This window comes from Crinia signifera, chromosome 3, assembly GCF_055691185.1.
Source record: "Crinia signifera chromosome 3, ASM5569118v1, whole genome shotgun sequence".
Lineage (NCBI taxonomy): Eukaryota > Metazoa > Chordata > Amphibia > Anura > Myobatrachidae > Crinia > Crinia signifera.
This window is the reverse complement of record NC_139219.1, coordinates 230,924,667-231,046,562: the sequence shown is the minus strand read 5'-3', so window position 1 is coordinate 231,046,562 and position 121,896 is coordinate 230,924,667. Positions and strand designations below refer to the sequence as shown.

The 121,896-nt window shown below is 43.4% G+C and overlaps 1 protein-coding gene across 1 annotated transcript; it reads right to left on the bottom strand.

Annotated features, from left to right (window-relative positions):
- Window positions 1–1,395: 1,395 nt before the first annotated feature.
- LOC146062975 (putative cation-transporting ATPase 13A4) lies at window positions 1,396–72,478 on the bottom strand. The gene is made up of 30 exons (XM_083174985.1): window positions 72,401–72,478; window positions 69,704–69,877; window positions 69,353–69,499; window positions 61,944–62,014; window positions 61,247–61,327; window positions 59,886–59,955; window positions 59,640–59,774; window positions 58,395–58,467; window positions 51,954–52,085; window positions 49,008–49,178; window positions 48,121–48,278; window positions 42,611–42,799; window positions 39,286–39,347; window positions 38,962–39,112; window positions 38,775–38,858; window positions 38,144–38,300; window positions 36,808–36,925; window positions 35,084–35,208; window positions 34,163–34,323; window positions 33,906–34,028; window positions 30,461–30,540; window positions 28,584–28,626; window positions 19,795–19,904; window positions 17,575–17,671; window positions 15,603–15,675; window positions 13,027–13,201; window positions 3,361–3,548; window positions 2,600–2,688; window positions 2,394–2,474; window positions 1,396–1,635 (listed from the first exon to the last, which is right to left on the bottom strand). The coding sequence occupies exons 1-30, from the start codon at window positions 72,476–72,478 to the stop codon at window positions 1,396–1,398; spliced, it is 3,636 nt and encodes a 1,211-aa protein (XP_083031111.1).
- Window positions 72,479–121,896: the final 49,418 nt, after the last annotated feature.

Below are 121,896 nucleotides of genomic sequence, written 5' to 3'. Positions count from 1 at the left end.
TAGCCACATATTTTGAGTATATTAATTTCAATGCATGCACTCACTCTTGACGGTAGAGGTGGGACTTTGGAGGGAGATCAACTTGTTATCGATGTGCCCTATTAACTTCTGACACCGGAGAAGATGTACCTCCTGTGGTTCTACCATTGGGTTCCATTGTATGATGTAAGTTTATTTGGCAACATTTATTTTGTAAGATGTATAAAACATATGGTATTTTGTCAGGCGACAAGGAGCCATTATAATTGGCTAATGAAGCGATTAGCTTTACTGAGGTCATATTACTGACTGTATTTGAACATTGGGATGCTGATGGGTACTTTGCAAGCTAAAGTATTTTATTTTGTTACAGTATGTCTGAACATTTTTTAACACAAGTTAGAAACCAATATCACACAATTTTGATAATTGTATTTATTTGTAAATGCACACACGATTACAAATGTATATACTATAAATAATTCTTAAATTAATGGGAACATGCCATGAACAAGCAAGTCTTTTATTTTTGTGTTCAAGTCCACAAAAATGACTGGTGAATATCTCCTTCCTTTGTAAATAGAACATTGTGAACAAATGTATAAAAGGAAGCTACACAAAAGACAGTGGCAATAATCACACATACATACAGGTGTGACTGATAACATTTCCCTTTTCCCTTGTGCGTATGGTGTTGGGTACACTACAGGGCCGGCCCCACCACTAGGCAGGTCTAGGCATTTGCCTAGGGCGCCGGCCACTGGAGGGCGGAAGTTCGCCCCTCGCCCCCCCCCCCCCCGTGCAAAGGGGGTACCTGCTGCGCCGTCTGGGGAGCGGGCAGGAGGGTCCATGCTGGCTTCTGACAGGAGCCTGCAGTGGTGTCCTTGTCGCGTATGTACCTGCGGCGCTGTGTATAAATCTGGCAGCGGTGGGGGGGACCCTCCAGTGAATAAGAAATAATTAGCGTTATCCGCCGGGCTATGCGGCAGTGCGGGAAGCGCTGCCGGGTTTGAAAACACTGGCTACACGCTAATTGGCTGAGATTCAGCCAATCAGCGTGCAGCCAGTGTTGTCAAAACAGAAGCGCTTCCCGCGCTGCCGCATAGCGCTAGTTATTTGTTATTCACTGCAGGGACCCCCCGCCGCCGCCAGCTTTATACACAGCGCCGCAGGTACCCGCGCGGCAAGGACACCACTGCAGGCTCCTGTCAGATGCCAGCATGGACCCCCCTGCCCACTCCCCAGATGGTGCAACAGGTACCCCACCCCCCGGCACCGAGGCACCCCCACCCCGACTCGCCTGGGGCGCTCCGGTGCCTTGCACCGGCTCTGGGTACACAAGCTATAAAACACATGTACATTAGGTAAAAAGGTAAACTGCTTGTGAACTGTAGCAGTAGAAGTCTTCTTCCTGTCCTAAGTTGCATAAGTAACATTTTTTCCATTTGGTACATCTTCATGTTCAAACGCTGGATTAGTGTAAACTTTAGAGTCACCATTGGCCACCTTGCTATCCTCATAGACTGTAGTTCCAATAGGTGGCCACTGGGTGTCTTCTTCCAAAACTACCCTTAATTTTTTGTAATTACTTCCAGGTTTTAATTTTAGACATCTTTTCAAAGCCAGCCAGAGAGCTCTGTTATCCAGGATAAATTCCTGAAAAAAAGACAATGTGATGAGACATGTAACTGAGGTAGCAAAGTTATGTACAAGGGAAGTCTCAGAGACTTACATTATAATTTTGTAAGATTGTAACTTCATGTTTTTGTTTCTATATTTCTAATCTCGAGAAACTGAATGGGACAATTCATACATATTATGCTTTTTTAGGATTTTACTATAAGTACATTATAATATATTAAACAGTAACTTTAAATTGTGAATGTTTCATATTTCTTTTTGGTTTGTTTTTAATTTGTAAATTCAAATATTTGATTTTAGGTATTGGAAATAAAAAAATATAATTAAGAAACAATCTTAATACTTTATAATCTAATTCCCAAATACTGTAAATTATATACTTAAAATATTGGGGTAAATTTGCAACCAATTAGGTTCTACTTCTTATTTATTTAGAACCTTCCTGATGATGGTAGATAGAACCTGATTAGTTGCTTTGAGCAACATCCCATCTTCACAAGAACACACATCTTAGTACATATACCCCTTTGAGTTTATTAAAAAATATATATTTCTAATCATTGAACCTACCCAGGAAAATAACAAAACTGTATAATTGTTTTCTAGAAACTGATATTTAAAGCCTTCAAATTTTCACATTATTTTCTATTATTTATGTTGTGTACATGCATGCCACAAAAATTTTGGGGTTAAGCATTTTGTGTAATAGCATCACTTCCTCAACACCATTTTTATACTTTTTAAACAACTAATTGGATAAAAATTATACTAACCTCCACAATGTATGACACAACAAGACATATAATCAACATCACTAGCATGTGGATCCTCCAGCTGGTTGGTGTGCAAACAAGCTATGAAGGAAAAACAGTGCCTTATTAACATGGTGTAAACAGGTTTCTACACACAAATACATATGCACGCACATGTGCAAACATAAACACTGTTACTATAATTTTCTTTTCTTCAATATGCTTACCTCTAAAACAACATACATGTTCTTGAAATTCGCAAATATGAAGAACAAGGTGAGGGCAAATTCTACTATTATTGTAGCCACAAATATGTCTATAAAAAAGAAAAAAGGAAGTTGTCATTAAGCACAGATTGACTTGAAAAAAAGTGTACGGTAGGTTGAGCGTGTAATGTTTAAAGTCCCATAAAGGGTAAAAGGTAAAGAATATTAAACAATACATAAAAAGCACTAAGGTAAATAAAAAATCTGTCTTCTCATAGAACCTCAATAAAGTTACTTTAAGCCAAATACTCTCTCTGCACATGTTATATCTGCCCTACCTGCAGTGCAGATGGTTTTGCCTATTTTGAGAACAAATTTGTACTACTATCAGATCTTAATAATGGCCTATAACTTTCTTTAAGAATGTGTCCTACTCAGTTACATGGGAACATGTTTAAATATTTTTATGAATTTAAAAATATACCCTTTATTTACCCTATATAGTATCAACATTATTTTCTCTCATGGTCAATTCATTTATCTTGACTTGCATTTGTGTACAGTTCATAAGTTGTACTATTATAGTAAGAAAAAGTATATAGCATGCATGTTACTCTCACATAACTATTACCTGTCCTTGACAAATCTAAGTAAATACCCAGTATACAGACAGAAACACCCCTTTTTGTGAAGATCTTATTTTATTATAAACACTGTTGGTGTTGGTTTCTAAATAACCTAATGATTAACTTAAAAAATCGGTGATAGATTGTGCAACTTACAGTTTGTATACAACGCTTTACGAAATGGCTTTCCCTTGGAGAAGACAAAGGCCAAGATCACCAGGTGACAAGCAGTAAGTAACCAAAGTGTTGAGTTTTCAAAGCTTTCATAGTTTTTCTTCTTTCTTAGTTCGATTAGGTTATATGTGAGATTTACATTTAGGCTTGTGTTCCCTGGATTACATGCACTGACAATGATAGAAAAACAGCCATTATGTTAGGATAGAGATGTTAATTAGGAAGTACAGTAGAAGCCTCTGATGAAAGTTAATTAAAACTGAAACACTGATTGTAGAGCTCGTGTATGTGCTTTATAGCTGGATTTCATACATTTTAAGACCTGTGAGTGCCACTCTGCACTTTAATAATAGCTCTATTGTAACACTTTGCTAATAGCTATTATAATAAAGATATGTTTTTTTTTTCCATTGGGGCCCTAATACATGAACCAAGGTAAGTATCCTCCAAACCTCATCTCTCCTTTCGTAGGGATTTTTTCTTGCAGATACAGAGTGCACTTCGGAGTCTTTGGCAATTTAATTCTTGTATCAGCAATAATTAGCAATTCACATCAATACATTAGAAAGGGTTATTAATAAACCACCCACTTGATAGTAAACAATTTATTAGACAGGATCCAGCTTGCTTCTGTCTTCTTTACACACAAAATCCCTATAAGTACTATAGTTTTTCAGTTACTGTAAAATCAGTATTAACACTTTACAATTTAAACACTATACAATATTGCAACAATACATTACATTACATCGTTTCCCTGTTTTATGTTCAGGAATTATTATTGCGCAATAATATGGGTAACCGAATGTCAGTAGTGACTGAGTTTTATATTTATGAGCTCAGATAGAATGTTAGCGCTTTTATAAATCTTGTTTCTATTCCCTTTTTGTATATTACAACTCTAAACAGTCCCTCCTGAAGCTGGACAATGTTGCTCCCATGCAGGTGAGTTAAGAGTTTAAAGTAAAGTTCCAAAAAGACGAGATTAAATACTGTCACTGCGGCAGTAGCTCTTTTAACTAAACTTCCTGCAAAGTTAAACTGTACTCCAATCTATTAGCATTGTAGGTTTAATATTTTCCAATTTGTAATAAAGAATAATTAAAAAAAATAATAATAACTGTTTGTATCCAAAGAATTAGCAACTACCTTGCTGCACATCTGCAGCCTTCTTTTATTAGATCAAGAAACAAATTTAACAGCTTTTAACTCACAGATTCAGTCTCTGTAATTTTCTCTGAGCTACTGTAGGTCTGAGGAGATTATAGCTTGTTAACACATCTGTCTATAAAACAGTCACTGCACAGTGGAGTTGGTCCCAGCTAGTTTGTTGTTACAGTTTATCTACAGCTGTCTTCAGTAGTGCAGTAACATTTGCTGATTCTGCAGCAATAAGAGGAGACGCTAGCATGTCAAACAGTCTTTACACTGAAGCTGAAGCATAGTTTCAAACTAAGTTGCTATTAAACAGTTTATTCTTGGTTAGGACACTTCTCTAGAGGTGGAGAGTATAGATATTGCTCTAGGTTCTGTAATGCCCTACTATCGCTGTGATTACTCAGGGCAGGACTGTGTAAGGTGGAGCTTGACAGTAGGGCTGGACACACCCTCCGTGACCATGTAGGGTGATAGGGGCTGGACTCACCAGAGTGTATCCCTCTGTTTACTTTGCAGGTGTCCAAGTCAGCTCTGCCCGATGCCCGCCTCCGGATCTGCATCACCACCCAACCACAGCTCTCCATCCATCCAGCCAGGGTTACACAGGGAAAAGAGTCAGCCGCTGCCCAAACTCCACCACTACTTCGCCGTGGATGTCTCTGATCACTGTTCCCAATTTCAGCACTGACAGAACAGTTAAGTTTGGTGACACAGCGCTCTGACAGTCCGGTGCTTTGCATAGTGTCTCCGCTCTCTCCTTTTCCTCAAACAAAACGACCAATGCCGTTTTTCACGGACCCCCTTTTATAAGTTCTGCTCCGGGGTTTCTCTGGGTGCGAGACTACTGCCTTTATCACGTGGCACCCCGGTTCAGCCGCTATTTAGTCCAGAACTTTCCTAAGAGTTCCCCCCATAAGCAAGGGAGGTAGTGTAGTCCACCATTGGAACAAATGGTTTGCCACAGTCCATTTCCCCTCTATGAGGGGTAGTTCTTTCCCATATTGCTAGCTTCCGTCTATGAGGGATTATTACCACAAGAAACATAAATATACATATTAAATCACAAAGTAAACATGAAAAATACACTTTATACAGTGTTTATAACCATTACAATACTTTGGATATTACACGCTTCCCCAGAGGTTTGCTGGTCCTCCAGCAAGCTGATCAACAAGACAATAGGCGCAGTATCACCTATAAGTAATACATATAGTATCATATAATCAATAAAAGTACTGATGGAGTAAAAATCCCTTGTTGGCCCTTGCGAACCTTCTTAATTCAATAGTTTAATTGCTGCACTACCATCCGATCCTTTCACCTGGTCACATATCAGCTCGGATGGTTCAGCTGCACATACATCAAGAGGAATAACAGCATTACAACCAGTACTCACATTACAATTTTCAAATACAGATCTTATGCTAATATCAGAGGGGCTACTAACATATTTCCATAAATAAACATGTTCATTATTTCAGTAACTACTTGTTGACTGTCAGTTTCATTAGAGGATTTCAATCTCTCTGTCTCTTCTTGTCGAATGTCATTTGTACCAGAATTGGACTCGTGGCATTTCTTAAGTTAATTTCGGTGAACATTTGTGGCCGTGGTTTCACCTATTTTTGACACTCGATAGACATCTATGTTGACTTTTGAAATGTTTAGAATGAGATAAGTTGTTCTCTCCCAGTAGGAGTCGAGTTTACTGCAGCATTCATTTCTTCTTTTCCAGACTAAGTCGCCTACTTTCAATGGTTTAGTTTTGGCACTCTCGTTATAATACTCCGCTTGTCTTTGTTGTGACTGTTTTGACTTCTGATCAAAAATTGTATAAGCTGTCTGTAATCTTTTTTGATGCTCTTACCCAGTCACTATGTGGAGGATCTTGTTGACAAGAACTTGAGGTGACACCTAACTCAAGATCAGCAGGCAGTCTTCCCTCTCTCCCAAAAAGCAAATACTATGGAGTAAAGCCTGTGGTACTGTATTTAGTATAATTGTAAATAAAGGTGATCTCAGGCAATAAAGCGGGACAGTTTTTCCTTTTCACATCATGTACCATCCTCAGGATACTAATTCATCCTCTCACACCTGCCATTCCCTTGGGGATGATAGGCCATGGTATGTATTTTTTTTACATCTGTACAGGTGACATATTTCATGAAACAGTCTAAACTTGAAAGTCGGTCCTTGATCTGTTAATATCCATTGAGGATAGCCAAAAGGTCATACAAACAAATACCCGAAGAATTACATTCTTTTGTTGACTTGGAAAAATAACTTGAGTGATAGGACTATGAGTCTTTGAGTTAATAGTTGATTGAAATAAAAGGCCCTTCTTAAAATGTAGCTGCTTACGTTGTCTCCACAATTTTACCAATTCTGGGTCAGTCTTTTGCCATTCTTCTTTTCCCCACACATACTTGGAAGAGAGTAGGGTCTTTAATTCAGTTACTACTGGGCTAGAATCTTGGATCTGTTCCCACTTATGTTCAGAACCGTTAGCATCAATTGTGATTTCATTCTTGACACACATTAGTCTTTGCTGAGCACTGGCGTTTTGATGATGGGTAAGTAATGTATAAAAAGCTGGCATTTCAAGATTCTCCCAGACAACTTCTTCATTCTCTTTTCCAGCATCAATTCAAGATAAGGCATCAGCATTACTATTGTTTTTTCCGCTACAGTACTTAATAGTAAATTTGTAATTGGCCAACCTTGAATACCATCTCTGCTCTAAGGCACCCAACTGAGCAGTAGATAAATGAGCTACTGGTTATTATTTGAGTAAGCCATAAATGGAGTAGCAAAAAGATAGTTCTTACATTTTTCAGTTACATCCCACACTAATGCCAATAATTCAAGCTTATAGGCGCTATAATTAGCATAATTTCTTTCGGTTTTCTTGAGACTCCTACTTGCAAAAGCAATGATGCATTCATGTCCGTGTTGTTTTTGTGGCAATACAGCATCTAACCTTAAAAAGATGCTGTATTTATTGACTTAAATTTTCCCGGGATCTGGGATAACTCCGGCAGCACCAATAACATGCCCTAAGTACTTCTTCTTCTTCCTCTTTTAAAATATGTCATTTCGAGGGTTTGTCTTTTAAGACATAATCGGCATTGGCATTCAAAGACTTCATCTAAATGTTTCAAGTGGTCATGGTAAGTCTCTGAAAATATAATGATATCATCTAGGTAGAGTAATCCCATATCAAAGTTTTGATAACCCAGACAATGTCCCATAGCTCGCTGAAAAGTTCTGGGGGCATTATACAACCTAAACGGCATAGGATTGAATTCAAATAATCCCATAGACATTGTGATAGCTGCTTTCTCTCGTTTATCTTTGGCCATCTGGATTTGCCAATAACCAGAGGTAAGATCTAGGGTCAAAAAGTAAGTTGCTAACTTTAAAGCAGTGAGGGACTCTTCAATGCGTGGCAGCAGATATGCATCTTTGTGCGTAAATTAGTTTAAGTTTAATAATCCATGTAAAATTGTAAATTCCCATCTTTTTTCCTCACTATTACAATTGGGGCAGCCCAAGGGCTATGGCTTTCATGTACTACTCCAGAGGCCTTCATCTCCTCTAACAACTTTCTGATGGGCTGATAGACAGCCAGAGCTATGGTTAGTTATGTCTCTTTGATTGAGGGAGCGCCCCTTGTTAGTATACAATGACGGACAGTTTCTACCTTTCTAAAATCAGCCACATGTTTTCTGAAAGTAGACACATTTTCCTTATCTATTCTCAATACTCCCTCCTTGAGCTCTATGGGAGTTCCTTCTTCACCTATGTGGATCTCTTCCTACTATTTCTGACCTTCTGAATCTGAAGATTGTTATTCTTCAACTTGTATAATATTCAGCATCAAATAATTATAAATATCCTGAAAGGTAACCCAAGATAGCTTGGCTAGGGTATAATTTCTGTGTAGTTGAACAACATAGTCATGGGGATTCAATATTCGTACTGGTACTCGGCCATTATTTACAGTCACTAAAGCTCGAGGGATAATTATGTTGGTTCTACTAGGAACAGAGCAAGGTTCCACGATGGCATAATATGCCCTTCCCAATTGGCCACATCTTGACTTTACCCCATACTATAGTCTCTGAATCTGGCTGAAAGAAAATAATTTTCAATCTGTCGTCCTTTTTTTTCCGAATCCCCCTTCTGTGTTCAAAAAGCATTGTTGAGTATGAAGAATTCGAATCACCTTGTGTATGGTTTTCCATATGTCTTGAGGAGCATGACATATTCCAGACTTTAAGGCCTTGATTAATGTTTCAGGGCAAAGAAATAAGATATTCATGCCAATAATGATTGTCGGGATTGTTGGATCAGTGACTTCTGTAATAATGAACCCTTGGCTTGACAAAGTGGTCGGCCCTACTTGTAGCTTAGGTTCACAATAACCGGAGCAGATAATATCCAGGCCCTTACCTGCCAATAACCTCAACCATGTCGGAGGAGGGGACAAAGGATCATTCATACCCCAGAACTGTTGATATGTATTACTCTGAATAGTGGACACCTGAGAACCTGTGTCTATGGTGGCAAAGAGTTCCACTCCACCAATTTTGACTGGTATGACAGAAAACTGTCCTACATATTTTTCACACCAGTCTTCCGGTTTAGAACCTACTCATGGTTCTGTTCCCGAGGGTCAGTCTCTGTTTTATGTTTAAAGACTCCTCTTCTCGGCAGAATTGTTCAATGTGTCTGCCATGTCTGCATCTCCGACATATAGGTCGTCCCTGGGAATCAAACTGGTCTGACAACCTTCTCCGTTGTCCTTGATTAGTACCCCACCATTCATTTCTAGACCTACAGGGTCCTGAGTGCTAGCCACCTTCAGCTCTTCCAGACACCCCTTGATTCGCTAGTTTCTGGATGTCTCTTCTCATGTTGGCCATTTCAGATACCATCTCTTTGATTTTACCATATTCCTAGAACCCTCTCCTGCCTCAATGTACTCGTCTTCATCTTTAGCGGCCCGTTTTTGGTAGCCAGGCAGCTCTGGGAAAGACACTTCAGTAGCCTGCATAGACCCAATTATTTAATAGCTGCCTCTTTAAAGTCTAGGAAGGAGTTTTCTTGTTTCTGTAACTGTAATAGTTTTAACTGAGACTTAATACTACTGCAATGAACTCCTTCAATGAGTCGGCTTATAAGGGTTTTATCCACATCAACAGTTTCTTTACTATTGATTTTTTGATATCTCGAAACGCTTCCTGTATACTTAAGGTGAAATCCCTTAATGTCTCTGTAGGTTTCTGTTTCCTCGCATAGAACCTTGATTTTAACTCGGACAAGGTTGTGATGTCAAATGTAGTGGCCAGTTGCTTGAACACATGCTCAGCTGTCACCCTTTCTTCTTCTGGCCTAGATAACACTTCTCTTAATGCTGGCCCTTTTAATTGCCCTATCAAAATCCCTACTTGTTGTGGTATTATTAAGGGATATAATTTGAACATCGACTGCATTTTTTTTTAAACTCTGTAAACTTGTTGGTATCTTTCCTTGGACTTTCTCCAGAATAGGTAGGCAGCCAAGGTGTACCAAAATAGTATGGTAATGTAATCACATTTCCACTGGTTGTGATTGAACCTGAGTGGGTGAGGGCCTAGCCAGAATTGGTTGCTCTTGACTCCCCGATGGGTTTCCCATGTTTGATTCTTCTGAAGACATTTTTCTTTTCGAATCATGTTCTAGTGATGTAAAAAGAAGTATGTAACTCTTTGCTAATAACTATTCTAATAAGATACATTTTTTCTGTTGGGGCCCTAATACATGAACCCAGGTAAGTATCAACAAAACCTCATCTCTCCTTCCTTAAGGATTCTTTCTTGCAGACACAAAGTGCACTTTGGAGTCAATGAACTTTGACAATTTAATTCTTGTATCAGCAAAGATAAACAATTCACATCAATACATTACAATGGGTTATTAATAAACCACCCACTTGACAGTAAACAATTTATTAGACAGGAACAAAAGGAAATTAGTCCCAAGGCGCAATCTCTTTTCTTCAGCCGGATCCAAAAGAAGGGGTCATCGCTCACCCCGTGTAGGTACAGTTTTGATTTGGAGAAATAGATCAAGGGCGATGAGAAGTTGTCAACACATCCACTTATTATATAAAACAATAATAAAACATAAATCAATAAATATCCTGATAGTGGAATTATTGAAATATAAGCTGCGGGAAGGGTGAGTTTTAAGTGTACCCGCACTCACAGAAAGATTAAGAGAATGGTGTACATAAAGGTTTCTTTAGACCTGACAGGGATTCACCATCGGTGCGATTTCCAAAAGCAAGTGTGGGATGCATACCGTACTCATTAAAAATTCAAAAATTCCACTATCAGGATATTTATTGATATATGTTTTATTATTGTTTTATATACTACGTGGATGTGTTGACAACTTCTTATTGCCTTTGATCCATTTCTCCACATCAAATTTATTAGACAGGAACCGGCTTGCAACTTCTGTTGTCTTTACACACAAAATCCCTATCAGTAATCAGTTAAAATACTATACTTTTTCAGTTACTGTGAAATCAGTATTAACACTTTACAATTTAAACACTATACAATATTGCAACAATATATTACATCGTTTCCCTGTTTTATTTTCAGGAATTATTATTGCGCAATAATATGAGTAACCGAATGTCACTAGCAGTGTTCCCTCTAAGCTGTGCGCACGTGCGCGCGCACACAACTCGACGAACGTGTGCACAGACATTACAACAGAGCGCACAAAGCAGCAGTGGTCCCTTTTTGCAGTTGTGGACTCAATTAATGTGTGTTTCACCCATTAACTACATTGTGTGCTGTGTTTTGAATGTTTAATATCATTTTGAAGTAAAGTTATCACAAATGCTGAACGTCATTTTCCAGTTATATAGAAGTGACGCACAAAAATTTTAATTTCCTTCCAAAGTGGCACAGCCAAAATCTTTTGCTGCACACAGCCTTCGTAAAATTAGAGGGAACATTGGTCACTAGTGACTGAGTTTTATAAGTCATGTCTCTATTCCCTTTTTGTATATTACAACTCTAAACAGTCCCTCCTGAAGCTGGACAATGTTGCTCCCATGTGAAGGGGTTAAAGTAAAGTTCCAAAAAGACGAGATTCAATCCTGTCAATGTGGCAGTCGTTATTTTAACTAAACTTCCTGCGAAGTTAAATTGCACTCCAATCTATTACCCTTGTAGATTTAGTATTTTCTAATTGAACAGCTTTTAACTGAAATATTCAGTCTCTGTAATTTTCTCTGAGCTAGGTCTGAGAAGATTATAGCTTGTTAACACATCTGTCTATAAAACAGTCACTGCACAATGTTTGTCCCAGCTAGTTTGTTGTGACAGTTTATCTACAGCTGTCTTCAGTAGTGCAGTAACATTTGCTGATGCTGCAGCAATAAGAGGAGACGTGTCAAACAGTCTTTACACCAGGCATGTCCAAACTGTGGCCCTCCAGCTGTTGTGAAACTAACATATCAGCATGCCTTGCCATAGGTTTACCATTCCCTAATAGCAAATCTGTGGCAAGGCATGATGGGACTTGTAGTTTCACAACAGCTGGAGGGCCATAGTTTGAACATGCCTGTTTTACACTGAAGCTGAAGCACAGTATCAAACTCAATTGTTCTATAATGCACTCCTTCTATTGCTGTGATTTCTCAGGGCAGGACTATGTAGTGTGGATCTTGACATTAGGGCTGGCTGCACCCTCCATGACCATGTAGGGTGATAGGGGCTGGACCCACCAGAGTGTATCCCTCTGTTTATTTTGCAGGTCTCTGAGCCAGCTCTGTCCGATGCACGCCTCTGGATCTGCGTCACCGCCCAACCACAGCTTTTCATCCATCCCGCCAGAGTTACACAGGGAAAAGAGTCAGCCGCTGCCCAAACTCCGCCACTACTTCGCCGTGGATGTCTCTGATCACTGCTCCCAATTTCAGTGCTGACAGAACAGGTAAGTTTGGTGACACAGCGCTCTGACAGTCCGGTGCTTTGCATAGTGTCTCCGCTCTCTCCTTTTCCTCAGACAAAACGACCAATGCCGTTTTTCAGGGACCCCTTTTTATAAGTTCTGCTCCGGAGTTTCCCTGGGTACAAGACTACCTGCCTATATCGCGCGGCCAGTGCAGCCGCTATTTAGTCCAGAATTTTCCTAAGAGTTCCCTCCAATAACCAAGGGAGGTAGAGTAGTCCACCATTGGAACTAATTGTTAGGCACAGTCCATTTCCCCTCTATGAAGGGTAGTTTTTTCTTGTATCCTAGCTTACCTCTATGAGGGATTTTTACCACCAGAAACATAAATATACATATTAAAGCACAAAGTAAACATGAAAAATACACTTTATACCGTGTTTATAACCATTACAATACTGTGGGTATTACACCATGTTTTTGCCTTTTAATCTCTAATTACTTGTGTTAATAATCTGGTCAAAGACTTACCTATAAACGTCATCCCGGCTGTACCATGGCTGCTGCTGGACAATGAGAAAAGCGTATGTCTGCATTGCTATCGTAAACAAAACATTGTAGACCACAGAAAAAAGCATAGATGGAGAAATCAGTTGGCCTGGTGGTCTGTATGGTGCAAGCTTATGGTACGCTGGTGTGGAGCTCACTGTTTGAGAAGAGGGAATAAGGAGTGATTTATTTATTTACAGTTTCTTATATAGTGCAGCATATTCTGTTGCACTTTACAATTGGAAACAACAGTGATTAAACAAATTGGGTAGAAACAAACTGACTTAGAGGTAGGAGGGCCCTGCTTGCAAGCGTACAAACTATAGGGATGATAGGAGGGATACATAAAGATAGAACTCCATAGCATGGCAGTCCCACCAGATTACAAGACAGATGGGATGCAATTAGCTATGAATGCTACTGGAGGCTATGTGAGAAATCCAGAATATGATAAGCTTGCCTGGAGAGGTGAGTTGTCAGGGAATGCAAAACTTTGGAGGCTAGAGGAGAGTCTTAATGTGCATGGAGAGGCATTCCATAGGGTGGGTGCTGCCCGATAAAAATCCTGCAAGTGGAAGCAAGTCGCTGTAGTCAGAGTAATGGCTTTGTATTTAAGTAGAATAAATTAGATAGATAGGATGAGAACCAAGAAAGGGCTGTGTTCTGAAGACCTAGGGATTGTAGTGTTTGTATGAGAAGAGAGTGGTCAACAGTGTCAAAGGCAGCCTAGAGATCTAGAAGAATAAGAAGTGAGAAATGACCTTTAGATTTAGCAGTGGCCAGATCATTTACTACTTTAGTCAGTGCGGTCTCTGTGGAGTGTTGAGCACGAAAGCCTGACTGAAGTGGGTCCAATAAGTTGTAGGAGTTAAAAAAGTGTGTGAGGTGAGTGTAGGCACGTCCCTCAAGTAGCTTGAAGAGGCATGGGAGCTGAGAGATCCTGTCGGATGGTAGTTAGAGATACAGTTTGGTAACATTGTATACTGTACACAGAGGTGATTGAGAAGCTGAATAGAATTTGCATCTCTTGCACCCTGAAGATAAACAATATAGACAAGTTTCACAATGTTACCTAAGCTGGTCATATCATATACACAAGATCTGCCCAGCTCTACATGGGCTCCATATGCACCTCTGTCACTGCTAGAGATAACACTAGCAAGTGTACACCTGTTTTTTTTTTTTGAGATGTGGTTTCACAGTACACACTTCATCCCCAATAAAGTACATGAAAAAAACTGGAAAGCACTTCGTAAGAATGAGGTGCTTGACCCAGCAGCTGCAAAGTCCAGTAAATGTCCAGATAGTGCCATTAGTAACTAATAAAGCTGTTATCACTATTGTCAAAGGGAATTATAATATGATGCAAACATCATTTTTATTAAGTTAAAATAAATGCACACATCTCTTGCATTTTCCATTTAAAGATTAGTTTTATTGTTCCTCAGTGAGAAAAACAAAATAGCAATCTAGCAAATATGATACCTTTTAATGGCTAACAAAAATAAATGTTGTTAAAATGCAAGCTTTCGAGACTTCTTAGGTCTCTTCCTCAGGCATGGTATAACAAGGTGTGTGAAGAACCACATATATATACACAGCAGAGTAGGAACAAGATGTGATAGATGGACATTCTTAAGATCAAAACAAAACAAAATAACAGAATGAGCTTGTAAATTGAGTCCTTAATTGGTTTGTAGATAAGTAGTGTGAAAGTTTTATTGTCTCTAAGTTGATGACAGACCAGAGTTAGAGCTCCGATGCCCTCACTCTCTCTGGGCCAGTCTCCTCAGATGTTGTAGTGGGCCATAAATCCCTCGGATAGATTCAGTCCTGTGTTAAGGGTGTCAAACGTTGTCATTAATTTGTATTCCCAGACCCTCCTGTCTCTTTGTGATTTGAAAAATCCGAGGGATTTATGGCCCACTACAACATCTGAGGAGACTGGCCCAGAGAGAGTGAGGGCATCGGAGCTCTAACTCTGGTCTGTCATCAACTTAGAGACAATAAAACTTTCACACTACTTATCTACAAACCAATTAAGGACTCAATTTACAAGCTCATTCTGTTATTTTGTTTTGTTTTGATCTTAAGAATGTCCATCTATCACATCTTGTTCCTACTCTGCTGTGTATATATATGTGGTTCTTCACACACCTTGTTATACCATGCCTGAGGAAGAGACCTAAGAAGTCTCGAAAGCTTGCATTTTAACAACATTTATTTTTGTTAGCCATTAAAAGGTATCATATTTGCTAGATTGCTATTTTGTTTTTCTCACTGAGGAACAATAAAACTTTTCTTATCAACTGGCTAACACGGTACCAAACTTTTTTCTTTTTTCCATTTAAAGATTGAATGGGAATATGTTTAATTGTCATGGACCAGTTGTTAAAACTTTGATAATGTGAACAGATCATAGCACTAGTGTTAGGAATTTAGGCACAACCAATAGGAATCAGACATTATAGGAATGGGACAATAGGATTATTTTTGGGAAATTCTGAATCATTAAAAAGAACTATGCATCTATTTGCTGTAGTAACATATTTACTCACTTGTTAAGAAAATGACAAACATAATTGCGAAATCATGGACCAGAAATTGATTATTCCCAAAGATGTTGCGTTGCTGGAAAGCAGAGAGCATACATTTTTACTTATTGCAGAATGTGCGCTATTATTAATATTTAATTAATGAAAGATAATTTCCTATTATGCTGGGTTTTTTTTTTGTATCCGGTCTATGGGTCGAAAGGGATTAGGTCGAAAGTGAATAGATTGACCATTTTTGGTCAACAGGCAATAGGTCAACACATGAAAAAGGTCGACACAAGCAAACAGTTGACATGTTTATGGTCGACATCAGAAAATGCTGACATGAGTTTTTAATGATTTTTTCCTTCAAAACTGACTTGTTTTTACTTCAGGATCCAAGTGGGCATAGATGGGGGAATATATTAGAGTGCCGGAAGCACAAGGGGACGCAATACACGTATGCGGTGTCCATGTTGACATAGACACAAAAAACCTGGAAAACTTGTGTTGACCTTTTCCTGTGTCGTCCATTCCCTTGTCAACCTTTTGCTCATGTTGACCTTTTTCATGTGTTGACCAATAGTGGTCACCTTATTGACTGTCGACATAATTACTGTAATTCAACTCTAATAATCCACACCCATTTTTTGTGCTGATGTAGAGACTTCCACTAAGCATCTGAACGCAGTCACCGGAAGTGCTGGAAACACTGAGGGTGAAATTTAAGAAGAGGTAATAAGCATCAAATAAGCTGATTATCACTATTTGATACTTTTTGTATGTTTTCAAAAAAATCGCACATTTTATAGGATGGGAATTGCGGCAAAAAATCCGATTTTTAAAATGTGCAATATGGTGCGATTTCGGAAAGTGCGATAAAATCGCATTACATTAAATTTCGCCCTTAGTATGTATAAAAATATCACTTTTCTGTATGGTATCTGCAAATATCTAACAATTTTGCCATTACCATACAAATGTATAGCATCATAAAAGCATTAAGATATGTAAAAAATCTCTACATGTTGCATATAGAATTTTTCGGCAGAGATTTCCTGTTGGTACAGAACCAGGGGTGTGCGTGCACGAGACACTCGCGTGCCCCGTGGCAATGAAGCCACCTCCCCCGCCGTCGGTCCCCCTTGCCGCCCCAACCCCCCCCCCCCCCCGAACTGGGCTGCGTCTCCCTGAAGCGGAGACGGGCAGTGAGGCGTTGCCCAGCCGCTGTGATACTGGGACACGTGTGCGCATGAGACGCACGTGTGTTCCAGTCCCTATCGCCGGCACTCGCCACAGAAGGGGATCTGGCAAACGCCGGCAATGAATGAGCCAGGCACCATCTGTATGTGTTTTAACCTTTGTATCAGCTACTGAGTTCTGGGCTGCTCATGTGAGGTCTTGCAATGGTTGTGAGATGTCACTCATGTCACTCATGTCCAGTGGAGCCAGCTGGGAGGTAAGACACAGCACTAGGTTGATGCATTGTGACACTGGTAGTGATCACCGTAAAGGGAAACTTTAACTCCCTCAATCCGACAGCCAAAATGTTAACACATCTTGTCAGTATTGCTTCCTACTTTGCTTTGAGAAGAGCTATAGCATCACTATCAGTGCCAATATAATATACAGTAGCAATTTTGAATGACAGGATCACTTATTTATCAGACTTAATTAATAGTATATGCGGGCCATTGATGTGGCATTGCAGCAGGCAGCAGCTTTCTAAATGTGAAGTTAATTGATACTGATCCTCCATGTCATTGAAAAGCTGAGAGTGTACCGCTATGATGTCTCAAAATCTGGGTATATAGTGGGACTGGGGCTAGGGGAAGAGTGCATGAGGGGCACCTGAATGAAGAGGGGCACACTGGTCACTTCAACTGGTCCTGGGGGGCAAAGGCATACAAATATTGTTCCTACTGTACCAGTACTACTTGAATGTAGTGAAATAAAACATCAAGATAATTGCAGAAAAGTAACAACAAAACCTTACCCAGTAGAGCAACAATGTATTGATATATTCAATCAACCCAAACATAGCCATATATTTAAACATGCAGAAAGATGTGACAAGGGCAGCTCGTCCTTCCCTGTTAAAAAATAAATACATAACGTCAGTCACAGCAGCAACGGTCACAGAAGGCAAAAGAGGGAGAGTGAAAATCGACAGGCAAGTGAGTAAGCACTCTCCCTCTCTGGCAACTGACCTGTTCACACATCCTGGTAGCAGAGGCAGATTTTCCACAAGGCAATCAAGGTGCCTGGCTAGGGCCCAGCAGGTCCAAAGGGGCCCCATAATGATACCCTGGCCATCCAACACGTTCCCAGAGGAGCATTGCGCCAATATGGTGTGATGTCATGACATCACACAGACCTGACAACGCTACCAAAATCCCTTTGATGTTCTTTGATACGATAAAAAATATTTGGACACACAAAATGGTTTCACCACTGTATGTGGGCAGTCAGGTTACTTTACATGTGACGCAGGTAGTACGCCTAATTCCAAAAGACCTAGAGCCTGATTCAGATTGCAATCAGCAGCAAAAATATAGTGCTATGGATTGTTTGAGAAGGGTCCCCAAACCAGTGTCTTGCCTAGGGACCCATGAGATCTACATCCGCCTCTGCCGTGTAGTGTCTGAAACTGTTTAACCATGATAATCACTGAAGCAGAACCAGACAATTAACTAATGATATCATAGTAACATAGTAATTAAGGCTGAAAAAAGACCTTAGTCCATGTTTATCCACATGATAATATATCTTTCCCTTTATTTCTCTCCACTTTATCTCTCTTGGAGGCTTGAATTAATTAGCAGTAATACACCTCATCCTTACCTCTAGCAGCACATTCCTCCCTGACCCCTGTAGGAACACATCTGTAGTAATATATTCCCCCCTCACCTCTGTAGTAGCTCATTCCTCCCTGACTGCTGCTGGAACAACCCTGTAGTAATACATCCCACACTCACCTCTGTAGTAACACATTACTTGCAGACCCTTGATGGAACAAACCTTTAGTAATACATACATGTAGTAACAATTTTTCCACCACCCAAAACTGTATCAGCATTTTCCTCTTCATAGACTGTAAACCTTTGCACCCAGGCTCCCCAGACAGCTAGGCTAGTCACTGGGATCACCAGTCTTAAGGTGCCCATACATTAGTACAATATGGCCCTTTTTCACATGATTTCGACCTATCGGGCCAATAAGTCATGTCAAAAGTGCCATATCGTATGTGATTTTCCTCCAATTCCAATCTGATGCGCGGTCCTGTGTGCATCGGATTGGATTTGGAGATCAAGGCATCCATGATTGGGATCAGATACTATACATCATCGGCAAAAGGACTGCATATGGGCCCTTATTCAGATCTGATCGCAGTACAACTTTGTTCTCAAAATGGTCAAAACCATGTGCACTGCAGGTGGGGTAGATTTAACATGTGCAGAGAGAGTTCAATTTGGGTGGGGTGTGTTCAAACTGAAATAAAATTGCAGTGTAAAAATAATGCAGCCAGTATTTACCCTGCACAGAAACAAAATAACTCACACAATTCTAACTCTCTCTATGCACGTTACATCTGCCCCACCTGCAGTGCACATGGTGTTGCCCATTTTGAGAACAAATTTATACTGCGGTCAGATCTGAATAAGGGCCATAGTGTATAATATGCGATCCTAGCCGCTGGGCAGTTCAGTTGTCTGAGTATCTGCATGAGTCTGCATTCCATACCTCTGTGTAGTGTAAAGAGACCTTTACATGAATAGACTGGTTAAAAATCAGAGCACAAATAGTTCATTTTAATTCTAATAATAATGGGTATTACTTTGGAAACAGCATCTTGAGGGGCCCTGTATATTTCCTGCTTTCCATCAGCCATAGTTACATCACTGGTTTAAAGGTGCTTTTAGCAATAGGAACCAGAGGGCCATCAATGGTTGATTCCAATTAGCGAAACAAACTAAAGTATTTCTCTTTAAAATGCTGTTATTCTCTCTCTTCGTTTTTCCCAAATATCATGGACAATAGATGTCTATTTTATGATGGTCATATTGTCTAAGTTTATAAGATCCATGTTCCTGACATAAACACTGTTATCCACTGTTATAAAAATTGTAATAGAAATATGTGTTGCTTCAGTGTTTTTGAGGAATGCCCGCCATTACTGAGTATGCTATGTTTGTTTAGGTAATAAATTACTTACTTGAGTAATTCTGGCACACACTGAATATTTGTGAGGTGAGAATTAAATGGTGCAGCCACAGAGGCTTCTTGTACGGACAATGAAATCCCAGCATTGGCCATTTTCAGAGCCTGAAAGAAAAGCTTTATGATTATACATACTTATGTATCAAGTGATATAAACAACTACAAAAAGGATAAAAGCACTATAACTTCAAAAGTAATAATTATCTCAATATACGATCTATAATATATAATACACACTAAAAAAAAAAAAAAAATACAGGGTGGCACTTAAGAACTCTTAATCATGTAGCAACCACTAAAGTCAAAGGGGGAAATATACTAAGATGGTAGTTCTATTGAAGATGTGATGTTGCCCATAGCAACCAATCAGATTTTACTTCTTATTTATTGAGCACATTCTAGAACAGGGCTGGGCAACACCGGCCCTCCAGATGTTGATGAACTACACATCCCAGCATGCCTTGCATCAGTTTCAGCATGGCCACATAGCAAAACTAATGCAAAGCATCCTGGGATGTGTAGTTCATCAACATCTGGAGGGGCGGTGTTGCCCAGCCCTGTTCTAGAAGATAATTGACAGGATTTAATTGGTTGCTATGGGCAACATCAAGGGCGAGATGTAATAGGGTGCAATTTATTAGGCATGTTAAAAAAAACGGCCAAATTTGCATGTTTTCCGAAAACCGCACATTTAACAGGGTGCGAATTGTGGTGAAAATCTTTACAAAAAATAGCAGCCAGGGCCGGTGCAAGGGTTCTTTGCACCCTAGGCAAAACCTCTGCCAACTCCCCCCCCCCCCCCATTAACCCTTAGGAAAGAGGTATTTATTTATTTACCGTTTCCTATATAGCGCTTTGCAAATGTTGACAACACTGAAAGAACAAACTAGGTCTTATATAGCGCAGCAGATTCCATTGCGCTTTACAATAAACAAACTGGGTAAAGCAGACATACATGGAGGAAGGAGGGCCCTGCTGCAAGCCTCAGTTGCGCTCCACTTAGATGGAAGCTACTCGGCTAATGATTATGCAGTTTCCGGCTATGAACACTTCCGGCGCCTCCGGACCCGGCATTGTGCTGCTCGTTGAGACTGATTGTTTCACCCCTATTCTTTTCACACACACACACACACATATATATATATATATATATATATATATATATATATATATATATATATATACAAGGTTTGTGAGGAGGCACTCCCAAGTGAAGTGTAGGTATCAGGTGAAAACAAGTTGAAGTACTGATCCGGTGCCCTCCTAGCAATAATCCAGCCACTGCTGGCAATGTATATCGGGGGTTGGCGGCACTCAGAAAAAACTCAGAAAAAACGACACCACACAGGGTTTAAACCGACGTTTCTGTGCTCAGCGGCACTTTTATCAAGGTATATATATATATATATGAAAAAAATAATTTCATCTGAAAGTGGGGAGTGCCCCCTTCTTTGCCAAGTGTGTGTGTTTGTGTGTGTGTGTATATATATATATATATATATATATATATATATACACATACATACACAGCCATACATGGGCTCTGTTATACACAAATACATTATCACCCCCTCCCCAGGCAGCCACTACTTCAGGTGCCATACCTCCACAACAGCGGACGGCTGCTCTCTGATTGATGCCCGCAGTTCTGTCACAGTGCCGCGGGTCCCCCCTCCTGCCTTCCAGAAATTGCGGAAACATTTATTTTTAAATGATGCAGTCTGCAGACGATATACCAGCGCTGGCGCCGATGACACTGATAAGCTCCGGTGGGATGCGGGCGCTACCTCCCGCCGATTACATTCACCAGCTCGAAGGGGAAGGGAGGTGCTGGCGCTACCCCCGCCGATGACACTGACTAGCTCTGGGGGGCTGGGATGCGGGCGCTACCCCCGCCGATGACACTGACTAGCTCCGGGGGGCTGGGATGCGGGCGCTACCCCCACCGATGACACTGACCAACTACAGGAGGGAGGGGGAGGGAGGGGGGGATTACGGCCTCACCTGCACTTTACATGAAGGCTGGGATGAATGGCCGGTGCGTTCCTCCTGCTCCTCGCGCGGCAGCTGCTTTCCTGCAGCTCGGTACCGCCCTCCAGTGGCCGGCGCCCTAGGCAAATGCCTGAAGCTGCCTAGTGGTGGCGCCGGCCCTGATAGCAGCACTAATCGCATGTGAATTCCGACTTTGTCTAAAAAATGGCACCCTATTACATTAGAGAGTTTTTTTTAAAAAGGTGCTCTTTTTCACCTGCAATTTAGTGCGATTTTAAAAAATGACTAAAAATTGCACCCGATTACATCTCGCCTCAAATCTTCAGTTAAACTTCCATCTTAGTAAATTTACCCAAAAGGATTATCCAACATTTCAGGGCTCTAAACCCATTTTTTTAAAGACTAATATATAATACATAAATAATGTAATAATTTTTCTGCAGCTCTCAAGAATTAAGTGCTGAAACACAAAACAAAAACAAACTAGGAGTCCTGGTGCTATTATTGTAGCATGCAAGTGCATTTTATACAAAAAATAATAATAATGTTAAAATCATGGAGGACAGCAACCTCCTGTGGAGCAGATGAGCACTGACATGTAGAGGCTTATTAAGGTCCAGGTTGGAGATTCTATGTAATATTGATAGTGCCGCATGGTAATGCACAAGGAAGCATCTATTACAAGCAGACACCTCCTGCTGCAGTAGTAATCAAACCTGCATCCTAGGATGCAGCATATTATCTGTCTCCTACTATCGGGCAGCTTACGGCACCTAAGGGGTATTCGCGTTTTCCTATCTTACATAAGTAATTAATTAATTTGTTAAATGGTCTTCAGTTAGTCCTTAACTGGTGGGTTCACTGGCGGATTCCAGGGGGGGGGGGGGGGGGGGGTGAGGCGGGCAGCACCTATAATGATTCTAGCACCAGTATCGGTGGTGGTTTTAGGGGCAGGTAGGTAGGGCAAACTAATTTAAATTTGACAGAGCTGCCTTTCACTTGATGCCACACTTATTGTATACCAAACAGTGCCCGCTGCTGAGTTTCTCACTCCCACCTTCCCGATGCGGGCGCAACGTCATTGCACATGGCATTCTCAGAGCATTCTCAGAGCAGCCGCGGGTGGATGAGCAGCAGAGCGGTGGGCGATAGTGTATGGTACTACATGTGGCTGCCTCCCCTGCCAGCCAGCCAGTACCTGGTGTGAATACTGGCTGCAGCCTGCCTGCCTTAGGCCCTGGCCCTGGTGAGACCCATCATCCTGGCCAGTCCCGAATCCTAGCAGCAGCATGGGCCCGTAAGTTATACTATACTGGTCAATGCTCTACTGTACATTGTACCTCTGGGCTGCAGCCCCCCCAGGTAAAATCCGCCAGTGTAGTGAAGCCAGATGAAAGGATCTGATGACCAAACCCCCTCCTCTATCATGGTGCTCTCTATTAATTTCTTCTGGATCCTTTCTTCTGGTGGGTTGAAGCTAGTATTCTTCTATCTGCAAATAATGCAAAACATCTACAGTAGATCACAGAATTTTCAAATCATAAAATAGTGTATGTTGTACTAAGCTACTGTTGCTACAGAGTTTCCTTTGCTTCGTCTGTCTTTCAACGCAGGATTTCTGATGCTATGCAGTTCAGTGTTCCATGACAAATTTAGCTTGGCTGTTGCTTTGGACAGTATTAATATAACAAATCCTGCAGTGGCTACCTAAAAGGTTATGCTAATATATACATTACAGAGACATAGAATTAGCACAGTGACCCAGTGTGACCACGCCAATGTGCTTTTGCTATGTCAGCTTCACCAGGGCAAGTCACAACACTCTCCAATAATTACTGGTAGCATTATAAGCCCAGGCTGGAGAGTGTCCAAATGCATATTGGTGTGTTCACACTGGGTTACTGTGCTAATACTATGTCTATCTAAGGTTATATATTAATATAGCCTTCTGGATAGCCATTGAAAGGTTGTTATATCAATACTATCCAAGCTAACAGAGACACTGGGTCATGGAACACTGACCTGCACAGAGAAATCCTTACCTGACAGACAGCCTAATTCAGGGGGTTGAACATTTACTCATTTTAATAAATAATTTAGGGGGAATATCAAATAATTATCTGCCTTATAATCATTTTATGCTGCTTTTATTGGAAGAATAAAACAACTCGGTGCAATTTGTTGGTACTTATATAATATCTGGGCTCCCATTTTTCTTATGAGACCGCGTCCCCTCGCCACACTATATAAAATCAACTCCATGCGTAGTTGGATAGTAGGGGTATGAAAAAATGGGGTGCATTTAACATGGGAGCCCAGATAATACATAAGTACCAATTTGTGTTTATTATGATTAGGCAGTCTATTGGATAAGGAAACTGGGTACTTGTTTCCTAGAACGGCCACAATCGCGGGCATCGTGTACCTTAAAGTTAAGGTACACGATGCCCGCGATGGACCCGATTTCCTTTGAAATCAGGGTACTTGTTTCCTAGAACGGCCACAATCGTGAGTGATCGTGGCTCTTAATTAAGGGACACGATCCTCACGATGTGGCCGATTTTTTACAATTTTTTCCCTTTGATTGACAGAAATCGGGTCAATCGGTCGGTCGCGACCAATTAAAATCGGCCGCGATGCGACCGACCGATTGACCCGATTTTTCCATAGACTTCAATGTTAAAAAATCTTTTAACATTGAAATCGGGAGGATCTTGTCGGTCTTGTGCCATTATAATGGCACAAGATGAGATGGACTTGAATAAGTCCATCTCACATAGGGAAAAATGATAAAAAAGGTGAAATGGGCCAATATGACCCATTTCACATTTTTTATGTGCCCGCCATGACCCCACGATAGACGTCAACCCGAAGCGTGGCGAGCGCAGCGAGCCCGCGAGGGGCGGCGGTGCGCGTCCTCCGACCTTTTCATTCCCCTACTATCCACTAGGGCGTGGAGTGAGAATAGAATAGTGTGGCGAGCGCAGCGAGCCACCGAGCCCGAAGCGTGGCGAGCGCAGCGAGCCCCGCGAGGGGACGCGTATACCTGTGAAGTTATACGCGTCCCCTCGCGGGGCTCGCTGCGCTCGCCACGCTTCGGGCTCGGTGGCTCGCTGCGCTCGCCACACTATTCTATTCTCACTCCACGCCCTAGTGGATAGTAGGGGAATGAAAAGGTCGGAGGACGCGCACCGCCGCCCCTCGCGGGCTCGCTGCGCTCGCCACGCTTCGGGTTGACGTCTATCGTGGGGTCTAGCCCACTTAGTAACATTTGGGGGGGCAATTGAAAATAATTAGGTGAAAAAAAAAAAAAAATCGGGTGAAAAATCGGTCGGTCGGATCGGTCGCATCGCATGCGACCAAATCGCATGCGATGCGATCGATCCGATTTTTTATCTTACGACCACAACGATCTAAATCGTTGTGGCCGTGCTAGGAAACAAGTACCGAAATCAGGTCCATTTTGCCGGCAAAGGCAAAATTGGGGGCATCGCGTCGGTCGCGTGCATTAACATGGCCCCCGACGCGACCGACGCGATGCCCGCGATTTTGTCATAGGCTTCAATGTTAAAATATTTTTAACATTGAAATCGGGAGCATCGCGTCGGTCTTGTGCCATTATAATGGCACAAGATGAGATGGACTTGATTAAGTCCATCTCACATAGGAAACAATGTGAAATGGGCCAATATGACCCATTTCACATTGTATATGGCCCCGTCGTCACCCCACAATTGACGCCAACCCGAAGCGTGGCGAGCGAAGCCGCGAGGGGCGGCGGTGCGCGTCCTCCGACCTTTTCATACCCCTACTATCCACGTCGGCGTGGAGTTCAGAATATAAAGTGTGGCGAGCCCGAAGCGTGGCGAGCGGCCGCGTATACCTGTGAAGTTATACGCGTCCCCTTGCCACGCTTCGGGCTCGCCACACTTTATATTCTGAACTCCACGCCGACGTGGATAGTAGGGGTATGAAAAGGTCGGAGGAGGCGCACCGCCGCCCCTCGCGGGCTCGCTGCGCTCGCCACGCTTCGGGATGGCGTCAATCGTGGGGTGGCGTTGAGGGGGTAAAATTGGGGGTCTGGGGAATATTTTACATTGAATCCAATCTAAAATAGGGTCCCAGGGACCCTATTCACATTTGATTCAATGTAAAAATTGGGTCGATCGCGTCGGTCGCATCGCATGCGATTTGGTCGCATGCGATGCGACCGACGCAATTTTTCCGACACGACCACCCCAATGCAAATCGGAGTGGCCGTGCTAGGAAACAAGTACCGAAAACTGAAATACTGTAAGAAATAGAACATGATCCACCATATTATACAAGGGAACACTTTGGGGAGATAAATAAGAATATATTTATGTAGAGGCTGTTTTTCTCTCTATATATTTCTCTGTAAGAATCCAAAGTACATATTAGATTTTGCTGATTTCGAAATGTTGGAATGACAAAATGTAATGTTCATATGGTACAGTGTGTAAACATTATGTTGCTGCTGATGTGTGCTCCCTTGTGTCGCCAGCGACATCCTCTGTTACAACTGCATGCAGCTCAATAAGAGAATACCACTAGCGAAGGCCATGCTCTTGTCAATGCTTGCTCCCACACTGGGTCCCATCACTGGCGATATTGCGCTGGGTATACATCCGCTAAATTGTATCCAGCTTAAGTCCTGAATTTGCTACTTACAATAATAACAGACACAATACAGACCCTGGGCGAGATGTAATAGGGTGCAATATTTAGACAGCTAACTTTCAAGTCCAACGTCTAGTCAGGCTCAACAGCCCTAGCGCTAGTAGCAGATCCACTGGTGAGCCACTTTAAAATAAGAACATTAACATCGTTCAACATTCAATGTAGACTATTTTTGAATAATAACAAAAAGAATTGCAATTAATTTAAGCCAGACTGGCTAACATACTTTTTTTTGACAGAAAACTCCCCAGGCTGGACCTGGTCTATTTATTTATCGATTTGGTACTTATGTAGTATCTGGACGCCCGATTAAAAAATCGGGTCCATCGCATCCCATCGCATGCGACCAAATCGCATGCGATGCGATGGACCCGATTTTTCCATAGGATTCAATGTTAAAATGGACTGAGTCCGAAGTGTGGCGAGCGCAGCGAGCCCCGCGAGGGGATGCGGAATACTTTTTAACAAATCCGCGTCCCCTCGCCACGCTTCGGGCTCAGTGGCTCGCTACGCTCGCCACAGGTTTATATCCAACTCCATGCGTAGTTGGATAGTGGGGAAATGAAAAGGACCCTTTTTCCCATAGAATCCTATGGAAAATCGGGTCCATCGCATCGCATGCGATTTGGTCGGATGCGGTGCGATAATCGGGCGTCCAGATACTACATAAGTACCATCGATTTTGGTCATGTTTAGGATGTGATTTGAAAAATCACACCCTATTACATTTGTGATTTTAATGTTTTATATGAGAAAACATCTGGTTGCGATTTTTGCGATGAGATCAATTACATATATTTTTGTGAAAAGGCCTGCGTTTCCATGGGTGCGCCCATCGGTTTTGTGGCCACACCCATGAGACGCTGGGCGGACTCCAGCAAATGCCCCCTGCCTGTCACTAAGACTGAGAGCGCCTCGGAAAGAGACATTTTGCCACAGGCGTTGGCAGCTGGGGCCTACACATGCGCATTGGCGACAATATGCATGCACAGACCAAAACATCAGATGTACAGGTCTGAATTGACCCCTGGTGGGGGATGGTGATGGGAGGCGTTGACAAGGTGGTGGAGACCTGGGGGAGCTGCGGTTGAAGGGGACACGCGTGCATCTCGTGCGTGCGCATCTGCTTCGGCTGGCAAATCCATCTGTACACACAGTGAAAGTATAGTTTTATTTCAAACACCTGTATACTTACCGGCATCCCTTGTAGCCCTTCAGGCGTCTCCTCCAGTAGAATCCATATGGTAATGATAAAAATACAAATGCAAGTCCCGTACCATACAAACTGGAGAGAATCCATATGTATACATGAATGAATGGAGGGCCTCCATGTTACTTGTGTCAATTGGAGACTGATTAGCATACCACAAGCATGACCAAATTAACCTTTGTGGTTTGAGGCAAACAACAGGATCCCACACATACACTTCTATGGCGCTGCTACATCTGTATACCTACATTATAATAAATAATAGACACCACACTTGGCCACCACAATGGGCAGGCTATAGTACTGGACCATGGTCAACACCACTGCAAATCATAGAGGAAGGCATTGTCATGGCATCATGGAGGCATAATTTATCCTTTACTGCAGGAGGGATATATCTGTATCACTTTGCTTTATATGCATCTGTAGATTGCACATTCCTATGATACAGTTGCAGAGGTGGGACTGCACCACTGTCCAATATTAAAATAGGGGAGCGACAAATGGCAGTGAGTCCCAGACTATGGTGTTTGGTGTGGCAGTTGGTGGGGTTCCCCTATCAGAATTTTGGACTGTGATGCAGCCCAGCATCTCCATCTGCCACTGCCAGGGAAGTCCAGAAACAGAGCATCTTGTCCCTCCTGGAATGGGTCATGTTGGCAGGTATGGAATTAGGCCAGTTAATTGTATCCTTTAACCATGAGTTCTGCATTATACCACCAAGTCTTGTGACTAATAAATTATTATTCTTCGACATTCAAATTGGGTGACTCTGCACGGTTTAAATTGTGTCATTCGTCTATTGGTCACACTGAGTTTATTTGGAAACCAGCGGAAGTGACAGAAAGGCAGAAATATACTGTAATGTTACATGTACTTACAGCACAGTCGTTGGCTCCATCTCCACACATCCCCACATAATAGCTGGAAAACATGATTGTTCATTTGCTTAATCACCATTTTTAAAATGTGTACAGTAATACAGTAAGTACACTATGTAACAGTAAACTAGACAATTTCTGAGCATGCAGAGAATAAATGAATATAACAATCCTTTCTTTATTAGCTCATCTTATAGAAATAACTAGCAAACTTTTGTTACAGTATGTTATTGTCCCACATGAGCCAGGGTCTGAAAGTAATGAAAGGCCTTTTGTAAGAAGCAAAGGAGGTGTGACCTGTGCTGTTTAGGTGTGGCCATTGCCATGTGGGTGTGTACATACTATGACAAGAACACTGGAATAGTGTGTGAGGGCAGGTATGTTTGTCCCAGGTTCTTGTCTTACATGTTTTAGAAACAGGAAAATTTCCAGGATTTTTTTTTGTTTGGTTAGAATTTTTCAGTTGTTGGAAAAGCTGGATAAGGGTCCAGTTTGGGCCTCACAGAGGGCTAATCAGGGCTTTCAGCTGGGCAAGAGCCTTATAGGGCTGTTAGCCTGATCAGTGTGTGCAGACTGCCTGGGGAGATTGCAGAGCCTCTGTGAGAGAAACAAGCTTCCTTATACAAGAGAGCCATCCAGTATTGACTGGGAAAACTCTGTGTTTTTGTTTAGAGACAGTTAGGAACGTATTGTGTTTAGTTAGTGCCGGACAGGCAAGGTATTTTCTTTTGATGCTTATTTTATTTTCTGCTTAATAAAACTGGTTGCTGCCAGTTGCACCATAAAGACTGGACTTTGATTTCTCAGCTGTAAAGTGTTACAATACATAATAGTAGAAACAATCCATTATTTTGTAAGGAGAATATTAATACCTATGATTATGGCCAAATGCTTGGCCAATTGGGCAGTTGGTCATCATGGTGTCAAGATGATGGGGAAATTTTTATGTGGACATCTGGCTCTATGGTCCCATATGTTTGCCTGTTAATCTGGCAATGGCTCTGACACATTACTTACAGTAGCATGGTATTGGGGAGATGAATCACACAACATACATACAATGACTTGAAACAAAAGATAAAGGGGTTTATTCTAGTTCATTCTTTCTGACAAAATCCTTCTTAGATGGACAAAACCATGTGCACTGCAGGGGGGCAGATGTAACATGTGCAGAGAGAATTAGATTTGGGTGAGTTATTTTGTTTCTGTGCAGGGAAAATACTGACTGCATGATTTTACACTTCAATATAGATCTCACTTTGAAGAAAAACCCCACCCAAATCTAATTCTCTCTGCACAAGTTACATCTGCCCCACCCGCAGTGCACATGGTTTTGTCCATCTAAGAAGGATTTTGTCAGAAAGAATAGACTAGAATAACCCCCTAAGTTGGCTTTATTGTGAGAGATGTGAGGAGCAGTTGTTAAATACAGTAAGTTAGTAGAATCAAAATTGTGGCTGGTTCTGCGGGAAAGTGTTTGTGGCTACAGTATAGCAATATTATTATTATTATTATTATTATTATTATTTATAGTCACTAATATATTTACAGCCATTAGTTTTTACCAATGATAATGTATGATTGAAATTAAGGGCAGCTACTACAATGCAAACTCTCTCTCTCTCTTTTTTGAAGAGATGTCTTTGAGAGACAGACAATCGCCACCTTATTGTCATGTTAAATGCTTAGCTTAAAAAATACAGTTAGGAGCTGGTTGGTATCACTCTCCAATGCTTAGTAAATAGACACTTATGTCTTTATTAAGTGATATGGATCTACTGTAGGCTGGATCGTGATTACCTTACTGTACATGCCTTGAGATGTTTTATATAACTAGTTAGGTAAGTTACAGCAGCACTAACCACAGGAATACTTACTCCAATTTTCTAAATTCATCAATGATAGTCGCCTTCTGCCCAGGAGACATTCTTGCAAAAACTGTACCATTCATCAGTAACTGCAAAACAATGCAACATTTTATTAAATGCTAAAAAACAATATTTATATATTTACAGTTTCTTACATCGCAGCATAATCCGTTGTGCTTTAAGGTCCCCATACACACTGCGATAAGCAGCGTGCAATGCGATGCGTTATCGGGTGGATCGCATTGCAACGCATGCATTTTGCGTGTGATGCGATGCGATCCGCGGCCAGTATCGTGCGATGCGATGCCTGCGGGAGCGTGCATCGCATTGCGTCACGTTGCACACTGCTTATCGCAGCATGTATGAGGACCTTTATAATTGGATACAAACTAAAGAGCAAAGGAGACCAGAGTCTGCAAACAATATTTTCACATTAGGAATTAGGAGCTGTTATCATGTTAGTGTTTGTTATTGATGTCTGATATGTACTGCAAGTGGTAATGATATACAATGAATATATATCTGAGTGGCCAAATTATTATGACCACTTGACACTTATACGCAGATAGGCCATAACTTCACGTGGTTGCCGCTAGAGGGCGAGATAGCTATAAAAAGGGAATGCAGGACAAGTGAAGCATCAATTGCACTGTGTTGCTTGCGAAGAAATGGGCAAGAAACCTTGAGTTTGAACGTAGGATGATTGTAGGCGCTTGAACCGTTGGAACCAGTATCTGCAAAATGGCTGCACTTGTGAAGTGTTCGAGAGCAGCGGTTATTGATGTTTACAGAGAGTGGACTACCAAGCAGAAAACCGGGTCTCAAAGTCGGGCTTGTGCTCATCACAGGCTACTGAATGCTCGATCTGATAGGAGACTTGCCAGAGATGTCCAGTCCAACAGAATAGCAACAGTACGTCAAATTGCAGGGAATCTTAAACAAGGAGCAACTGCGAAGGTCTCTGACCTGTTCGAAAGCCTCTACTGTCTGCCTTGAACAAGAGCAGATGTCTCCAGTTAGCAAAGGAGCTCAAGGATTGGACAGTAGATGACTGGAAAAGGGTCATGTGGTCCGATGAATCGCATTTTCAATTACATCATGCAGATGGCAGGGTGCGAATATGGAGAAAACAGCACGAAAGCAAGGACCCCAACTGCATTGCCACAACACTTCAAGCTGGTGGAGGCAATGTTATGGTTTGGGGGATGTTTTCTTGGTATTGTATGGGTCCTTTGATTCCTGTGAAACAATATCTGAATGGCCAAGGGTATTTGAGTGTTATCGCAGATCAAGTACATCCTGTTATATAATAATTGTGTACCCTGCCAGGGATGGATACTTCCAGCAGGACAATGCTCCCTGTCATAAAGCTGGCATTGTCCGCACATGGTTTGATGAGCATGACAGAGACTTTACCTTGCTTAGTTGGCCTGCACAATCACCAGATCTCAGTCCAATTGAGAATCTGTGGGATGAGATCGAACGGGCCATCAGGCAGCTGTATCCGGCACCAAAATCTCATAGCGTCCATGCCAAGAAGAGTCCATACAGTATTAAGGACAAAAGGTGGTCCAACATTGTATTGAGGGGGTGATCATAATAATCTAGCCACTCTGTGTGTGTGTGTGTGTGTGAGTGTGTGTGTGTGTATATATATATATATATATATATATATATATATATATATATATATATACATACACTAAACATCGGCACTCACCTTTCCTAGTTTTGGGGTGCCCTATGGCTTGTGACCACATTGTTTAAACAGACATTGGATGGGCTCTGCACACACTAAATTAACTGATAATAAATAGTGGAGATTTGGTTCATGAATTGATCAATGCATTTAAGCCTGCAGCCCCCTTCACGGGACCCCACCTTTCTGCAGGTCCTACCACTATCGCTGAAAATGGCTGCAATACACATAGCTATCACATCAATGTTTGATACCAGGCATGCTATCTGGTCTAAAGCTCACAGCACACTATGCTTTTATAGGTGAGCAGTTACCAACACACCTGTCACTAATCATCTAGGGAACTGGTTAACTGGTTGATCAATTCATGAACCAAATCTCCACTATTTATTATCAGTTAATTTAGTGTGTGCAGAGCCCCTACAATGTCTGTTTAAACAATGTGGTCACAAGCCATAGGGCACCCCAAAACTAGGAAAGGTGAGTGCCGATGTTTAGTGTATATATTGTTTATTAGATTAATTTTTTTAATTAGTCTTATTGTGGTCACATTCTCTCATGCACCCTGTATTAACCCATAATGCATAGCTTATGTTAACCAGTTCCCTAGATGATTAGTGACAGGTGTGTTGGTAACTGCTCACCTATAAAAGCACAGTCTGCTGTGAGCTTTAGACCAGATAGCATGCCTGGATTCAAACATTGATGTGATAGCTATGTGTATTGTAGCCATGTTGAGCGATAGTGCTAGGACCTGCAGAAAGGTGGGGTCCCGTGAAGGGGGCTGCAGGCTTAAATGCATTGAACAATTCATGAACCAAATCTCCACTATTTATTATCAGTTAATTGAGAGAGAGAGAGAGAGAGAGAGAGAGAGAGAGAGAGAGAGAGAGAGAGAGAGAGAGAGAGAGAGAGAGAGAGAGAGAGAGAGAATTTTATGATATGTTTCATAATGGAATAATCAATAAAACAATAGTATGCAGGCATATTTGGGCACTTGTTTCTCTCAGTCCAGCCCACATACGCTTCAATGTCCCATACTGTAATTAATGTATTTCCTGTTATAGCAAAATTAATGTTGATGTATGGGGTGTGACCAGCGGGTAAGCGGAGTGACTGGGGGTGTGGCCACACTAGCAGGTCATTGGGGCTCTGTCCCTGCTATACAGTGCTATAAAGACAAGCATTGTATAGCAGGGCTACCATGACACAATTCAGCACAAATGTTTTCATCAGGTCCCCCTCAGTTTGTCCATTTGCATTTTGTAAGAGGGTGGCTGAAGGCGGTGCGGGAAACATTTTTGGGCGCGACACTTTTTGGGAGCCTCCTGGGCATTCCGAGATTTTAGGCAAGTATTCATTGTAACCAATAGCTCTATGGCACAGTACAGGGTCCTGTTATTATGCAAGAAACATTATACATTTCTTCATATAACGAAGTAAATCAATTTCATATGAAGCAGTTTACTGTGTCAGAAATTCTATTACGTTACAGTACCTAATCCGTATGCAGTAGTATAGTTATCATTGATTTGGCACAGTGTTCAAGAACGCTGGGCAGTAGGGAAAGCACAACATACACAAAACTAGGACACACAAGGCACAAATGAATGCAAAAATTAAAATAAATAGTACTAAGAAGAGGGTCATCTATAGTGTTTAAATAATGAAAGCTTTAGCACTGGTGGAGTGATCGGAGAGCAGGAAAGCCAAGATGGAGGCACTAATGTATAAATATACAATAACTTCACTTACTTTTGGTAATAATCCCTCAAAATGTTTGCCTAGATGTTCATAAGTTTTCCCACTCATTGAAAAATGATAATCTCTGGTCTGTTTTTTGGCATCCAACATTTCTTCAACATTGATGAAAGTATCCTGTTAACAGTAAAGTATTAATATTGTTTTGGTTATCTGTATTTAGTCTGCTTACTGCCCACCCTTGGATTAGGCCCTGAATTGCTCAAACAAGGTAAAATATCATAATAAAAAGTAGTCAAGACCTGCAGAACTTTATTATTTTGTCCATCCTGTGGATACTCTAGAAGTTTATAGGTAACAGATGCTGGAGAACAGCCGTCAGGTCCAAGAGCTTCTACCAGAATCACTTTGCTGCACTCTGGAATCATACCACAATTTTTGGCAACTGTCGTCGCTGTTTGTATATTGTCACCTAAAACCAGAGAATGTAGCTGTTATTATTATTGCTTATTATGGTCCAGTTAATTTCAGTATCAGCTGCTTGCTGTCTGGCTGCAGTGGAAGTGGAAAAATATAGTCTGATGATAAGCAGGTACTAGAGAAATTCATATCTGTACTAACACCATTGCAAGCAATGAAACATTTCTTTACCTTGATTAAATTTACTTGACAGCTAAATGTTTAAACAGTTAATTGTTTGTTATGGGTTCAGATCAGCACTTTTGCGCAATGTCAGTCACTATTCAATCCTCATTATATTGATAGGTTGTCCTGCATAGAGAACTACACATCTCTGCCCAGTTAGATTTATGAACACATATACTGAGTGTGAAATCACAGTACGTTAAGTCATATTAGAAAATGTATAACATTCCTTCCATTCACATGATTTGGGGTCAGATGTATGAAGCTTGAAAAAGTGATAAAGTGGAGATAAACAGCCAATCAGCTCCTAACTGACATGAGACAGACTGGGCTTGAAAAATGACAGATAGGAGCTGATTGGCTGGTTGGTTATCACTATCTACTTTATCACTTTTTGAAACTTGATAAATCTGGCCCTAAGTTTTTTGAGCAACCTTAAGTGTGACAATGTTGCAAGCGAGAGTTGCCAGCTAAGCTTACTATTACTTGTAGATATGAAGATGCTTTTCATTTGATGAATTAGAACTGAAAAAGGCAAGTACATGTTTATTGTCAGCTAAAAGTATGTCCCTCTCCTCCATTCACACCTGTAATCATAACAGTCCTGATGTTGGCTGTATTCAATTCCTCCAAGACTGGCTTGGTTTCTGGTTTCAGACGGTTTTCTAATATCAGTAGACCAAGAAACTCCATGTCACATTCAATGTCTTCCCTTTACAGTAAAAAATAAATAAAACATGAAAAAAGTGAGTTATTTCCAATTTACTTCTATAAACTTAGTTGATTAACTTTCCATACAAAGCCCAATCTTGTCATACCACCCTAGCATCAAGAGGCGGGATTCATTTCTGCTTTGGCTGCATACATGAGAAAGCTGGTTGCACAGATCAAGCTAAACTACTGTACTTGGTGTTTTTACTTAGCAGGGGCCTGATTTTGTGATCAGCACGTGACCTGACATCCAGGATATTGACTGTGGGATTTCAATACCTACCCCAAAAGAACAACACTAAAGCCCCGTACACACGGGGGAGATATATTGCTCAGCAATATGTTGCTAGCAATATATTACTGAGCGATATATTGCTCAGTGTCCCCTTTTCATCAGCGACCAGAGATGGTCGCTGATGAAAAGGAACCTCAGCCGGCGGTGCCGCAGAGGTAATCAGCTGGTCGCAGGAGCAAGCTCCTGCGACCAGCGAGTAGAATGGGGCAGAAAACGGGAGCGCGCACCCGGCAATTTATCGCCGGGGCACACTCCCATCACTGGCAATATGGTCCACAGCGACCATATTTCCAGCGATTTCAGCCCCATTCACCCCCGTGTGTACACGGCTTTAGGGATTTATTATTCATGACCAGTTATTTATATAACTTACACATATTCAGCAGCATTTAGAAAATATTTGGACATTCACATCAGTCCCTGCCTCGGTGGAGTTTATAATGTATATTCTCTATCACATGTACACGCACACACATTCATTCTAGAGTTCATTTTTGTAGGGAGACAGTTAACCCACCAGTATATTTTTGGAATGTGGGTGGAAACCCACGCAGGCATGGGGAGAATATACAAACTCTGCACGTTAGGGTCATTGTGGAATATCCAAATCCTAACTAAGCAACTACAGTATGGGTACATTGTTTTATTTCTCCAGAAATCAGTACTACTCCTTCTCTAAGTTTATACTAATCTTTTATAAATACAGGTAGAGTATCCCTGATCCACGGATCTCTTCAGTTTTCAGAATATATTGGGATTCTTTTTTACCCCCACTTTTTAATATTCACCTTGTCCCCCGGTGCCCAGGTCAGCCACCCGAATAATCTTCAGTGCCTTCACTGGTCCTAAGGATGCATTGCGCGGATGTGCCGGCAACGTCACATCCGGCGCACTCGCACGATGCATCCTTGGGAATGGGGATGCCTCTTAAGATGGATCTGGTGGACGCCAGGGGATACTGTGGATGCCAGGGGACCAGGAAAGTATTTAAAAATATATATTTTGAATAATCCCTTATTCAAAATGTTCATGGTCCCGAGCATTTCAGGTAAGGGATACTCAAATTGTACTAACATTTTACATAGAATAGAAACATAAAAAGGAAATGGATGTTTATAAACTTTCTATGAAATTAGCAAATACTGACATCTGTTTCTGTTAGATCAGAAATTTAGTAGAAATAAGGTGTTCAACTATTTCAGTGTAATTCTGATACCACTCCTAAATACCGATAAGTAATACAATATTTTCACATCTCACAGGAACACCTTCTGTACTTGTATTTGTCAGTTATGATTATTTTACCTGTCAATACTCTCTAAATCATCCCGATTCGCATTCTGGAGAACTTTGGATGCTACTCCAATGACTCTTAAGCCCTGAAAAGTGTAGATCTCCAGCTCATCCGAAAACTCTTTAGGAACTGTACATGAGAAGCAAAACAAAAAAGAAGAAAAAGGTTTAATATGTAATTAATTTAAAGACTATGGACAGATTTATTTCAAGGCAAATAGGGCCTTATTCTAGTTCACTCTTACTGACAAAATCCTTCTTAGATGGACAAAACCATGTGCACTGCAGGGGGGCAGATGTAAAATGTGCAGAGAGAATTAGATTTGGGTGAGTTATTGTGTTTCTGTGCAGGGTAAATACTGGCTGCTTTATTTTTACACTGCAATATAGATCTCACTTTGAAGTAAAACCCCACCCAAATCGAATTCTCTCTGCACATGTTACATCTGCCCCACCTGCAGTGCACATGGTTTTGTCCATCTAAGAAGGATTTTGTCAGAGTGAACTAGAATAAGGCCCATAGTCCTCAGAAATGGTTATTTTTGCTGCCAAAGGTCTAAAAGACATTATTTACAATGAGATTTACTAACGCTTGTAGATATATAAATAGGAGGGGGAGAAATTAGCAACCAATAAGCTTCTGTAATTTTACAGGCTGTGTTTGAAAATGATGGAAGCTGATTGGATGATACTTTTGGCCTAATTCATGATTGTATAGAATTGCACAGCTGCACGGAAGCCACTCTGCAATTACACATATTTATCAATCAAATTCAGCAGCAAGTTTTTGTAGGTTATAGATGCCTCCTGTTTGCATTTGCAAGATACAAGCACTGTGGCGTACCCTCACTCACACAATGTGGCGGGTGCACAAGCACATCAAGGTATCTTCAACAGGTCAGGACCACCAGGAGTGTAGGTGACACACAGCAATCAACAAACAAACTGGTGTTTTAACTGGTTTGTTTTCACCGTTATTACGAGACTCTGAGTGCCGCTTGCTTATTACTGCTACATACAGGGAATTCTGCCCAAATGGAAGGCACCAGAGCAAGGCATCCCAGGGAGACACCAGAGTGCTGGAGCACATCCAAGCTATATAATGTGTGTGTGTGTATATATATATATATATATATATATATATATATATAGATATAGATATAGATATAGATATCTATATATATATATATATATATATATATATAGAGAGAGAGAGAGAGAGAGAGAGAGATCTATATATCTATATATAGATAGATAATATGTTTGCAAATGTCATAAGTTATTCCACTGAAAAGAACTGTATTTAAGCTTTATTATGTATTAACAAGAAATTAACATGTTTTCACACCTGTTTCTGGTCTACAAAAACTGGCCACCATCTCCGGAGCTCCCTTCATGTAAACTCGCAACTCATCCTCTCCAATAACCTCAGTGATCACACACATACGTTGCATGGCGGAGGAGAATGGGTACTGGAACAAAACTTTTACCCCCTCTACTGAATTCTATAAAACAGGATACAACAACAAACAAATATATTGTAACATACATTCATTTATTTGCTGAATACCAGGCAAAGATTGGGCTTAAAACATATGTACTACCATTCCTATCAAGACTCATTGTTATGACTACAAATAAGTATTTATTGCTTATTCTCTGAAGGCAGATATATGAAACAGGCATAGATGAACAGCACACTTTTAAGTGATACTTATAAACATGCAACAATTCTTTCAGTGTGCTGGACCAGACTTGGATGAAGGTAAATTAGGGGGCAGCAGGATAAGAGCAATTGTACCCAGCTGCATCCTCATTATTCTTACTACACATGAATTTGTGCATGGTAAATATAATTACAGTATTATGTAGCATATCAGAACTCTGATTTTGAGTTACAGTTTGGATTTAATTGGACTGCCAAACAAAAGCATTCTTATATAGTATTCTTAGCATCTGTCGAAGTTTAGAGTACTTACAATCCATGCATCTGGCCCAGGTCGGAGAGAAACATTCTGGGCTGAATCTTCGTCATTACTTCCTGTACAGGCATCATCTAATACCTGGACATGTCCAAGAGAAATAACATTATATTAGCTCAACAGCATTAAAGATAAGTGTGGCTAATGTATAATGAAGTATGATACATAGGTGGTATAGTATTACCCAGCAAGTGGCCTCAAACATTTTCAGATCCAAAGGATCCCCTTGTAATTTCCCATCAACCATGATTATAGAGTGACAGCAAGTCATAGCATAAAACATGGGCCCCCAGGTCAGCTCCTCCAACTGGCTGTGATTAAGCATATCCTGGAAACTATTACGATAATACCATTAAAATTAATATATATACCTAAAACAATGTGAATTCCAAGAAATTATATACTGAGAAATTATTATGGAAGCAGGTTGAGTTTCTATTAACTTTCAGTTCATCATGTAATAAGTGGATGAGATGATGGTAGAACATAAAAAAATAGCAAAAATTACCATGTTCCATTTGTAAGAATAACGCCCATTAAATCAAGTCCATCCTCTGTTAAAGTTCCAGTCTGGAAAAAAATAAATTGAGGAAGACATTCACAAATGACACAGTTTATCGCATCAGATAAAAGTTATATTAAACAAACAAAATTTACTGTAATGTTTTTAAATACAAGTTTTTTTATTAGGTCTTCCTATTATTAGCTAAAGGCTATTTTTCCAATTAAAGATTGATTAAATAATGTGATCTAATTGTAAGATAAGTAACTAATTTGTCATTATTCAGTACTTAAGTTATTTTTAATTTGCTTAGAAATTCCCTGCCCAAGTTTGCAGTAATTTATTAAACACTAAGGCCTGTTAAACACCTGCACAATATTGGCATAATTTTTCAAATCAGAATGGCAAATTGTGCGTATACTGCAGTGTGTATGCACAATTCCACGCTCCTGCAGATCATACACAATAGAGGTTATTCTGGTTGATTCTCAAGGCTGCAAATTCGAGTCTCCCAGATGCCGCCTACCGAAGGCCAGCCCCGCCCCCTTGCACGCTGCGTCTGTTGACAATGGCTGCGAATGGATGTTTAACATAAACATCCATTCGCAAGCTATGTGGAAACACCCACATCATTGGATGGTCTTTGACCATCCAATAATGAGGTGAGTAAAGTGACTCTTAGGTCACCTCATCTGCCCGCCCCGGCACCCACGTCACTGGGTGATAACCATGGGAATGTCCAGCTTTTTCATGGGAATGCCCATGAAACGCTGGGCATTCCCATGGGTGTGACTATCCGCTGCCCGTTGTCTTGGATGCGTGCGTCCAGCGAACACTCTGTTCACCATGGCTGCACGCTCCCAGCGTATGCACTTGTGCAGAAATGCACCTACACATGCGCATTCGCACACCATCGGTCCCCCAGCAAATGCACGGGGGATGCGAATGAATTTAATCCCCAATATCTTCTGTTTGGCTGTGCTGTGCAGCCAATCAGAAGAGATCATGTTTGATGTGATGCATAAAAAGAATATAATCGGGCGCGATCTCTTTTAATAAATCCACTACTCGGTGTATATATATGTACATATACATGCACACATATATACACACAAAAAAAGGGGGGGGGGGACAAATCTGGTAAGTTTAGATAATGGCCGCTCCCAGAGACAATTCTGGAAATTGTCAATAAAAATAGTAGAATAAATGATCTAAATTAGTAAATATAACAATGATTTAAATTAATAGAAGATGTTTAGAGAGCGCCACACAATTTTTGACAAATTGATTACAGTTTATTATAAAAAATACATATAAAAATAAATATAAAAATACACAATTAGAAATAACTCATACTGTATAAAAAAGTCACAATAAATGACCAAGATATAATTAATAGTATCCGGCTCCAAATCACTCAATTTAGGAATATATAATAAGATTTCAAATTTTCTTAGACACACAACCCTGTGCGCACCAGGGTGTGTGTATTAATTGAAAAAAAAAATAAAAAAAAAATATAGTCCTCCAAATTTCTTTTTAGAAGATACGTATATGGCAATTTTTGTCAGTGCCAAAAGAACTTTAAAACTTTGATTGGTGAAAATAACAGGACACCCTGAGAGTTGGATAGGTGTCTAATCACCATGAGGTACAGACTGTACAATATATTGGCTGCAATGTTCCTCTGTATATGAATGTGAAATATACTTATTTGCCGCAGAAGAAAGGTTTTCAATAGGTGAGCTCGCTACGACCCGCTTAGGCTCTAGCTGTATGTGGCGAGCCTCTGTTGTGGGTAGAGCGGGGAGCAAGCCTCACTGACCTGTTGATGTTTGTGACAGGACCTTCTTCTCCAGTGTTAAACGGCTTGCAGACACTTTGAATAGGTGGCAGCTGTGCGTTATAGAGGATGCAGCTTAATGATTAAAGGAAATTGGTCCCCATCATTACCAAGATTGCCTGTCAACCTAATGTGTACCTGGGTACTTGTGAGTTATCCGGGCTGCCGATTTTGTCCTTAAGTTTGGTTAAGGACACCCGACCGACGCGATGCCCGCGATTTAGCCCCAAATCGGGGGCATCGCGTCGGTCGTGGCCGTTATAAGGGGCCGCGACGCGATGCCCACGATTTCCCATAGACAGTAATGTTAAAAGACACGATGGACCCGATTTCCCATAGACAGTAATGTTAAAAGACGCGATGGACCCGATTTCCCACAGACAGCAATGTTAAAATAAAATGACAATGTGAAATTGGCCAATATGTTTTTAAAAAAAATGTTTCATGGCCCCCCACCACCGTTAACGCCACCCCGCTATTGACGCCAACCCGAAGCGTGGCGAGCGCAGCGAGCCCGCGAGGGGCGGCGGTATGCGTCCTCCGACCTTTTCATGCCCTACTATCCACTAGGGCGTGTAGTGAGAATAGAATAGTGTGGCGAGCGCAGCGAGCCACCGAGCCCGAAGCGTGGCGAGCGCAGCGAGCCCCGCGAGGGGACGCGGACACCTGTGAAGCCCGCAAGGGCACGCGGATACCTGTGAAGGTGTCCGCGTCCCCTCGCGGGGCGCGCTGCGCTCGCCACGCTTCGGGCTCGGTGGCTCGCTGCGCTCGCCACACTATTCTATTCTCACTCCACGCCCTAGTGGATAGTAGGGCATGAAAAGGTCGGAGGACGCGTACCGCCGCCCCTCGCGGGCTCGCTGCGCTCGCCACGCTTCGGTCTGGCGTCAATAGCGGGGTGGCGTTAACGGTGGTGGGGGGCCATGAAACATTTTTTTTTAAAACATATCCAATGTGAAATGGCCATATTGGCCAATTTCACATTGTCATTTTATTTTAACATTGCTGTCTATGGGAAATCGGGTCCATCGCGTCTTTTAACATTACTGTCTATGGGAAATCGGGTCGGAAATCGGGTCCATCGTGTCTTTTAACATTACTGTCTATGGGAAATCATGGGCATCGCGTCGCGGCTCCTTATAACGGCCACGACCGACGCGATGCCCACGATTTCGGGCGCGATGAAAAAATCGGCAGCCTGGATAACTCACAAGTACCTGTACCTGGCCTAACCCACCACTCTAAAGACAACCCCCCAGTATATATTTCTTGCTTAAATCAGCACCATAGATATAGAAACTTCAGTCTCGCATGACATTAACTGAAATGAAGATTCCTTTGAATTCTTAAATACATTTTTTTTTAGGTGGATCTAAATGTTTTTTTTATTAATATCCTTAGTGGAGGTGGTGAAGTTGCACAATACATAGAGATAATCTTGTAGGAATGGTACTAAATGTGTAGAAAAAAACATAAGAATATATTTACTTTATCAAAGCAGAAGAGGTTGAGCTGTCCGCACATGTTGATTCTGTCTGGACTGATGCAGAATATGCTCTTTTTCTTTAATCTGCTTTGAGCATAGAGAATCCCAACAGTCAGAGCAGCTGGTATGATTGGACAAATTGCAGATGTCAAGAGGACAAGAGCCTCCACGATAATTCTCCAAGCAGAAATCTGTAAGTAAAACAAAGAGTGGAAACCATGGAATACAGTATAGAGTGTATCATTTTATTTATATTCAACTACAGTGTACAGCACTGGTTCTCCAACCTCAAGAGAAGCCTCACTGGTAATTCTTGCCTTCAGTTTATGTGAGGCCCACTTGCCTCAATTTGGCTAAAAGTGAGAAAAGGCATAAGAGGCACACAGGTTATGTTTTAACATATAGAAGTGTAGTGATGAATTTAACTGGATACTGAGGAAGCGGGACCTCCGCGAAACAGCTGTCTATCCCATATCCAGCTTAAACCACTGGTCTTTGAGGAGGTACCAGACTCCTCACCACCGTTCTTGGGCCTTTTGAGAAGGGATCTGGGAATCTTTTTCATCTCAGCCGATAGATATCTCCCTGGCTGAAACACAGCAGCAACTTGGGTAGTGGTAAGACCCCTAACAGGGGCTGATTCACAAAACCATTATTTATGAACATCATTTTTTTCTGCTGAGTCATATTATGTATAAAATTGCCTTTGAAATTTATACTATAGACTTAACAATAATTTGATATATTTGTTTAAGAGAGAGACAACCAGCAATTACTATAAAAATATTTGCTGACGGTAATTATACGAATTCTTGTAGTAGGAATGTTTGATGCATATCTCTTGTAATTATATAAGATTATTTTGATTACTGTAGAACTCCTACTGTTATTGTTTTGGGTACATTAATCACTTCAAAAAAAATTCTGCTCATTGCTCCCTCTGTTTCCCACTTTTTTATTTAATATTCCTGATATCTTTCAGTTGCACTTAAAGGTATAGTACACCGCTCATCGCCCACCAATACTGAAAAGCATGTGGGAGAAAGCAGCATGTACAGACATCCAATAGTGCAACATATCTGCTCTTAACCTATATATACACATTCAGGTTGAATCCTCTCTGATTGTGGATAGACTCCCCTGCAAGGGCACCAGCCAACCAGGGGGTCACCCACTCTAACATTGAGTGACTGAATACCTTAACTGTTTCACACCCAAATCTGCAACTGTCACACGGATAGACCCGCTCAATTGCAAGGATTGGTTGAGCCAGTCCGGATAGAGCAATCAGTAGCAGTCACCGTGTTAACAAACAAACTGCAGGGATGTACTAACACCAACTATTTTAGAGTTACTATTTTTCTTTCTTTCCTTTTCTTTCTCTTCCTCTTTTTCTTTTCCTTTTCTTTTCCTTCTCTTTTTCTGTCTCTTGGTGTATCAACCTCTGGCTACATACATTACTCTCTCAGATAAATCCCATTGCTAAATCCCACCCTATTAGAAGAAATTCCTTCCTTTATTTCTTCAGAAAACATTAGTAAGAGCAAAAGGCCTCAACTAACACTTATATTTGGTGTAAAATATATTATATAAATATTCGCGGTCCACTCCATATATTGTGGTACCTCTTTTTTCCACTTTTTTTTGTGTGATTGGCAGCTCCCAATCAGAATATTTCTAGATTGGTAAGCCTACCAATATTGACCAATCCACAATTAGCACAGAATTCGCGCTAATAGAGCTCCTATCATTTTGTATGTTTAATGTGTGTTCGTCCTGTTATGTCATCTAAAAATCTTTTTATAACAAATTTGTTAATAAACGTTAAGTTTTAATTAAGTGTGCCCCCCCCAAAAAGAGAGTACTTTCTCTTCTTTTTCTTGCATGAATTAAACTAAGTAAGACGTAAAAAAATCAGTTTGCTGACTAGTGTTTTCCATTCTATTGCCAGTGTAGTGTCCCTAATGTTTGTATACAAATCGTGCACACAGTACTTGAGCTAGACAATCTCCAGATTCAGATAGCCAATGTGCCAACACAATTTACCGTTAGCACATACATTTTCTTACGTTTTATTTAGCTCAGTGGATGCACCTCAGCCATGACACCTAGAGTTGATTAGATAAGTTTGAAATGGCAAGTACATGTTTTCTAGTTTTCCTTCTTAGATTATATTTGGTGGGTGTGGTATAGCAGGCTGGCAGTCGGGATTTCAATGGACAGTATACCAACATTGGAATCCCAACTGCCGTTACTCAGATGGTACTGACCCAACTGTCGGCCTGTCGGCCTGTCATCCAGCTCCCATATTTGGATTGTAAAACCAAATATACTGTATGGGAGGGGCGTGACTTAGGCGGCCATCTAGAAGCAGCTACTTGCACCGGCTCTCTGCTTAAAATATCCTGCTTTTATATCCTGAGGGCGCTCAACTGCCTTAAAATCCCTGCAGGAGTGGGGGAAGCTGCCTGGCACATTTCTGCCTGCCCGCGGGAGCTCTGACTTTGGGGGACTCGGAGAAGAGGCTCTGCTGCCGCGCTGGGCACGGACGGAGGCCCCGGACTGCACACGCGCCATCTTGTGGCCTAGGGAGTCCAAGTGAAGATACGCGCCGGGTGGCTGCGTTCTGCGCGGCGCCCAGTTACTGTGTGCCGGGTGAGCCGGGGTGGTGCGCGCTGGTAACCTCTCTGGAGTGAGTAGCGGGGAAGGCGGGAAGCGATCTCTGCGGAGACACGCTGCCGCTGTCCGCACGGAGGGGGCCTGCACCGTATTGCCCCACTTGCCCATTCCCTCTGTCAGTGGAGGGACTCCCGGCCTGCTTCATCTCCGGCGGGCTTATGCCGGGGAGCTATTTTGGAAGGTGCAGTGCCGTGGTGCACTCCTGAAAGCCCATCTGACTGGATCCGCCTTTTTGCAATTGCTCTCTTATGATGACTATCTCCGTATCTAAAATCATCCTGGCACTGCAGGCCTCGACACAGAGGTTACTACAGATGTTCTCTTCGATAACTGGCAATGATCAGACACCCTCTTCTGACTCTGCTCAAAATGCTGAAGTGAGGGAGACAGTTACATCTCTCTCTCCTGTTCCAGACTTCCCTATATATCCTGATGTTGACTGCACTAGAATCCTCTCTCCCACAGTGATGCCTGTGATAAGGGAGAAGTGCTCTCCTTTAGGGACTGGATGCATTTATGTTACTGCAGATCCTATAAAGTTATACTCTACTATCAAGATTAAGGATAAGAGGTCCATTCACCATCTACATGGGGCAAAAAAACAAAGCTTCCTATATCCTTTTAGACTTTGGAACGGGACTATCAATGTGTTATTACAACTGAAGGGCTTTGACACCTGGCCGGATTGAAAGACAATGCTGTTGCTTCTATATGCGGACTGACCTCTATTTTAAGTTTCTTTCACTTGTGTTTTTTTTTTATTTTATTTTTTTCTTCCATTTATGGATACTCTGCCGATGTGTATAATGGATCTAGTTGACACTAGTTCCATATGATGTTTATTCCTATATTTCATCTCTGTGTTTTCGAACTAGGCTCTAGGAACATATTTGATCAAAGCGGGAGGTCTGGGCCACTATAGCTAAAGGTCATATATACTTTATACTAGCAGGCATCTATTATAGCTACTGACGCAATTCTCATTTTTTTTCATATTGTTTTTATTCTGTACTAGTATTTTTAGACTTTACCTCTATTCTAATTTCTACTGTTGGGTTTTGTCTACATGCTCTATGTGCTTTTCTATAATATTAATAATATACTGTGGTGAGAGGGCAGAGTGGTTTCTATTCTGGCTTTAGTCCTTTGGATCTATCAGGACCGCACACACTTTTCTACTGGAGCTTGTATGTTTTGCCTAATATTTTTTTATTATCCTTATATAATGGGGTGGGTGGGACTACCCCAGCTAGCTGTGGTCTCTGAGGGATGTGGCACCTTTATATTCCTGTAATGTGGGCGTGCTAGTTCTACCCTTGCTAATGTCACTCATACTTTAGCCCCTGTCAGTTATCCGTCTGTGTATCCTTCAGTATTTGGGTGGGTGGGTGGGTGGGCGGGTTAGTGTAGTTTAGCATTAGATAGTACAATAGCTAGAGGGGTAGGGGACAGGGGATCCAGGTATGCCTAGAGTTGGGTTAGGTTATACAGGGTGGGGGGTTATGGGGAGGTTTGTTTTGGGAAGTTTGATTTATTTTAATTTATATTCCTCGTTTCCCATTAGAGCAGACACTAGATTTGGCAATGTATTTTTTTTTTTGCTGGGAGCTGGAACGACGATACACTATTTTTTTATATGTATGGCCACTTCTTTATTTTTGGTGGTGGGTTGGGTGATCCCGAATGGCGCCTTCGGGTGCCCATCCTGCGACTTTACGCTGCAGCTTCAATATCCTCAATAATCTGTCTATCCTTCAATATATTCATACTTTGCCATTTGTGTTTCAGCATCTGTGATATTTGCCAAATGTGTCTATATTATCCCATGTCTGTTTTGGGTGTTTATATTTTCAAAAATTCAATAAAAAATACCTAATTTAAAAAAATATATATATACTGTATGGGATAAGAATACCTTTTCCTACTATTTTTTGAACAGATGCAGAAAAGTTGGGCTCTGGTTATTGAGGAAAAAGCACAATTATTGTGTACCCTGCAATTCCATTGCTACTGTACAGTATATTGAAAACACTGATTCAGATGATCAAAGGAAAACATTTATGCATTTAAGTATAGGTGCAGAAAATATTGTATGATAAAAAAATCATGCATTTATCTTCTAAAACATCTTAAAGAAATGACAAATACAGTTTTATTAGTTGTTTTGGGCAATATCACTATATTACAAAGATAACTAGGGAACAGCTTTTACATATTTGTATATATATATATATATATATATATATATATATATATATATATATATATATATATATATATATATAGGCTATATGTTTAGCTACAGTATGTTGTTGATGTTTTATTACATCTCGATATATAAAAAGTCTAACAACGCTTCACCTTTAAGGGGTGACATACTGCCACTGACTCCTAGGGCCACTCAACAGCTCAAAGTGAAAGTAAAAACTATCACAGCTCAAAGTGAAAGTACATTTCAGAAGCCGTCATTTAGAAGGGCTTTTAACTAGTTATGGAATAAAATAACATATCAGTGCAAAAATAAACGAAGTCATCACTGACAAAACTAGTTGGGGTGTTTCTCCTGAGTGGCACAGACTCTTCCTTTGACACTGCTGACGTCCATCTGTCCGGTCCCGGCTTCCAGGCTCTGGCTGCTTGCAAGCTGTGCACCTGACTGTGAGAAGTTCCACTCCTGCCGCCCGGGTTTTTATAATTCTAAGCATACCTGCTGTTTTAAACTTCCATGTATGTGAGCATTTATAACAGTAAAAGTGTTTTTTACATTTACGCTCATTGTGCGCCTTTCTGGTTTTTCTCCAAAAATAAAATATTCTAACAAAAATTGCATTACCTTCCTCTGTGCAAATATGATCACGGAATACAAAATGCCAATAACGGCAAGAACTCCCAAAAATATGAAAAACCATTTCACATCTCTGTGTAATTTGAAGTTCAAGGGTTTGGGGTACAATATGGATCGCACCATGTCCCCCTTAGTGGTATTAAAGCCTAAAATAAAAACATAAGAGAAAACATTAAGTGACAAATTTCCAATACAGTTTATCCCATATAATCACAATTATCCATATTGACAGGCTTATTGTACACAAGCACATACAGAAAGTCTAAATAAATACAATATATGAATAAATACTTGTCATATACAGTACAGCTGATAGGGTCCTGTAACTAATTACCTGGCCTAGGCTTGTTAGAGGCGCAGGGGAGGGGGGGGGTGTTATTAAAAATAAAACCATGGACATGCCCCTTAACCCCGTCAGTGTTTTTTTTTGGGGGGGGGAGCTCTCTCCACTGGGCGAGTTTTTTATGGGGAGCGCTCCCTTAAAAAAAAAAACACCATTACCTCCCTGGGTCCGGGCAGCGCCGCTGCACTGTCAATCAGCGGCTGCCCGGACCTGCGCCCTGCGTGCCGCGTCACTGTCCCCGGCAGCTGGCTTGTCATAAGTCGGCGCCAGAGACTTCAATAAGAAACCCAGAGGGAAGGGGGTGGGAGGAGGAGGCGGCGCCGCAGAGGGGAGGGAGCCAAACAGTGGCAATCCCGAGAATTTTCCGGGCTTGCCAGACTGGGCACTGAGGCACAGCCCGGAAAATTCTCGGGATTGCCACTGAAGGGGTTAATCCTAAACCACATATTCCCCTGACTTTGCCTAAGTACTAATTATAAAGATACCACAAACTGTTCATGAAACTTTGCAATGTCAGGGTAATTAGACTCACCTGTTCTTAACACAACAGCTCTGGCTGGACCCAGTGCAGTGGATTCAGTCCGTATTACGTCAGTACCACAGAACAGGACATGGCGCTTATAATCTTCTCCACTGTACTGTTTCCAAGGCATTGTGTCATCTCCATGTGGTAACTGTGTTTTAGTCACAGGAATGCATTCACCTAGAGGAATTCACAGAGTTAAGGATACGCAATAACTTTCTCATACAAATCAAAGTATTAAACATCATTTACAGATGTTTCCTCATACACTGATTGCACAAGGTCCTGTTTGACATGGCTACACCAAGGGCTGGGTTAAGGGCAGGGCCAGATTTGTGCCTAGGCCCGTGAGGCACGGGCCTAAGGGTGGCACCAATCAAGGGCGGCATGGCAGGCTGACATTCTTTTAAATAGCAGCATGGCAGAGCGGGTAGGCAGCGGCAAGTGAGCCGAGCAGCGCTAACCTGCCAGTCAGAGTGAGAGAGAGACTGACTGAGATTGCAAATAAAGTTAATTCACCCTCCCTCCAGGTCCTCCATACAGTTAGCAGTCCAGACTTTTATTTTTTTGAGGTGGGCTGCAGTAAAGTTTGCATGTAATCTATATATATATATATATATATATATATATATATATATATATATATATATATATATATATAATTATAGGACTTATACCTTAATAATGATTATATTAAAATAGGGGGGGGGGGGCAAAAATGTTGTGCCTAGGGGCGGCCTGACCCCTAAATTCGCCCCTGGTTAAGGGCCCAGCGGGCCCGGAGCTGAAAATGTTCAAGAGCCTACAGTATTATGAAAATGGAAGAGGTGAGGCCAATGCAATGTAGGCATGTAGATCATATACACTATAACCCCAGTGTCTAACTAAATACTTTATACAAAACTAAAGTACAGTACAAAAATTTCATAGATTTGTAAATTTTTTATATTTTTTTGATTTATGGACAACCATGTGGCCAGCTGGTGTCTGTCTGGTGATAACTATGCTGTTATGAGGATGGGCCTATTTTTGTATGGCGGCCTTAGCTACAGTACACCAAGCGTCTTTTTCTCTTAAAGGACCTTCTTCTAGTCCTTTCACTCCCATGCGCATATACCTTTATGTGCATATGCAGCCATTTGGTGCAAGCGGGTGCAGTGAACTGCTTGTTCGGCTTGGGGTTTCGGCGACTTGCTTCCAATGCTGGGCATTCTCATGCTAGTTTCCCGATGACGCGGATGCAGGGTGCGGGCAGCTGACATCAGCGGTTGTCAGCTGCCTGCCCGATTCCCGCACTGGGCGCTCACAGTTGTAAGACACCAGAGAGGTGTCTAACATCTAAGAGCGCTAGAGAAATCATTCAATGGTCGGCGACCATCAAATGATTTCTTCAAGGCACGCAAGCTGTGAATTTGCACAAATGCAGGGTAACTCGGCCTGCGAGGGGGGTGGGCAGCCCTGGGGGTGGTGATTCAATGACTCGCAAAACTACAAAATTCACAGCTTTGTGAGTCAACCAGAATATGTCTCAAAACGTGCATCTTATTTGCACAGATAAAACAACTGGACGTGACAAAACCTACTATGATGTGCTGTAAAGCAGCAGCAGGTTCTTATCATGCCAAGTTCCACAATGCTTCATCTGTGCTTTTGTATGTTTAAATCTAATTCCTATGCAGATAAAGTTTGCAGCCAAGCTTTCCTAGCATACTTTGGGGGGTTCCGCTGAACCTGTGATACAGTTAAGATGCAAAATGTAAAAAAAAAAAGCATGACAAACCGCTCAGAGCAGCTCAGTCAGTGGTGGATCCACCAAGAGGCGATTAGGGACAGTTGCCCAGGGGCCCCCACACATCAGGGGCCCCCACAATCTAGGTGGTTGGTGGGTGGGTGGCAGATAGGGGGGTCCGGGCAGCGCAGGGTGGCCAGGGGATCCCTGCAGTGCCTGGACAGTCAGCGACCTGCCCTCTTGTCCCACTGTCCACGGGGGGACCTACCTCGCTCTCGCCACCTGATCACCCCGTGTCCCAGGCGCCATGAAGTGGCTGTTCCTGTGCAGCAGCTCTAACGGGCAGCAAGAATAACTACTCCGGTGAGTGCTGCGAGGGGAAGGGGAGGGTGAGAAGAGGGGGCCCCCACAATTTTTGTTGTCCAGGGCCCCCACAGACCTTAATCCGGCCCTGAGCTCAGTCACCAATGGCATCTTGTGCTGTATGGCGTATAGACGCTAGGTATATGAGGACACATCGATAATACAATATGGGCCAGATGTATCAAGCTTCAAAAGTGATAAAATGGAGAGTGATAAACAGCCAACCAATCAGCTCCTACCTGCCATGTCATAGGCTGGGTTTGAAAAATAACAGTCAGGAGCTGATTGGCTGGCTGCTTATCACTCTCCATTTTATCACTTTTTGAAGCTTGATACATCTGGCCCTAAAGCTCCAATATCAAAGCAGAAAGTGGATATGATCATAATTAGGTACGTGGTAGACACATTTTATGGTAAATGCATTAACTCAAATTAGAACAGTATGTGCTTGCAAGTTATGGATATGTAAGTATTTGTACTTATTGAGGCATTTTGTTTTTGTATTGCATAAACTACATATATGGTATGTGAGTTTCCTGGAGCAACTTGTCATAATACTAGTCAGTTGCATCATAAATTAGACTCCAAGGGCCAAATGTAATAGGGTTTGAGAAATCAGGTTGGAAATTAGAAATTGAGAGATTTTAGGAGAGCTTTCCCATTCTTTTAAAGCGGCAATCAGTTACACTGAAAAAAACTGGTTGATTTTGCTTTGTAATTGATTGCTGTTTTAAAAAAAATGGGAAAACTCCCCTAAAATCTCTCACTTTCTGATTTCCCACCCTATTACATTTGGCCCCTATATTACTGCTTTATGGTCAGATGACATACAGTAGATTCCAAGAATGACAATGGTCACCTACCTGTTAGCATGCCCTCATTCACAATACATGTTCCATTCAGCAAAATTGCGTCACATGACATGAAAAAATTTTTGCCCGTTAAAACAATAATATCCCCGGGTACTAAAAGTCGAGACTCAACCTGGCAGCAATCTGCAAGGAGATGAAGAAACAGACTACTAAGTGATAGACTATAAAGCAGTATGTATGGAAGCTTTATCAAGTATGCCTTTTGTACTACACTTAATCATGTATTTATTTTATTACATTATGTAGAAATAATGTTTGTAGTAATGTGTGCAAGTAGATAAGCAGTGAATTATACTACATATATATATATATATACATATATATATATATATCATTTTTAACTCTGTTTATTTACAAAGTTTAGCATTTTACAGCCAACAAAATAAGGTGAAAGCAGTAATTACAAACAGGGCTGGCTCCAGGCACGTTCGATCAGAGTGCCCGTGCCAAGTGCCACCCTTAAAGGGCGCGCTGGAGCTGGCTGTTCTGCAGCAGAACTGAAGATTTCTGACTACCAGGCAGAGAGGGATGGGCTGCCCTGTGTCTTCAGAGCGATCTGTAGTGGCAGAATTGAAAGTGTGACAGCCGAGTAGAAGCAGTGGGCTGCCCGGCTGTTTTCAGAGTGGATCCGTGGCTGTTTCAAATCTCACGCTGGGTCACCAGTCAATAGGAGCTTGCAGCCTGGCAGCCAATAAAGAGCTACCACTGCCACTCCTGGTTGGCTGCCGGGCTACGAGATCCTATTGGTTGGTGACCCTGCACGAGATTTCAAACAGCCCACCACTCTCTGCCTGGCTGTCACACACTGTTTCAATGCTGCCACTTTGGACCACTCTAAAAACAGCTGGGCAGCTCACCGCTCACTGCCCAGCTGTCAGACTGCTTCCCCTGTGGCAAGGTGCATGCAAACCCTCTTGGCAACGAGCATAAAACCTGGCATTGAAAAAGAACCCATCAGCAATGAGCATGTAGGTAAGAAGCACATATGTGCCATAATATGTGATGGGCATATCAGTGTGTGGCATTTCTGTAATGGCCCTGATTACAAAAGTGATCAATGTTCGGGAATACAAAAATACTTACAATAGCTGGCAAATATCTACTATTTGAAAGTCACATATAAGTTCAATTATGTCATAAAGCTGCAAAAAATCATAAAACAAGCTGACAATACAAATACAGTATACCAAACCTTAAGTCTTCTTGAATAAAGATGGTAGGGAAAACAAAATAATAAAACAATGAAGTTGGTGGACCAACAATTAGGAAGAAATACAATGTTAAGGATGAACAGTCTCATATATCATCAAATACTCTAAGGGGTTTATTTACTAAGCTAGGAGTTCTATGGAAGATGAGATGTTGTTATGGGCAACCAATCAGTTTCTATCTATTATCTTCTAGAAGGTGGTAAATACATAAACAGTAGATTCTGGTTGGTTGCCCATGGCAACATCCTATCTTCAACAGAACTCCCATGTATCATCTTAGTAAATAAACCACTCAGTTTGAAATTCAGGATAATTGAAGATATACAAAAACCGTGAGGTAAATTCAAAGATTTTCAGAAAGTTTATTTGTTCCTCCTGAGCCAAATACTTTATACAAACCCCCATCTCTTATAAGATGCGATTACACCAGGTCAAGAGGTTATGATATAAAGTGACCTTTTAAATTTTGGTCAAAAACTTAACTTCTCTGCCACCCAGTGGTGTATTTCCCATGAGGCATGTAATGCCTATGCCTAGGAATGACACACTGGGGGCAACCATTGCATGCCCACTTCCATGAGAGCCCTGCTAGGCCTACGGCAAGATGGTTATTTTGTTTTTGTCATTATAGCTTATTTTTTATTTTGTAAATGGTTTGGGAGGCTGGGGCAATGGTCAGTAAATTGTAGGGGTGGAGGGGGAAATCCTCATTACATAATGATGGTGGACGGGGAGGGAAGTTGGTGCTGCTTTGGCAGTTGAGAGGCCCAACATGAAGGGGAGAGTGACATGATGGGGGCGACTGATAATGTTCTGATGCCATGTTATTTTTAAATTGGGAAATAATACTTTGGAAGTAGATATCGGAGGGGCAATATTTTGTGGGTGGCTGATGTCACAGGATGTCATTTGCCCACCCAGTTCTCGGACCCGGACTCCGCAAGTCTAAGGGCCAGATGTACGAAGCTTCAAAAGTGATAAAATGGAGAGTGATAAACAACCAGCCAATAAGCTCCGGCCTGACATTTTTCAAACACAGTCTGTGACATGCCAGGTAGTAGCTGATTGGCTTGCTGTTTATCACTCTCCATTTTATCACTTTTGAAGCTTGACACATTTGGCCCAAAGTCAGCCCAGACTGACTTAGATATACGAGCATGGGAAAAATCATTTGATGGTCGGCAACCATCAAATGATTTTGACCCCATAAGCTACCCTGCAGAACATCCATTTGCAAAGCAGCAGGGATGTGCGGACCGTAGCGGGTGGCATTAGAAGTCTTGCTAAGAAGCAACTGTTCGCTGCTTAGCGAGCCAATCAAAATGAATCCCATATTATGCAGGACCTCAATAAGGCTATTGTCTCCCTGTACTGTTCCATTGTATGCCCTTTGTACAGCGCTGCGTAACACTTGTGGCACCTTATAAATAAAATGTTATAAAAATCTAGAAAATCCATATCTGGCTAATGTATCATATAGCTGATCCCATGTATTAATAGCAAAAGCCTTTGCAGCATCCATCTAGATCAGTGGTCAGGGAACTCGGTCCTCATTACCCCACGCAGTGCATGTTTTGCAGGTCTCCTCACAGAATCACAAGTGAAATAATTAACTCCACCTGTGGACCTTATAAAATGTGTCTGTGAGTAATTAGTACACCTGTGCACCTGCTGGGTCACCAGCAAAACCTGCACTGTGTGGGGTAATGAGGACCGAGTTCCCTGACCACTGATCTAGATTATCACAAGGTTCTTTCCTCTTGGCCCCAACTGTAGCATCACAGTGGGCTCAATTCAGATTGAGTTGTAGTTTAGCAATCTCCTGACATTAGCATGTGGGGGGCAGCCAAGCACAGGGCAAGGCAACCACACATGCAAGGGCCTCCCCATATGCAATCACATCACTATTATATTTAAGCCTAGTTCCTTTTACTGTTGGCGCTGAGGTCTGCTCGTGCTACACACCACTTGTGGCAGGAAATTGAGTCTAATCTCGCTTTTTCTGCACAATGATTCTATCATGTTAAGGTTGTTCCTCTGTGTTACTTCCCCTGTGCTCTGTATCCAGAATATACTGAATGCCAGAGTTAAATGGTTATGGGTGGGTATGGGTTCTACTATATTAGATTCACTAAGATGACTTTCCTCAGCCAATCTGGACACTGCTCCAAATACAACTGACTACAGCAACAAACCAGCATTCACTTAGCACTATGAAAGGGACTTCTTGCCAAGATCTAAACAAGAACAGCATTGCTTCTGTTGAAGTCACTACCCAGAACTGCGCTCCTAGAAAGTGCATATCTACTCAGCTCCACTCTGATCATACCAGTATTGCTCGCTGCTATTTCCAGTCTGATAACCTGTCCCTGTGCGTTCCAGCTTCCAGATCCTCTCTGATATCTAAGGTATATAAAGTTCTGTTCCAGATGTACTCTGGGTCCAGCATGGTTCCAGTAGTATTCTGGGTGCTGCCTAGTTTCAGTCATATTCCTGGGTCAGAACGGTTCCAGTAGTAGCCTTAGTCCAGTCTGGTTCTAGCTGAATTCAAGATCCAATCTGGTTTTAGTTCTATTCCATATCCAATCTGGTTCCAGTTAAATTTTTGATTGCAGTCCAATTCCTGTTATATTCTGGGTCTAGTCCAGTTCTAGTTACATACCTCCTAACTGTCCCGTTAAACGCAGGAACTTGCCGGTTTTTGGGGACGTTCCCACGGCCGGCAGTGTCCCACGGTACTTATGTAGTATCTGGGCGTCCGATTTAGAAATCGGGTCGGATCGGTAGCAACGCATCGCATGCGACCAAATCGTATGCGATGCCATGGTCCCGATATTTCCATAGGATTCAATGTTAAAATGGTCTGAGTCCATTTTAACATAGAATTCAATGGGAAAAAACGGCTGGGTCAGCCGGCGTACGCTTCGTAGGTCTTCCTCAGGGCAACCAGTATAGGTGCCCAGGGTAGGCTTATAAGGCTTGTTCTGATTTGAATGGTCCAATAATCAGGTTCTTGGTCACAGAGGTCCCGCCCCTGCTACAGTTCACCTGTCATTTGAGGGTATATATCCCTTCAATTGAAGCCTTATAAGCCTACCCTGGGCACCTATACTGGTTGCCCTGAGGAAGACCTACGAAGCGTACGCCGGCCGACCCAGCCGTGCGCACGTTCCTCCAGCAATTCCCTACCCCCCTTTTTTTGTGTTCTATGAAATGTATTTATTAGTCCTTTTCAGGACTCTAATGTATTAGCAGCCTCTTGTCACTAGTCACCCTAAGACCACGCCAGCAGCAATACGAGCTGACAGTGGCACAGGGTTGGACTCAAAGACATACGGCAACTGAAATCCTGTTTGCGGCACTTGTCCCTAGGACAGGGAGTGCGCGCCGATAGCTACCTGTTATACGGAGAACGGACGGCTCCCCGCTAGCTGTACGCGACCATAGTATCAGGTCGACAGCACGGGGTTCTACCTAGTACCTGTGATACTATTGTTACTGTTACCACCAGCCTCTCCTTTTTGGGGGAATCATTGCATACCGTCCATATAGGGCAGGTTTAAGCTGTACTGGTTAAAGAGTCTCCCTGCGACCGCAACTATAAGCTATATTCTCAATAAACGGTGTAAGGAAATAACTCCACACCATCAGCTTAATTAATAACCCTAGCCCAGGTAGCAATGTTTATCCGGGCATTGAATTGATTCACTAGCAGTAACCCATACATATAATAGAGGTGCTGCATCACCCTAAAAACCCGCTCTGTAAGCACTGATTTAATAGTGACCTCAGACGGAAAGGGGTAACAGATTAGTGATATTACTGCATTTCTGTGATAACACACAGCTCAATTGTATTATCAATATACAAATAATACAAACAGCACCACGCCAGATAAACTGGTAATTAATTGAGCTAATTAATTCAATCTCAACCAATTGAGTACCAAACACCGCATCCAAGTAGCTAACAGACAGGCTGTTACATTTGTATATAGAACACAAACCTATTTAAGATTGACACACAAACAATTGTTTAAAGGTCAAGAAGGAGAAAGCTAGCAGTGTAATTGATAATATTGAATAGAGGGAATTTGCTCCGGGAACTCGCACGTGCCTTTTAATAGCACACTGTTTTCACTTGTGTTAATGTTATTTGTTGTTTGTCATATTTTGTGTTCTTCACTTTTAAAATAAAAATAATAAAAGGTAAATTTTATGACTCTTTTCTATAAATGGTGCACCACCATATGATAATCCATTCTCTTTTCTGTAAAAAAAAAAAAAAAAAAAACCCAGTCCACCAGTCCTGCCTCATCAAGTTCTTTCCTAGTTATTATTCCTGAGATTATACCATCTACCTGTCAAGTAAATCCTGTTTTGCTCTCTGTGCCATTCCATCTGATTTACTGTCACCTCTGCTGTCACTCCATATCATTCCTGGGTGAAGTACATATCATTCCTGGTGGAAGTACTCCACCTTATTTAACTCCTGCAATCTTCCTTGTTTGAGATAAGCTGCAATAGCTTGAGAGCATAAGTCCTAGCAGCATCTCAAGTACCGTGAACACAAAATGTTCTATATGAGCAGGAGCAGCTGTTCTAGGCTAGAAGACCTCTCCTCTGTTGCTATAGTGGTCCCCTACCAACATAAGGGAGTATCATAACAACTTGTTGATGTTTTCTCCAAATTAATATTTTTTCTGTATTTTAATTCCTAGGTAAAATATTGTAACGTAAGCATTCTGATACAGATCAATAACAGTCAACAGCACTTACTCAACATAGGGCCTCATTCAGAAAAAAAATGAAATGTACAGTACATGTGCTATTTTGAGACAGATTGGTATATTTGGGATTTTTAAGGTTAGAAATCATTTTTCAAAAAGTTTATTTATGGCAAATGTGCTGTAATTGTGTACTTGTAAGTGATCTAGAACATTGCCGAATGCACCCCAAAAAGGTGTTATTATGTCTGACTTTACAAAGCAACTTCATTACATCGGTTGAGTTGTATGTTTGACATGGGCAAAACATCTGGTACCGGCTTTTTAGCGGCAGATGAAAACCCCAGACTTAATGAACTCGGTCACTATTACATTAGGAGACTTTTGAGGAAAAAAACATTTCATTAAATTAAAAACCAGCTCCTATTGCAACCAGGCCAATATTTTAAGTTGAGTTTATTATAAGAATACTTAGAAATAGTGTAAAAAATATACCTTTGCTTCTTGGACACACTGTCACCATCATGTTATTATGAGCTTTGACCAGATTGTCAAGCTTTGTAGATTGCTGTTTTAGTAAAATAAAAAACATGCATGTAAAATCATATCTTCTGCATTGCTTCAAGATAGCAAGCAAACAAATAACACTCCCACCCATAACTTAAGATGCAAAGTATTAAAGAAGTTATTTCCGGCTACTGACCCCTTGTCCTCCAAATGTGCCATAATTCAAGTTGCAAAATGTTGTGAATTAGTACTGTACAAAGGGACAGATGCAGTAAGCTTCAAAAAGTGATAAAGTGAAGAGTAATAACCAGCCAATCAGCTCCTACGTGTCATCTTTCAAACACAGCCTGTAACATAGCAGCTAGGAGCTGATTGGCTGGTAGTTTATCACTTTCCACATTATCTCATTTTAAAGCTTAGTGCATCTGGCCCATACTCAGTCAGAGGGCGTAAAAGAACAAAATACTCAAATAATCAAATAAATAAGACTAGAACTTGTGTATAAATCTTCTCCACCTAAAGAGTCTCTAACACCAAGTTACTGTATCTGAAATCTGGATGGTTGAAGACCACATTGCATGTATGTGTGGTCTGCTTATATTTATTCTCCTTGTATCTAATTGTTTTGAGGTTAGGCTTTACATTAAGTTGTTTATCTCTATGGGCGGGATGTATTAATATACATCGCCGCCCTTCGCCTGCCAGCCGCCGCGATGCTGCCGCATATGTACTAACATATGTGGCTAGCATCGGGTTGCAGTGACGGAGACCCCCGTGATACCTGTGATTTGGTGTTCGGGGGTCTCCGTCACATCCCAGAGGCTGCCAGTGTCCCCCTGCGTCTCCTCCTCCCCCTGCAGCCGGATGTCCTCCCGGCTGTGACACCTGTTGGGGGAGGAGGAGACAATGGAGGACGTGAGGGGGGCACACGGACGGCGGGCGGCGATAGAAGCCCATAGGCTTCTATAGGGTATCGCCACCGAGAGGGTGTCGATACCACGCCCAGTGGAAACGGGGCGGACGGCTAATGGTAAATAGGAAAATGCGGTAAAACCCCCGTTTTACCATGTTTTCCCTTTAGTACATCCCGCCCTATGTGTGGTCAGAATTACAAACCAAATTATAAGAATCAAATTTGTTCACAAATGGAAACTTCTGATTGTAAAATGTATGCCATGAAATACAATTATTTTAAGACATAACTAAAAGTGCAGAATTGTGTAATCAGTATACCTGTCGGAGTTCCATGAGAGATATGGTGATCGTACATATACATAATAGTAGAATTGCAATGGCATAACCCAGGTACCCTTCAGCCAGCCATAAGACCACAGTGAAGAACTGATAAATGTAGAACAGGTTTAACACCTATGTAAGACAGAAAGATATTACATCAGTCTCCCTCAGTTCCTACTCCATCCTGTAAATCACACGCTTCACAATAATAAACAATCAATATCATACAAAATTTGTACATACTTTATTAATGAATAATTTCCAAAGAGGAGCAACTTCAACTTCAATCGTGTTATGTCCACATACTAATCTCCTGTAAAATAATTTAACAATAAATATAATGTTGTAAAATATACATTTTAAACCATACTTAAAGATGGAGCCACTCATCTGAGCAGGTCCCATTGCGCTCGCGCGCGTCATTCTCGGGAATTGATGCGCAACCTCAGCCAGCAGCTGCCAGATACTGAAATTTGGTGCGCTGGCGGCAAGGGAGAGAACGGCCCCATATATATCAATATAATTTAACATAATGTATTAGATGCAGTTTCATTTATATTAATAAAATTTAGTGCATTTTAGTATGCATTTCAATAATGAAGAGATATTAATGAGTCAAGACTAATATTAAAAGATTCCATTTCCACATTTGTAAAACATACAGCACACTATACAACAAAGTGTGACTATATCATAGATATATAGCCATATTCAATTAACTGTAGGCAAATGCAGTGGCTAGAGCTATTCATGAAAAGAGCTTGTAATTGAATAACTCCAGGTGTAAAAGTACAAAGCGACAAGTGCTTTAATTTGTAATTACTGTGGCTACATGAATCCATCCCATAGTAGAGGCTCTCTAGGATTCCCTTTTGGTGCATTACTTAACTGATAATTTAATGTAGACTTATACTGAAGAAATAATCCACAAGTGACTGTTACAGGGAAAAACAACAGATATTTTATATTTAATAGAAACATAGAATTTGACGGCAGATAAGAACCATTTGGCCCATCAAATGTCTTTGTTTTAAGGAAAATATGAATGGCATTTTATTGAAAACTGTCAATACCAATCAATTCTTGAGTACAGTCAATCTTCTACTTTCGATCGAGCATCTGTAAAAATGAATCATAGTAGACCCACTATTATTAATTCTTACAGATGCTCTATCGAAAGTATCCCGACTTTTGTCATTATTGTTTGGTGTGGCAATTGCATTGCCAAGGAACGTTCTTTTTTAGAGCACATTGTTAATAGTAAAATCATTGGGGTGTGGTTGCCAACCAGTCTGGAGCTTTAAAGAGAATTTTAAAGAAATATTTAGCCATCCTTTTTACAGGGGTTTGGAGACATTACCTTCACAAAAAAGCTTCAGAACCGTGCTACTGTTTTAGGGCTGAAAGCATATTGGGAAACCCCTGACTCAAAGTAATTACCCTTTTTCTTAGGACCATTGATATTAATAGAACCCATTAATAAATGTATCATTGTGTTTTATTATGCACTTACATAACCTTCAAAACAACATTGCAACTAGTGTATATAAATGATAAAATAAGCCTATACGTTGAGATAAAAAAAGATCTCAAGTACTGATTACCTAATGTCTTGTTCCTCACTGTTCAGACCAAGTCCATATTTTGTATGTACGCTATGGCAAGTATGTTCTTCTTCCAGGGTTCTGGAATTCCAGAGATGATTGTATGTAAATAAAATGAATATACTGTGAGTCACTGTGCCTACATACACAAAATTCATATCAATTAATATTGTACTTTTCTGTGCTCAAGCCTTCAACATTGTAAATCTACTATAATGAATGTAAAAGGGGGGAAATTTACTAAAGGAAATTTGTAAAAAAAAAAGGTGTAAAAATAGGTGTATTTGTATCCAGAAATACACTTATTTTTTACATTTACTATCCCAAAAATACGGCAATTCGTAGTTGTATTGATGTGCTATCAATACGAATACGAATTGCCGTATTTTCGAGATAGTAAATGTCAAAAATAAGTGTATTTCTGGATACAAATACACCTATTTTTTTACAAATTTCCTTTAGTAAATTTCCCCCCTTATCTTACTTTAAATTACTGTACCAAAAAAGTTGATAGCAATAGTAGACGTTTAACAATTGGGAGTGCATATAATGCACGCAATTACTAGTCTGTACTAGTCCTTAATATTATATAGTCTATAATGTTTCAGGGCTATGGCAGATATAAAGTATGTCCACAATTATAGTAGCCTAATTTTTCTCAATCACAAAAATCTGATCCTTATCACTTTCTACTTACCCAATTTTCTCATATTTTTTTTTAGCATAGTCCCAGACAAACCGAATTTTCTGTACCCTTATGAATTTCACCTGTAAAAAGGATTTTCCTTTAGAATGAGCATCAAACATGTATATTCCTCTCTCTGCCCTTTAGCACCATTTATTTGTATTTAATGTTTTTGGTTTTACATGTTTTTTTGTAGCCACTGTCCAAAGCTTAGTAAATCTGGGCCTCAGTTACTGAACTCTCTCTTCATAGGCGAATCTAGAATTATGGTAATGGGTGGTCCCAGATCTAGATATAATAGTAGGGGGACCTTTGCGCGGCGTAGCCGCGCGCCGAAAAGGGGCGTGGCCTCAAGGGAAGGAGGCGTGGCACCACAAAAAGGGGTGTGGTATTACACTTTAGACCATACACAGTAATGCCCATTACACATTTTAGCAAACTCCGTAATACCCATTACACATAAAGCCACACGCCGTAATGCCAATTACACATAAGGCCACACACCATAATGCCCATTACACATTGTGCCACACATCATGATGCCCATTACATACTATATAACAAACCATAATGCCCATTACATATTTGCCACATAAGTGCTGCTTACCTACGTGCTCATTGCTAGGGGGTTCTTGCTTGATGGCACTATAGTACCCATTACACATGATGCCGCACACCATAGTACCCATTACACATGATGCTGCACACCATAGTACCCATTATACATGATGACGCACACCATAGTACCCATTACACATGATGCTGCACACATAATGTCCCTTACACATGATGCTGCACACATAATGCCGCTTACACATGATGCTGCACACCGTAATGCCCCTTACACATTAAGCCACACATTATGCGTAATGCCCCCACATAATGCCACTTGTAGCGTCCCTTAAGCAATGCCCCCAAAAGTGCCACTTACTGTAAATTTTTATATGAGCCTTCACTGCTGCTGCAGGGAGAGATGGAGAGCGGTGCAGCTGCTTCTATGGGGAGAGGAGCAGAGCGCAGCGCAGAGCACGCTCCCACTCCCCTCCTGGTGTCCCCTCTAGCCGAGAGGACATTTTAAATATTGTGCGCGCTGTTGTTGTGCGTGAAGCTGCAGGGGTGACAGTCATTGACAGCTGGGCAGAGAGCAGGGGGCTGCCCGGCTGTATTCAGAGCACTGCAGGTCACGGCTGTTTGAAATAATACCCCTTTCACAACAGAAAATGCAGGGATTTACCCGGGAATATGGTCCCAGGATCATGCAGGGACATTCCCACGCTGACCCCTTGTACACCAGCCTAGTCCCTGCATTTTCTGGTGCGAGGGGGAGAGACAACCACTCCCCTCTCCCTACTCCCCTTTAACCAACCAGCTATATCTTCGGAACCAACTGACCCATTTACATGAGACCAGTATCATATTGAAGAACTTTTGAGTGGGCTTCGAATGATTTTGGTCCCGTAAAACTGGGCTATTTGGTTCCAGAGAAATCTGCCCTCAAAGAACATAAACAGCCATGAAATTACATTTAAGAAATGAAAAAAACGGTTTAACCTCAATATCCCTGGAACCAATTAAACCATATGAATCCAGCCTGGTATCATATTGAAGGCCCAGCGATTTGGGTTCGACTGAGATCAACCTCGAGCTTCAGTGATTCTGAAGGGGGAACTGGCAGCCGTTGAACTGGGTGGGGGTCGGAATTAGCGGGTCCCATGTAATCCTATAGGGAAAACGTTCCAGCTTTGCCTGGCCGTATCTCCGGTTCCCAGGGGGCTAGAGACACGGGGCTGGGCTCGTTGGAAAGCCCTGGTTCTCAGCTACAACATGGGCTAATGGGTGGTCCTGTGCACCCCCGGACCACCCCCTAGATTCGCCTATGTCTCTCTTCTACTTTACATCTCTAGCACCCTTTTTTGTCAATGCACTCATGAACCCTTTCTCCTCTTCCTCTCACTCCTGCATCCAAGATTTCTCCTGTGCTGCTTTAGAATAACCTTTAAGAATCAACCTCCTCAGCCATCATCTGAACTCTGAGACTTTAAGCCCTTATGAGTATGCCCCCCCCCCCCTTCCCATAGATTTTCTTCTACTAGCGCTGTTCCTTCCACCAGTGCACAATTGCACTCTTTATTCTACAGTATCTACAACCAGTGATATGTCTGTCCACTCACTTGTTTGGTACATGTTCATTTAGTCCTGATATACTTCCTTTTGCTGCATGCTCAGTTTGGGGGGGATGCTCTAACATTCGCGCCCCCTTACCGCCCCCTATCGCCGGCTACCACATACATAATTATTGCATATGCTGTAACATATGCGATAATTATGGCAAAGGACAGCTCTTGTGTTAAGAGCTGTCCTTTGCGGTGAGTCAGCGGGTTCCATAGGGACCCGGCGGCTCGCCCCTCCCTCCCTTACCAGGCACTGTGCTGCTGCTGCGGCGGAGGGGGTGCTGGCTCTCCTCCTCCCTGAACCCGGAAGAGGATCATAGTGCAGGGAGGAGGTCACAGGTCCGGGCAGCACAATTCTGTGCTGCCCCGACACAGGTGAGGAATGGTCGTGGGGGGCAGCGGGGGTCGCGTTTGAAGCCCAAAGGCTTCTATGGGGCATCACCAGATTTTTCTGGCAATGCCCCCCGCCGCGGAAACCCAGTGGGGGATGCTTAGAGCATCCCAAAATGCGGTAAAAACCCAGATAACGGGTTTTTTACTGCATTTTTAGTTTAGAGACTCTCCCCCTTTATCACTACTATAGTAGTTCCATCAAACAAATTACAAAGACCATCAAAAATAAAGCATGCAGGGGGAACCTATTTGGCGCTTTCCAAATGTTTCCACATGGTGAATAGGATTGTAGCTGTTCTCTCCAATTGAACAGATTAACCATGCAAATTAGAGGAGAGAGGACATAGTGTATTACAGCTTTTAATAATTAAAATCAAAACAATACATTACAATCACACATACTGTATAAAGAAATGTTGGAACAGGATAAATCCAGCAGAATGGAAGTGGTGAATAATTACCAAACAGTGTTAGAACTGTGGCCAAATAATTCCAAAATTAGCATATTAGGTCAGATAGGGAGTCCATGAAACTCTACCTCCTCACGAATAAATGCTTGCTGGTAACTCCTCACCAAGCTCCTGGATGTTCTCCGTTCAGTCACCTACGCTTTTCTACCCCAACTGGGGTATTTTTTGGGTGCCGGACAACTCACCGACAGTCGGGATTCTGACAGTCATTACCCCGACGTCGGAATCCCAGAGTAAAAAAGAAAAAGAAGTGGCGCTGGTGTTGATGAAATAATCGTACAAATATTTAATATCAATTAAAACAACATGACATAAATGAATACATACAACAATCAGATAAAAAGGTGAATCGATAACTGGACCGGAGGCTGAACGGAATAGGACCAATGGATAGTAAATGAATGGGGTTATTGTCTTGAGATAATTCAAGTTTGCCCAGTGGGCTGATAGTTACCACTGGAGGTGATTATGATCCGATCCCGAAAGCTGAGTAGCAGAGAGGTCCTCAAATAAATGCGACTGTGGGGCCACAGTTGGTCAGGGACCCAAATGATATAGTGGGGTTCAGTCACCTACGCTTTTCTACCCCAACTGGGGTCTTTTTTGGGTGCCGGACAACTCACCGTCAGTTGGGATTCTGACAGTCATTACCCCGACGTCGGAATCCCGACTGCTCCCTCGTGGACCCCCCATAGAGGGAGAATAAAATAGGTGGCGAGCGCAGCGAGCCTGCAAGGGGCTTCATTGCGCTCCCCCTGCTGTGCAGTCGGGATTCCGAAGTCGGGCTAATGACTGTCAGAATCCTGATTGTCGGTGTGTTGTATCACACCTGACTTTTTCAAGGTGTCAGAACATGCGTCCGGACTACCCATTGATTCCTCTTGTTGACCTGGAAATCTAACTACAGGGACTCCTGTTGTTCAGAATGCGGCTGTGTTACTTCTGCGGACGGAAGATGCGGCAGCGTCACTTCCGAGCTATCGTTATGAAAACCCGGCAAACACATCTTCTGCTTGTTTTTCACTGCTGGTTCTATCTTTCTATGCACAGAGGATACCATGATGTCCCTCCCAGTCACGGGAGTAGAAGGCAAATGTTCTTTTTATGGTACAGTTCTTCTTTTCTGTTTTAGCTGTTGCCAGAAGGGTTGATTGTACCGATATGTCTCCATTTATTCAGTGGGTTTTGTTAGATGATCTCAATAAATAAAACAATATAGGTCTCTTAAAGGGCAAGTATCTCCAAAAATTGTGTAGATCTGCTTAATTGGAGAAAACCGCTACAATCCTATTCACCATATGGAAACATTTGGAAAGCGCCAGATAGGCTCACCCTGCATGCTTTGTTTTTGATTGTCTTTGAGGTGGAGGGTTTGGACACCTCTTTTTTTGTAGGATACCTATCAGGCTGGAGTGCACACAGACTTAATTCTTTTAAATCTTTTTCTTTAAATGAAAGGACCAAGTCAGCAGGGGAGATCTGTAAGCAAAACTAGTAATGATAGATATGGGTGAAATGCTATATTAATAGGTGTCAGGGATTTTGCATTGCATAATGATGTCAATTGGGGTCCCTACTTACTTGAAGTATTAGCATATGAGCTTGGATCATTAGGTCGATTAAAACAAGGTTGGCAGTCACTAAATCAGGGTTGCCGACTTCTAAAAGCTCCTCTCCGGGAGAAGCCCGGAGAGGAGACTTTCAGCAGGAGTTCGGGGGCGGGGCTTAAACATGACACCATTAAGCCCCGCCCCATGCAAAAAGTTACTCAATTTGCCTATCTCCATGAAGGGGGCGGGGCTAAATGACGCAGTTATGACACGTTAGCCCCGCCCCTTCCCGGAGATCTGCAGAGATAAGGTAATTTAAACGTTGCGTTCAGGGGGGGGCGCAATCAGGGGGGGGGAGCGGGGTCCCTCAGAATCCGGGAGGGTCGCCCACCTTTCCGGGGTGGCGGGAGGGTGACCCTCCCGGCCATTCCGGGAGAGTAGGCAACCCTGCACTAAGTCGACACCATAAAACCAACATGCACATTGTTGACATTGTCAAATTGGTAAATTGGTTGGCATGAAAAGGTTGACAGGTATAAAAGGTGGACAAAGTGCTAAGGTTAACGTGCAAATGGTCAACACCAAAAAAGTTGACATGTTTATTATTGGGTTTCATTTTGTATGTTGAACCATGTAAAAGCTAAATTAGTTTAAACATACTGTATACTCTGCCCCCCTATGGGTGGGATTAGCAAATTTACATTTTAGTGAAGCATGAGTAACTACAGTGACTGAGGTGAGTGGTGCAGGGGCTCCAGCAGCAATTATTAAAGTTCTAAAAGGGAGCAGGGAGCCAGCACATGTCTGGGTCTGACTGTTTTGTGCCTGTAATGTTTGTAATTTGGGGGGTTGGTGGGGTGATAAATTCACCTGACATGTAATGAGATGCTCAATTTGAGCATATTCAAACCCTTGGTGCACCTTAGGCTATGCTTGTGGATGCACCAACCAAAACTTGCACCAGCAGGTGCAAAATTTCTGCCTGAGCAAGCCTTCTATGTTAAACGTCTGTGTACGGAACCAGTTCAGTGACATGCCCATGATATTTCCATTACATGCCCGTAGAAAGAACCATCTTCATGTATCAAAATAGCCACCTCCCAGTTACTGCCTAGGAATCAATTGCAACTGCACCTCTTTCTATAGGCAACATTGGGACACATGTGCTGTATTCATTTTTAGAGAACTTCACGCACATGCAGTAGCTAAATAACAATCAGCGCTATGAACATTGGAACTGCGTGTGGCTCAGACTAGATTGTGTGCATTTATATGAGGGCTGGGAATTACTGTCCTCCAACCCAAATAGACCCATTTAGTAAGCTTATGCAATTAGTCCTGAATCAGGCCCAGAGTTCCAGTGATGTGCTAGAAAACCCCTGGCATGTTATAATAACATCATAACATCCTAAATTATATTATTACCTCAATGTTGTCTTAATGTTGCTGTGATAGTTACTGCTGTGCACCTGCTACAGCTCCTGCATGTATCTTGCACATGACAATACTAGGCAATAGCTTGTAAATTGCCTGTCTCCCCATGACTTACTGTTATATCACTAAAACAGCTAAGTGATACTCCTTTCACATCGCAAATGCCAGGTCGTTCCCAGGATTTGGACACGGGTCCGTCTTGGGAGCACCCAGTTTATGCAAGGTGAAGCTACCCTCAGTGATCAGGTAATAAGCCGGATCACTGACGCCACATGGGGTGGGATGGAGCCGTCAGAGGCGTAACTATAGCACCGCAGCGCCCGCGGCCGCGGGGGGGGGGGGGGGGGGGGCGCTGTGCATGTGTGGGCGCCGGGGAACTGTGGTGCTATAGTTAGCCCCCTCCCGTCCGCCCATCTGCCGCCTGCCATTCCGCCGCCCGCAGCCTTACCTGACTTCACTGGTGGTCATTCTTCTGCTAGTGAGATGGACCACAATAAAATGTCCGCCCCATATAGCAGACAGTTCTCTGAAACTGTCTGCTGTATGGGGGCAGACATTTTGTGTTGGTCCGTCTCACTAGCAGAAGAATGAAGCCAGCAAGGGAGCCGGGATGGGACCAGCAAGACAGGTAAGGCTGGGTGCGGCGGGGGGCGCCCCCCATTAATGGCGGGGGGGGGGGCGCCCAATTCATAGTTACGCCACTGGGAGCCGTGGCGCTCCAATGGGTGGAGGGGGAGGAGCCACCACTTGGAGCAGACGCTGCTTCCTCCCGTTAGTGTAAATGGGACCCGGGTCTCTCAACTCTCGTTACCAGTTTGACACTTCCCAACAACCCGGGTCCGACATGGGTAAAACCCTTCTTTTAACTCAGGGCAACTACCAGGTTGCTTGACCAGGGTTTTTCCTTTTGGTGCTTTCACACCATACAGAAACAGAGGTTATTTGTGTGGTGTGAAAGGCAGTGTCGGAACTTACGAGTGGTTGGCCCAGGTGCAAAACTACATTTTTGGGCCCTCCTATTCCACTCCAACCCAAGTTCACAATATGCCACTCAGCAGTGGGTGGCAGAAGTGGGCCCCTTAGTCTTCAGGGGCCCTGGTGCAATGCACCTGCTGCACCAATGGTAGTTCTGCCTCTGGTGAAAGGGGTATAACATATACATATGTATATTGTATACAGGCCACAGAGCGTTAATAGGCAATTAATGGTATCCACGGCGCACACTGGCCATATGACTTTATCACACAGCATTGGATTATCAAAGTAGCTAATACTGCTGCTTGGATACAAATTAATGGGAGGCATTCAATGTTTTATCAAATTATTTGAATCTTATCTTTATGACATACTGTAGTACACAGTTTTGAAATCCCTATATCCTGCAGAACAATTGAATTACTTACTCTGAGATCTGGCCTTCTTATAGCTCTATTCACAATGGAGTTTTCATCAGCAATTACAGGACAATAGGATTCATTCACAAGAGAGTCTTTAAATGCCTCCAGGGTAATCCAACGCACTCTCTTCCTGGTGTATTTCTTTCTTTCATCCTACAGGAGAGATCAGAAATCCAAATGCATGACCAGACAGCAGGCCACCCTATCCTCTTTCCCCCGAAATCGCTCAAATACAAATTCAGGTATTCTCACTGGTCTGTTTGTGCTTGGGTCAAATATTTTAAAGAGGGGATGCTACCTTACAAAACTGTTATCTAGGACTATTTAATGTTTATAAAGTGAAGAATAAATACTCACTGTTGTTCTAAGTAAAACCACGTTGGCTTTTTCCAATGAAGATGGGATGCAGTTTGCCCACACGCTCCACTCTGGCTTCCAATAGAAGAGCAGCAAAAGAATCCCGCCTGATAGAAAGTAACCAATCACACACAGGACAATCCATGCAACACTAATTCTGTAGCCAAAGATTTCCTATTAGCAAAACACAAATAAAACATGAATTAATATAATGACAGCGGTCTATTTATGCTAATATAAACAGTTAATGACTGCACTGTCCAAAAACGGGAAATATATTATCCTCCGACCTTTTCATACCCCCACTATCCACGTCGGCGTGGAGTTGAGAATAGAAAGTGTGGCGAGCGCAGTGAGCCACCGAGCCTGAAGCGTGGCGAGCACAGCGAGCCCCGCGAGGGGACGCGGATACCTTCACAGCTATACGCGTCCCCTCGCGGGCTTTACAGGTATCCGCGTCCCCTCGCGGAGCTCACTGCGCTCGCCACACTTCGGGCTCGGTGGCTCGCTGCGCTCGACACACTTTCTATTCTCAACTCCAAGCCGACATGGATAGTGGGGGTATGAAAAGGTCGGAGGACGCGTACTGCCGCCCCTTGCGGGCTCGCTGCGCTCGCCACGATTCGGGTTGACGTTGATCGTGGGGTGGCGTTACCAATTGGGGGGGCCATTTCACACTTCAGGGTGGCTATTTGGGGTCTGTGGGCCATTTAACATTGTTCCCTATGTGAAATCGGGTCAATTGGGCCATTTAACATTGTTCCCTATGTAAAATTGGTAATCGCGTCGGTCGCATCGCATGCGATTTTTTGGCTGCATGCGATGCGACCGACGCAATTTACATTTCACCATGCATTTCTATGTAAAATCGCGGGCATCGTATCGGTCACATCGCATGCCATTATAATGGAGTGCGATGTACATGCGATGCCCGCGATGGGCGCCGTTCTAGGAAACAAGTACCTTTTTATTTTATGTTAAAAGCCTAAAGTAGATGATCTCAAAATTACAAAAGTATACCTTACTGTAAATACAAGTTCTAGAATGCATGCGCTGTATATATGTGGGATAAAATGCCCGCATTACATTTAACAGCAGAGGCTATACATTTTCACTATTATACCCCACAACACAAGTGCCATATTTCATCCTTATGTCCAATATAAAAGTTACCAAAACTATCATTATACAGTGATCAAGTAATAGGCATTTTTTGTGACAAATGCTCAAAGGGGGTTATTCTAGTCTGATTGGTTCTCCGAGCGTTCGCACGGGCGGCCAATGTTTTTCTTGTGCGCATTTCTGCGCATGTGCATACGCTGGGTGCGAGCAAGCACCTACCAGTGCGGGCGTGGGGCGGTGAGGAAGGGACATGCCCATGTGAACGCCTAGCATTTCATGAGTATTCCCATGAAAACGCTGGGTGCTCCCATGGAAATTAGGCAATGATGCGGCTGCCTGGGGCGGGCAGCTGACATCCCCAGAAGTCGGCTGCCTGCCCTGTTCCCATACTGGGAACACACAAAGCTAAGGCCTGGGAGTGTCTTAGTTTTGCGTGTAAGCACCAAATCATTTGATGGTCAGTGGCCAGCGAATTATTTGGTCCCCGCACCCAAGGCTGCGAATGGAAGTTTAGGTAAAACTTCCATTCGCAGCCAGGTGGGGAACACGGCAAGCGAGGGGGTGGGGGGCGTACCAGCTTTAGGACCAGCAGGCAGCATTAAAATCCCACAAAGTGCTGCAAAATTCACAGCGCTCTGTGTAATCCAGAATAAGGTCCAAAGTCTCAACAAGATTTGCCTTTTAGAGAGAGCACACTTCAAGTATAAATACATATTTCTCTGTGTAAGGGATGATGGATCTCTTTCAGGAGCTGCCGTAGGCAGGAGAATGTTAAGGCACTCCTCTTAGTATCACAGATTGTTTATACTTTTAGTCCCACAGTCATGTAATTACTTTTTGGATAAATACCAATAAGTGTCTGTGACTAATTAACATATACAGAAGTTACAGTAGTAGTTATAAAGGAATGACAAACTTTCCAAGTGACTAATTCCTCCTGGTATACAACTGTTTGCCTTCTTTATTCCTTCCCATAAGATACTGTTTTGCTAAGTTATAAGATGTCAGGTGTTAATGACGTGTTTTGGGGCATTTATTCAGACATTGCCAGAATAAATAGGTGTCAGAATGAGCCAGAACATTGTGTTGTTTTACTGAGAAATTGGAAAGTACTGTACATGATCTATTGCTTACTACTGTAAGCAGTGCTGTTAGCGGATCACTCAGATCACCCAATGTGGAAAGCAGTCTTATCTGATGTGATGTGCTTGTGCGGCAGTTCCAACCTTTTTTCTCTCCTGTACCCCTTAATTAAACTTTTCATTTATGAGTACCCCCCTCTTTTCAATTTGAAATATCCACAGTACTAATGAGTGGAGTGGAATTGAGCGGTAGGTGGATCCTTATATTAAGGAGTAGAGGAGGAGTAATAAGCAGTCAGGAATCGGGTCCTTCTGTGTATGGCCGCTGGCTGTGTACTGTCTCTGTGGTTCCCACTAATGCCTGTAGGATTAATGCTGCTGTGTCAGTGCGAGGCAGATGATCACTGATGTCTGAGGGCAGCGTGGGTAGCTCCCAGTGGATTGCTGGTTGGGCAAAAGTATGAGGAGATGCTGATTATGCTGCAGACAGAACCAGAAGTGACTCAGAATGGTTTATCTCCACAGCAATGGGAGTCTTCTTCCGCCATTGGTAGACATCTTCTTCCACCATTACCAATATTATTTTTAAGGACCCCTAACTGGTCTGCAGTGTTCCCCCAGGGGTACATGTACCATAGATTGAGAACCACTGTGCTAGTTAAATGTATTAAGGTGGGTATACATGGATAGATGTGTCCAACGATTCGATCTCGCTAACGATTCGGTCTGAACTCCTGAACCAACGATTTCATGTGAAATGTGAAACGATTTAGCTAACGATTGGTAGCAAATGACCGGTCGTTAGCGAGTCGATATCGTTTGTCGTTCCTCTTAAAACACAGACGATTGATCTAGTGTCCTTTGAATTATAAATAATGGGCGGAATAATGGGTGTGACTTAAAACAGGGTAGACAAGCATCCTTCATTGTAACTTACACCAGTATTGTTGTTGGAGAGGTTAGGTGTATACCGGATTTTTCCAGCTACTGCAGTGTTTTTGCTTTTGTTAGCAAAGTGTGATTTTGCCCTATTGTGCTCTCATTATGGATTCCTATCAGTACCAGCTTGCGTTGTGCTACGCATATCTCATGCTGAAACGTAATAGGGATCCAGCCCGAAGGAGGAGGCAGACGAGATCCTGTTGGACCAAGGAGTGGCTACTGAGGAGGGACACTCGGTCCCACATGTCTCTCCTGGTGGAGATCCGAGGTACCCACCCCTGTGACTACCGCAATTTCCTGCGAATGGATGAGGACACGTTTCAGGAATTGCTACGTCTGGTAACTCCGATCATCCAGAAAGAGAGCACTAATATGAGGGCGCCAATTTCTGCGGAGGAGAAACTGGTCGTCACCCTGAGGTACCTTGCCACAGGAAGATCCCTGGCTGATCTAAAGTTTGGCTCCCTGATCTCACCTCAGGCATTGGCGAGGATTATCCCTGAAACTTGCCAGGCTATTGTGGAAGTCCTGAAGTCTCAGTACTTTAAGGTAAGCGTAAATAACACATACAATATAGTCAGGTGCAAAACTTTTTTTTTTAATTTGTACACCGGTACACATAACGCAAAACATATTGCTGCTTTTGGAGTATAAATAATAAAATATAACATGTCACACGAGTTTTAAGTGCCAAAATAAATTAAAAGTGACCCATGTATGATAAAAAATGTTAAGGACCTCCCTTTTCATTCACACACTATCCAAGAAGGTATGGAGTTGATGTTAAATAGTGTGGCGTGCGTAGCGACCCACCGAGACAAAAGCGTGGCGAGCAGAGCCGATTATGCATCCTCTGTGGGGTGGGCTTGCTATGATAGACATGCTTTTGTCTCAGGGGCTCGCTATGCTTGTCACGCTATATAATATCAACTACATGCATTGTTGGATACATGAGGAATGAAAAGGGGGGTCTATTTCCATCACCCATGGTTCACTTTTTTACAAAAAAAGAGACAGAGACCACCAGTGCAACAAGCACTGCAGCAGACAGCAATAACTATGAAAGGGAAGCTGAATGTTTCTTCAAAGATAGATGGTGGTATTCAAGTAGCATATTAAAGGCATTATTGGGAACAACAAAAATGTGGTTTAACAGTAGTTACAGTTGAACCAGATTTTTGCCGTCATCATTGCATTCCTGCAATGCACTATAGATGACGTCAAATGAGGTCGAGGGGAATGAGGTTAGAGGTTGATTCTGCTCTGGCCTGCCCATCACTGTGCGGGGATAGGTAGTGGGTGGGCTAGTAATGTGGAATGGGGCAGTGACCATTCCTGCATTGGACTGGTATGTTCTACCTGGTTCATGCAGGTCTGGCCCGGTGCCCGTCACTGTACGGGGATAGGTGGTGGGTGCGCTACTTATGTGGATTGGGGCAGTGACCATTCCTGCATTGGACTGGTATGTTCTACCTGGTTCATGCAGGTCTGGCCCGGTGCCCGTCACTGTACGGGGATAGGTGGTGGGTGGGCTACTTATGTGGGATTTGGAGGCGACCATTCCAGCACTGGGCTGGTATGTTCTACTAGGTTCATGCAGAACAGGCGTGGCGTTCAGCACCGCACATGGAGGATCACAAGTGTTTGAAGGGGTTAGGTATGAGCTTGGGTGGCCTATAATAGGCTGAGGCATAGTGTAATCGCAAAAACTTGTTTCTGGTTTGAGGCGTTTGTTCCTGCCACGGTACAGCAAATCATATACAAGTCTTTCAAATTCAACCTGTTGGTCAGGATCCAGGTTGCGTAAAGCACCCCCAACGTGAGTGGCAAAATTAGCAAAATAATCAGGTGCCTTGTTTAATACTTGCTCTACTTTCTGTAGTAGAACCGCATTTTGATCATTGGTAGATTTGGGCGTTGCATCCTGACGTCTGTACCTTCTTCTGGTAGTTGTGATATCACTTCCAGCATTGGAGGCGAGGCCTGGGGATGTTTCGCTAGGGCTGGAGACAACAGGGGGTGTGACTTGTTCCAGATCCGGTGTGGAAGCCTGTTGAAAGATCAAAAATTAGATTAAGAAATCTTTTATTTGTTGTTTTATTTACAGTTTCCATCAAGCACAGAGGACTGGACTTTAATTGCCAACGAGTTTGATCGGCGTTGGAACTTTCCAAACTGCGGGGGAGCAATAGATGGAAAACACATTCGCATCACACCGCCTGCACACTCAGGATCTTTTTATTTCAATTATAAAGGATACTTCAGTATTGTACTGATGGCGGTGGTAAATGCCAACTATGAATTTATTTTTGTTGATGTTGGCAAAAATGGACGCGCTTCGGATGGGGGATCCTTTAAAAGAACTGAATTTTATGAGCGCATGATTTCAAATAGGCTAAGGTTGCCAACTGTGCCTGACACCAAATATGGCTTAAATTATGTTTTTGTGGCCGATGAAGCATTTGCTCTACACGAACATCTGTTGAAGCCATATGCTCAAAGGGGGCTGACACCTCAACAGCGAATTTTTAATTATAGACTGTCGAGGGCTAGGCGTGTTGTTGAGAACACTTTTGGTATTCTGAGCAACCGCTTCCGTGTGCTACACACGGCAATTAACTTGCGGATCGATAAAATCGACTGGGTTGTGCTGGCATGTTGTGTGTTGCACAACTACTTGCGACGCAAAGCAATGCAACAACAAACTGCCATCAGCAGGGTCGATGATCCCAATCAAGCAGAGGAAGTGTCGAATATTGCCTCTGTTGGAGCACCTGCCCTCAATGAGACAGGGAGTGCACGGGCTAAAGCTGTCCGCGAGCAGTACTTGCCATATTTTAATGGTGTTGGTGCAGTGCCATGGCAGGAGGAGTGCCTACACTAATATAGCTGAGAATTGTGGCCTATTGTTGAAGTCAACTTACCAAATCACTGGCTGAATTATCCCCATTATCTTCTGTGTCATCTGTTGGCACCTCCTCGACCAAAAGCATTCTTGATGGCCGCTCTGGATCCTGTTCTAGGACGAATTTTAATTGGTCGTAGTACCACAGATTGGTTTGGTACACGTCCTGTGCACCAGCACCTGAAGACCGCGAGGCAACAATTTTCTTGTGCTCCTTTAGAAAAACTGTGCGCACATTCTGTATTTTGCGGCGCACCCAATTTGGGCAGGCTTCCTCGTGGAATTTGAGGCTGAACCTCACGAGGTGCTGTATGGCGAGGTCTTTCTTATTTTTGTTTGCATAGTCACGGGATTTTACCTTCCATAGGCATTCGTGTTCCTGATAGATTGCAAAAAATCCTGTAAGGAACTCCCGCTCCCGGTCAGTGGTCATGTTTCTGTAATAAAAAAGTTATGATTTGAGGTTATTTTTATAAAAAATATGTAGTTGTTAGACAATATAATGTATTTGCTTCAAAAATAAATGTAATTTGGATGTTACTTCGGTTCAGTTTTATTATTTTGTATTGTTCGCAATACATGGGGTGCAGTGTGTACAACATTGGTGGGCAGCAGCAGCTACATACGCAGGGGGTGCAGTGTGTACAACATTGGTGGGCAGCAGCAGCTACATAGGCATGGGGTGCAGTGTGTACAACATTGGTGGGCAGCAGCAGCTACATACGCAGGGGGTGCAGTGTGTACAACATTGGTGGGCAGCAGCAGCTACATAGGCATGGGGTGCAGTGTGTACAACATTGGTGGGCAGCAGCAGCTACATACACAAGGGGTGCAGTGTGTACAACATTGGTGGGCAGCGGCAGCTACATACACAGGGGGTGCAGTGTGTACAACATTGGTGGGCAGCAGCAGCTACATACACAAGGGGTGCAGTGTGTACAACATTGGTGGGCAGCGGCAGCTACATACACAGGGGGTGCAGTGTGTACAACATTGGTGGGCAGCGGCAGCTACATAGGCATGGGGTGCAGTGTGTACAACATTGGTGGGCAGCAGCAGCTACATACGCAGGGGGTGCAGTGTGTACAACATTGGTGGGCAGCGGCAGCTACATAGGCATGGGGTGCAGTGTGTACAACATTGGTGGGCAGCAGCAGCTACATAGGCATGGGGTGCAGTGTGTACAACATTGGTGGGCAGCAGCAGCTACATAGACATGGGGTGCAGTGTGTACAACATTGGTGGGCAGCGGCAGCTATTTGCACTGGTGGTGCAGTGTGTACAACATTGGTGGGCAGCGGCAGCTACATAGGCATGGGGTGCAGTGTGTACAACATTGGTGGGCAGCAGCAGCTACATACGCAGGGGGTGCAGTGTGTACAACATTGGTGGGCAGCGGCAGCTACATAGGCATGGGGTGCAGTGTGTACAACATTGGTGGGCAGCAGCAGCTACATAGGCATGGGGTGCAGTGTGTACAACATTGGTGGGCAGCGGCAGCTATTTGCACTGGTGGTGCAGTGTGTACAACATTGGTGGGCAGCGGCAGCTACATAGGCATGGGGTGCAGTGTGTACAACATTGGTGGGCAGCAGCAGCTACATACGCAGGGGGTGCAGTGTGTACAACATTGGTGGGCAGCGGCAGCTACATAGGCATGGGGTGCAGTGTGTACAACATTTGTGGGCAGCAGCAGCTACATAGGCATGGGGTGCAGTGTGTACAACATTGGTGGGCAGCAGCAGCTACATAGACATGGGGTGCAGTGTGTACAACATTGGTGGGCAGCGGCAGCTATTTGCACTGGTGGTGCAGTGTGTACAACATTGGTGGTCCGAAATCTACTTACATCGCGGTGGTAAACAGTTTTTTACGCGCTCTTTCCTCCTTCACCATGCGGTGCTCCTCTCCACGAAGCCAGGGTGGGACAGGTTGACGTAATGGCAGAGGGGAGTGGTTTCCTAGTTGTCAGCCAAACCCAAATTGTACAGTGAAGAAACGATTAGCAAAACGATTGTGCACATCGGTAGCGATTGGTCACTGATCTTTCTGCATGCAGGAAAGATCAGCGAGCTCTACTAACGACTGGCGGGTGCGCGCATCGCTGCCCATATCATTCAAAAACACGGAACGATTTGAACGATTGGTCTTTTCGATCGATCGGGAACGCCCAGATCTTTTGCCACATCTATCCGTGTATACCCACCTCTAGCCTTTTTTCTGTTTATTGACTTAAAAACCTGATAACATAAATAGGCTTCATTGTTATAGACACTTAACTTGCTGCTGGTTGCAATCTGCAATTGCAGCCTTTGCATTGTCAAACTATAGCTCTGATTCTGAGAAATGAAGGCGTGTGGCTAAAATAAATAAGGATTTATTTGTGTGTGTCTCTTACCTTATGTAACCTCAACATCATGAAAGTAAAGGAGGATTAGACCAAACAGGATATTTATTTATGGATTAGGCTGGATATAGTAGGTGGGAGGTGACGGTTCATAACAGGTAATGGGTTGCATGAAGCAACCGATGCTGTTTCATGGAGATATGGGCGGCTCCCACACAGTGTTTCCCATGTAGTTCCAGGACAAGAACCAGCTCGTAGAACTCAGTGATGGATATACTTTTAGGGGGAACCCATGCATTGTTTTTTTTAGCCTGTATTTACCCTAATATACACAAGCACTACACAGACCACATGGATCTGTAATGGATTCTACAGTACAAAATGATCACATGTATGGGTTACCGGGTCGACAGTAATTAGGTCAACGATCAAACGGTCGACCTCTATTGGTCGACACAGGAAAAGGGTTGACATGCAATAGGTCGACATGGTCAAAGGGGCGACACAAGCAATGGGTCAACATGAGTTTTTTGTGTGTGTGTGTCTTTGTCAACAAAACTCACCATGCTTCGGGCACAGTGCCTTGCTACACTCGGCTCACTATTATAATCACACTCTATGCCCACTTGGATAGTAACGTATGAAAAAACACTTAAAATTTTTTTTTTGTAAGAAAAACTAGTTGACCTTTTCCATGTCAACCTATTGTTGTGCCTACCTTTTGACCATGTCAACCTGATACATGTTGTTGACCAATAGTGGTGAAATTGTTGCATCAGCTGCTCACAGGAAGGTCTACAGATGTGGTCACATCTATCCTCTGTGCAATACGTTACACATAATGAGGGTGAATCAGCACCAATAGGAACGGGGTGAATTCTGCCCCATTCCGATGGTGGGGGGTCTGCGCATGCAAAAGCACGTATTTACCCATGTGCAGACACTGGAAAGGAACGGCTTTGGCGAGTTACACATTCACCAGGGGAGCAGGGCCAAGGGTGGAAATAGGGAACGCCCATGGGATCGTCCAGCATTATAGGGGCAGCCGGCTGACATCACAAGACGACCAGCTATTTGCGGAGGAAATAAATGTCAGTTCAGACTGACTTTTATTTCCAAAGGCAGGAGGAATCAATTGATGGTCAGCGACCAACAAATGATTTCTCCTGCTAGCAGAGGCAGGCGAGGGGATATGTTTGTTAGAGAACACATCCCCTCGCATTATACCGACAGGATTCAGCATTGCGACAGTGTTTCAGCTCTTGGTAAGCAATGGTCTTCGCTCCTTACCAAGCTAAGCTGTATCAGTGCCAATGTGTGATCTCCATGTGACTCTGTAGGATCAAGTGTATTTGTGTGCAACTGTGCCTTATTTATAAAACGGTGAAAATAGGACATCATACTATGTGGCATGCCTATATTCTGTGTGTGCATCTGCACTGCCTATATTCTGTGTGTGCACTGTAATGTAGCCTTTTGCATGCAAATGGCATATACACAGAATAAAGGCATGCTGGAAATCATTTTAATCAGCAGAAGCTGCGGGGAGACCTACCTGCACCATTTTGCCCCTAGAAGGGCTGTTTAATGTGCAAGGTTAGATATATGATTACACATCTGTATTGATTTCTGTCTTATACGACTAAACTCGTAACCCACTAAACATGATTGCATAGACCATGAAAAAATATGATTCAATGAAATACAATTAATAGTAAATTCAACTATTTCATCTCTCACTTCTACCAGCAATGCCCCCTGGATTCAGGGTGGGATTCAATATTGATCGGTCCCCAGCGTATTCGCGCATGTGCAGGGCCGCTGTACGAATGCCTTTGGCGACTATCACAGGTGCTGATGCGTTTGCACGGGGAAGGGAGGGAGGGGGGTGGTCAGTGCCGGAGCTGGGGAACGCCCATCATTTTATGGGTGTCCCCATGCAAACGCTGGCCGTTCCCCTGGGAACATGGGCAAGCCGATGCCTGCCAGGGGCGGGCGGCTGACATCACATGACGTCAGAGCCCGACCCCTCTTTGACTGACACAGATGGAAATAAAAGTCAGTTTAAACTATCAGCAACCATCGAATGATTTCTCTCCACTTCGGTCGTATGTTAAGGTGATGTGTTTGCATACATCTCTCACATGGTGCTCGGGATTCTGTGGCAGACGGGGGATGTTCGGCCTGGTGGCTTTCAGGGCTCGCTAAGTAGCGAGCCTTGCTGAATTAGGCCGTCAATCTCTGACCAAATATGATTCTTAGTAAATTGACCCCTAAGTGTTCTAGAGATGTGGGCTGTGACTTTAATTGCATAGGAATTCGTTTTAAACATGTACAAAGTCACAGGTAAAGCCCAACGGGACTTGGTACTTTAAAAAAGCCCCACGGTTGCATTATAGCAGTTCAACTTCTTCCGCAGGGTCAGACTGGGTTACACACAGATGTTATTTTTTTATGTGAATAAAACTCACATTTTGAGTGAAAAAGTTTGCAGTGCTGTGTGTCAACTAGAATCATCCCCTTTGTCCAATGCGGGTGATTATTTACACTTTAAATTATTCTTACAATATGCTATGTTATTTGTGATTTTAATGTGTTATTAAATGTGAAATTGTTTTACTTTTTTGACACCTGGTTATCCGCTCAGTTACTACAGTACTTCTGTTTTCCTGCATTTACTTTGGGGGAGTGATGTCCCCCTTGTTACAGTAACAACTGCTTGAAACCCCAACTCATCACGGTACGCACTACATATCTCTATATCCTTTCCTCTATAAGTACACTGATGGATTAAAGTTGTATAGTCTTATTCAATGATATTGAATTGTCATGAATTAGACACACCACAGTGACCAAAATAACACCATGCAATATGTTTGAGAAAAGTTTGAAAAAGTCATGAAACCTTGCCAGTTCACTAAAATTTTGTAGTGGTACAAACAGCTCTAGCAGACTATGGAGGCAATCATACAGATGGGGCAGGTCCCATCTTTGCAGGGGATGGCGATGGCGACGCCAGCTGCCATCCCCCGCCAGCGCCATATCTATAGCGAGAAGGGGACGCGCGCGCACGAGTGGCGCACGCGTCCCCTTCCAACGGCGCTTCCAGCGCTTCCCCCGGGTCACCGCCGGCTTGTCGGCGGTGACCCGGGGTCCCCGCCGCCTGCCCGCACCCCCCTAACCCTGTCCGTCTCCCTGAGGCGGAGACGGACAGGGTTCCCGTCGCCCCGCCGACGGAGATTGAGATGCGCGTGCGCGTGAGACGCACGTGCGTTTCAGTCAGATGGTGAGCCAGGCTGCTGGCGGATCGCCAGTGGTGACGTTCTGGCGATCCGCCAGCAAAGAATAGGCCTGCCCCATCTGTATATATGGGTTCCATCCCTGAAGGGGACATCTTTTGCATCTACAGCAATAAACAACCCACAGCCCCCATTAGCTAGCATGTGCACGTCTCATGTGCATAATGTGGAGCCCCAAGGTCCCAAGAGACCATTTACACAACACACAACACACTGCATTTATAGTCGATTATATTTATGGCTACAAAATAACACTATGCAATATGTTTGAGAAAAGTTTGAAAAAGTCATGAAACCTTGCCAGTTCACTCAAATTTTGTAGTGGTACAAACAGCTCTAGCAGACTATGGAGGCAATCATACAGATGGGGCAGGTCCCATCTTTGCAGGGGATGGCGACGCCAGCTGCCATCCCCCGCCAGCGCCATATCTATAGCGAGAAGGGGACGCGCGTGCACGAGTGGCGCGCGCGTCCCCTTCCGACGGCGCTTCCAGCACTTCCCCCGGGTCACCGCCGGCTTGTCGGCGGTGACCCGGGGTCCCTGCCGCCTGCCCGCACCCCCCTAACCCTGTCCGTCTCAGTTTCAGTCAGATGGTGAGCCAGGCTGCTGGCGGATCGCCAGCGGTGACGTTCTGGCAATCCGCCAGCAAAGAAGAGGCCTGCCCCATCTGAATATATGGGTTCCATCCCTGAAGGGGACATCTTTTGCATCTACAGCAATAAACAACCCACAGCCCCCATTAGCTGGCATGTGCACATCTCATGTGCATAATGTGGAGCCCCAAGGTCCCAAGAGCCCATTTACACAACACACAACACACTGCCTTTATAGTCGATTATATTTATGGCTACAGTCAAGTTTTATACTGTAGGAGAAGATAAATAAACTTATCTAAAATAAACTTATATCAGAATGACACAATTATCTTCCATAAGAACTTGACTGTCTGGTTTAAAAATTTTTACAAAGCCAAAGCGTGGGAGCGGTAGGGGGTGAACGCTAACTATCTATCTTGCCTCCGGGCATCTGAGATTAAGTTACTCCACTGCTCTAAACACAAGCAGGAATTTTACAGAGAATGATGACTTACATAAAGCAACAACATTTCCTGAAGTCAAAGCTATTTGTTAACAATTCAGTGGTGGTCTTTACCTATGGGCTGCATAGCTGCAGCCCCCCCAGGTAAAATTCACCACTGTAGTAAAGCCAAATGTAGTCTGTAAGACTGCACTGGCTTCAATTTGACTGGCAGTGACTTCCTATTGAAAGCCCGACCTGCCAGTCACCAAGGTAGTCCCATTAGGAGGTGTTCCCTCCCTCCAACATGCTCTCTATGGGCTGCCAAGCGGTAGCCCAAAAAATCTGGAGATTGCGCATGCATAGTACCAACGTCGGTACTGCGCATTCGCCGGTCCCGTTGCCTTTCATCTGTATTATACAGGCGCCGGGAACTTGATTTCCCTTCTATGGGCTGTTGCCATAGCAGCCCATAGAAGCTAGCTGCATGAGCAGTATAGAGGTTTGTACTCCTGGAGTACAGGCACCGGGAACTCTGCGCCTGTGTGTGGTGGGGACCAGGAGGAGCGGCAGTAGTGGTGGCGGGAGGGGGGCCTGCATCGCAGCCAGCAGCAGCTCCCCTACTGCCAAAAAGTATGAACCGTCACTGGTTAACATCAATTTAAACATTACATAATGAAACTTATGTAATCTTATCATTCTTATACTTATCATAACAATACACAGATGTTTATTTACTTAGTCATGCCTTTGTGGATAGTATGTTAGATTATATAAATCACAATCTGAAATTCCAATTGCATTACAGATGTGGCTGCTCGGTTCTTACTCATGAGCGGTTGCATCACAATAGTTACTAACCGAGCATATGAACCATGCAATCCTATGGATTGTACATGTGTGTGCACAGTGCGTGTGCAGATCTGTGGGCACACAATTATAGGCAAACCTGTCACATTTTGCAAATAGCATGTAGGATAAAGCAGGACACATCTGTACAGGGATGTCATTGTAAATGGCTGAGCTCCGGGCTGACAAGAGAAGGATCCCATTCCACCTTCAACCCCGAGTGCTCAACACCTCTGGTGTCCGCAGCACTGGCTGCACTACTCTACTTCTACATTGCTTCAAAGGAAAAGTGAACTTTGTTTATAGCAAATAATACTTGGAGTCACGGCAGTCCCCCCACCCCCCCATGATGGTGGCCCTACATCTGTAGGTGGCAGTACTTGCAGTAGTTAAAGACTATAGATCAGGAGATGGTAGGTTTGGCTTTTGGTACAACTACAGTAAATCCTCATATGCTCATTATTGACCATGAGAAGAGAGAAAATGCTCATGTCATCATTCCTCTGTGGATTTCTCTTCACCCATCCTCAATGGTGTAAAAATGTGGATGAAAATGTGCCGTCATGCATATTAAACCACATTTGTTAAAGAAAAATGTGTTGAGATATCTCCTCATCATTTAGTACATTTGCCCTCATTTTGGTCTGGTCGCTACGTTGCAAATTTGCGCATGATCACTTATGTGCATGTGCAGGCCATCACTGCGGGTGCCCTCGGAGACTTGCATAGTCTCTGTGGTGCTCACAGCGGGGGGGGGGGGGGGGGGGGGGATGTGCAGGAGACGGGTAGGCTGCATTTCCTGGTCGTACCCAGGAAAACGGTGGGTGCACCCAGGAAAACGCTGGACATCCCCATGCGAACGAGGGTGGCTACCGGCCTTCCGGCAGCGATCATCTGCATGCCCTGTTCACTGAGCAGAGCGCTGCTAATCTACGGCACCAGAGAGTGACTTAGATTAGCGTTTCAAAAATCATTCGATGGTCGGGACCAATGAATGAATTCGGGCCTGCACATAAGCCAGTGAATAAATGTTTATGCAAAACATCCATTCGCAGCACTGCAGGGAAATTGTCAATTAGCAGCGGCGGGATTTTAATTATGTATTACATGGTGAGTATCCCTTATCTGTATATCCAAAAACTGAAATATTCCAAAAACTGTGGTTTTTCAGAATATTTTTTGTTCTTGTTTGTTTGTGTCCCCCCCCCAACCCTTTTTCATACTTACCACATCCTCCGGCGTCCACAGCGGGCTTCAGGATCCTCTTCAGTGGCATCTCCGGTCTCAAGGGTGCATTGTGTGCAGTGGCGGAACTTGTGGGTTGTGGGCCCAGGTGCAAATATATAATCTGGGCCCCCTCCTCCACCCCAACCCAGGTTCATAATAACTCATTGATGGTTTTATGCAGCAGTGGGCCCCTTAGTTGTCAGGGGCCCCTGTGCAATGCACCTGCTGCACCAATGGTAGTTCCGCCTCTGATTGTGTGAGTTTGCAGGAGTGCCGGCGTTCCTACAAACACGCGCAATGCACCCCTGGGACCTTTGAAGAGGATCTTGAAGGCCGCTGTGGACACTGGGGGACACCGTGGATGCTGGGGGACCATCGGGGCACCACCAGGGGACCAAGTAAGTATGTTAAAAAAAAAAATCCAAATACTGAAAAAATACCTTATCCAAAAGGGATCCTCAACCTGTATATATTTATATTAATTTAGATATTGGTGACAATGCCTCACAGAAATAAATGCATTTCACTGCTGCTGTGAGTCACAATTGTAAAGTGTCGGCAAGCGGTGAAGTCATGACAATAGATACACTCTCACTATACAGTCACACCAGTAGCATTATGGAAAAAGGTTAATTCCACTCAAGAACATTTGATAATTAAGTTAAAGTTGAAAAAAGAATAAGGAAGAACCAAGAATATATGGGTCCCTACACTGGGTACAAGCCAGCCAGCTATGGTTGGTGCTACAACCAAATACATAAGTCAAATGTAGTAAACACGTAAGTCCAAAAGCGAAAATAAGTATCTTTTGTGGGGCACTCTTTATCATGTCTATGACCCTTAAAATGTGGCTTTTATTATTATAGTTAAAAATTCCACAAATACCAATATTCTATATAAAAAAATCATTCAAATTCCACAACTGTCTGACAATTTTCATGGATTTGGCAGAATAGTAGTAGCAGTAGTACGTTTAGAATGGGACATGGTGATACCTAAAAAAATAACGAAGGAAAAACCTTCCTTAATTAGTTCTTCTTATCATGTAACCCTTCTTGGTTTGAAGAGAGGCAAAATACTATTTGTACTGCAGCATTCACATATTACAATATGTCTGACATCTTATCCTAATCTGGTTATGTATCTAGAATGCTAACAAAGCACTTTGTTTGTGTTGTACCAGGTGTTAATTAATCTGGGGAAACTAATATGTATGTAGCCTCAAAGTATGTAAAGGTGAAATTGTCAGATGTTTATGTGAGTATATTCTTTGTGTGCCAACCACTGTATCCCTGAGACACTAATTAGGCATAAAAGATCACTATCCAACATACAGTATATTCATGACAAAAAGCATTCTCATGGTTCGGTTGTTAACCAAGTTTTTATAATGTTTGTCTCCTTTTTAAAATAAAAACATACTGTACAGTATACCCCATACATATTGGCCCTTATTCTGGTTCACTCGCAAAGGCAAATTCCTTCTCAAATGGACAAAACCATGTGCACTGCAGGTGGGGCAGAACACTGATCTGTGAATGGTTCGGTCAATATCACCCTTCACAACCTGGTCTGTTTGTTCGGCAATTTTTAGTAAAGTTTTTCAGAATTTTCATCCCATTAAATTTGCGATTTATATACTATTTGATGGGAAAACATCTGGATGCGAATTGAAAAATCGCCACTTCAGAATGTGGGAATTCGCTGCAAAAAGTGTGTTTTTTACTGCAATTTGCATCTCATTAAGTTGACAATTTCAGGAAAACATGCGATTTTGGAAGTTTTTTGCCGAAAATCACAAAAAAAAAAAAAATGTTAATGTCACCCTTTGCTTCTGTGCAGGGTAGATACTGGCTGCTTTATTTTTACACTGCAATTCAGATTTTAGAATGAACACACCCCACCCAAATCTAAGGGGTTTATGATGAGAGTTCTATTGAAGATGGGATGTTGCTATAAACCATGGGTCTTCAAACTGTGGCCCTCCAGATGTTGTGAAACTACAAATCCCAGCATGCCTTGCCACAGTTTTACCACTCCCTTATAGCAAAACTGTGGCAAGGCATGCTGCGATTTGTAGTTTCACAACATCTGGAGGGCCACAGTTTAAAGACCCATGCTATGGGCAATCAGACACCAATTATATTCTAGAAGGTGCTAAATAATGAAGTATATTCTTGGTTGCTATGAGCAACATCCCATCTCCAATAGAACTTCCATCTAAGTAAATAGAGTAAATCTATCTAAGCACATGATACATCTGCCCCACCTGCAGTGCACATGGTTTTGCCCAGTTAAGAAATATTTTGCTTTTGTTATCAACTCTGAATCAGGCCCTTAATTCATTAAGTTAAATTACAGTTAATACAATGCTATAAATTATTTTCCAGCAGATTGCAGTTGAGTGAATCATGAATTTCAGGTAATTCGAGCCTTCATTGCCAGCATTTAAAAGGTAAGTATATTGTTTCAAAATGCAAACAGGAGGATGAAAGGTGACATTTATAAGAAAGAAGTTACTGTCTATAAAATCATTTCCAGATGAACTGGTGTCACATACTTATTACATGGCACCAAATAATGGTTGAGATTGTTTCGTTTTATGCAAATAAGCAGTATTTGAATACTTGCTTAATCCAATTTCAAAACACAAAAAGTCACATAAATGTACTATTGTGTCATATAAAATGAAACTACTGTATATAAACTGTTCATGTACACTGAAGGAGACTACCACCAAAATATTTGGTTTAAATTAGCCTAGTGGAGGCACAATGGTATACCTCCCAACATTGTCCAGCCTTAAAGAGGAACTTTCTGGAGGTGTGGCCTAGCGATACAGGGCGTGGTCTATTCCTATTAAGGCCATGCTCCCATTTTCAGCCACTTCATGGCTAGCGGCTCCCTGAGCTGCTGGCTATGTCCCCAGCCCCACAGGCTGCAGAATAAATGCTGTGCGCATGTGCACAGCATCTATTCTGCAGCCTGAGGGGCTGGGGAGATAGTGACAGGGGGGTGGCAGGGGGACTCCCAACTAAACCCCCCCCCCCCACCTGCCACGGGACACTGCCGGCCCCGGGCGGGATGTGGGAACGTCCCAAAAAAACGGGACGTTCCGTCGAAAAGCGGGACAGTTGGAAGGTATGCAATGGAGAGAGGGGGAGTTTTTTTCTGAAATGATGGGCCTGATTCTGGTTGGTTCACTAACAGCTTACCGAGCCTTCTAGCACCGCCTGCCGAGCATGCGAATGCCCGCCTCTGCCAACCAGCGCATATCCCTGCACTGCGAATGGATGTTTTGCATAAACATCTATTTGCAGGGTAGCGTGCGGGCCCAAAATCATTCAATGGTCAAATCTAGGTCAGTTTGGGCTGACTTAGACTTGCGGCATCCTGGTCCAAGAACTGGATGGGATGTCCTGTGACGTCAGCCACCCGCCTGCCTGCATTTGCATGGAGATGCCCCGCGTTTTCCTGGGCGCACTCAGCGGTTTAGTGGGTTATGTCCAGGATACGCAGGGCATTCACATGCGAGCGTGTCATAAAATAGGAGATACCAATATCAAACGTGTATGACAAAGAATGGGAGGAGCTAATCTAGTACAATTGTCTTTGTATGAAAATTAAAACTGTAATGCACATAATAAGCTACAATTACAGTATTTATTATTTACAGATAAATCAGTAATTTTGATGTCCCGTGATCTGGGCACCCCGATCTGTTGGACAGTATGACCATAGCTTGGTCTTACACTGAGGTTGTCATTGGACGTTTGCTGTTCACGTAGAATATGTTTTTCAATGTTGCAGAATATCCCAAGGATACTGATTGATCCTATTCACCTTTGCAAAATCCCAGTGTGTGTGTGCGTCACTTTTTGGCTTAACATTAAGTTATAGGTTTCAAGAAGCCAATTACATGAAAATATAATCATTACTTTATGCTACACACTCAGCTCATGATTAGATCATTGGTGAAAAAAGCCAATGCTATGAATTATTTATGTATATGACAGGGGGATGCAGTCAATTTGCCGGCGGTCGGAATCCCGACACTGGAATCCCGACCGCCGAAATCCCGAAACTTTCTCCCTCCGTGGGTGTCCACGACACCCATAGAGGGAGAATAAAATAGCGTGGCGGGATTTCGGCGGTCGGGATTCCAGTGTCGGGATTCCGACCGCCGGGATTCCGACCGCCGGCATTACATATCGGATCCATGACAGGCTATGCATGTTTTATTGTCCCAAGTGTTTATGAAACACTTTCCTTGCAGTTGTGCAACACTTCAATTTGCAGATATATAATGTGTGTCAATAAAAAGCTCATATTTATATTTGTATAGAATTAATATTTTGCACAGGTTGCTTTTTTATTTATGTAATTATGTTTCATTTACAGAGATAAGTAATTCAGCTTTACTAACTGGCAAGCACAATGGTGGCAATGAGTCTAATGATAAGTGCAGCATTTTTCCAGCCAATCATGAGATGCCAAACATACAAATTACACTGAGCCACATTATTGGATAATAGTCATAATGGTTCCAGTCAGGAAAACACAGGTATAAATACATATTTATTGCCATCACTTTTTAAAATGACATTTCTTAAGATAGCATTTATTTACTACAGCTGTAGCATTGTTCATAATACACTACTAATGTCAGTTGCATGAACTATTGTTCCCATATAAGGGGCAGATTCCTAAACTAGAATCCTAAATAAATAACCTAAATAAATGCTCCTGGAGCTCTTGTTAGTCTCAGTCAGAGGGATATTGCAGATCCATGGTACTCGGAACAAGTATGTCGCACTAGCTTTTGTCTGGCATTTATCAGCATGGCTCCTGCACATATACAGTACCACACCAACATGAACCCCAACATCCAACCTTTACATATTCTCCCCTACACAACAGCATGGCCAGCCCCTGCAGAGTCTGACAACCTCCCTGAAAAAAACATGATCCATCTTTATAAAAAAATAACCCTCCACACACAACAATATGAATCAGACACCTGCACAACATTACCTCCTGCACAACATAACCCCCACCCTGCTCACCAACATGACCACCCTGCACTCCAGTCTGACTGCCCCTGCACAAGAACATGACAGCACACATGCCTTCCTCCTCCACAACAACAAAATACTACCACTGCACATAACATTCCCACTCCCAACATAACATATTTTAATTATTTGATTTTTATTTTATTTTATTGTAGCCCTATCAGAAGCTGATCCTGGCCAGTACACCCAAAGCCCACCATGCAATGTGTACAGTCACATGACATCCTCATACCAGTAGTTCTGATTGAGAACTGCTATGCTGACTTACCTCCCCTCTCCAATTCTTTCCCCCAGCAGACTATTAACAAATACGTAGGGCAAAAATATGCATCCTAGATGTTCCCCCCAGCTGGCTGTGATGCCTTGAGCCCGAGCTCCACCACTGACACTTTCCTGCTCACAGTGTCTTTTTGGCTAATTTGCAAAGAATAGTGCAAGTCACATTACTGTGGTGAGTGAGATTACATTTTTTGCTAACTCTATAATCCCAGCATATTCCATTGTGCTTTATAATTGTGCCTGCATTGCTAGAGTAAATTGGGTTGAAGATATTTCATGAAGTTTGTCAATTATTAAAACCCATTTTAAAGCCAGTTCAGTAACACGTAGCAACCACCCATGCACGCTGTTGTTTGTTTAATCTGCAATACTACATCTATTTGCTGACATTCAGACTGTTAGTAAATAACAGTCTGAATGTCAGCAATTAGCTCCAAAATACATATAGATATCAATCTCACCACAGTGATTTAGGGTTTTGTGATGGGTTAAAAACCCATATAGGAAAATGTTCTTCATTCCAAGTGCATACTTCAATAAACTTATGAACAGTAAAGCCAGATTAAGAAAAAGAAAAGTTTATTTTCAAATATTACTGTAATGTATTGTTTGTCAACTAAACTAAACATAGAAGTTACTCAGATAAAGCTAAACTCACCATCTCATTCTCCTCTCCATCATTAATTATTGCCTGGTGGTCTTGAGGTACTTTGGACTTCATGTTTTTGTTGCTTCACATAACAAAAGAGCATAAGGACAATGTTATGGCTGTAGATTCCTATTTATATCATTACCAAGCCCCATAGGCTCAGTATGAAGATTATCCTCAGGTTTATGCAATGTGCACACCCCTTTAATTAACACTCCTGCATTGTCTAGGTGACAATTTGACTTGTGTCAATAGATTACAAAACGTACAAGATTACTTCCGTCATACAGTTGTTTTACTTAATACCAGACCTGCACTGTCCACTATGTACAATGCTGCAAAGATGCAAATGACTGTATGCAGGGATTTTCTTCCATGGAAAATGGTGGCAGTATTCAGGAAAGAAGCGGTTGTGGTCTTCATGGAAATACACTGATACAAAATGTGAAGGGGTTCTGTATTCTGGAACAGCTCTTCAGATGCTCTTTTATTCATTTCCAAAAATATTTCACTGATTTATTTTTGTTTCTGCAACTAATTAAAAACAACAGGTGCCAGTACTCAATACCATTGAAAGACTTCGGGAAACAACTGAAGTTGTGTTTAAGTAGCAATAAAAATGAGTGGAATGGTGTGTTCTATGAGGGTAAATCCAAAAGGTAGATAGATAGATACATTTGGTTCAAAACATGCTTGTTTCAGATTCATTGCACAAGCTTTTGGGGTGATGCACGTGCGTCTCTGCTTGTGCTCTCTAAGTGCACACATGGGTAGCTGCAATGAGAGAATAACTTGGCAGAACAAAGGGCAGACTCGTTAAATTCACATGCTGCCAGCTTAAATCAAACAAGTTTCATACTAATATAAAAATAAACAGAAGGGAGTTGACAAGACAAACCTGAAAATGCCCTTTCTGTGCACAGTGCCACACATCTGATTTGTATACCCAGTTGGGTTGGAAAGATGTTACTAATGTGGGCCTGATTCAGACCTATTTACTAGGTTGCATATACTCACAGCCTAGCCGCCCCGCCAAGAGCACACAAGAACACATCCCCTCTCTTGACATTTATTTTGTGAGATGGCCATGAAGGGGGTGAATGATGACTTTATGTGACCCACCTGCAACACCCAGAGTTTTTAAGGGGATGCATAGGCAAACGCAGGGGAAACCCGCCTCTAAAAATCCTGCGTTTACCACTGGGATGCCCATAAAATGCTGGGCGTTCCCCTGCAGCCGCCCTCTGTTGCCCTCGACCCTTACTTGCCCGTGCAAACCAGTGGTGTAGCTAGGTCCCACGGTGCCTGGAAGGGCATGTTTCGCCCCCCTGATTTGTAGTAGGTAGGGCTCTTGCGCAGCGAAAAGGGTTCGCGGCCTAACACTATACCACACACCGTAATGCCCATTGCACATGATGCCCATTACATACTATGTAACAAACCGTAATGCCCATTACATACTCTATAACAAACCGTAACGCCCATTACACATAATGCCACACACCGTAATGCTCATTACATATTATGCCACACACCATAATGTCATTACACATTATACCAAACACTGTAATGCCGCAGACATTGGGATAGAGGTACAGGGGTCATACCCTAGGGATATGGGGGGTAGACAGGCGAGGATGTGGGATTGATGTCTCACACACACATGGATAGGGGGTTGAGCAGAGTCACACACATAGAGGAGAGAGGTTAGAGGGGATCAGACACCAGGAAAGTTGGGGTAGATGGGGTCACAGAGGAAGGGGGTAGCAGGTGACAAGCTGTCACACAGGTAAAGGGGGTACAGGGGGGTCAAACACCAGGGATGAGTTGGGGTAGAAAGGGTCACACACAAACACACACAGATTGTAGTGTACAGAAGGTCACGTAAAAAGTAGGGGGGGTCACACACACATAAGAGGGTAACCCTGAGCTGGGTTATCCACCTGGAGACTTTGGCACCCACTCCTTCCGCATAGGTGCGGCCACATCAGCCGCTAGGGCCGGCTGGCAGGTTAGGGACATCAAGAGCCTAGGTAGATGGCGCTCAGCGACCTATAAGAAATACATCAGGCCACACCTCCTGCCCTGATGACTGTGCGTGTTTGGTTTCCGTCTGGAGTGGATGTTCTCCTGTGTTACCCTTCCCTTAGGCCTTCCTACTCGGGGATTAGCTACGCTCTGTTGTTGGGCCAGCGTCCGGAGTTTTCACGCTTTTTTACCTGACTGACGGACTGAATTCGGCATCACTAATTCGGCTAATCAGGCACCAATTAAGAGTCCCTCAGCAGGTCCAGACGTTTTTTCTCCGGCCGAGTAATCCCCTTTTTTTCCTAACCCTATTCAAATCCTTACCCTCCCATGTCTCGTCCTATCCTTTTGTGTCTGGAGTGGCTTCACTTAGTAGTGAAGCAGTGTTACCGCACCAAATTTGTGCACAACCAAATTTTTTCTTTTGGCAGATCCTCCTAATAATTACGGTTACCTGTCCTTGATCAAACAATTCTAACCGCTATTTACATATTTCTCTCCATATAGGTGTGGGCTATGATAACCGCAGGGTTTGGGTGGTAGGTCACTCTTATGTGCATTGGGCTTCTAGGCTTATGGCTTCTGGTGATGGGCCTGTGTTGGAGTGTAGGCATTTGGTGCGCTGGTTGGGAGTGAGGGGGATGTCCTGGCGTGAGCTAAGGGCTTTCCTCCTGCTGAAGGTGAAGCTATTTGGGTTACCTGAAGTCTTGGTGATCCACCTCGGTGGGAATGACCTCGGGAAAATGTCCCAATTGAGGCTGAGGTCCACGATATTGGATGATCTGGAAGCAATCAGGAATGCCTGGCCCAGGTGAACCCTGATTTGGTCATTTATTGTGCCCCGACTGTGTTGGAGAGGGGCGTTAGATTGCCGAGCAATTGATGAGTCCAGAAAAAAGCTGAATGCAGCTGTGGCTCGGCGGGTGCTGGAGTTTGGTGGTGTTGCGGTCCAACACGAGAGGATCAGGTTTGGTTATCAACATCTGTATAGGCCTGATGGGATTCACTTAACCAAGGAAGGTCTCTGGATATTTGTGGAGGATCTGTTTTTGGCAGTGGTGTCGGTGCTCTAGTTCGGTGGCGGGCGGGGTCTCGGGATCGAGATCCTCGCTTTGGCGGGAAAGAACGGCTTGTTGATAGGTTGTAAGATTTTCATTAAGTTATGTTTGCTGCGTATTGGTTGGTTTCGGTGCGCTCGCCTCTCATTGGCTTAGGCCTTACGCTGTATCACCCGCCCGGGGACAGCGTCCCCATCCGGCTGGGTGGGGTAGTCATGGTAGTAGGAAGAGTGGATACCGTGTTGAGTTAGGCCAACCTAGGTATGCTAGTTTGGGGTGGAGTTTAGTTTAGTTTAGTTAAATAGCCGTTCTTTTCTGGGCCACCATTAAATTAATTAAATTAATTAAATTAATTAATTAAATAAAATAAACATCAAAATTAGCTTAAAGATTTACAAATAAATACAGCTAACAGCTTCTGCCAACCTACGTCTCCGAGTCTTTATTTCTATTAGAGTGTTTAAGTTGATTGTCTCAAGGTATGCATGCCAATGAAGGCACACATCTGCCATTACAATGTTTAGAACAACGCAGTGGCTGCATAGACAGGGAGTAGTTTAAACATGATAGGCTGGGTGTGCAGCTCATGGGTCATGTGACTCGGGGATCCTATCAGATCCTAGGTTTGGCTGGTTAGCTGGGAATATTACCTCAGGAATGGGAGGAGTCTGCCTCTTTTTCCTGTGAAATCTCCCGCCCTCCCTCCCTCTTTAATTAGGACTTATGGGGTGGGCTAAGAATTTTCTTTTCTTAATCGCGTTAGCTGTAGGCGGGAAAGAACGGCTTGTTGATAGGTTGTAAGATTTTCATTAAGTTATGTTTGCTGCGTATTGGTTGGTTTCGGTGCGCTCGCCTCTCATTGGCTTAGGCCTTACGCTGTATCACCCGCCCGGGGACAGCGTCCCCATCCGGCTGGGTGGGGTAGTCATGGTAGTAGGAAGAGTGGATACCGTGTTGAGTTAGGCCAACCTAGGTATGCTAGTTTGGGGTGGAGTTTAGTTTAGTTTAGTTAAATAGCCGTTCTTTTCTGGGCCACCATTAAATTAATTAAATTAATTAAATTAATTAATTAAATAAAATAAACATCAAAATTAGCTTAAAGATTTACAAATAAATACAGCTAACAGCTTCTGCCAACCTACGTCTCCGAGTCTTTATTTCTATTAGAGTGTTTAAGTTGATTGTCTCAAGGTATGCATGCCAATGAAGGCACACATCTGCCATTACAATGTTTAGAACAACGCAGTGGCTGCATAGACAGGGAGTAGTTTAAACATGATAGGCTGGGTGTGCAGCTCATGGGTCATGTGACTCGGGGATCCTATCAGATCCTAGGTTTGGCTGGTTAGCTGGGAATATTACCTCAGGAATGGGAGGAGTCTGCCTCTTTTTCCTGTGAAATCTCCCGCCCTCCCTCCCTCTTTAATTAGGACTTATGGGGTGGGCTAAGAATTTTCTTTTCTTAATCGCGTTAGCTGTAGGCGGGAAAGAACGGCTTGTTGATAGGTTGTAAGATTTTCATTAAGTTATGTTTGCTGCGTATTGGTTGGTTTCGGTGCGCTCGCCTCTCATTGGCTTAGGCCTTACGCTGTATCACCCGCCCGGGGACAGCGTCCCCATCCGGCTGGGTGGGGTAGTCATGGTAGTAGGAAGAGTGGATACCGTGTTGAGTTAGGCCAACCTAGGTATGCTAGTTTGGGGTGGAGTTTAGTTTAGTTTAGTTAAATAGCCGTTCTTTTCTGGGCCACCATTAAATTAATTAAATTAATTAAATTAATTAATTAAATAAAATAAACATCAAAATTAGCTTAAAGATTTACAAATAAATACAGCTAACAGCTTCTGCCAACCTACGTCTCCGAGTCTTTATTTCTATTAGAGTGTTTAAGTTGATTGTCTCAAGGTATGCATGCCAATGAAGGCACACATCTGCCATTACAATGTTTAAAACAATAGGACGTGTTTGTCATTTTTCATCAAGTCTATTATACTGCGGAGGATATCGTAACGGCACATTCATCGGGGTTTTACACAAATAAAAACAGTGTTATCACTTGAAAATTTCAACAGACAATTGAAATACACTGATTAGTAAATACTTTATTTACACTAGATGTTCTGTGATTGGTTTAGAAGTCAAACACAATTGTTAGTAAATGTAGCCCTTAACCTGAATCATTAGATGCCAGTGTTCCAGATAGATTTTAAGTAAACTATGAGTATTTTCAGCATATTACAGCACACATTCCCACTGTCACCAAGAGGGAGGCATCTAGGACTGATGCCTCCTAGATGGGCCTGGCATGGGCATGTGTACACTGCTGCCCCCCACCCCTGCATTCTTGTCATAAGCAGCTGCTTCTTTGCCCTGCCAGCTTAGCATCAGCAGTATTTTGCCTACAGGTGGTTGTAGCAGAGGACATCCAACACTAACTGCAACCTCTCTGGAGTTACAAACAATGGCACCCTGGGCGAAAGGTAATAGGAGGCGATTTTTGGTCATGTTTAAAAATCTCACCTTTGAAAATCTCATTTTTTGCTGCGAATTCGCATTTGTATTGAGATGCGAATGTGCGGCAAAAAAGTGCGATATGGTGCGATTTAGTGTGATTTTTAGACTTGAAAATGTGCGCATTTTCAGACCTGCGATTTTGTGTAAAAAAAAAAAAAACGGTGTGGGGTCCCCCCTCCTGAGCATAACCAGCCCCGGGTTTCATAAAATCGCAGGGACAAACAAGTTGAGTTACCTTGATTTTACAAAACCAGTACCAGGCTCAAGGGCTGGTCCTGGTTCCCAAATTACGGGGGACAAAATGACATGGGGTCCGCTGTATTTCAAGAACCAGCACCGGGCCCAACCAGCCAGCAGGGTAATGCCACAGCTGGGGGGAGACTTTTTATAAAAGTCCCCCTGGCCAAAGCATTCATCCCTTTGACCGGTCAACATGGGCAGGGGTCCTGGGGAAGTGGGGACCCCCCCCAAAGAAGGGGTCCCCCCCTGCAGGACTTACCTGCCCATGTTGAAGCCCGGGGTTGTCCTCAATGCCCCTGGGTTTGCTGGGACTCAGTTCCACAGCAATATACAATAGGATTCTTTGTATTTTTTACACCATTTTATCAGCTCGATGCCCACCGCCCAGGGGCATAGAGGACAGCCCCGGGCTTCAACATGGGCAGGTAAGATCTGGATGGGGGGGGGGCTTTTTTGGGGGGTCCCGTCTTCCCCAGGACACCTGCACATGGTGACCGGTCAGAGGGATAAATGCTTTGGCCTGGGGGACTTGTATAAAATTTTCCCCCCCGGCTGTGGCATAACCCTGCTGGCTGGTTGGGCCCGTTGCTGGTTTTTGAAATACGGGGTACCCCTAGTCATTTTGTCCCCCGTATTTTGGGAACCAGGACCGGCCCTTGAGCCTGGTGCTGGTTTTGTAAAATCAAGGGAACCCCAACTTGTTTGTCCCTGTGATTTTATGAAACCAGGACCAGCTTTTTGCGCCGGGCTGGTTATGCTCAGGAGGGGGGACCACACGCCATTTTTTTCCTGTTTTTTGGTACTTAACCTTTTTTGGGGGCAGAACCATGAACAGATCACAATGATCTGTGCATGGTTCTGTCAAATTCGCCAGTAAGTACCTGGTCTAATTTTTTGGCGATTTTTGCTAACGTTTACCAAAAATCACACCCTATTACATGTGCGAGTTAGATACTTTACAATAGGAAAACATCTGGATGTGAATTGAAACGTGACTAAAAATCGTCACTGCAAAAATTTTTTACCGCGAATTGCAGTGCACCCTATTACGTAAAACGTACGATTTCAGACGTATGAGAGCTCATGCTGCTGCTGCTAACCGGATGGGAGTTCTGGCGGAGCCCCGTCACCAGCCAGCAGGCATCTGACGAAATGAGCCTTAGCTGCCTGCCCTGGTAAAAAGAGGGAATGATGAATGATGGTGCGCATGCTGCAGACTCCCCCATGTCATCAATCCCCCAATGACAGGGGAGCCCTGCTTTAAGCTGCCAGTGCTTCGGCCTGTCATACAGTCAGTGTGACAGGCACAGCAGCAGACGGCAGCAACAACATTGTACCATCAGAAATGGGCCCCATACATCAGCAATCACAATTTATGGATTTTCAGATATAGGGATATTTTGGCCAGATAAATGGATTTTACAATCTATCTGACTTTGCCCACACATTACAGATTTATTTCAGTGATCGGCAGATTTTTCCATCTAAAGATTGCATCTTCATATCTGTAAATTGCCCAATCGATTGTCATTTCAGCTGTTCATAATGTAAATAGATGAAGAAGACGAATTGGGAATGCCCACACATATAAAAAAGATCTGCAGATAATACCAGATTATTAAACATGTTTAAAAACCTGATTAAGCAATCGATTGGCAATTTTGATTGAGATTGCCAAAAGGGGAAGCCCACACATCTAAAATTTATTGTGGCAATCATCTCCATATCTGAAAATTGTCACAATTAATTGCTGATGTATGGGGCCCTTAAGGTGCAGAGCAGGGAGAGAGCATCTATCCATCCTGGCGCCTCCCTGCTTTGAATACCTTGCTTTTTTTTCTGAATGCAGCAGTTCTCAAACTGTGGGCCCTGACCTTCTCAGCATGGGGTCGTGACTCCATGTTGCTGACCATCAGGCTGATGATTTTTCTAATCTCAAGGAGTCTGAAATATCTGTTGATTTGTCTGTTGTTTTAGGCTCCTCCCATCACTCTGTGCCTCCATAATGCTACCATGTAGTTGTTGTCTGCTGACTACACATGTGATGTGATGACCTTCTGCAGTAACTTGCTGGGGTCCTGTAATTATTTTTATTGTCTGATGGGGTCCCAGAGCAAAATAGTTTGAGGACCCCTTCCCTAATGTGATAATAATTAATATAGGAGAACATGATTTGGGGGCACTGGCATGATCGGATAATAGTCAGCCGGGCAATTGGAAAAAGAAGCTAAACGGGTTTGAAAGGTTGTGTGTAGCTGAGAGGGGGGCGTGGACTTTAACACTATATGAAATTTATAGAGCATGGTTAAGAGCTAAAAAAAATAGGCATTACATACATTAGAACAGGCATGACCAAAGTCAGGCCCGGGGAAAAAATACAGCCCGTGCTGTCATTTCAAGCAGCCCGCAGCCTCCATCCAGAAGCAGGTGGCGCATCAGATGCGGGACACACAGCACTAAAGGTGGGGCCCCGTCGAGCGTACTTTTACCTTGCTGTCTGCAGCAGTGAGAAGGTGCCGGCTGCCACAGTGAGATGTGTTTGTCGTCTTTCAGGTTAGTATGCATCTAACCCCTGCAGCTGCAATTGTATATCAACCTCCTCTGCAATCACAGTGACGGCAGTGTGTGGGGAGGGGGTGCAGCAAGGGGGAAGTTTGCTCCCGTAACGTGCAGAGTGGAGGAGGGCGGCAGTAGGGGGCTCAAGCATTTCCTGTCCTTGCAGTTCCTGCTTTGCCTTTCCGTCCTCACACAAGGGACTGGGAAAACATACAGAGATGTGAGGGGGCAGGCAGGGGGGACATACAGTCAATGGGGGCAGAGTGGGGACATACAATGAAGGAGGGTCAGGCTTGGGCACATACAGTGAATGGAGGCAGTGATGGACAATCAGAGAAGGGGGGCAGACTGTGGGACATAGAGTGAATAGGGGCAGAGTAGGAGACATAGTGAATGGGAGTCATACAGTGAATGGGAGTCATACAGTGAATGGGGGCAGAGTGGGGGACATACAGTGAAGGAGGGGCAGATTAAGGGACATACAGTGAAGAAGGGGCAGATTGGGGGACACACAGTGAATGGAGGGTCAGGCTTTGGGACATACAGTGAATGGAGGCAGTAATGGACATTCAGAGAAGGGGGGACAGGCTGGGGGACAGAGTGAATGGGTGCAGAGTGGGGAACATACAGTGAATGGTGGACATACAGTGAAGGAGGAGCAGGCTGGGGGACATACAGAGAAAGATGGTCAGGCAGGGGAATATACAGTGAAGGGGTCACAGTGGGGGACATACAGTGAATGGGGGCAGGCTGGAGGAAATATAGAGAAGGACGGGCAGTCTAGTTAATATACAGTGAAGGGGCAGGCTGGGGGACATAAAGTGAATGGGGGCAGAGTGGGGGACCATACTGATGGGATTAATGATTCAAAGAATGTCAGGTTGAATAGTCGGCCCCCCACATTTTCACCTCACCAAAACTGGCCCTCGTCGCAAAAAGTTTGGACACCCCTGCATTAGAAGCTTAATGTCTCTGGTGATATTGAAGCTGTTATTCCCAGTTCCACACGCAATTGCAAAATCAAAAAGGACTTTGTGAATACTGCTATTCGAGTCCTTCAAAATGTCTTTATGCCATACATTAAGGCTGTAGTGGAAAAGTACTCACCAGACAGCTAAACATTGGCGTTGGAATACAGGAATTGTTTGATATTTCTCCTCCTATGGCACCAAGCCCAAATCCACCAAACCCTGAAGTACCGCTGCACATACCGGCTACAGATAATTATATGCAAATTCTTCAAGCAAATCCAGCATGTGGGAACATACAGGTTGGGCAGATTCAATGTGGAGAAATCACACTTTGTCTGTTGTTTAACTTAAACCTCAATAAATAGTTTATATCATTTTAACCTTAATTAGAATACATTATTCACACATCAGAACCAAGAGTCCTTCTTTAGGTTCTCCAAACTAACATCATACGGGGTTTAAATTTAAGATGTGCTTTCCTTTAGAAACGACAGTAGTTATTAGCCTTCATCCATGACCACCACACTACGCATCGCCTCACTAGCTACAATTCCACCCAAGTGTAGACTCCTCAGAAGTGATGCCCATAAGGAGAATTAACCTTTCTGCACCATACGTGTTTGCTGGTCATCGAGCTATTACCTGTATGTGCCCTTCTTGCTACTATTTCATTACTGTCATGTCTGCACCTTGCAGTTTTGGGTCTTGTTTAGTGATAACATCAAGGGTGACATTTAATGGGATGCGATTCTTAGTAAGGTTCTCAAATAGCACATTATTAAATTTTCTGAAATGTAAAATATAATTGACTATTTAATGGGATGCAAATTTGTGGGGTAAAAGTGCGATTTTTAGTCATGAAAATGTGTTAATTTTAGTTTTTTAGATATGAAAACCGGGCCCACAGCATGGCGAGTGCAACGAGCATGCAAGGGGCTTCTTTACGCTCGCCCCCCTGTCGGAGCACCAGCAGTCGGGATCCAGACATCAGGATACTGACTGTCAGAATTCCCACTATCCGAGGCGTATACCACACCCATGTTCAGGAGGGGGGGACCCCATGCCATTTTTTTTATTTTAATGTGTACACATTTTTTAAAAGATAACACTGGTCTGTGCATGGTTCTGTCAAAATCGTCCGTCAGAACTTGGTCTGTTTGTGTTGTGTTTTTTAGTAACATTTTTCCAAAATTGCATCCTTTTAATTTTGCAAGTTGTATACTTTTTAAATGGGGAAACATGTGGATACAAATTGAAGTGTGTTAAAAAATCAACAGTTCGGAATGTTTTCATGGCAAAAAGTGCGATTTTACCGCAATTTGCATCCTATTAAATTGGTGAATTCGGAAAAACGTGCAAATTCTGCCTTTTTTTAACTAAAAATCTCAACAGTCAGAATATCTCATGCCATTAAATGTCATCCCTATTATCATTTTTTATATAATTCCCTATTATAATTTTTGCTTAATAAAAAAATATAAAACTTGCCTTATTTACTGATAGTGTAATAGATTAATTGGATCAAATGTTTGAGCCTGATTCATGTTTGTAAGTAAAACAAAAAAGCAAGCAACTCGGCAAAACCATTTATACTTACATTAAGATTTGAGTGGGTTATATTTTTCTGTGCAGGGTCAATACTGGCTGCTTTTGCGTGTAGCACACATTTTAGGGTCAAAGTTCTACAGGTACAAGGGTTGACACGGTTATAAAGTTGAGATGACAATAATGGTCAACATAAAAAAGGTCAACACATGTTTTTTAAGTTTTTCATCTTATTGTATGTTAACTGTATCTAAGAACAATCAGTGGAAACATGCATCCTCACAGACTTGCTGCAATTGCCATGCTTCAGGCACGGTTACTTTTACAGGGATAGTAAATCAAGCAAATTATCATACCTCTCAATGATCATCTGGGTTAAAGTATAAATGTCCATCTTATCCACTGCTGCTGATATTTGTGATTTTACAGCTTAGTGGAAACAGAGTTCCAACTTGGTCAGAGTTAGATGGACAGTGTTATCTTATAGGTGAACATAGTGTGTGGAGATAGTGCTTCTCGGCAACAGTTAAGGTGTCCATACACGTACCAATTACCCGGTACTTTTTGTGCTAAAATAGCATCGCATCCCATGCACAACATATGCACAACAATGCTATTTTAGCAAAAAATGTACCGGGTAATTGGTACGTGTATGGGCACCTTTAGAGCTTAGTAATGCATCTCATTGCTTGTAACCAGGGCCGAAACTAGGTGTTTCGGCGCCCGGGTCGGCAGTCACTTGGTCGCCCCCCCCCCCCCCCCAAAAAAAAAACCCCGCCCAACCAAATTACTGCCTTGGGGACAGGCAGCAGGGGTTCGGGGACTGGAGAAGGTTAACTCCGGCTCCTAGCACTGCCGGGCGGTGGGCGGGAAGCAGATTTTCAAAAGACTTGCCGGACGCTGATTGGCTGAATTCAGCCAATCAGCGTCCAGCAAGTCTTTTTAAAATCATCAGCGCTTCCCGCCGCCAGGCAAATAGCGAGCGGCTGTGTATGTGAAAGCTGCCGCTACACCAGTCCCTGGACCCCCGCTGCCAACATACCTGTGTGCAGCCAGCGGGGGTAGGCAGCGTCCAGGGGTCCAGGGACTGGTGTAGAGGCAGCCTTCACTCACTCCATCTCCCAGCGCTATCTGCCTGGCGGCAGGAAGCGCTGATGACTTTGAAAAGACTTGCCGGACGCTGATTGCCTGAATTCAGCCAATCAGCGTCCGGCAAGTCTTTTCAAAACCTGCTTCCCGCCCACCGCCCGGCAGCGCTAGTAGGAGCCGGAGTTAATCCACCAGTCCCCGGGACCCCGGTAGGAGCCAGCGTTAACTCACTAGTCCCTGGACCCCCGCTGCCCATCCCTGGGACCTCACACTAGCGCCCGGTGCGCGTGACCCCCTAGCCCCCCCCCCTAGTTACAGCCCTGTTGTAACTGACTTAAGTGGCTTCTTTAGACAAACACATAAGCCATACTGTCCAGTGCAGGGCCGGCGCTACCCACTCAGCAGCTCCGGCAAAGCAGGGAGGCGCCATGCTGAAAAGGCGCTGTCTCCCTCCTTGCTCTGCTAAAGCTGCCTCAGCCCTCACTGTCACTGCCTCCTGCACGCCGCCCGCAGTGCCTGTGTGACAGCGGGCGGGCGGCAGTATAAAGAGCTGCTCCCTGCACCGTGAGTGCACACAGCCTCCACGTCGCCCTCAGTGTCTGTCTGACAGCGGGTGGCAGTATGGAGAGGCTGAGCAGCTCCCTGCACCACGCACACACTGTCCTCCTCCTGCGACCTGCCCCCTCTTATTCACAGACATTTGTGCTGAGGCATGTAGCGCTGTCTGTGAATGCCTGGATGACGTGTCATGTGTGGATCCGCCTCCTACCCATTGCTCCCTGCGCCTGTCAGCTGTCAATCAAATGACAAACAGGCAGCAACACCGCATCCCCTTCCTTCCCTTTTCTCAGTGTGCTGTACCAGTGCCAATGCCAGTCCTCAACACTCCGCCCCCTCTATCTCCTCTCCTCTTCTTCCATCTCCTCCTTCTCTCCCCTCCTTTTCCCCTCAGTCACGAGAGGGGTGTAATGGCGTCCTCAGCATCCTGCCTATGCAGATAGAAGAGGAGGGACTGCACAAGAGGTAATCGGCAAAAGAACTGAGTCTTTTATTATACGTTTATATAACAAATTTTTTAATATTTGTCGATTTTTTTATATTAATATAGACACTTTTTAAATAATGGGCTGGGTTATGTGCCTAAAGATGGCCATACACGCTGCAATAGCAGCGTGTGATGCGATGTGCACTCCTGCGGGCATCGCATCGCACAGTACAAAAAGTATGTGCTGCACATACTTTTTGTACTGCTTTCGGATCGCACACACATTGCATGCATGCCGTGCGATGCGATATAGCACATAACGTATGCGATTCTCGCAGAGTGTATGGGCACCTTTAGTGCCTGCAACATTTTGCGGACACAGCACTGAGATGGTGTATGCATACATGTACATGCACCTGAGATCCTCCATAGGATCGCATGTTGCATACGCTCCCACAATCAGCTTGGTGCAATGACAATGTTAAAGGGCGCAAAATTTATGGTTTCCAGGAGGGCGCCGGACACCCTAGCATCGGCCCTGGTCCAGTGTTTGTAGTTCAGTTTGCTCTGATCCCAGCACCTTCAGCAAATGCTCACTCCAAACATTGTGCTCCAAGCTTTTCTCATCGAGCCACCGAGCCCGAAGCGTGGCGAGTGGACGCGGATACCTTCACAGGTAAACGCGTCCCTTCGCGGGCTTCACAGGTATCCGCGTCCCCTCGCACCTTTGCACCATTAGCAAATCAGAGCGGCTGCCGGTACACAAGCTCTGATTGGCTCACCACCCAGGGGGTAACACCACAATTCGATGATGAGAGAGAGTGAGACCATAGTCAATAAATAAAAACATATATAGAAGATGATAATAAGGATAATAAAGACTAGAGATGTGCAGACTCGGATTCCAGAGATCTGAGCCCCCACGGACGTCATCATTCCGAGCCCGGTTCCGAGCAGCGCTCGGAGATTCCCGCCTGACTCGGGTCCGTCCTCGTGGGCAGAACGTCATCGCACGGCGCCGGAGTTCACGAGGCTTTAAATAGCGGCTGCCGCGTCCGCCATCTTCATTCCAGTCTAGTAGTGGGTTTGGAGAGGGTGTGTTGGTGCTGCTGCTGGGGCTTAAACTTGAGCGTGACCTTGGCTTGAACGCAATATTTTATTCGCTGGGGCTGTCTCTCTCAGTGCTGCTGTTTACTCTGTTCTCCTCTCTGCTTAGGGTGGTATCACCCTAGCAAGGAGGACAGTCTAACTGTGTACTTGTAGTACTACTGTCTTCTCTGGTGTGCTGTGCTGTAATTATTTTATTCGCTGGGGCTGTCTCTCTCAGTGCTGCTGTGTACTCTGTTCTCCTCTCTGTTAGAGTGGGATCTCCCTAGCAAAGAGGACAGTCTAACTGTGTACTTGTAGTACTACTGTCTCCTCTGTGCTGGGGCCTACCCCTGGTGCTGTGCAATAATATTATATATATTATATTAATAATTAATTATATTATATATATAGTCCACTGGTGCTGCCTGCACTGAATCTGCCAGTATTATTTACTCATCCCACTGTTGCCACTGGCAGTGCTATTGCCTAAGTGTACCTACCTAGTACATACTAGGCTGCTATATTTAATTTAATTAAAAAATAATACCTGTGCTGCTTGTGACTGTAAAAAATAATTTCATGCTGCTGGTGTACTGACGTGTGCCACTGAGTGCCACTGCCAAGTAGTACCTAATAATAAAATTAATTATTATAAATTCTGCTGGTGCATAATAGTCTGCTACTGCTGCTCTGTAACTACCTTTTGTGGTGGCCACTGGCAGTGCTACTGCCTACCTACCTAGTAGTTTAGTATCTCTACCTACTAGGCTGCTATATTATTAATATTTTATTAATTTAATTATATGTTAGCATAGTTATCCAGCTACCTCGGTGCAGCCTTTTGCCCTAAAAACAATATTGTGAGGCGTCAGGTGTTCAGAATAGACTGGAAATGAGTGGAAATGAAGGTTATTGAGGTTAATATAGCGTAGGAGCAAAAAAAAACAAAAAACAAATTCAGCGAATATTGCAGTTTTTATGCTTTTAAAAAAAAAAAATCAGAACCCCAAACCAAAAAAATCCAAACACAAAACGTTTAGGCGGTGTTTTGGCAAAACCTAATAGAACCCAAAACCTCAAGGTAATCAGAACCCAAAACCCAAAACACGAAAAGTGGCCGGTGCACATCCCTAATAAAGACACTCTTCTTCTGTCCTCTGTTACAACATCTGCGAGCCCTTGTTGTTATTTGGCATTGCAAAGGGTCGCTGCTATAATCTGGGGATGAGAGAGAGTGCCTTGAGTAACACAGTGGCTCCGTTGCATAAGGGGCACGCTGTGTTCAGATAGGGATATGGGAGGCTGTTCAAGCGGAGGCAGCTTGATGTGGACGGTATGCTCAAAACGCAAGATTCATCTGCTGTCTCTTTGATATACAGTGTCTTCTGTGCATCTGAAGCACGCAGAAATAGGGCATTGGTATGTGTGGCCGCTTTGAGCTCCTGAACAGGAGACCTGCAAAGTGCTGTGTCTGATGGAGTGATAATTCTGTACTTTTTGGGATACGCGTTTCTTCCTGTAATGGGCTTTTTAACAAACCTGCAATAATGTGAACAAGTTCATTACAGGGTGGTATTTGCTGTACTGGGGGCAGGGGTTGATGGCATCGGGATCAGTCCCCACCCCCCGAAGTGCAGCCGACAGTCTCCTCTAGGGGCTTCTCCTGCAGAGGAGACAGAAAAAGTAGTTAAGTATGACTGAAAGTGCTGTACTTACATTTGCTTTTAATGCATGTAAACTATCTTGACATGGAACAGTAATGAAATGCTTAGGTAAACAGGTAAGACTTGAGTCAATTTTTGAAGGATTTCAGAGTGGAGGCCTCCTGTACTCTGTAGAGAAGAGTGTAACATACTGTAGAGTCAGAGCTACAAAGCTTAAAGCTGAAACTCCTAATTATTTCATGGAGAGTTATGGTGCTCCAGAAGGTTTTCATCAACAGATCACAGTAATCAACACTAGCAGTGCCTTATTAACCAAAATGCTGATTAGCAGAGAGACTGGGCCGGCACCTTGCAGGTGATAGCCGAGAAATAAAATGAAGGCCCAATTTATTCCATGCTTGTTAGCTATAACCCGCCCCCATGTTCTAAAAATGTCTATCTCAATGTAACTGTCACAAAATTCAAGTTTTGTTTGGTTCTTATCTGGTTTGTGATTTCTCCTGTCAGTCTGCTGCATGCTGCAAAGAAGTTCTGTGTTGTCTGAGCTTTGCTGATTGATTACTACACCTGAGGGGGACAGAGACAAAGTCCTGGGACATAACAAGGGTATAATCGGGGGTCTCTCTCAGGGTGCATCAGGAATGTCATGTAATAAAATGTTATGTTGTAACCAGGGCCGTTTCTAGACAATTTAGCTCCCAGGGCAAAGAAATAAAAAAATGCGCCCCCCCCCCCCTTAAACATACAGAAGAAATTGCGCGCACCGAAGACGCGTGGCGTAATAGGGGGTGTGGTTTATTTTTTAAATGGGTGTGGCTTAATATAAGGGCGTGGTCTAGCAGGAAAACAATTACCTTACATCTCACTTTTGCAATCTGCATATCTAGACATTGGTTACCGCAGGAATTGTCATTGTCCTCCCGCACTTAAGTTGGCGGGCTGAAGGCCACACAGTGACATAAAAATAAAAAGGCCCACGCAGTGACCTAGTACGCCTCACAGATCAAGGCCAAACAATGACAGGCTACTTAAATCATTATACACTATTTATTCATGATGCCAATTACACATTACGCCGCACACTGTGATGACAATTACACATTCCACCGCACACTGTGATGACAATTACATATTACGCCGCACACCATGATGACAATTACACATTATGTCGCACACCGTGATGACAATTACACATTATGTCGCACACCGTGATGACAATTACACATTATGTCGCACACCATAATGCCCATTAGATCCCACACTGTGATGCCCATTACACCCCACACTGTGATGGCAATTACACAATACTCCCCACACCGTAATGCCCATTACACATTATGCCCCAGGCGCCGCTGCCGTACAACTGATGCCGTTTACTAATATGCCCCCACAGTGCCAGATATGCCCCCACAGTACCATACATATATGCCCCCACAGTGCCACTCATATGCCCCCACAGTGCCACAAGCAGCACAACTCACTGTCTGTGGCCCTGGGTCTCCCCCTCCAGTCCTCTGCCATTGCTGCCTTATGCCCCTACAGTGCCACATATATGCCCCCACAGTGACACATATATGCCCCCACAATGCCAAATATGCCCCTACAGTGCCACAGATATGCCCCTAAAGTGCCACACATATGCCCCCACAGTGCCAGATATGCCCCCACAGTGCCATACATATGCCCCCACAGTGCCAGAAGCAGCACAACTTACTGTGGCCCTGGGTCTCCCCCTCCAGTCCCCCGCCGCTGCCATCGCTGCTGCCCTCCCCTACCCCTACCCCTTCTCCCCAAGGCCACAGCAGAAGCACATAGTCATCATAATTACTTACATAAATTTAGTCATTCCGAACTCCTGGCTGAGCTGGCTCCCGGCTACTAAGCAGCATCTGGAGTGGGTCTGCTGGCTGCTGCTGTAGCCTTCCGACTATGTCCCTCCGCACTGCAGTGACAGCCTGCGCATAAACGCGCGGGTACCTCCCTCCTCTGTCCCCTGCTTGGCTAATCCAGATCAGAGGAAGGGGAAGGCACTACCCGGCAGTCACTCTGTGTCGCACTTACACAGAGCTCCACCTCCACCGCCGGGTCCACTCTGCTCTGAGTGGTCTCCCCGGCTGAGGCTCCCTCTATGCCCGCCTCCGCTCCATCATTCAGCCGCCCAGTCCCCGCCCTGTGCGCCGCTCGGCGCTCACAGACAGTCACAGGCGCCTGTCACTAAATAGACTCTCTACACATCAATGTCATTGAGTGACAGGCGGCTGTGACTGTGTGAGCGCCGAGCGGGGCACATAATAAGACACTCTCAAGTCACTGCAGCCTTGTAGCCGCTGCCCGGCGCCCTCCGCTACAGCTACAGCCTCAGGCAGCCTACAGGCGCCTACTAAAGGTCAGCAGAACAGTCCAGGAAGCATTTAAAAAGCGGGGACGAGCCGTGCGGCGCCCCGGGCAGATGCACGGCTCGTCCCCCTGTAAAAACGGCCCTGGTTGTAACAGTCACATTACCCCATTACAGTTCTTAGGTACAGATGATCTTAGTATACGGGAAGGAGGAAAGGACAGAGGAAGAATTCCCAGAACTATAAATAGGGCAGGCAGTGTGCATGGTGGGGAGGGCTGTAGAGAGTCTACTGAAGGGGAGAGGGGAAAGAGGAAGCTAGTAAATAATTCAAATGGGTCCTGGGGTGAAACTAATCACAATATTAGAGCCATATCTAAAAATAAACATAAATTAAAATTAGAGATGAGCGGGTCCGGATTCCCGAGATCCGACAGATCCGAATATCGGGGATCCGGGCCAGATCCGAGCCGGCTCGGGAGTTCCCGCCTGAATTCCGGACCAATAATGGGGCTGAACGTCATCATTGCGTTGTCGGATTCTCGCGGGAGCGGGATCTTATAAAAGACGCACGCGCGCCCCGCCATCTTCACTCCAATCTTGGAGAGGGAAGAGGGTGGTTGGGAAGCTCCGTGTGCTCCGTGCTGTGCTCTGTGCCATGTGCTCCGTGACCTGACCTGTGCCCTCACTGCCCTGTGCTGTGCTCCGTGCCATGTGCTCCGTGCTGTGCTGTGCTCCGTGACCTGCCCTGACTGCCCTGTGCTGTGCTCCGTGCTGTGCTGTGCTGTGCTCCGTGACCTGCCCTCACTGCCCTGTGTTGTAGACTTGAGAGTCAGTGACTGTTTATAGGCCTGAGCCCTGTAGTGTGATTTAACTAACTAGGTGCTGCAGTGCTCACACGCAGGGGCTGCAGTGTCCACTGTCCAGGGGCTGTCCTGTGGCCCGTGCCCTGTTGTGATTTATTTAGCCCTAAGCCCTGTGTTGTGATTTATTTAGCCCTGAACCCTGTGTTTTTTTTGTGATTTAACTAACTAACTCAGTGCTGCAGTGCTCACACGCAGGGGCTGCAGTGCTGCTGAGTAGTACACTGTGTACAGGGGCAGCATTAATACAAGGGGCTGTGTCCAGTGTGACGGCCTATATCTTATCCATTGTCCAGTGTCACGAGTCACTCACGACATATATCCTGTCACTGTGTCCTGTCCTGTGTGACGACTGACGACATATCCTGTGTCCAGTGTGACGACATATATCCTGTGTCCAGTGTGACGACATATATCCTGTGTCCAGCGTGACATATATCCATTGTCCAGTGTGACGACATATATCTTGTGTCCAGTGTGACATGTAATGTGTGCCGGCATATATCCTGTGTCCAGCGTGACATATATCCATTGTCCAGTGTGACGACATATATCCAGTGTCCAGTGTGACGACATATATCAAGTGTCCAGTGTGACGACATATATCCTGTGTCCAGTGTGACCACATATATCCAGTGTCCAGTGTGACGACATATATCCAGTCTCCAGTGTGACGACATATATCCTGTGTCCGGTGTGACGACATATATCCTGTGTCCAGTGTGACGACATATATCCAGTGGCCAGTGTGACGACAATATATCCTGTGTCCAGTGTCACAAGTCACAACATATATCCTGTGTCCAGTGTGACATGTAATGTGTGCCGGCATATATCCTGTGTCCAGCGTGACATATATCCATTGTCCAGTGTGACGACATATATCCAGTGTCCAGTGTGACGACATATATCCAGTGTCCAGTGTGACGACATATATCCAGTGTCCAGTGTGACGACATATATCCTGTGTCCAGTGTGACGACATATATCCATTGTCCACTGTGACGACATATATCCAGTGTCCAGTGTGACGACATATATCCTGTGTCCAGTGTAACGACATATATCCTGTGTCCAGTGTGACGACATATATCCAGTGGCCAGTGTGACATCTAACCATTGTGTGACGGCATATATCCAGTGTCCAGCGTGACATATATCCATTGTCCAGTGTACAGGAGCTGTGTCCAGGGGCGGTGTCCAGAGGCTGTGTCCAGTGTGACGGCTGTGTCCATTGTCCAGGGGCTGTGTCCAGTGTGACGGCTGTGTCCAGTGTACAGGAGCTGTGTCCAGAGGCTGTGTCCATTGTCCAGGGGCTGTGTCCAGGGTGACAGGCTGTGTCCAGTGTCCAGGGGCTGTGTCCAGGGGCAGTGTCCAGTGTCCAAGGGGCTGTGTCCAGTGTGACAGGCTATGTCCAGTGTAAGGTAAGAAAAATAGATAAAAGTAATAAATAAAATAAAAACACATTTTTGGAGGATGATGGAGGAGGAAATAGTGGGAGTGCTAAAGCTGCTACCACCAGTAATGACAAGGCCGATACCTCTTTGTATTTGCTGTTTGGAGCATTTCTCTTTTTTTGGGATAGTTTATTAAACTGCCACCCTGTCTGCCCCTGCAGTGCCGCTCTGCCAGGTTGGAAGTGTAAGGTCCACATGTATGTGATGCCGACTGCTGTCGCTTAGCTTAGTCATCCAGCTACCTCGGTATACCCTTTTGGCCTAACTACAGTAAATGAAAACAATTTTGTAAGCTGTGAAGTGATCAAAATTGACTAGAAATGAGTGGAAACTAATGTTATTGAGGTTAATAATACTTTAGGGGCAAAAACAGGCCCAAATTCTGTTATTTTAGCCATTTTTAGCATTTTTTCATAAAAATCCAGATCCAAAACCAAAACCAAAACCCACAAGGGTGGTTTTGCCAAAACCAATCCAGATCCAAAACACGAAGGGAGATCCAGATCCAAAACCAAAACCCGAAAAAGTGGCCGCCGCACATCTCTAATTAAAATGCTTACTGGCTAATGCAAGAAGCTTAGTGAGTAAAATCGGGGAGCTAGAAACGGTGATCAGTAGGGACGACTACGACATCATTAGTATTACAGAAACATGGTGTAATGAGTCGCATGACTGGGCATTAAACATGGAGGGATATACACTCTACAGGAAAGACAGGGAAAATAGAAGGTGTGGGGGTGTGTGCCTATATGTAAATAATAACTTAACATCATGTGAGAAAAATATGAGCACAGACCTAGAAGAAGACAACTCGGAGACAGTGTGGGCAGAGATAACCGACAATAACAAAAAAACAAAAAACAAAATTATAATATGGGTATGCTATAGACCACCAAATATAAATGAAAGGGAAGAGTCTCTTCTTTTAAACCAAATCAAACAATCATCAAATCAGGGTCAGGTATTAATTATGGGGGATTTTAATTTACCCTACATTAATTGGGAAAACAAAACAGGTAAATCAGCAAGAAGCAATGGGTTCTTAAGCTCACTTAAAGACCAGTTTATTACACAAACGGTAGAAACTCCAACTCGTGATAAGGCACTCTTGGACTTAGTATTAACAAATAACATAGACTTAGGGCCTTATCCTGGTCTGTGCGGCCGGAGCCAAATATGTGGCCAGGACCGTGCGTCCTAAACCCCGCCTTCCGTACGGATCGCTCACTCCGTCCGAATGCGGTAAGCCGCTGACCGCACGGAGCACGAGTGGATTTCTCATGTATACACCTCCTCCATCTCTGGGAACCTCCCCCATCATTCGATGGTCGCATACCATCGAATGCAGGACCGAGCGGTCAGGCAGCTCCCGCGAGCTCAGACCACTCGGGCATTTCTCCATGCAAAAGCAGGGATCTGGGCGGGCAGCTGACATCCGGCAATGTCATACGTCCGCCCCCTACACGTGCGTCACGGCCGCATTACCATAAGTACGCCCAGCGTTTTCATGGGAACGCCCATGAAACGCGGGGCGTATGCATATGTTAATGAGGCCAAACAGCCCTTCACGCCCCTCTCCTCCCCCTCTTCGTAGTGTAAACAATTCATGCGGAATTTGGACGTATGTCCCTTTCGCACATGCGCAGATATGCCTCTGCACATGCGCAAACACAAAACATCGGCGGAACGAACGCATGCGGACATATCCGCACCAACCAGAATAAGGGCCTTAGTTTCAAACACAAAAGTAATTGAACAATTAGGGAAAAGTGATCACAATATGGTTTCACTGGAAATCAACTTCAGTAATTTACATCAAAAAGGATCTGCAAAAATACTAAACTTCAGAAAAGCGAACTTTGAATTATTCAAGGAAGCCCTAAAAGGAATTGGGTGGGAAACGGTTATGGAGGGAAAAAATGCAGAGGAAATGTGGGATACTCTAAAAAAGGTGCTTGATTCACTAACTATTGAATACATTCCTAAAGTAAATAAAGGTAAATTCAATAAAAAAAGCCACCATGGTTGGACAAAAAAGTAAGGTCAGCTATCAACAATAAAACAAGAGCATTTAAATTCTATAAAAATAACTTGAATGAGGAGGCGTTCGCAAAATAAAAAGAATCAAACAAAACTTGTAAAGGGGTAATCAAAGCAGCTAAAAGATTATATGAAGAGCGCATAGCCACTGAAAGCAAAACCAACCCAAAGAAGTTTCTGAAATACATAAATAGTAAACGTTTAATTAAGGAAAACATAGGCCCACTAACTGATACTAGTGGAAAAAGTGTTACTGAGGACAAGGGAAAAGCAAAACTGTTAAATGAGTTCTTCTCATCAGTATTTACTAAGGGAGAGCAGACTGTGGAATGAACATTTACCACAAACGGGACAAATAAGCCAGATCTCATTGTGGATTTTAACGCCAAAGAGAATTGTACTGAGGCTAAGCAAACTCAAAACAAATAAATCACCAGGGCCAGATGGGATTCATCCGAGGGTAATAATGGAATTAAGGGATGAACTAGCTACCCCCCTACATTATATCTTTAGCAAGTCACTATCGTCAGGTATAGTACCAAAAGATTGGAGAATATCAGAGGTAGTGCCAATATTCAAAAAAGGAAAAAAGGAAGATCCCGCTAATTACAGACCCGTTAGTTTAACATCAATTGTGGGTAAACTATTTGAAGGATTTTTAAGGGATGGTATGCAGGAATATTTAGACCATCACCGTCTACTCAGTACTAACCAACATGGGTTCGTGAAAAATCGTTCATGACAAACTAATCTACTAGGGTTCTATGAAGAGGTTAGCAAAAACCTCGATAATGGAAATGCTGTAGATGTGATTTTCCTAGATTTCGCTAAAGCATTTGATACTGTCCCACACAAGAGATTGATTAATAAAATGGAGGACCTAGGATTAGGTGAAAATATCTGCAGATGGGTAGGGAATTGGCTATGTAATAGAGAACAAAGAGTGGTTGTGAATGGTGCGGTATCAGATACAATACCAGTACTAAGTGGAGTGCCCCAGGGTTCGGTTTTTGGGCCCATTCTGTTTAACATTTTTATTAATGATATTGGGATAGGGTTACTCAGCAATGTATCCATCTTTGCGGACGATACAAAACTTAGCAAAGTCATCAAATCATCAGAAGATGTCACCATGCTTCAAAATGATCTTGCAATTCTAGATGAGTGGGCAAAAAAATGGAAGATGAGGTTCAATGTAGATAAATGTAAGGTTATGCACCTTGGGAGACACAACCAGTGTGCAAGTTACAACCTTAGCAGAGAGGAACTGGGTAATTCCATACTTGAAAAGGATCTAGGAGTCCAAATAGACAGCAAACTAGGATGTAGTGCCCATTGTAATGTAGCTACAAAAAAGGCGAACAAAATTCTGGCATGTATTAAGAGGGGAATGGAAACTAGGGACTCAAGGGTAATTATGCCACTGTATAAAGCATTGGTGAGACCTCACCTCGAGTACGGAGTGCAGTTCTGGGCCCCACACTATAAAAAGGACATCATAGAATTAGAAAAAATCCAAAGGCGAGCAACAAAGCTTATTAGGGGAATGGAGAATTTAAGTTACGGGGAGAGATTAAGCAATTTGGGACTATTTACATTAGAAAAGAGACGTTTAAGGGGGGACATGCTCAACATGTACAAGTATATCAAGGGCCAATATAAGGAACGGTCACACACCCTCTTTTATACTAGAACTGAATCTAGGACACGAGGGCATGAGTATAGATTAGAAGAAAAAAGATTTTCATTCAGCTAGTAGAAAGAATTTCTTTACGGTCAGAACAGTCAAACTCTGGAACTCTTCCCAGAGAGGTGGTAACGGCTGGCTCATTAAATGCGTTCAAGGCAAAGTTGGACAAACATTTACTGGATAAAAACATCCATGGGTACAAATAAGAAATATAATCTGTCTGTAAAATATCAGAACCTACCAAATCAGCAATGGATATCTATACCAGGTTGAACTAGATGGACGCAAGTCTTTTTTCAGCCTTACCTACTATGTAACTATGTAACTAACCTGCTCCAGCATTCCCATTGCTTTGTCTGACATTCGTGGTTTACAGTGCATGATTCAGGCTATTCTCCTGACCAATCTCCTGCTTAATCCTTGTGTACCGTACCCAGTGACTACTAGCTCCTGACTTTGGCTATCCTTGTGACCATTCTCTTGCCTGCTCCTGCTGTACTGCATCCGGGAAATCCTGTGTATGAACTTGGCTTGTTCTGTGACCATTCTCCTGCCTGCTCCCTGTGCATTGCATCCTAACTTCCAGTGTATGACCCGGCTAGTACTTGGACTCTTGCTCATACCTGCTCCTTCGGTACCTGCCTTGCCCACTTGTTTCTGACCTGGCTATGAAGACCATGAGTAATCCTGTCTCTGCTCCACCTGTCTATGAGGGTTTACCAGTCCTAAATGGGGAACCTGATCAGGGGACCACGACCGGCATGTCTGATGCAGCAAAGCCCATATCCCGCTTGGAGGGGTCACTGGCGAAAACCATCAGCATGGTAAGATTCCGCACCCCTGCATCATGTCCAGTCAATCCACAGCCTGGTATTCGAGTGTCCAAGCCCGAGACCGCGACAGTAACTTACTGACGGAACCATCACTTTATGTACATTGGGCTACAGCACCAGCTGGGCAGCCTAAAGCATGTGGTAAAATCTTCATTACATGCACATGGGCAGAATGACTGGCGAGTCCCGATTACCCATAAATGTGTGTTTAGCAGCATTACAAGGGGAGCTACGTGCGTATTAGCCTAGGGCACCTGGAACCATTTATCGAGGCCCTGAACAATAAGGAGTCAAAAGCAGCTTCAGGTACCTTGGGGCCTGGTCATATAAGGCTTTGAAAGCCTAGCATATCTACTTTAATAATGATTTATTAATAGGCCACATTGTTTCACTTCACTTTTTTTTTAACATAATCAACTGCTTATCTGCCCCCATTTGGCATATGTGCATCTATATCCGCCTTTATCAATCTTGCAATAATTTCTGGCTATAACCATGTGGAGTTTGTATATTCTCCCCGTGCTTGCGTGGGTTTCCTCCCACAATCCAAAATATACTGGTAGGCTAATTGGCTCTAAACAAATTAACCCTACAATGTCTGTGTGTGTGTACATGTGGTAGGGAATATAGATTGTAAGCTCCACTGGGGAAGGGACTGATGTGAATGTACAAATATTCTCTGTAAAGTGCTGCGGAAAATGTATGCGCTATATAAGAAACTGTTAATAAATAAATGATAAATGTCTTGTAAATGTTTGTGCTCCTTGTTCCCTGCATGTGTTCTGGGCAAACTGGTTTTAGCATGAAGAGTCTTACAGAACACTAAAAACACTTGACAAATATAAAGCAGGTTTACGCTACCCATTAAACTTGAAAAAGTTTATATACTGTATACTGCATATACTGGTTTTGCTGTCTGCGTTCTAATTAACCACATTCTTGCATATAATTAGTTTGTGGAAGGGGCTTGACTAAATCATGCAAATATTATATTCTACATCACATGACAGAATGCTTCTCTTCCAAATAAATCTCGCTTTGTGATCTTTATCTTATGTTCTAACTGCTTCTAATGCCACCCTAAATGATCCTGTTCACTTTATTCAGCAGTCAGATATTCATGTTCTCAATTAGCTTAATAACAAATCTACAGATTAAAATCTATACATTAGATGCTTCAAACACATTTAAATATCTTGATACAGTATGTGAGCCTGCAAATTCCATATCTGTTCCATAATCATCAAAATATATAATAACCCGGTGGGCGTGGCCTGGATGTCTATGGAGTAAGCCGCAGATCTCCTGTGCTGCCTCTAAACATCCTGAAATATCTCATGATCTGCTGCCTACGTGGACCCTGATTGCTGCAACGGGAGTGGGAGATCCTGCTGACTGACCTGCACCCCCGCTGGTGGATCCTTGGGGCCACTTGGCTGCTGGACTGGAGGAGACGGGGGGCTGCGGCCTACACATAATTGATTTCCGGACTCTGCTGGAGTTTTTCCTGCACCATCGAGGCCCCACACTTGCGCTGCCTCTCCAGCTGTTGTAACGGGTGGGAGTAACAGGTGCTGACTGTTCCCTGTATATACAGCGGGGAAAGAGGGGAGCGCTCCCGTTTGGGTTGCACTGCCGCAGGCTGCCCAGGGAGAGTTGGCGCCATCTTGCCCGCGCGACTCTGGGGATGTGGCGTCTGCATACACTTGCTATAAATCTCCTGGGCCCAGCTGAAATAGATATCTGACGACACTCTGGATTCCCTATATTACAACTGAAGGTACGTGCTGAGACTGCCTGGTGGCGTCTGCATTGTGGTGAGGATCAGACCCGAGTGCAGTTCTCTAAATCTTCAATTGGCATCCTGGTGAAATGCATCTGCTTAATATTTGATTCCCTAAGCCTTGTCTATATGTGCTATATCCACTGGAATACCTATACTTAGGGCGAGATGTATCACATGGAAAATGCGGTAAAACCCCGGTTTTACAGCATTTTCCAATGTATCAAAAATGATACCGCACTGAAGGGTATCGCCACCTTTGGGTGGCGATACGCTATAGAAGCCTATGGGCTTCTTTTCGCCACCTGCCGACGCAAACCCGCCGCCTCGCCGACCCCCCCTCTGGCTTACCTTCCTGAAGGGTCCCCCTGGACCCCGGAAGGTAAGCCCTGCCTCCCCCTAGTGAAGCAGCCGGACATCCTTCCGGCTGCAGAGGGGAGGAGGAAGCGCCGGGGACAGCATGCATAGCTGTCCCCGGTGTGAGGGGAGAGCGTGGCTACAGGGAGGTGACTGAGACCCCCGCACACCAGTGTACAGGTATCACGGGGGGCCTCCGTCACCGCACCACGATGCCAGTCGCATATGTTAGTACATATGCGTCAGCATCGTGGCGGGGGGGCGGCGGGGGGGGGGGGCGGCGAAGGGCGGCGATGTATTTTAATACATCCCGCCCTTAGAGAGGTTAAGGTGTGGAGGGACTTGGTGTTGCCTTTCCGGATACACTATTGGGTCGTGCTAGCCGTCCCTATTTCCCCTAGGAGATATCCTGTGGCTGGGAAGGTGCTCTCTTGTCGACTCCTTTTACCAAGCTGAAGATGGAAGCTTCTGTGTGTCATATCCTACAAGCTATTACCTCCTTTACTGATAGGCTTTTAACCAGACTTACTGATCTGCAGCAAGCTAATCCTCTTCCTTTGTATAATGATACTGCACATGCTGTCGCGCCTGACGATACCGCATGTATGCGTACTGACATTGTGACTTATACGGTCTCTGCCCGTTTGGATATCCAAGACGACTACCCGCAGAGCTCAATAATTGAAAATATGCCTGATACCCTGCCTTGGTGTTTCTCATATGCTCCTGTATGCTTCATCCGGCCTTATATACATATCATGTACTCTACATACAACTGGATCTGGTTACGTCTGTGTAATGGAACTCATTCTCCTTTTCCCTTTGATGAAGATGGAGACACTGGTCCTTTCTCCTTATATTTTCCTGGATTGGAAAAGTGGCCGGACTAAATTTATACATCATATTGCAATTTGGATAACCCCCTATGTCTAACCCATACTCAATTTATATTATTACCCCCTGAAAGATGCTTTTCTTTATTCTCAGCTTATTGTTTTATGTGTGGCAGAAAATAATTCTTAATAGGTCCATAACAGTATTTTTTTTATATATTCTGTTTACCATCTAAGGTATATTGTATTTGGGCGTTTGAGTGGGGGAGCTGGATATATTTAGTTTGATTCAGGTTCCTAAGTATATAGCCCTCAACACATTCTTTTTAATATCCTGAATTTTTTTATTCCTCTAGGGGGGGGGGGAGGGGGGTTGTGTTTAGGTCTGTATAGGATAGTTTTAGTTGGATAGCTTTTGCTGGTATAGGGTTGTTATTGGGATCCAGGTACGCCTTAGTTGGGGTTGGGTTGTACAGGGTGGGGGGTTATATGGGAGGGTTGTTTTGGGCTTATGGGGAGGTATATTTTATTTTAATAGTAATATTAGGTTAGGGTAGAGTTTCCGACAGATAATTATTCTCCGTAATATAAATTATTATTTTTTTTTTCCCCTTAATTTGGGTCTGAAGTATTATTCTAACGCTTGCCCTGTAGACGCGCTCTGTTATATCCTGATATGTATGCCCGGATGGCGCCTTTGGGTTATAATGTTTCTGCTACAGTGGTAACAGTAATCAATACTGTGTAAATCCTAACTGTGCACATTCTTCTATGTACCCAAAAAAAATGCTTATCTTAATATGTTAATCACCTACTTTGTTTCTGTCAGAAATAGTTTTTTGTTTTTGCAAAAAATGGAAATTTTCAATAAAAAAAAAAAAAAAAATATATATATATATATATATATATATAACCAAAAATAAGTTGAGCTATGCTGTCAGTGTATTAGTGTGGACCACATATATTCTGAAATTATTTGGCAAAGTGCTTCCATCCAAATTGGTTTCACCTCTTAGTTTATCCAGTAAGTAAGGGTCCAGTAGTGGTGGTCTTTGGAAATACCTGCCTGACTCTAGAACTACCTACCTGACTCTATAACCAATTGCAGGAACACATATTCACAGTTAAAGGGCATAAACTACTTGGCACATTTATTAGGATTAAAGCCTGGTAACTCATGACCTGAAATTTAGGGGGTAAATGTACTAAGACAGTGATAACCCTGACACTCCAGCTGTTGTTGAACTACACTTCCCAGCATGCCCTGCATAAGTTTTAGCATGGCCAAATAGTAAAACTGTAGCAGGGCATGCTGCGATGTGTAGTTCAACAACAGCTGGAGTGTCAAGGTTAGCATCACCGTACTAAGGTGAGCATTTTTAGAAGTGTGAGATGTTGCCTGTTGCAACCAATCAGATTCTACTTATCATTTATCTAACACCTTCTAAATGGTAATAGCTGGAATTGGATTGGTTGCTAGGGGCAACATCTCACACTTCTAAAACTCTCACCTTCATACATGTACCCCATGTGTCTACTGGCTAGTGTTTGTTGGAACAAGATATTGAGCTGTAATACCATACATAGGTTTGGAGCATTGAGTGTAACAAAAGCAAACACTTGAAACACACTGTGCCCATGTGGGCCAGTCTAATCCAGTCCCTGTCAACAGGGCCGCCGAGAGGTATGCCTATATGCCTAATGTTAGGGGCGTGGCCTAATCAGGGGAGCCGTGTCCACCTCCTGTGATTAGGTCACGCCCCCAATACCAGGGCCAGTGCAAGGCACCGGAACGCCCCAGGCAAGTCGGGGTGGGGGCGCCCCGGTGTCTGCCGCCCGGGTACCTCTCCTGCGGCGCTGTAAAGCTGGCGGCAGCGGGGGGTCCCTGCAGTGAATAAGAAATAACGAGCGCTATCCGCCGGGCTATGCGGAAGCGCTTCTGTTTTGGAAACACTTCACAGTCATTTTCAATGGGCTTAGTATTCAATTTTTTGGTGATAAGTTTCACGTCTTTAAATATTCGTCTAAACTTGGTAAATTTCTCGTCATTTTATTCACCTGGGTGTCGGGTGGTGATAAAGGTGTTTTATTTTTTTAATTAAAGTGGATTTTATATAGTGTGGCGAGCGCATGCAGAATACATGTAAAGTCAGGGGCAGGCTGGGCCGGGGGGTAGAGTGCCATGTGCCCCCCAGGCCGCTCTGGCTGGACTGCTGCGGGCCGCGGCCGCTTCCGCGGCCTCCTTACCTATGTTCACACTGCCGGCAGCCATGTTCCTGTAGTCTTTTAAACATGTCTGCGGGCTGCGGCTACAGGAACATGGCCGCCGGCCTCCACAGCTACGTGGATGAGGGCCCGGGCCGGCCGCCTGTTTCCTCTGATCACCCGGCAGTGACAGATGCTGGGTGTGGACGTCATGACGATGCCAGCCCCTGTGTAAAGTAATCCGCGTCCACTCGCCACGCTTTGGGCTCGGTGGCTCGCTGCGCTCGCCACACTATATAAAATCAACTCCATGCGTAGTTGGATAGTGGGGGTATGAAATCACCCATGGGTGACTATACAATTAAAAATCTGGTCTTTACAATGAAAAATCGCATCACATGCCTTAAGTAGTGGCATGCAATGATAAAATCGGGCGCCCAGATAATACACAAGTACCTATGTTTTATTTGTCAACAAAATTATTTTCTATTTAAATGGAGGAGGATGCTGTGTGGCAGAACAACCCTTTTGAAGTACATTTGGTGTACTTATGTTACATTGATGATATTTTTATTTAAATTTCCTCACCCAAGTTTCTAATCTACACAATGGCCTTGTTAAAAGTGTACATCTGAAAACTGTGTCAAAATAAGGACAGCTTGCATTGAAAGGTTTCCATAGATGTAGCACATGTAGGTTTTAAGAGCATAAAAGGTGCAGGTGTAAGGAAATATGAAGAGATCAATATATATGGACATAAAAATGCCATTAGAGATTTTATTACCTGTCACAAAGATTTATTTATGCTATGAATGTGCAAAACACTATATATGCAGTGCTACATGACCAAATATGCCGATTAGACACTAGTGTATGAACCCCAAACCTTTTGGGGACCTTGCGACAATAGATTAAAAAAATATATTGATTTGATCTCTAAAGAAAGTTACAATCAAGTTTTCTTAAAATGTTTTGTAAAGATTAACCAAAACTTTTAATTAACGAATATAGAGAAAATACTTTATTATTTTATAAAGTTATTGTGTAATAAACAGTACTTATTTTCAACTTAAAATACAGAAATCCTAGACATTAGATTCACATCACGGTTTCCAGATTATAGACTGTTGGTAAAATTAAAAACATATTTATTTATTTATTAACAGTTTCTTATATAGCGCAGCATATTCCGTTGCACTTTACAAAGGAGACAGTGATACAACAAACTGGGTATTTACAGACAGTCAATATTTAGTGATAATTTGC

Excerpts from the sequence above, each read along its gene's own strand:
- LOC146062975 (XM_083174985.1), bottom strand. The coding sequence starts at position 72,478 with ATGGTGGAAGAAGATGTCTACCAATGGCGGAAGAAGACTCCCATTGCT. Across the intron at positions 58,468-59,639 it reads CTCTCATGGAACTCCGACAG|CAATCTACAAAGCTTGACAA; the intron begins GTATACTGATTA and ends TTACTAAAACAG. Across the intron at positions 48,279-49,007 it reads AGCTGTTGTGTTAAGAACAG|GCTTTAATACCACTAAGGGG; the intron begins GTGAGTCTAATT and ends TTTTTATTTTAG.